Source organism: Rissa tridactyla, chromosome 1 (assembly GCF_028500815.1).
Source record: "Rissa tridactyla isolate bRisTri1 chromosome 1, bRisTri1.patW.cur.20221130, whole genome shotgun sequence".
NCBI classification, from domain to species: Eukaryota; Metazoa; Chordata; class Aves; order Charadriiformes; family Laridae; genus Rissa; species Rissa tridactyla.
Window position 1 is genome coordinate 155767822 of NC_071466.1, and position 143288 is coordinate 155911109.

General features: G+C 45.2%; 5 protein-coding genes across 8 annotated transcripts in view; 1 reads left to right on the top strand and 4 right to left on the bottom strand.

The window, feature by feature from the left end:
- Window positions 1–2860: 2860 nt before the first annotated feature.
- On the bottom strand, window positions 2861–91540 carry CREB3L2 (cAMP responsive element binding protein 3 like 2). Of its 2 annotated transcripts, none has more exons than XM_054202273.1 (12): window positions 91251–91540; window positions 45217–45433; window positions 27997–28163; window positions 26315–26402; window positions 24315–24493; window positions 23518–23664; window positions 21823–21881; window positions 20383–20451; window positions 12693–12792; window positions 11653–11779; window positions 10746–10971; window positions 2861–9798 (listed from the first exon to the last, which is right to left on the bottom strand). In XM_054202273.1, exons 1-12 carry the CDS (start codon window positions 91353–91355, stop codon window positions 9723–9725), a joined length of 1560 nt encoding a protein of 519 aa, XP_054058248.1. In that variant the 5' UTR covers window positions 91356–91540; the 3' UTR covers window positions 2861–9722. The 2 variants fall into 2 exon arrangements, with proteins under 2 accessions (XP_054058248.1, XP_054058238.1); XM_054202263.1 differs by having other exon boundaries at window positions 24315–24496.
- Window positions 91541–99084: 7544 nt separating this feature from the next.
- On the bottom strand, window positions 99085–103781 carry SSBP1 (single stranded DNA binding protein 1). The gene is made up of 7 exons (XM_054203410.1): window positions 103720–103781; window positions 103575–103611; window positions 102227–102287; window positions 101124–101264; window positions 100912–100999; window positions 100600–100688; window positions 99085–99256 (listed from the first exon to the last, which is right to left on the bottom strand). The coding sequence occupies exons 2-7, from the start codon at window positions 103596–103598 to the stop codon at window positions 99210–99212; spliced, it is 450 nt and encodes a 149-aa protein (XP_054059385.1). The 5' UTR covers window positions 103599–103611; window positions 103720–103781; the 3' UTR covers window positions 99085–99209.
- A 1349-nt stretch (window positions 103782–105130) lies between these two features.
- Window positions 105131–123461, bottom strand: WEE2 (WEE2 oocyte meiosis inhibiting kinase). The gene is made up of 12 exons (XM_054203355.1): window positions 123341–123461; window positions 118139–118513; window positions 114709–114908; window positions 113773–113821; window positions 111102–111274; window positions 110337–110458; window positions 108910–109056; window positions 108004–108105; window positions 107592–107677; window positions 106549–106719; window positions 106317–106459; window positions 105131–105395 (listed from the first exon to the last, which is right to left on the bottom strand). Exons 1-12 carry the CDS (start codon window positions 123386–123388, stop codon window positions 105245–105247), a joined length of 1767 nt encoding a protein of 588 aa, XP_054059330.1. The 5' UTR covers window positions 123389–123461; the 3' UTR covers window positions 105131–105244.
- DENND11 (DENN domain containing 11) lies at window positions 122563–139095 on the top strand. The gene is made up of 9 exons (XM_054203367.1): window positions 122563–122800; window positions 128795–128894; window positions 129817–129975; window positions 130673–130826; window positions 131087–131225; window positions 131691–131822; window positions 132012–132162; window positions 132642–132710; window positions 133801–139095. Exons 1-9 carry the CDS (start codon window positions 122563–122565, stop codon window positions 133994–133996), a joined length of 1338 nt encoding a protein of 445 aa, XP_054059342.1. The 3' UTR covers window positions 133997–139095.
- Window positions 139096–139732: 637 nt separating this feature from the next.
- Window positions 139733–143288, bottom strand: part of AGK (acylglycerol kinase) — a 37802-nt gene continuing 34246 nt past the window's right edge. For all 3 annotated transcript variants that reach the window (XM_054203380.1, XM_054203389.1, XM_054203399.1), the window contains 2 exons: window positions 142737–142821; window positions 139733–140950 (listed from right to left, as the gene is read on the bottom strand). In XM_054203380.1, coding sequence (XP_054059355.1) covers window positions 140813–140950; window positions 142737–142821 — 223 coding nt within the window. In that variant the 3' untranslated portion in view covers window positions 139733–140812. The remainder of the gene's footprint in view (window positions 140951–142736; window positions 142822–143288) is intronic.

Below are 143288 nucleotides of genomic sequence, written 5' to 3' on the forward strand. Positions count from 1 at the left end.
TAAACTGCAAGCTAATGAGGTCCATGTTTCTAAAAAAAACCCAAAGCAAATGAACCAGGAAAGGGAGCACCAGTAATGTACCTACCATGAAATAACATGCAGGGGTGGTGAAGTCTGTGCTGTTGCAAAATCATAGAATCTTAGAATCAGAAAGGTTAGAGGTGGAAGGGACCTTTATGATCATCTAGTTCCAACTCCCCCGCTGTGGCCCAAGGACACCTACCGCTAGACCAGGTTGCTCAAAGCCCCATGCAATCTGGCTTTGAATACCTCTGGGGATGGGGCATCCACAACTTCTCTGGGCAACCTGTTCTAGTATCTCATATTTCTTCCTGATATCTAATCTAAATCTCCCCTCTTTCAGTTTAAAACCATTACCCCTCGTCCCCTGATAAAGAGTCCCTCCCCATCACTCCTGTAGGCCCCCTTTAGGTACTGGAAGGTTGCAGTAGGGTCTCCCTGGAGTCTTCTGTTCTCCCAACTCTTTCAGCCTGTCTTCATAGCAGGGGTTCTCCAGCCCTCTGATCATCTTCATGGCCCTCCTCTGGACTCACTCCAACAGGTCCATGTCCTTCATATGTTGGGGGCCCCTGATCCGGACGCAGTACTCCAGGTGAGGTCTCACAAGAGCAGAGTAGAGGGGCAGAATCACCTCCCTCGACCTGCTGGCCACGCTTCTTCTGATGCAGCCCAGGATGTACAAGCAATAGCTAACAGCAAAGGGTGAAACCGTACTACCCGAACCACGCCATGAGAGGCATTGCAAGATGCATTTGGACACCCTTCCCTGCAATGGGAATCAGCCTGAGAAAACGGTATCAAAATCCAGCCTTGAATTCAAACAGTAACATGCGTTTCAAAGAACAGCATGTACCGGGGGGTGATAGGTAGCGAGGCTGACAGCTCATCACCCAGTAGTTCTCCATTGTATGTGGGTTTCTTTTCTAATCACAGAATCCCTGCAGCATCGCCTGCTGTGTGATGCTTTAAGGGTAATACAGAGACCCGAGGAGGTTCTTAACCAATCATTAACCACCAGTCGGTGTTTTGTATGCTTGGAGGAACTGAGCTCAGCTAAAACTGAGGCGAGGGTAACTTCCCCAATCAGTCACAGTCTAACGATTTTCCTCTAAAAATGTTATGTATGGCCTGATGCTGCTAACAAGTGCCCTGGATCAATAGTTCTGGCAAGTGAAATTGCCTGTTCGGAAAGCAAGGGGCACCCAGCGGCAGCAGGAGAAAGACGGCAGCCCCAATAACCTCTGGAACGATGAGAGCGAAGGAGCGGGATGCAGAACTTCAAGGACAAAGTACAGCTCTTCTCCCCCCACCTTCTAAGAGAAAGCACCACAGACCTCCTTCGTTCAGGTAGAAAAACCAAATTTTGTGAGAAAGAGCTGCTTCATCATCTGCTGTGACCGAGGAGGTGGGTTAGACAATACGTCTGGTGGCGGACTCGGACTCTGCCTGAGAGAGCTGTTCTGCTACAGCCCTGCACAGAGGCTGCAAGTGCGATGGGGCAGACCAAAAAGGCTGGATAGGGAGAAAATAAACCTCTCATTCCAATTTCATTTGCTTGTGATCATAAATGATGGTAGGCAAAAAAAGGCAATCCTTGGGTTAAAAGCACCAGGGTAGAGCTTAGGAGAGAAATGCTGGTTTTATATTTTTTTTTTCCTTCACTGCCAATTTATTTTGCTACTTTAACCTCTTTAGCCCAAAATCGAGGTGTTTCTGAAAGTGTGCATCAGCCACAAATTTAGTGTGGGCCAGGGTGTTCCAATTTTCATGGTACGCTACCTTCCCCAACCTCTAGAGCAGCTTTCCTTAAGAGGCCTTGAGAAGCAGGCACCAAAGCCATCTGTCATGCTCCCCTTTTCAGTTCAGTAAAGCTGGAAGTATTACTTCCATCGCTAGTATTTCCTGCGGAGGATAAGCTCTTGGCTGCTATTATATGGATGCAGAGTACTCATATACGAGGTCCCTTTCTTAGCAGAAAACCAGCGTAACACAAATGACCACACCGTTTGTGAAGCCAGCTCTGCACAGGGTAATATTCACATCTGCACTAGGCCATCCATCGCCGTGTTCCCTTTGCTGCTGGATGGCCAGCAAAGCAATACAGTCCCCACATTGGAAGAAATCAGGTTATTTTCTTTTCCGTGTCTACTCAAAGCAGCAAAGGTCAACTCCGTCCCCTGCCTGGATGCTGCTTCTGGGCTGCAGGGTGTAGTGCCGGCTGTTTGCACAGGCGAAATAGCAGCTTCTGAGCTGCTGGAGAAAGCTCTGCAGGGTGAGTCAGGGTAAGGGAAGGAGCCGAGGCCAGCAGCGGACCCAACCCCTAAAAGCCCAAGCAGAAAGAGCTCTTTTAAGAGTTCACTTCAGTGTAAGTAACTAGTCGCCCAGTGTAAAATCAGTGCAGGGAAAGGCCTTACCTTCCAGAGGGCTCTTTGGCCCACACGAATCGAGGCCGAGCGTGCTCCGGCACACTGGTATCACTAGGCTGAAGGTAGTGCCCCCTTGAGCATCAGCCTTCCTGGATCCCACTTTTATATGGAGAGAATTTAATATTAATGGGGCCGTATCGCATGGTTGCACTCAAGTGCCATTATCCCTAGTAAATGCCATCAGCCTAATTCCCACCCATTATTGACAGATACAATTCTCCGCTAATCTCAAAAAAGGGAAGGGGCAGCCAGCTTCAGTAAAAACCCACATCGTTGCTTTTAACCTTCTCTGTCTAGCAACGTGCTGAATTACCGGGGTTCTGCCCTGTTGAAGACAGATACATTGCGCACAACGCCGCGCTTGGGAAAGCCAAGGGACCAGCTCTTTTCCAACCATGAGGCAGGCAAACGAGTTGTACTTGCTTTTTCTACAGAAAATATTTATTTGCAAGAAATGAAAAGCATAACATACTTAGCTACATACATGTTTAGGCTACAAAAGCAGGTAGTCTGTTCTTTCATAGAATCAAGCAGACGATTTAAAAAGGAAAAACAGGGATTTCTTTTCACCCAATGGCCGTGTTTGCAGTGTCAACAACCAAGGTGGGACCATATCGAGATGACTTGTATAAAAATGGGGAGGCCATTGAACACACTTGCACCGAGTAAAACAGACTTATGGCAAAAGAACCGAGATATCTGCAGTCAGAAGAGGCTCCAATGCAGTTTACCACGCAGTTTGGGGGGGGGGGGGGTGCTTTTGCACGAGTATCACTGTCCTTTTCCTCTTAAATAGTTTTGAGTGTTTGCACAAACCCATGCTGTATCCACATGAGCGGAGGGAAAGGGAAAGATCAGCTGAAATGCCCTGGGGGTGTCACACGCAGAGTGACTCAGAGTCACACGGAATTGTTTTGCACGGCCCAAGGCAATGGCTTTGGCCCTGGATATGTCTTTCTCTTCAAGCGGGTAACACCAGGTAATTTACCCTTGGAAGGCCCAGCAAATCTCAGGGAAATCGTGACGTACTTACATCACCGTGTGTCCCTCAGAGCAAACCGCTGCCCCTCCCTGGCATCTTTCCGCACCTCTGGGGCGGATAGGGCAGTCCTGCTCCCAGGGAAGGGGGAGATCCTTAGGGTCCTCTCCCAGAAGACCGGGTCAACAAATTGTGTTCCTTGAGCTGTCAGCTCCCAGGGGCCACTTCTTAAGGCTTACTTACACCATTTTAAGGAAAAAAAAACTAAACAATAACAAAACATTCAAAGCCATAATTCTGCAGAACAAAAATGACACCCGAAGATACAATAAAGCTTAAAGCAATTATTTTTTTTGTACCAAGCCAGAGCTGTCATACAGAAAGGCCAGACAATTTATGCATACACACAAAATGACACAGTGCAACAACACTCAGTCGAAAAATGCTAATAGGACAGACTTCAGACAGCAATTCACACAACAGTTTTACAAGTGCTCAGTGATGCGGAATGCAAACAGGTTTCAGAGAGAAACGCCTGGACTTTCTGTTGCACCAAGTGGAATGTGCCCTGTGTGTTCGGGTAGATGCCTTTATTTAGTGATGCTTACTACATTTGAAAAAAACCCACCCTCTGTGTGGTTTTTTTTAAATTGCTGTCAATGCAGACGTGCACAGATGCACACACACTCACACTCGTTCTTGCTAACTGTACAAATGAAGAAAGCAAGACGCCGTTACATCAGCACCATTGAATTAAAATCTGATATGGCAAAGTCAGACACGAGCAGAGTTCTGTTAAAAGAAATTGATTACTTGCCTCCGCTTCCCCCTCTCTCCTTCCCACTCCCTTAATTACAGGCTGCTAAAGTTCAAAAAGATTTTTACCTGCTGGTTGGAAGGAAAAATGGCATATACCATAAAGGTCAGATATGCATAAACAGGACTGCATAGTATCAAAGAACAAGGAGAAAAGTAAAGCTAAAACAAGGGGGGAACTAATGAAAAAGACTATCATTGCTGATTTATGGAATCAAGAACTAGGAAGTTTCCCTGTGATGTCAGGAGTCCCCTTGTCGGCCATTTATTTCATTTTTTCTGTAAGACAGGTCTACAAACCCAGCTGTCCCATGTTTTGTTTTCACCCGTTCAGTTCCAGCTCTTAGAGGAAGAGTATGGAGATGGGCTTTAGGGCAGAAAAGAGACTACTGGTAATAAAGAATACTGAAACTCCATTTCAGCATCACAAATGAGAGTTTCCTGCGAGATGCACTCTTCTACGTAGGAAGTCAATTCAGGTATACACCTGAGTGAAGCAGAAAAAGGCCTGACATGAAAACCACAAAAACAAATGGCAATTTCCCTCTCAGTCCTGGAGTCTCCAATGGATGCCGACCACCTAAGTAATGCAGTAGCCACTGAGATCACCCTTCAGCATATCCCTGAATGCCCACTGTCATGTCATTGGCCACGGAAAGCTACGAGATCTTGGCCTGTTGACTGAAGCCTTACATCTTACTTGTAAAGACCTTAACACATAAGCTAGTTCATTCACCTTTGCAACCCCCAAAGTTGTTTCTCCTTAACCCTATAGTGCAAAGCAGCAACACACCATGGCTCTACACCACTTATATAGGCGAGTATAACTTTTGCGGTTATAAAGTACTGACCTACCATTTCACCTTCAGAATACAAAATGTTCCCTTTCTAATTAGTGACTTGAGAAAGAAATATTTTAGTCACCAGGAGTATAAAAATACCCCGTATACTTCTCTTCTTAGCTGCGTGAGTTTTGTACAATGGCCTCTTGGCATTAGCTAGAATCTAGAGCCCAAATACTCAGTGGAAATCCCTCCCAACGTAGCAATTAGTATCATTCATTTACTTGACCTACATTCTAAATGTGTCTAGACAGAATTCACCGCTGATAGTTTGGGGGGGGATGGGAGTGGAGAGGTGGGTTGTTTTTCTTAGCAGGGAAAAAAAAAAACCAACCCAAAGAAAAGTTTTTATATTCTTTTTCAGCTCTACATTAGAAAAATCAAGAATACGTTGAGACACATTGTTTCACAGAGAGATGCGGAAGAGGTCCCCTGCCAGTATAAATCAGACCTGCAGCCTCCAAAAGCGGTAAGTGAGAAGCGCGCTGCGTTCCATCAGCTGGGATCTGGCCTAAGAACCTCAGCCTAATCCATTATTAGTCTGTGCTGCTGAAAAACATTGAATGGTACGGATGAAATAAAGAGAAATGCAGCAAAGAACTATAAATAGCCTGGGGAAAAAAAAAAAAAAAAACCAAACAACGTTATCTACACACTGATAACAAGGTTAGAACTGTCACATGCCCTGTGCTTGATACTTTTTAAATATATATATATATAAAAAAATAATGCCCTACATTCCTTCGTAGCTTATCTCCCTAGAAGCAAAGACCCGACAGATCTAGGCATGCTTTAAAGCTATGGGCCAAAAGGTAAGTTTACTAATGTGTATAAAGTCATGCTGACAAGCAGCATAATGTTACAGCTGAAGACTCTAAGGATCACTTAAGTCCACTAGTGGAAATGGAAATTAAGTAGGCCTTTGCCTACCCTGTCCATACAAACACATTATTCTACAGCACCAAGTCACTGATCATTGGAAAAAGTATAATGGCAGAAGGCTAAGATCTCAAGTAATATAGCTGAGCTAATTAAAAGCATTTATCCCGGCACCCTCCCTGAACACGCTTTACTACTCCTTCCCTATGCCCTTAACACAGAGCACATTCAGCTGCCTCTCCACGTGGTCTGCGGTGCACCAACGCTCATGCTCCGGTCACCCCTGGGCTGCCGAGGCTGGCAGTGCAATCGCACATGTCCTGCCTCCTCTGTCCCCCTGCTAGGAACGTTACCACGGGCATAAACTACCTCTGGAGACAGTGAGGTCCTTGTCGCATAACAGCCTGTGGGTAGGTGATGACAGGAGATTCTTTGGCTCCTAGTAGCTAGCAGAGAAACCTGTTCTCTTAAGGCCCCCTGAAGAAAAGATCACACAAATACCAAAGTAAAGCAAAGGTTTCTCTTACTATAAAAGAAGCAATATTTAATATCATAAATCCCCAAGCAATGCGTGTGCTAGGTCAAGAGATTCCCTAAAAGAGTACCTAAAAATAACTTAAAGGATTACACAAATTAAGGTTATAGAAATAGATTATCAAACAGTTACAGGAAAACTGGTATTGCCATACCGGATTGGATGAATTAGTTCAGAGGCCTGACCCAGACCACGGCCAGTTTAAAACGGTCCAGTTGAAAACATGACTGTCTTCCAACCAGATTTGAACTGACATGCCCAAATTAAGCAAATAGAATAGCAAAGCTTTAATGGTGACTAGGGCAGTAGGTTTCGGAGCGGGGGGGGGGGGGGGGTTGTTTGGGTTTTGTGAAATTGTTTGCCCTTTAAGTATTGAGAAATAATTCAATTTTGGTTTTAATACTGTGAAGTCAGCTGTATCTGCAATGGCAGGTGATCCATTTAACTGATAATGGGCATGAGCTCAGGCAGAGCCGCCTCCTACTTAGGCACGGTGCAAACTGCAAGACTAGTAAGAGCAGAGCTGTGCTCGACAGCTTGGGGCCTCTTTTGCAGAAGACATTCGGTTGCCCTCAGAGGTGGCAAACCATGGGTGCTCTGAAAAAAGAGACCATTTAAAGAATCTTCTAAACTATGACCTTGCCCACTCACACTGACCAGCCATACGGTAGTGGAAGGGTCAGTCCCAGCCTTCTTCTGTCACTTTGCTGACCTCATGTGGCTAAGGAATGCAGCCATCCCTTGTGGCACCCTTGGTGGCACCCACCAGTGATCATTATTTATGTGAAGCCTTAAATCATTGCTCGAAAAAACCCCATACACAAGTCATTGGTGGATACTGGAATGATGCAGAAGACCCAGCAGGATCACTGTACAGGGAGAAAGGTTTTAGGGAGGAGACTGACCCGTGCAAAGAAGAAGGGAACACTCACAAAATAGACTACAATGGCATTTCTCCTCTCATTGCCACCAAAGGTAAAATAATAAAAAGGCACGCGCGTAGAAGAATAGGGCAGTACCTAGAAAGCACGTCTGTACACCAAAACTTATTGCAACTTCATGGAGTCAGAGACATGTTTCACTGTCACTAACGTGAAACACCTTCTTAAAATGGCACAGTGAGGACTGATCCACAGCCTGCTGTAACCCTCCAAATTCTTCCCATTAATTTCACTGAGATTTGAGTCAGGCCTGAGGGCGGCAAAATAGGATACTGAAGGAAGAAAGTCTAAGGAGGATGAAGAACAAGAAAGGAGCTGGTGTGGCAGCTGCTGTAATAAAATACAAATCCAATATTTTACAAAATAGAATACTTGCAGGAAATATCTACTGTACATGGTAAAAAATTACTTGTAAGGCTACGTTAGTTTTTCCCTTATTTATCATTAGGAAAAAAAAAAGAAAAAAGAGCTTCAAAATTGTTTATTCTTTTTTTGAATTGACTTCTGGTAGACTGTTAAGTAACTATATGCTAGCCTGCTGAATTAGGATTTTCACATTAAATCCATCCTCAATGGAGTCTGAGCACCCTTCTGTAGTAACCAGACAAAACCCTGCTCAAATCCTGGCATAGCTTTGACTGTGCCACTCCAAGGACAAATTGCAAGAAGCACAGGTCGGGCAAAGGCATGACCAGGGTACTGAGAGAGGGAAAACCCTTAAAGGCAACAGCTACATGGGACAAGGAGGAAACAACGCAGGAAAAAGAGTACTGCGCCAGGATCGGACCTAAATACTCCTCTTGGCTTTTTCACTGAACTTGGGCCGGTCACTTTACCTCCATATGTGCCCATCTCATCCCTCTTTTGCCTTGCCTGATGCCTACATACTTAATTCCTCAGGTCAGGGGCTGTCTTGCCATAGGGTTAATACAGTATCTACCACCTCCAGGCCTGAACTGAGCCTAGCTGGGGCTACCTGTACCCCTTGTCTTTTCGGCTAAGCAGTTGGTCTAAGATCACATCTCTGGAAAAGGAGGTAAGAGGAAGATAAGACCCATGGCTTAATTTATATACCAATTCCGGTATGGGGGGAAGGAATGGGTGTTCAGTGATATTTGTATGTCTGATTTCAGAGTTTCCCCAGACTGCTTGCAGGGTTAGGGAAGCTCAGTTCTCTTCATTGCGACTGCTTGAACAAAATTTTGCAAAGCTAATAAATACTATTTACAACAGTAACAGGAAAATGGCAAGGAAAGGAAAACACAGGACAATCTGAGACTGGGTCTACATAAGAAACTCCATCAACACATCTAGAAGCCAATAAATTAAATCCATACGGTCCTCTCAGGAGGCACTTCCGGTTTGAGCCTTACATTGATTTAGTTTGTTGGGAAGGAACTGATTTAAGCTAAACATATTAGCCTTAAGCAGACTAAAGGACATCCATCCAAAACATTGCATAAATTTAACAAAACCTGCTTTCTAAACAGATTTAGTTGAACTAGTGTAATTCTCCCACACAGACAAAGTGTGACAAGACAGCGACTGATCTTTGCTTGAATTCCACAAGGGTGGAAGCGGTAAGGAACCCTACCAGGGCTGCTTTCAACCCAAGGAAAAACCTACCCCACTAAATGATAAAGGGGCTGGAGAGGAGAAGAGAGAAAGAGCTAGGGGAGGACAATTCAGCAGTATAATTGCCCGCCCTTCTCCTGCCTGCGGTGTTAACTCAACAATGTCAGGGCCCACCCATGTCCCTTTGGAAGCACACTCATCATGCTTCTCAATCCCCACAAAAGGCTCAAATGCTGTAGACCAGTAGGCACAGAGCTGTGGCAAGGTTCTGAGCAGCACTATGCTGCATCTTCTCTTTCTCTCAATTCCCTCTCCCAAGAAACCTGTCACCCACAAGCTCCCATCAGTTTTGCATATTTCACTCTTTTACAGAATGTCTTTGTGCTCAGATTAGGATGTGTGCATGCACGCACGCACACCCACCAGTCACCGGCACACTGCTGGCATCATCTGCCATCATAATTCAGTCCTGCCCTTGCGGTATCAGACAGGAAAGGAATAAAAGCAAAGACAGGGACTGTGTGCGAAGCGAGGAAGGGAGTTACAAAGGCAAGAGATCCCATCTGCAGTCACAGCCTCACCAGTCAATGCAGAAGTTGAACTCCCTCTCTTTTGTGCTTTGGTTCACTGAGGATGACAAGTCAAGGGGACTTTGGTTGAAAATATGTGGGAAAGAGGGAAGTCAAGAAAAAAGGCCTTTTTTTATTTTTAAGAGGTGGCATTGACTCTTCTGTCTATTTCAATTATCTTCAGTGTTTCGTTTCCTTCTAGTTCGGAGTTGACTCTGCAGGGAACAAAAAAACCAAAACGACAAAGGTTAACGCTAATAGTTAGTCATTTTTAAAAGCGCATATCCTGCTTGAATTGGCTAATGCTAAAATGGCACACAGTATTTACCAGGTACTTGTCAGTTGGAGTATGGTAAGACACCAAATTAGTCATCTCTTTGGCTCTAGGTATAACTTTGACACAAGTGCTCAGAAGGCATGCTTGGGGTGATATGGCTCATCCTAGCCCTCAGAATAACATTCTTTCAAACAAAATCCCTCCCTCCACTGTTTGGTGTGCTTGCTACTGCTTGTCAGCAGAGAACAAGATGTAGGCCAGCAGGGCAGTGGCAGGACAAAGAAAAGGTAAAGTGGAAAGAAAACTGCACATACATATTTAAACCAGTGAAAGTGTCTCTTTGCAAAGGCCCCAAAAACTTAGATTTAAGATTAAAAAAAAAAGAAGATATGAAGGAGCTCTGTGTTAAGTAGTTCAGATAACCTTACAGGTCTGTCTCTAAAGACCGAGTCCTGCAAACTTTCCACAGTAATGCTTTAGAAAGATCACTGTTGTGAGAAGCTCCAGCTCTTCACGCCCTAACCTCGTAGAAAGCCCAGTGAGTCACAGCCTTACACTTCCACCCAACTGGCAAAAGCTTATTCCTTCAGGGGACAAAGAAGTAAGTGCTTAAAGAAGTGGGTAAGCACAACTAACGGGCTTATAGGGGTTAGGTTTCTGGCAGAAGCACTGAGTTTGGTAGCTGTATTACTACAATACTGTTGCAACCACTTCTCCAGAGTAACAATAACTCTACCTATAAGCTCTCCAGATAGAGACCAAACTTTTCCTTCACGTTCCACAGTGCCCAAGCACAGCTGAGCCCCTAATCTTACTGCTGGCCTCCAGACACAAATGACAGTGATGCCAAACACCTGGATGACAAGCAGCCCACCCTGCACTCACCTGTGCTGCTGCAGGCCCAGCAGCACCGATTTCTCTAGCCTCGTCTCATTGGCTATTGTGAACTGCATGATATCATCCTGCTGTGACCCTGGCATGGCTTCCAGGGACAGCGCTGCGTACTTGGAGGTGTCTGCTTGCCTGTCATTGCGATCTGCAAAGGAGATCGGGCTTGACGACTCCTCCAGTTGGTGAGGCTCTTCATAAATTAGCAGACTCCTTGACCTCACTGCATACAAAGACAGAAGGCAAAAAGAGATGAGAAACGGGCAGCTCGGAGAACAACCATATCATTTCAGGAAATGGAAACTGTCAGAGCAGAACTAAAGATGCAAAGGTCTTTTCATAGTGATTATCTGGTAATTTGATAGCTGAGGAAAGATACCACAGCAGTGGTCCAGGTAGGGATCAAAAAGCCCTGAATTATTCACAAAACAAGAACAAAATGAAACAATCATTTTAGTAATATATGTTGAAAGCAACTGGATCGTTATGGGTATAAAATACTAACAGTTTCCCACTCAGTCCTTTGACTGTCTGTTGCTGCTGGCAAAGGAGACACCAGCTGATATCAGTTGCGTGTTTTAACAGGATGAACATTTGCTACCGAGTAGAAATCCTGCTACCTTTTACAAACCACTAGCCTTAGTCCCACAAACAGAAACAAAACTGCTTCAAACAGAAATACCAAGCAGGCTAGTGGGGAAAGGCTTTGCCCATGTCTATGAAGTCTTCTGCCATCAGAACAGCTCACCAAGCTATCCTTTGAAAGACACAGGTATATCAAGGAATGGCCCACTAAGGAGCAGAAAAACAAGAGGCGCTTGAGGAGGGGATTAGGGATGGGGGTGGAAAACAAGTGCCGAAGCACAACCAAGCAGGAAGCAAGACCGGGATAGTTGTCACTTACCAATGGAGTCTGTGTAGGACTCTGGCGAGGAATGCTGTCTGGGCAACACCATCTTTGTAGCAGAAGGATACGGCCCGTAGCTCTGAGAGAAGCTGCCAAAAACTACTGCAAAGCACAGCACCACCATCTGGCAACAGGAAGATGCAGAAGAGGTAAGTGCACTAGCTCTTGGCCCACATGTGCCCATCAAAATCATTTGAGGCTATTTTCATCACTACTTACAGTGTCTCTTAGCAAAGGCACATATAGAATAACAATTCAGAGTTTTAAAGGGCAGATTTCAACGCTGAAGTTTGTTTTCAATGTCTGCCACCATCTTGGCCTGTAGCCTTATTTACTGCCAAAGTTGAAAAGCGGACACAACCACCGCATGTGTTTTACAGGTGCTGTTGGGAATTTCCAAGGTTATTTCTGCTGCTGGCCCCAGTCTTGCTTCGAAGTAAAAGAGAGGCTGGCAGACTAGGAGAACAACTTAGACCTTGAAAATAATTTCCATCAATTTATAGCACTAGTATAAAGGGAATTTGCTGGCTGAGTGTAAGGAGGGAAAAGGGAAAAGTTTCATTCTAATCCTTTTCTTATCCTGACTACTATTACTGAAATAGGCCAGAGGTAGTTTTATAGCCTTAGTCATATTTTTATTTGGATGAGCAAGTTTATTTTTACTGGTATCAAAAGAACCAGGCATCAAAGATCACTCTTGTTTTAATTTTACAACTCTAGACACCATTTCTCACATACAATATTGTAGGAAATAGTAAAACAGGTCACTCAGAGGGGCAGTGCTCTTTCTTTCATCACTGCAGCATCCAATGAAAAGCACAGGCCCAGTCTCCTCCAGAATTTAATGCCTTCCCACAACCATTAACCTTCACCAGCCAGGAGTCTCACCTACCTCAAAATTAATTGTCAAATTTTGGAGAGAAGTTTCCCAAGCTAAGAATTTGCAAGTGAGTGGCTTCACAGAACAAGGGATGTGCCTTTGAGCAGTGGAAAGAAATTATCATTCCCCTACAATTCCCAGCTTTAGGGACACTCACCATAAGACAGGTCCCTGTCTGTGTGCTAGCTGCCTTACACGAACGGGACACTTTCCCAGCAACCATGGCTTGGAGTCTCTGCAACTGCTGCAGAAGTGTTCTGGAAAGCAAAGACAACAGACAAGCATCAAATGCACTGATCTACTTGCCGGTTAAACAGCTTTTTGCTTCAAATCCCACACCTGGCAATAATATAGCATTTATGACAAGGTACAGATCATTAAAAGTCCTCCCCTTGAAGCAAGGAATGTTTTCAGTTTTACAAGACTTTTACATATGGACCTTTTACACTGGACCTTTCAAAAAGATCTTTTGGCTTTCCCTCAACTGATGTCCCTGAACAATTACTTCTTCGGCATTTTCAGAAGGCTCTTATAAATAAAAACTGTATTTTCAGTGTTTCTACAAGAAACAACTGAAACTGGTCTACATTAAAAGTGACTAGATGCATATAGAACCTGGTTCTGTGTCATGAATTCAGCAGGAGTTTCACCATTATGTGAAAAGGTGCAGAAGCAAGTTTATAACTGCTCTAATTGGTGGTAGAGGTATACAGCTATGTCCTTTTTCTGAAAACCTGCCATACGGTGGTTTGGACCACACGCTGGACCATTTTCAAAGAGAAGGTCTTAAAACTAGACATAAGCACAGACTTAATTTCTTATAGATTGATTTATTAAATAAAGCACTTTATTGCTATTTGCTAAATACTCCCCAAGTTCACAAAAATCACGGATGCTTGAAGTGGCTACTCTGACTGCGTCTTTCAGAGGCTCCAACCACGATAGCAATTCTGTTCTGGTTGGAGTCAATAGTCCCAGACCAGGGAGATATTCTGTCTCGCTGTTTTTCTTTTGCTGTATCATCATCAATTATCACAGTTAGGATACTACTAATTTACATGGGAAATTATCTCAAAGAATGATTGATATAGGGTTTTCACAGCAGTTTTCATTTTGTTTTCATTAAAGCTTTTTGACAGACAAGGAATAATCCAAATACTTGCCCTCAGCACAGTCAAATATAGTACAATTTTGCATCAGGATGTTAACTTTGCTGTTTGCTTCCAATTTTACTCTTCATTTCTCCTGTAAGTCTCACGACCTATTTCAGAGGGTAACCCCCCACAAAACTCCAGGCAACAGCTTTGGAGGCTGTTAACGTCAAATGCTAAAGCAAGAGGCAAGGTTAGGATGTCAAAGAAAATAGAAGGATTATTTTAAGATCAAACTGGCTAAAAACTAATTGTAGGACAGACCCAGAGGTGCCTTCACAGCTCAATATACACTTGCCTGCCTATTATTATAGATTTTTTTAATCATCAATGCTCATTGCTAATTAGGGTTTAATGAATTCAAGGACTTCAGCACTGCATTCTGAAATGAGCACAAGGCATGCTCGCAGCAGAGATTTATCTGGGCCAGCAGATCCTTCTCAACTTATGAAGGAAGGATGTCTTGCATGCTCTTGAGAGCATGGCTTATTCTGCAACTCAATATTTAAAAAAAGAAAGCGATTCGTCTAATTCAGTCCTTTATTCACTATTAGAGAGACCACAAGTAAATTAAGAGATGAAAACACTGTCCATCATGTAAATGAGACCATCCAAATTCCCTGTTCCCTTCTGCATCTTTTCCCAATTCCTCCTCCAATTCACTCCATGGAAGAGGGTTCACAAAGACTTGGTACGTGGTATATATCACTTCCCGGCACAGAACATGCTGCATACAGTATTCCCACCATATGCCACTAGCTATGCTATACAGCAATGCCTTTTTAACCCTGCACTTTCTGTGCTATTATAGGAGGCTAAATTTCCACGCAGTTTCAGGCTTGAGTCACTGGGCTCGACACAGAACAGCTCCGCAGAGCAAGGAGGAAGGAGCTCTCCTCCTCCTCAGCTCGGGGGCTGGCAGCAGCAGCAGCCTTGAAATGCTGATCACTCTTGCCACTTTTTGTGGAGGCGTCAGTGAGAAAACAGCTAATGGCTGGTGAGGAAATCAACAGAGAAGAGGCAATTCTCCTCATTTTGCTCATCTCTGCCTTTTTGTGTCCAATTTAAAAAACGTGCTGGGCAGAGCGGGCCCAGAGAGCCGATTCCAAACCGCTCTTTTTGAAAAGTATAATTAGGCAGGTATTCTGAGGTCTCCTATACACAGCGGAAGATTCATCACCCACCTTATTTACCAACTACCTTCATATAAAATGCCTTTCTCTCCCAAGCCATTTATCTGTTTGAGCAGAGCTACTGTCTTCTCAGCAGGCAAGGACTCGGTGTTGGGAGCTGACAGGCTACAGGTGCATTTTCAAACTAAGAGCAAGAGCCAAGGCAAGAGCAAGCAAGAAACAAGTTTGTGTGTTCAGAGATGATTATCAGTTTACCCTGCCACTGCCCAAATAGGGCACTCCTTGTTGCTTTTATTCTCTATTTGAATCTGGATTGGTGGGAGGCTGGATTCCAAGGTCAAAAGATCTCCTTTCCCATGCAAAAGCTGCCTTCATTGTCACCGGATGGCTGCAGGGATGATCTGGACTAAGAGAGGGAAAAAGAGCAGCTCTGTGCTCTGTAGAACAGGAACTTAGGTTAAACGAAGATGCTCCCTCTAAATAGCAGCAGGAAGGCCGCGAATGCTTTTAGTGAAACACACTGCCTGTGGCTAAGTCCTAACAGGAGAAAATGGAATCCCAAGGCAACATGCATCAGGGGGTTTGCACCCACAAGGATTATTTTCACTGTCTGACACGTTTCCCAGTGATATTCAATTAGAGGGTCACCTCCGTAGGAGGTGTGAACGTGCTTTCACGCTTTTTCCTGCCAATGGAAGCACCTCATAGAAAGCTGTAAAGTGACTGAAGACTCCTGCTCTCCCTTCCACACACTGCCAGCAAATTCACTCTGCCTGTGATGTCTTGTTTTCATGTGCACATTCACGTATTCATCTTCAGAAGAGTCCCTTTCACCACCAAAGCAAGGAACGAGTCAAGGCTTCTCCTCTGCTTTCAGTGACACTTTGATTAAGGAGAGGAAATTTGTCACTCCAGGACCTAGCCACCTGGGAGGCTTCTTCAATTCAGTGTTTATGTTTAAAATACAACATTGATTTAAACCAAAAAGACAGTTTCTAGGGGACACCAAACACTGTTTGTTTCGATCAAGATTTTTCAGAGAATTTATCTACTTTGTGAGGAACAAAACCTAATTTTGATAAGGAGGGAGAAAAATTGCTCTGTCTTTCGACTCTACATACAGATTCCTTCTCTGCCTGTCCTATTTGCAGGAAAGAGAGAAAATCACAAAGTAAGGTTTTCACTGAAAGACCAGAATACCTCAAAGCAGAAAAAAAATCCACAATTTTTCCTCATTTGAATTACAAAGAAAAAATCCACCAATTTTTCATCAAAGATGTTTCAGCATAAAAACACTGTCCTGCTGCTGTGAAAACAAGGAGTTGCTCCAGGGCTGCCATGCTTTGTCAATTATTATGAGAGTCGTCTGAAGTGAAGTGCGAGATATCTCACTGCAACTTAAATCCAGATCCTTCACTCCTTGAAAACAACTTGGCAAAATGGCTTTACCAGCCTCAAATAAACGAACAGCCATGCAAATCACTGAAGTCTTACAGCTTTGGCGCTGATAAACCCTTGGTGGGTCAGACTGATATGCAACTTAATCTTTCGATGACTGGTTAATAGCTTGAGCAGGAGCATGAGAAATAGAACATCATCTCAATTGTATTTATAAAGCCACTGCCTTTAATGGGGCTGTCGGAGTAGAGATCTACACAACTTGCGAGTCATTACTGCACAGGAGCAACTCAAGCAGCTACTTGCATTCCTTGTCCATGTGTAACACTCTCAACCACATGCTAATTGGATCCTCTGCCTATCATTTGTCCAGGAAAGTGATCATCAATATATTTATAGAGAATAAGTGTTATGAGGAGCAGCTGAGGGAACTGGGCTTGTTTAGCCTGGAGAAAAGGAGGCTGAGGGGAGACTTTATTGCTCTCTACAACTACCTGAGGTAGCTGTAGAGGTTGTAGCGAGATGGGGGTCAGACTCTTCTCCCAAGTAACAGGCGATAGGACAAGAAGAAATGGCCTCAAGTTGCACCAGGGGAGGTTTAGATCGAGTATTAGGAAAAATTTCTTCACTGAAAGGGTTGTCAACATTGGAACATGCTGCCCAGGGAAGTGGTTGAGTCCAGCCCTGGAGGTATTTAAAAGACATGTAGATGTAGTGCTGAGGGACATGGTTTTGTGGTAACCTGGCAATGCTAGGTTAACAGTTGGACTTCATGATCTGAAAGGTCTCTTCCAACCAAAACAATTCTATGATTCTGTGATTCTATGATAAATACAGACTCAACAGAAGTGAAAAGCAAAACTAATTCTCATACGTCATACACAGTACCAGATGTTTCAATACTGTCTTTAAGCCCAAATAGCCATGGCTCACAGCTCAGCAACGCTGGTGTCAGAGACGATATTCAACCCCCTAGATCACTGGCAGTTTCTGCTTTTGGTCCCAGTGCCAAAACGTGAGTGGATCAAGCCTTCTTGGTGACTGGGACAAGTCAGTTCAACTCTTGGTGCCAGCTTCTTCTCACACCCTTTGCTTTTTAAGACAGCGGTACCCCACACGTTCAGATGCTACTGAAACCAATGAGAGCCTGGCTCACTTGTGGCTACGAGACATAACAGATATGCATGTAATAATGTGCTTCCTTAGTTTTGAGAAAACTGCCTAGAAAGGAACTTGGATGGGTTTCTTTTAAGGGACTGAGTCACATAAATTAGAAGAGGAAACATATGCTAGTGTTCTAATACTGAAGGTGCCAAAAATGCTGCAGTCACCCACTCAGAGTAATAAGAATTAAAAACTCCCCTGCATCTTGATCCCCAGCCTCCTGCCTTGCCTTTTAAGATGCATAAATGCCAAGGGAGATGCTTCTGGATGTGAAGTTTTTGACCACACTTGCACCTTTTACATTACATATTTTCAGATCCAGAACTTCCGGCTAAGGCTCAGGGAAGACTCTTCTCTAAATTTTTTCATGTTGCTGAGAATAAACTAGGAACATTTTTACCAGAAGAAATTCTAGTGTTTCCATGGTCTGGAGCCAGATTTTGAAATGCAAGCAGGGTTTCCCTGAAGCCTTAGGTATGTAACTGTGCAAAATGCATTCTATATATAGAATAACATGCTCTAAAACACTGATTGCACATCCTGAAAGGAAACTCTGCCGTTCAATAGTTTTGGAAATTGCCCTTCAGTTCCTTTCAACTCAAGCCAAACTATAAAAACATGATACTGACTGACAGCATGTACATGCGCACGAACTTTTTGGTAAGCAGCTATAGCCGAATTTTCCAGCAAGTAAAATACCAACTTTGTCTTCATCTACACTGAATGCATAAGATTTTTACATGTAATCACAGCACTTATTTTCCTGTTATCGTTCTTCCACTCTTACAGTATTTCACAACAAAAGAACAGCTCTAAAGTTTGTAGGTCTACTTTTAGATAAGACCTTCAACAACGTCTTCATTTTTTGCTGCATTGAACACTCAAAATTGCAACTAAAGTCAACTGGGGCTCTTCTTTGGGTATATTAAATAAGACGTGTGTATGACTGCTAGGTATTTTGAGGAATAAAATCCTAACCATTTAAATTTGGACATCCAAAAATAAACTGACACTGCATCACTTTGACCATCACTGCTTTGAACTTTGATTCCTGACTGTATATAGGAGAAGTACCTATGGACATAGCTGGAAGTACCAGCTATAGGATGCTGTGAAGAGAAGTTCTAACACATTTGAACAGTTTCTGGATGCCACATCAAGGCTCTTTGCAAATACCAATGAGAAAACCAGATATTTCGAATTCACCCTAGGAAGTGGATAACATACATTAAACAAGGGCCTAGAATCATTCTCTGAATGAGATCTTTGAACAATTATACACTAAATAAGAAAAGTGGCTCTTTGGGGTTATGGTGAAAAAACCCATAATGCAGTACATTACCTAATTCAAGCTTGATGAAAGCAGACAATTTTACATATTTCTCCGTACTTCAATATGAAGTTTTAACAGATTTTAGGTACAATTTGTATCTAAATAGCAAAAACAGCATCGCCATGAATTACAAGAATTTCTGTGCAGAGGGTCAGGAACATCTGCTTCTCTGCAGAACATTACAAATCAATATCGATACTACTGCAGAGGGAAGAAAACAATTCAACTCATCCCACACGCCCAGAGTATGAAGGATTTGGAGATAATATCACTTTGCTAAATATTTTTAGAGTATTTAGCATGAGACAATTAAGATCATCAAATAATAGAGAAGATGCTAAAGATCCTGTATAAAAGGATGGTCAATACCAACAAAGCTGTTCTCATGACTGCATCTGCAACAACTCCGAGATGAAAACAGCTGGCCAAATTTAGCTGAGCTGGGGAGAAGAACTCTAGGCTTGACAACATGTTGTTCCTGAGTGGTTCATCCACAGCTGCACCTTTTCTTATTGCAGCTGGCTTCAGCACCTCCTGGGACAGATCCTGGGACAGAAAACCCTACTCCACATGTACAGAACAATTCCTGGTTCTTTTATATAAAGCCCTGGAGGTAGATACAGGAGGCACAGAAATGGCTTGGCTCTCTTCAAACAAGCAGCAGATGTCTTTATGCATGAGCAGTGTGTGGGAGACTCTTCAGCAAATTGCAGTTCTACAGGGTCTGGCTCCATGAAATTAGAGATTGGATCCGGAGATTAGAAACAACACATGCCACTCAATTAGCAATACACTGGCTGCCAGACAAGCTCTAGGGCCATTTTCCATGATTGTGGGTCTTATCTTCAAAACCCAGCCTCCTCCTACACTTCAGTACAACCATCATGTTGAACGGTAATATTCAACCATCACTACAAATGTCTCTAACTAGAAGGTGTTAACAGCGGACTTATCTAATACCTGCTCGTTGGAGTTTGCCATCATTAGAGAACACACTGACCATAAGCCATGACTGACACTCCACTCTCAGCCAACATCTGATTAAAAGCTCAGCTTTTGAACGTTTTCTGCTGCTTGTTCTTTGAGAAAGACACCATTGAGTCACCCATTTATTCAGAAATGAAGAAACAAGAAGCTGATTTTCCCCCTCCAAATGAAGGAAATTCTGGGGTGTGAGATGGTTGCAAGGGTGCCCAAAAATTGCAATGACATCTAGTAGTCCGGAAGGAATTAATAATGACTTTTGAGCTTCAGCACTGTAATTTCTGGAAGTGTGATGCTCCAGGTCAAGGTCTCCTGTCAAAACAGTCTTTCACTAAATAAAGACAATTTGGAGAGTTGTGTTGTAATTTTTTGGTTTTTATGTGCTACTAACCATGTTTCCTTAGGCAGTGGAAGAACTCAAAGAAGAGTGTTAAAAGGTTTCCCAAGCACAACACAGGCTAGGGAGACAGTTTAAGACTGTCTTCAGGATCAAGCTTATCATCAAAGCCTCTATGATTTACATTACACTGCTGTCATGATAACTGGCTTTCCTCATTTTTCTTTGACATTAACCAGATCAGATACAGCTATTCTTCACATTTCAATTGATCTCTTAACTTCCAGATTTTCACTTTTCACTGTAATATCATGGTACAGTTTTGTTTTATTCCCTTTGTACCTTACCTGTTAGTATTCTCCAGGACTTCAACCTTCTTACGCAGCTCACTATTTTCATTTGAACAAGTCTCAACTCTGGAGACAGTACAAGGAAGGAAAAAGGAATGTAAAAAATCAGTCATTTATTAAACATGCTTCCACAGAGACCTCTATGATCTTGCCTAGATTTAACGCTAAGTTACACCAACGAACTTTAGTCATAATCTTTAATCATATTTCATGGTGTAGAAGACATTGCAAAAGACACTACTAGCTGTGGAGCACCTGCTTAGAGTGCTCAACTACATCCCAGCAGGTGTAGCTCACTCAGGATGGGCTGTCGCTACTTTTTGCCCCTTGAAATAGCAACAGCAAAGACCCTGCTCAGACTTTCTCTGTGCATCAGGCCAAGGGACAGATATTTTAAAAGTGACAGAACATGCTATATTTATGTTGTTATCAAGTATTTTGTGCAAAGGTGTTCAATGTGTGCGTTTCATTGCTAGGATGAGACACCAAGCAATTTAATGAATGCCACGCTTCTGAAATCAGATCCTTGAATTTCAAGTTTAGGGAGGTTAATAAACCATGCAGATTCATTTACAAGAGTGCTCATTTCCACACTGCCCCTAGAAACCTCCTAAACTAAAGTTAGTTATCTTATGACATGCCACATAAGACATACAAGTGAAAATATGGGACTCCTAAAAAGACAAACATGACCAGACAGAATAGTTTCAAGAAGGAAAAACGTAAAGGGCAACACCTTTGATATCTGTATGTACACGGTGGAATTTCACAAGAATAACTCTGAGAAAGCAAGACTCGTCCATAAAGAGATAAGAAGAAAAAAAGGAAATTACATCAAGGATATCACCAAAGATGGTACAAGGGGTTTAACAGATCCATCTGGTGAAGTGCATAAAAGAAATACTAGAATACTTGTCTGTTGGAAGAAAGACTAAGTTGGGATATAAATCACTAACTGGGGATTTGGCTTCTTCTCCCTAAAGGAAGTTGATGGGTCACATGCTGTTTTCCTGAGTCTTGCTTATTTTCCCAAGCAGTCTTGACTCACCCACTTCCTATTGCTGTATCCGTCTGCACTAGAAGACAGAATATATTCACTTTGAATCCGCCTTTCCCTGGACACTGCCTACCCACTAGGCCAACAGAGTTGCATGAGGGCGGGAGGCTGACAGCAGATGGGTCTTGCTTTATTTAAGGTTTAAAGTCTTTGTCGGCACGTTAGCGACGTGCTGGAGGTAGACACAGTTATGAATGCAGCACCGCAGCACCCCAGCACGCGTACAAGCAGAAGGCAGAAGGGCCTTTTCTCAGTCACAACCACGAGGTGGCAGCTGGCACTCTGTGCACCAAACAGTCCCAGCATCAACAGCTGGATCCCTTCCCAGTCCAGCAACTAGTGCTATTGGCCCGTTTGAAACAGGAAGAAGGCTGGCTTACTTTTTTTCCAGACTGTCCATGTATTCTTTCTTTTTTCTTCTACTTTCCTGGGCAGAGATCTAAGGGAAAAGGAAGACAAACACCAAATATTTGCATAGAAAAAAAAGCATCAGAGATGAATTAATAAACTGGTAAAAAGCCCTGAAGTTACTCGATTCGAGCCTCCATGCTGTTCTCATTTCTATTCCTGGTAAGCAAAGCACTGACTTGGTCTGTTTCCACATCCTGAAGCAAGACTGCTCCTCTCAGTAGCGTGAAAAAGATCATTCCCTGCTCTTATAAAACTAACCTTAAAAAGTAAGTCAGATTCATCTGGAGAGAATATCCTAGGACAAATACTAAAAGATGGTCCCAGGACAATGCATCTGGGAGAAGAAAAGCCCATGCATGCGCTAGAAAGCAGCTTTGTAGAAAAAGATTTGCAGGTCCTGATGAGCAAGTCAAACATAAATCAGCAATACACACACCCCCACAGCAAAGGCGGCCAACCAGATCCAGGTCCACATTAACAAGATTGTAGCCAGCAGGTTGAGAGAAGTGGTTCTTCCCCTCTATTCAGTGCCTGCAAGACCACAGCCGAGTACAGTGTACAGTTTGTGGCTCTGAAATAAATACTTTGGTTGTACAGAAGCAAGCCCAGAGGAGGAACAGAGCTATAATAAGCATGCTGGAGCACATGGCATATCAGGAAAGGCAGAGAAAGCTGAGTTTGTTCAGACTGAAGACGAGAAGGCTAAGGAAGGAATCCTATTGCTGTCTTCAACTATCTTGTGTAGTGAAGATAACGTCAGAGTCTTCTCAGAAGCTTACAGCAAAATGGCAAGAGGCATCAAATACAAATTGCAACAAAGGAAATTTCAATTGGACATTAAGGATTCTATTTATTTGTTTTTACCACAAGAGCAGCCTACTATGGGACAGGTTGCCCAGAGATGCTGGGGACTCGTCACCCTTCAAGACAGGAAAACGTAACTGGACAAGTCCTCGAGCAACTTGCTCTAAGCTGACCCAGCTTTCAAAGCAAGGATGTGGACCAAAGGACCGCCAGAGATCCCCTCCAACATAAACGACCGATTATATGAAAGAGGTATATAAATTGCACAAGGTCACTTCCAAAAATTTTGAAAAATATATATTACAATAGAAAATTCCAATTCACTGTGGGCAAATTTACACCTCTATCTGCAAAACCAATAACAGAATGCATTAACCTTCAAAGATGTACTAATATCTTCTAGAAGAAGTGAGCTGGCCAGGTCTGAAAAAAAACCCTGCTTTCTTTCCTATCTCTAGGCTCTTCCCCATGTTGGAAGAAAGAAAAGACTCAAGCACTGAAATACACAGTCAGGTTTTAAAACATGAAACAGTGGAAAAGAACACCTTCATCACCGTGGAAAGAATACAGAGGTCTTTGCCTACCATAAGGGTAGGATTGTACTGTTTTTAAAATGGAGCCAAACAACAGCAACTTGATACCCTGCTTACTAAATACTCTATTGTTCATGTGTTCAGGTAAATACCTAGACAGAGACACGCTGTCACAGTGACAGGCAATTTGATGGATGTTTTTAGGAACAAAGAAAAACACTTTATTAAAAGACATCTTACGGGATTCAACTGTACCACAGACCATTACTGCAGAATTGTTGCAGCATTTTTTAAAATGAATGATGAATAGGACTAACTAACATTTACCTTGTTTTTTATTTTCCTGCGGATTTTCTTCAGCACTTTCTCCTCTGCTTTTGTCAGGGGCAGTTTGGTAGGGATTGGGTACCCTTCTGCTATCAGTGTTCTCTTCTCCTCCTCTGTCAGGATGAGTGGGCCGGTCCCCTGTAATTTCTGCAAGTGTCATGAAATAATACAACAGTAAGCGGATACAGCCCTAAAGAAAAGGGTGTTAGGGAAGAGAGGTAGGAGCTCTCCCACTTCAGAGAGGAGTCTGTCTACTAACACAGCAGTCTCTTTCAATTGGGAATGAGTGGAAGGGGAAGACCTTTTAGATAGCTTCCATTCAGAGACTGAACCTTTGGGGCAGGATTCCCTGAAAATGGTTGTTCTCGGCCCAGCTCTACATACACTGTGGCCAACAGTAAAACCTTCCTTGGCTCAAACAGGGAAAGAGAAACATGAAAAGCACTGCTGAAAATCCCTCCCTAAAGATCACCACTTACTTTCGACATGACAAGAGGACAGATGCAGGTCTACCAGGGACAGGTTAACCCAGCAGGGCTGGGCCCTAATGCAAAACACAATCCATGGTGGGAGAAACTTAATAACACTGTTGAACCCTGTCTTAACTTTGAGGAGAGGCACATGCTGTTCTTTGTGGGAACAGAACAGACCAGTGTGCAAGAATTACTGGATTGGCAGTTTTAACCAGAGATGGTCAAATCCATGGCAAAAACAGCAATTAAAGAAAAAGGAAAAAAAAAAAAAGGAAAAAAAGAGAGACAGACAGATAGATGAAGGAAAAAGCCAGCCCAACTTACATGTGGTGCAGTCAGGAGAGGGGAATTGGAGAGCGCTGAAGCTGCGCGCGATGTCACTTTAGCTGTGGCTTGTAGCTGGATTGGGCTTGAGGGAGGGAGCGATCTCGCTGGGCTCTGCCCTCCTTCAGAGTCACTGCCATGGCTGCTGGGAGGGGTTGGAGGCAAATGCAAGGGATCCACTGCTAAATGGCAAGAGAGATACATAACACAAGGTTTTGAGGTGCTAATTTAAATTTCCACTAGAGCCATGACCACCACCCAATTTCCAAGACTAGGACTGTCTGCTAAAAAATGGATCAGGGAAAAATGGCAACTTGGAAGATTTTCAGAGCATGCAGGTCTCCAAAGGAGGAATGAAATGCAGCAGCTATCTTTAGGCTCAACAGACAAAACAGCGCTCTGCGCATATGCTCCACTCATTTCTACCTACACTTCAGCTTCTCCAAATGCTTTGAGGTTTAAGTATAACCCTCCAGTACATGTCCCCTGGCCCTGGGAAACCACATTAACAGAGAGGATTTGAGCCAGTGTGCTGTCTTTGCAAAAACAATAGTCTTTCCTAACTTTGCTGTGGATTAAACAAATTGCCAGTATTTTTCAAGAGAAGGGATCACGTCCAAGGTGTTACATGAACAGAGAGGAGGGAAACAATCTGACTCCTAAGGACGTGGTTTGGCACAACTGGGAGGAAGTAACAACCTAGTTACAGTGAAGGCTTTAATGTACTGATGGAGCTGGAGCAGCTTAGGCAACTACGACAGGAACCGCTGTCACTCTGTGCTATCCAGGGCCATAAGCTAACTTCTACTGTGCTTGCAGCCAAAAGAACCTGTGCTGGAACTGGCAAGCGAAGTGCCACTTAAGACCAAATGGGTCTGAACCAAGAGAAACAAGGCAACGTCTCACCTACTCATATTACATGGACAATTTAGCAGATGCCCAAAACAGCCATAACAAAGTCATTATTTCTCTGAGATAAATTCACAGCAATGAAAACTAGCAGTAAGAAGATACAGGGCTGAATTTGCCACCTTCCACTTCTGTTATACTTTGGAAATTTGAGTTGAAAAGATCAAATGGGTGGTGGGGGAGGAAGGAAGAAAAATAGTAACAAAAAAAAGCTATTATACACAATCACTTTCTGTCTAGCATCTTAACTCTAGCAGTTGCCAGAAGAAGACATATGCTTGAAAAACAGCAAGGCCCTTAATCCCACAAACTGAGCAATCAAATCTACGCCCTGGGTTGAGATATAGCCTCCCTTTTTCCACCTGCCACATCACTTGCTTCTCTCCCTAGAGCAGTTCTAATTACCTACACAAATGAATTCACTAACAGAATACCAAGTATCAGATAACTGAGACACAGTTATCTGCTCAAATTTCAGCCCAAATATTTGGCTCGTGCAAACTTTTCTTGGGTTAACATATTATGTATGACAAAACCATGTTTAACTTTCAGGGTAGGGATCATTGCTCCTCCGTCCTCATTTACAGATTAGTGCAAAGGGATCCTGGTGTCTCTTAAAAACTCTACTAAAACTAATATGCTACAAACAGAAGCACCAAACTTTTAGTTTCATAAACTCACAACCTTGCTATTGTATCAGAGGTTAAAACGGTAAAGTTTCCACTTATGCTCGTCATGCCTTCTATGCCTTAGTTAAGTCCCCTCAAATTGATTTCTCTTCTACCCTAAATAATCCTGTACTTTAAGGATTCAAGTTCCCTCTAGCAACTGTACAATTCTTAATACGCTACAGACAAAAAAGGGATCGTTTTCTTTGTGATGAGCAAGGGGAGGAAAAAAAGAAAAAACACATAAATGGATCAGAGAGAGGCTGGCTCTTTAGCAGCCTGAGTTGAATCCCTAGAAGGCAACAGCTTCAGCCTAAAGATTAACATGGCGAATGAGGAGGCCAAATATTTAATCAGGGTAAAGTACATTCATTGTGCATTCTGGTCATCTCCCCCTGCATTTTGGGTTGGTAATTAACAGACCTTCCTTAGAAGACAGGTTCAGGAACTGATCCACTTCATGGGGCTCCAATTTAATCTCTGGAAGAACTTTCTGGCTCAGTGGTTTCATCTAGAAAAGAGAAATTAACAGCATGAAAACCCAAGCACACATCTTAAAAATCTTAATAGAAGGCCACAAGGATGACTTCTCCATAAATGGAGAGGTTTCCCTCCCTCCTGCTCTGCTACAGGCAAAGCTTTAACTGCTTCTAAGCAGTTAAACCAGGCTACAGAGAATACTGCCCTGACTACTCCCACTGTGACTTTTCTTACTACTATATTTAGCTAAATAAAAGATTACGCCTCAGAGATGACATTTCAGACTGAAAGCTAGCATACAACCCACTCAAATTACTTCTCTTAGCAACAGAGCTGCTGCTAGGATTTGCCGGACTGCACAGTCTGTTCGAGCAGAGACAGGAACACTCCTGGCAGTGGGGAAGAGCCTGTTCAAAGACCCTTGTCATCTGGGAGCAAGAGCAAAGTGCCGGTCACTGAAGCACCAGATTATCAGACCCAAGTTCATTTCATGGTGTGGAGGAGCAGGAAAAGAGACAGTCACAGCTGACCAAAGTTTGGAAGACATCTGGCTTGCCCTGTTGACAGGGTTGGGGCACCAGGCTGCCAAGCTGTTGCCCAGAGTCTGCCTGAATGCTACAGTCCCAGGCTTGAGGAAGTCAGTCTGGCACATCAGCATGCTCGTTGCAGCCAAAATCTCTCTCAATAACCGGTGTAACTAATCCATGCAATGGTATTGAGCCAGCAGCTAGTCCCAATATACTCTTTGTAAACCACAGCATCCCAAGCTACGGCAGGACTGCGTACTGGGGACAGCACATGCAGGATTATGGGAGGCTTGGGAATTATGGGGAGGATTATGGGAAACTTGGGTTTAATTTTTTCAGTTTCTCATAAAATAATTTCTGTTGCACGTATTTCTGATCCACGTCCAAGTGGAAACATTTATTTTCAGCACATACTAACTCCACCCGGCCTGGACTGACATTGCACCCTGGGGACTGAGAACAGTCATGCTTCTTCCTCCACTGACGGGGACTCTGGTGAGCCATCAGCTGCTGCAGTTCAACCACAGCCAAACTAAGTCCTTGTGAATGCCCACTGCTTGCTCCAGCTGTGGTCAGAAAGGCATCACAAATGCTCCTTACAAGGGAGGTTGGTGTGGAAGCAGCAGTAGCTCAAAACGTCAAAGCCTCATAGATCTGGCAAAAGTGACTTAGCAGGCGAACAGGGAAACTCTCCAGTTGTTTCAAACAAGGAGTCTTGTTCTGATAAGGGGAAGGCACAGCAGCACTAAAGCAAGTTATTATGCCCTTGTCACAGGCTCAGTAGGGCAAATCGGTTAGTCAGTTCAGGTGGAACTGGTTCATTAGAAACTAAATACTTTTAAAAAATGCATGAGCCCTAGGCTTTGGGGCTAGCATAGAAGAGAAAGTTAAGACCTGAAGACGCAGATAACTGTTTTCAAACACAAACTCCTCTTACAGCAGTAGTGGGACACCAGCAAACATTCAAAAAACATTAAAGCAGACTGCACTGTGCACCCTGAACTGACAGCCTTTGGCACCAAGGAGGCTACACTGGTACGCAGTCCTAGGAGAATCTGTAGCTAATTGTGCAGGAAGGAGAACAGAAACTGCATGTACCAGGGCATCTGTCTGTAGCTCAGGTTGTTCCCCCTCCATCGACGTGGCCGTGACAGTGAGACTGACTGAGGGAGCAAGGCCTGACGTCTCGCACAACGCTGGCTCAGTCTTTATTGCTGCTGGAGTCAGCTCCGTACCCAGACACCATTCCTCATTTTCCAGGTCACCTGCCAGGGAAGGAAATTGGACACCACGTGTTTAGGTCAGAGACAGAAAGACTACAAATGAAAATAATGTCACCCCTCCTCCAGAGAAGGGAAACAAACACAGAAGGCATTTCAGTCTATCAATAAAACTCTGCCCTTACTATTCAGCTCTCCGTCAATGCAGACAACCATGCCATTCCAGGGCTGTAACCTAATCCTAGCCCCAGGATACAGAGAGGACCAGCGAGGAAAGACACAGAGCGCTAATCACTGTACATTGCCAAAAGCTGCTAACACACAGCAGAACAAGACTAAACAAGCCATTGAGCAAAGCAGCCAGGGAGCCATGTCCTACACAGGCTAATGTCTGCTGACTCAGTTTTATTCCTCCTTCTAGAGACAGCATTTAGCGAGACTTCTGCTCCTTCTACTGCTTGCAATCATCAAATAGCTGCAGCAGTGATATTATACTTTTAAGAACAAAGGATTTTTCACACTCTCAACCTCAAAATTTTCCCCCCAAGGATTCATTTAGTAAGTATAAAAGAGGATAAAGGCTTTGATGATTTCACAGGAGGACCATTGCCGTGGTGATCATTCTAATTTCCTCCCCAGAGCTTCTGGAAGTCACAGCACAGGATGCACATTTTGACTGGTGTTGTGGCTTAACCCCGGCTGGCAACTAGGACCACACAGCCGCTTGCTCACTTCTCTCCCCAACAGTGGGATGGGGAGAAGTATCGGAAAAATAAGGAAAACTCATGGGTTGAGATAAAGACAGTTTAACAAGTAAAGGAAAAGCTATGCATGCAAGCAAAGAAAAACAAGGAATTTATTCACTGCTTCCTATCAACAGGCAGGTGTTCGGCCACCTCCAGGAAAGCCGGGCTCCATCATGCATAATGGCTACTTGGTAAGACAAACGCCATCACTCTGAACGTCCTCTCCTTTCTTCTTCTTCCCCCACCTTTATATACTGAGCGTGACATCACATTGTATGGAATATCCCTTTGGTCAGTTGGGGTTAGCTGTCCCAGCTGTGTCCCCTCCCAACTTTTTGTGCACCCCCAGCCTACTTGCTGGTGGGACAGTGTGAGGAGCAGAAAAGGCCTTGACTGTTTAGCAACAACTAAAAACACCAGTGCGTTATCACCATCATTCTCATCCCAAATCCAAAACACAGCACTACACCAGCTGCTAGTAAGAAGGTCAACTCCACGCCAGCCAAAACCATTACATTCTCCGTCCTTTATTCCACACCATTTACGTCACGGTCCGGTCCCACACTATCCAATACATCCTCATTAATCACCCCGCCTTCCCATCCTTTGATATAATACACAGACATCATTCTTTTAGTCTGGCCAATTCCACAAGGCTATTAACAACCCTACTTGAAAAAAAAAAAAAAAAAAACAAATGCATTTTTGGCAGTTGCAATTCTGCCTTAAAAAAATTCCCATCCCTATTGTTAGAGTTCTGTCATGTAAGTTCTTTTCTCTTGCAGGGGAGTACCCTCTACCAGCTGTACTGCACCCCAACAGCGTACAGTGGGGTCCTCTGCCACAACTTGGCAGTAGTTGCAAGAAGTACGTCCATAAATTGAGCAGCTGGAATCTGAGGCCAAATATACATAAGAGAAAAAGAGTGTTGATCTTTCTTTCAAAGCTTTCTCCTGCCTTCATACAGACTATTTACTGCATACAAGGAATTAAAGCAGAAAGCAAGCACGTACGCAGTATGGCTAGTAAATAGCAGCAGAGCTTCGAATTAACTGCACGCTGCAGCAGCACCGTGGGAGGCAGCCCGGGTGCTGGGGCTGTGCCACCAGCAGTCTGCAAGGCTGGCACAAGACCCTTACACATCTGAAGGCATCAAGCTGGTGAGACGTCAACAGAGTTCGGCTGCAAACAAGTAACAAAAATAAGAGTGGGCTTACGGCCCCTGTGCTGCTGTATGTCCTTGCTATTAAGACCACACACGCATACGGCACACAGGCACTGGGCATAAGCCGGGTGACTGGAAAAAGGGAGAAGTATGTAAATCTCCAGTGCTAGTTATTACTTTGTGGTGGGACCTAACCTCCACCGCTGGCAAGGAAGGAGGTAATTTGAGTAAAGGCACGCCAAGGAATTCAAAATGAAAAATACGTATCCTGTAATCAGAAGCTCAAGGACAGTGAGCCCAGCTCTGCCAAGAGAAGTAACTGTACAGCAAGGGCTAAACACCATATTTAAGTTTCTGGAGGGCTTACTCCCAAAGCTTTCTGGGAAATGCAGAAATATAAAAATAGAAGTATTTATAAAAAAAAAAAAAAAGAGGTACCATTGTCTAAATATTACCTCAGGAGAGACAACATTGCTCTCTTTCAACCCTCCCTGAGCCTCTCTACTCACAAATAGGAGAGCGCAGCTCCTGTCCCTGCTGACTGCAATGAAATATGCACTGGATCCATGGCCTCCCTCTAGCTTGCTTTGTGTGGATCGCTCAGATAAGAGCTTTAAAGCGGTATCTTTGCCTGGAAATCCAGAATCCCTTGGCAAATACAACTTTCAAACGCTTGTTTGGATAGCTTCTGCCAAAACCTCCCCCACATCGTGCTGTGCAGAGCCTCTGCTTGCTGCCTCTCGTACCTCTGGGTCGAGCTACGCGGTGGCAGTGCTATCGTCTGTAATCTACTTTAGATTCCCTTTGGGAGGGAAGGCTACATAGAAATGAGATCTATCAGTGAACCAAGTAATTAGCCCTGAAGTTGCTGAGATTTGTATCATCGTGCAAGTAGAAGAGAAATCTAGCCCTGGGTGCCCAGCGAAACAGGGCATGTCCTCTAAGGCTGCACTTGGTGATGTTTATCACCTCTAATCCCCAGACTCATCACGGGGATTCAGCTGCTGTAAGACAGCAAGATACGCTGGCCTTCAGCCAGTCATTTTTCTCCCCTGGAACCTGACTTTGCTGATTAACCTGCCATCCCTGCCATCACCACTTAGATCCGCACAAACTGCTTGGAGTTATTCTAGGCTTTAAAGCCAGCCAAACCAGTTTGTAGGGTTATGGATGATCTTCAGAGACAGTAACACGCTGCATTTAACACTGAGATAACTTTGAAGAACTGCATCTAACACTTTTTTGACACTGCCTCTTATGATGCATGGTGACAGCTGTCATTCCAGATGAACAACCCTGTGAAAGGAAGGGACGGAGCAAGACACTGGTCAAATCCCACCTTGATACTCCCCTCTCCTTGCTTTTGCCAAGCCCCTGTTACGTATTCACTATCATGGTCAGTGTTGTTTTGACACATTCCAGCTTCTGAAGTCATCAACGATCTCTCCTGTGATCCCAGAGAGCTGGAAGGACATTTTCCCATTCTCCTTTCTCTTATTCCTGAGCACAGCGGGTTGATGTTATCTGAAAATCGTTCTTAGTTTATTCTTGTAACAGCCCCTAAGCACCTCAGTCTACTCAGCCAAGCACTGTACTAGCCAAACAAAGTGAGAATGCTGCACAAAACCAGACAAATTTAGTCAAATAAGGGGAAAATTGAGCAGGCTACAGAATACTGGTCATACTGAGAGGCATGGCCCACCCTCCAAGACACGGGTATTTCTTATGGAGGGGTACAAAGAACCATGAGAGGTCTTATGGAATAATAAGAACAAGTAAGAAGGTGCAAATGAAATACTGAAATGAAAGAGCAATGGAGGCTGGCTCAAGGGACCCACTGAAGGGAGGTGTCTTCTCCAAACCAAGCAAGACATGCTATGGAAAAAGAGTAGATGACTGGTGTCAAGAAATTAAAGGTGAGTGTTCATATTTGATATGATCCAGGAGGTACACATGAACTATTGAAAGAAACTCCAAAATGAAAGGCTGAGAAAATGATGTTGGTGACAGTGTTCCAGATGGATATGAATAGGGCAATACTGCATTGCTAAGGTCAGACAAAAATACACTGCAAACCATTCAGATATAAAGAGAAGAAAGCCTGAAGAGATTTAGCTATTCAAATGGCTAGAAAAATCCATATCCTGTAGATGGTCGCTTTGCCTTTTAGAAATCTCTTCTCAAGGTTCAAAATCCCAACTCCAAAGTTCACTGTTGAACAAATGATACCAGCTGCTTTACCCCTGCTGAAACTTCCTATGAACTTCAGAGCTCTATCGTGCAATAGTTCTTCAGATGAGAATCACTCCCCTCCACCTACCCTTTCATAAATCCATTAATGCTAGGCATTTTGACACATGAAATATGTCATTTAAGGAGTCTACATGGTACTTAGCAAAATGCCAGCTAACGCTTCTATGTGCAATGCACTGGCACTACTGAAGTTCACATACGGACTATGTTAACTGAACATTAACGTTGCAAAGTACCCAGGTATTAAGCAATACCTATGAAGGTTTAATTCAGTGTACTTTTGCACATCATATACACCTAAAAATAGGAATGTTTTAATAATGTGATTAAACAATTTCTCTGAAAAACCTGTGCCTTATCCAACATGCAGAATGCATGGCGCTCCTTTAACTGAGAGGCTGTACCATGTTTTGTTAGTCTCATTGTTTCATGCACAGCCTCATCTCTCCTTTACCAAATACAATTCGAATTCTGTTTCCACAGAGCTGTTTAATTCCCTCCTAGGGCACAATCAAAATGCTTCACCAACCTGAATTAATTTCCACAGTGGTACTGAAAATTCAAGTGAGCCATGGAGAGATTAAGGCCAAAAAGTATCTAGTAATTTAAAATGGCCAACTGGAATTGGATTTTTCAGATGATTTAGCACTGTTGTTATACTTTATCAAAACACAGTATGCATTGAGTTTTCAGGTGCATCCACTTCTGCAAGTTAAATGTAGAGTTTCAAATCCAGCATCCTAAAAAAACCACTAATCACAGCCACGCAGGGTTTGTGACACATGCATCTAAGATCTTATCTTCTGTGTCAAAGACTAAAATTACATTTCTTCAGAAAGCTTTTGTGTGCTGCTTTTGTCATCAAGCTTGTCCTACTTTTCCTGCAGACTCCTGTTAAGCATGCACCTTCCACCTTCCTTTTTTTTTTTTTTTTAAAAAAAAAAAAAAAGGCAGGAGCCTTACAAAGCACAAAAGTAAGTTCAATCAGTGCACTGAGCAAAGTTCTCACTGATAGGAAAAACTCTAAACATGTCCTCTTCTTTTCCAGCTGCATTCATGGCAAGTCCAGCTTGGTCCCAAATACAACATGCAACGTGTTTTAAGATGCTGTGTACTCAACAATGCAGGAGAGGAAGCCCAAAATGGGATGTAATTCCCTCAGTACTGTAAGTGCAAGCATTGCATGTTGTGCATATCTACAGCAAGGTGTCCAAGTAGCAAACTCTTTATGTCCTCTGTCTTTATTTCAGAGGTCCTAATCCTGCTCCAGGTTCCATCATCTGCAGTTAAGAGGGACGACGCTAGTAGGATCTGCCCAACATACCACAAGCGGGCTTTCCCTTTTCACTTTCCTTTCTCCAGATCACTACATCCAAAAGGGAAAAGGCTATGCAACATTTTGCACAATGAAAGCTCAAAATCTTTCAAGTCCATTCTGAAGACTGAGTTATGCACAAGCACTTGCCTTTGGGTGCACAACACACCCAAGTCAACTTCTCTCTCTGCTGCACACCACATACATTATGGTGATAGTTTTCAACAGAAATGGATTTCAGCGCTCCTCTAAGCCTCACAGCTTAGCAACAATCAGTATGTGTGATTTAGGCACACATGAAAAACACATATCGAAGAAGGGCTGTGTTTGTACACGGCAGAATTAATATGTGCTACTTCTGTGTTTGTTAAAAAACATTTTTTAATATATCTGTATTTACATACAGATAAAAAAATAAATCAAATAGTCTCTTAACAACACCGTGTGCAGCTTTCTAGGATACTCATACTTCCCTGAAGAACTGCAACATTTTGCGTCTTTCCTTGTTCCATATAATATCATGGGAAGACAGGGTAGGAAAAGTGGAAAAATAAAGTCAAAAAAAGCTCACATCAACTGTCCAGTTTTTTTAACATCAGAGTTCTCACCAAGTTTCGCTTTCCTTTTTAAAATTATTTCTATCCATCATTATTCTATCCAACTAACTCTTCAATCTTGTCCAACGTACCACCTCCTTTCCTGAGAAAAAGTAAATCTTCCCCAATATTGACTAAATTTCACCCTCTGTGATAGATGTACAGAGAAACAGAACTTACAAAGTAACTAAAAAGATCTCCCTTGCTCCTCACATTCCTTTCAGTGCTATTCATTAAAGAGTTTAACAGAGACACTTTTTGCATGGGTAACCAAGTTGCATCAGTGAGTTGCGGTTTATTTTTAAATAAATGAAATTAAAAGATGCACTCTCTATCTCTTCCTCACCCCTCCCAAGCAGAGAGAATGCAAGCATTCAGAGAAACAACATGTTTTTCACCTTCTTTTCCCCTGCAATAAAAAGGAAGACAAGCACCAGTAGGTAAACAAACCCACACAAGGGATGTACCACTGAACCTAATCTTGAAGGGAAAAAACCCACCCCACACCACCATTACCGCCACGACAGATCGGAATCACACAGAAAACAGATGCATGCACTGCATGTCATTTGAAACAAGCTTGCAAATAACACCTGTAGAAGCATCAAGGCACATCCTTATATGCATAAGCAGAATGAAGAGGCAGCTCTCATCTCCTCGAAGTTCACTGTCCAAGCAACAGATTAAACAGCTAGAGAAAGACATAACCAGAAACTTAAGGAGATCACAACAGACTACTGGTCAAAGTGCTTCGCACAGGTATCGGAAGAGACATCTCTGGACAGGGTAATGCAAGAAGATGCCTAAAATGAATCAAACTGTTCTCCAGCCAAGCGTATGTAAATAATCCTCCTCTTCAGCTGTGTCACGGATTTGAGCAAAAGGGCTTCAACTAATTCCTTTTGGTCCATGACAGACCTTGCACAGCTATCACGAACTACAGGGCTTGGATGCACAGCCCACATGCCTTCTGCACAGCCGTGCCATGTACAACAGTAGGCAGCCTCAGACTCGGCTCATCACACATTAATAAGACACTTTGACTCAGATGGTGCTTAAACTTGCACCAAGGGTCCACGTTTGCAAACCTGTACTTTGGGTAAGCATTCAGTCCTTGCCTGGATCCTAACTCTGGGTTGCCACCCCTATACAGCAGGACCCAGGGTGCTCACTAGCTCTACACCACAAAAATACAGCTGCAAACCAGCAGCTGGCTGACTGCAAGGGGAAAATGCTTCCTGGGGGAGGCTTACAACTTGTTTGTGGGGGAAATGGCCACTTGCTCTCTGTTGGCAGAAACACCCCAACCTGAACCCACCTTTTCAGGGGTGCCCAGCGACAGGACAAGACGCAACAGTCACAAGCTGGGACACCGGAAATTCTGTCTCAACATGAGGAAAAACTTCTTTGAGTGTGACAGAGCACTGGAACAGGCTGCCCAGACAGGTTGTGGAGTCTCCTCTGGAGATATTCAAAACCTACCTGGATGTGTTCCTGTCTAGCCTGCTTTAGGTGAACCTGCTTTGGCAGGGGGGTTGGACGAGATGATCTCTGAAGGTCTCTTCCAACCCCTACCATTCTGTGATTCTGTGAAACCGAAAGGGCCTCTTGCTGATGCACGGATTCTGGGCGTGCTGCTGGACATGCCATTCGCAGGGAAGTTCAGCATCCCCAGCTCTGCAGTCTGAGCCTTTCCAGCCTCCCAAAGGCAAGCTGAACCTTTCTGGAGGAATAACTGTGTCCTTGTCTTCCCCCTGGGCTCACACCGTCCCCGGTGCCCAGCTCTAGGATCACGTAACACCCCCTGGCAGATACAAGCCCCGTTTATCATGCCTGAAATGCTGAACTCCAACGCCACTGCCGCTGCCTCCCCTCCCCCTCTCCATGAGGTGAGAGCCCCCATTCATCGACAAACAGTTTCTCTTACAGATTTTCCAGATGGCATTTCCCCCTCCCAGCATGCACACACACTCCCACCGCAAATAATGAAACCAAAGCCCTTGGAACAGCCTCGACAAAGGAGATACTGTTTGACTACCAAACATTGGGGTCCTTTTTAAAGTGCCAGGAAGGGCAAATAAATAAATGGGCAAAGATGAGTGGCAGCGATACATAGTAATCACAACGCACAGCCTTTCTCCTAGCAAAGGATCACCAGTCAAGTGGGCATCCCCCACTTTGAGCAGCACAGAGTCCATCTAAAACCCAGAGATTTGGATCACTATCAAAATTATTAAGATAGAACCAAGGACACATTGTTCTTCCCATACCTAAAAAACAGGGGTCAGTGCCCTCTTTCCTGCAGAGAATTTGATGTTTTTCAATCAGCATCATTTTGTCACGTAAAACCAGCCAGGAGATGTTTTGGGGTTATGGGTTCTGCCTTAACCTCCCTTCGGACTACGACTTTACACAAGCATAGCTGTCAGCTGGGATAGTCCCTGATGTTTTTAATTATTTTGCTTAGGGGTAGAAAAATATTATTTTTATAGCATTGCCCTTTACATACGTGGGAGTGAGGCGCAGAGGAAGATAGTAGCTTGGATTTATAGCCTTAAAGCTTGATATTATTAAATAACCTATAAAATACCGTGATTATATTTTTTTAAGATATGTGAAAATTATCCACAGAAGCAGTGTGTTCAAATGAAACAGTTCTCTCTTACCCATCTGAATTTTTCTCCCCACACAGATGTTACGACAGCATATCTGTATTATGGCAGCAATCAGGCTTCGACACACATTAAAAGGGCTCGATGCTCACAGCACATAACGAAGTGAGCATGAACTCCCAGTGCAACACTACAGAGAGAATGAGATCACTGGTTTCAGAAAAAACAGGACTGGAAGTGGGAGGAGTGTTCCCCTAACATGCATCATTAGGGAAACTATTCCTGGGAAATCAGCTCCTGTGATCACTTGACACAGAGTTTTGAAAAGGAACTGCAAATGTCCCTTTGTTTAGAAAGGAACTGCAATAGCTCTATGTCCAGAAGATAACCCTATAGGGAAACACCAAGAAGTGCAGTTCATTTACACTGTATCCAAGCAGAAATCAAGAGGGAACTCAATCACAGCCTATGAACACCTGGGGAAAGAGGTTTCTGAGAGCAGACGGTTGTTTACTCCAGCAGGAAAAAAGGCCATAAGATCTCGTATGTGGAACTGGAAGCAAAAGGAGGTCTGACTGCAAATAAAGTTGTCAATTATTAACAGTAAGCATAAGTAAGCACCAAAATGCCCACCTCTACAACAAAACTGACATTTTTCAGACAGACAGCTGCCAAGTAGAAGTTACAGGCTTGATTCAGAGTGACCTACTGAGATTTCTGACCTTGGATGGATAGAAGTTCAAAAGTCTTCTCATTCTTTAAAACCATAGGCGCTGACAAGGACTGACTGCTACCCTTTCACATAAAAATCACACAAATACAGGCTATCACCACCGAATGGCTTGCTCCCCATTTCCTAAATAAACACAAAAAAATAAAAAACCCACACAGGAAAAACTTGCATTGGAATGTGCTCGCAAGAATTATCAGTATGGCTTTGACAGCATCTATTCAAAACACAAGTGAATTTCTTTGTCCAGTTCCATTTTCTATAAAGTCAGGGCAGAGGAGGTTCCACTGTCATTGTTCACATTTCATTGACTATTTAACAACTTTGTTGGCGACAGTGCACCCTCAACAAGTTTGCTGAGGACACCAAGCTGTGTGGAGCGGTCAACACACTGGAGGGAAGGGATGCCACCCAGAGGGACCTTGACAGGCTTGAGAAATGGGCCTGTGTGAACCTCATGAAGTTCAACGAGGCCAAGTGCAAGGTGCTACACTTAGGTTAGGGCATTCCCATGCACAAACACAGGCTGGGCAGAGAATGGATTGAGAGCAGCCCTGAGAAGGACCTGGGGGTGTTGGTTCATGAGACGCTCAACACGAGTCAGCAATGTACGCCCACAGTTCACAAAGCCAACCACATCCTGGCCTGCATCAAAAGAAGCACGGCTAGCAGGTCAAGGGAGGTGACTTTGCCCCTCTACTCTGCTCTCATGAGACCCCACCTAGAATACTGCATCTGGCTCTGGAAGCCCTCAACACAAGAAGGACATGGACTTGTTGGAGTGAGTCCAGAGGGCCACAAAAATGACCAGAAGGCTGCACCACCTCTCCTATGAAGACAAGCTGAGAGACTTGGGGTTGTTCAGCCTGGAAAAAAGAAGGCTCCAGGGAGACCTTACAGCGGCATTCCAGTACCTAAAGGGGGCCACAGGAAAGATGGGGAGGGACTCTTTATCAGGGAGTGTAGCGATAGGATGAGGGGTAATGGTTTTAAACTGAAAGAGGGGAGATTTAGATTAGGTATTAAGAAGAAAATTTTAGTCTGAGGATAGTGAGGCACTGGAACAGGCTGCTCAGAGAAGTTGTGGATGCCCCATTCCTGGAATTATTCAAAGCCAGGTTGGATAGGGCTTTGAGCAACCTGGTCTAGCAGCAGTTGTCCATGGCCATGGCAGGGGGGGTCGGAACTAGATAATCTTTAAGGTCCCTGCCAACTCTAACCATTCTATGATTCTACGACTCAGTATTTGCAGAAAAACAGGCAGAAGCAGGCCAATGCATCTCTCTCTATATATAAAGCCAATATAAAATTGGGGTATATAATATAACCTACTATACATAATAAATATGACTAATATATACACCATGTATACACATATATATTATGTGTGTGTATATATATGTATATATATAAAATATATGAAGACCACTCTGAGTCTCAAGCCCACAGGTGTCTCTACACAAAGAGACAGCACATGACACTGATGACTGCTCGTGGACTCCACATACAGGAAAATGCTTCCTCTACAGAGCACTGCTTGAGATGAGGGCTGATTTATCATTGAAGGGCTATTTGCCCTGGAGAAGTGGGAGCCATAGACAATGATTTTCAGAGTTTTGTTTGTTTGTTTTGGGTTTCTTGTTTGTTTTTTTTTTTTCTTTTTCAAACCATGTAGGGAGATGGAGTTGAAGCTTAAAAGGAAAATTTGTGTTTTAAAAGCACATTACAGGGAAACATAACCTCAGCAGTAAAAAACTCAGTAACAATACAGGTTATACTCTTGGGCCAGCCCCAGTTTTGGCACAGCTAAGCGTAAAATAGAAACATACCATTTCTGCAATCAGGCTGTCAAACCTTTAGCCAAGACAAGCCGCTTCAAATCCAACAGTAACTTCAAAGCATTCCTGAGCAGAAAAGCACAAACCGGAGGGGCAGGTGGGGACCAAGACTAGTTTCAAAAGCAGAGCCCTCAGGGGTCGGGGAAAGAAATGCACCCAGCCACCTGGCCACAATTTGAGGAGAGAAACCATACAAATGACTAGTCCTCTTCCCACTGTCTGAGCCCTGCCAGGCTCACAAACTAAAAAACACACACACAAAAACCAAACACCGCACACCCACTGCAAAGCACCCCCTATCACTTGAGCCGATCCCAGTGGATGAAGAGCCCCACGCAGATGCTGCAGCCTCTGCTTCCACACTCCTGCTGCACACCAGCCCCTCAGTATTACTTGTACCCAGTTCTTGCCTATGGATCTTATGCATCCAAAACAAAGGGCAGACACTGTCCTAAAGTTTGTGCCTAGGGCTGACAAGATGAAGTATCAGAGGGCAGGGAAGGATCCTATATTCGCACCTCAAGTCACACAGGAGGCTAACCGTAGTTCCTGCTGAAACTTGGTTCTTGCCTTGCTCCTGGCTGTCCGACCCACAGCCCTCTCTTTCCAAAAGGCTGCAGAGACTGGAAAACTGAAGACAGACATACACCAACTGTAAGAGAAAATAAAGCTTTTTTTTCCTAACCATTTACAACTGTTGGAAGCGAACCTGTGCCCCAAAAGGCTCTGATGCGCAGCAAGAGGTCTCTCTTATCCATCAGCCCTATTTTCAGCCTCCTCTCCCAGCTTCTTCATTTCCTTCCAAGAAGCATTTTCCACTTCACAACTTCCCATTGTGCTTCTCCACAGCTACTCTCCAGTTGTCTCAAAAAACCCAGGGGCTCACAAGTAGAAAGCGGAAGCCTGCTGTGTGAGAAGTGGCAGCGCAACTGGTGCGGCTCTTCGGTACCTGGGATGCAGCCTCCTTTTTTATGTTACAGCCTGAAAGCTTCTCCCCAGGCCAGGTGCCTTGTTCACCAGTTCAGGCAAACAAAAGCACGTGATCAGCCAGCTGCAAGCAAGCAGGTCAGGCGTGTAAATCTCTCTCTAGTATCTTTAGTCTTAAAAGTTTTGCAAAGTTGAATATAAGAATAGATTCTCGGGTGGGGGACAAATGAACAACTAAATGCCAGACGTCTTGCTCACATCTGCTTTAAAATAGTTATTCTTGCCAACGCTTTCAAGGCTGGATATTTATGGACTGACGCCTTCAGAGACCCCACACTAGCAACAACCTGCCAGTACTTAGAAAAGTTCTTCTGCACAAAACTGGACAAATACCCTCAATACAATGAAGAAGAGTGAATAACCAGGGAAAACCAATGCTGGGACCTTGGTCTTATGGATACTTAAACGTGTTCTCACCTTGAGGTCAACAGGACTCCTCAGAAGAGTTAAACCCAGGCTTAGAAGTTTCTCAGGTTTTACACTTCTAGAACTTTTTAAAAAATCTTGATGTAAGATTTACAATTACATGAATAGGTTAATTTAGTGGTTGTAGAAATCGTGGTAATGGTCAGGTAGCAGCCAAGGAGAATGGCTCACGGCCAAAGTTAATTATTCCCCTGCAACAGTTGGCAAGAAGTTGCTTACGGACTCAGAGCAATCATTCACTCCACCCTAACAGCCAAAAGGAAACATTAAATAAAATTTTCAGTAAGGTTGTCAGAGACTTGGCGGGGAAAAAAAAAGACGGGAATAGACACTAAATGGCTTAAGAAGATCATGTGTCTTGATGATCATGTGCCAAACAAGACGGGGCCTTTTATTCAACCCCCCTGTAACCTGGGGCTCTGGGACCCCATACTTGGGAATAAGTAGATGAAAATGGCTGCAGACGTTGGGTGCCATTGAACCATCGTGTGATTGACCTTCACTGCAAAGAGAGAACAAAGCCTGTTTGCCACATGCTTTGTGTACAACACCAGGCCCTTAGTCCTCTAGAGCTAAAGGCTAAGTTCTGAAATGGCATCCAGATCCAGCTCAACTGCTCTGTGCCATCCTCCTCCTCCTCGCACTGCTGCTGACCGCAGGAACGCAGGTCCTCAGCACGTATGTCCACAGCATGTGTGCACACACACATGCAAGTGTCATACACGAGCTAGCCTGTTTCTACTCCCAATCCTGCACATCATGAAGCCCCACCATGAAAAACCCATGAAAACACGACAGCTGTAAGAGCTCACCAATCTGCACAGTGGGGTGGTTATTTGGAGAATGCATATTTTTTGCTCGTTCTTTATATAAGCCCCTTAGCCAACCTTGTTTCTCAGCCTCTGCTACTCCACAAAACCAATCCCAGTTCCCCAGCAGTGAGAGATCATGCTGGAGCACATGGACCTCCCCCTTCAGACCCTATACCTCCAGCTCCCCAAAAGGACACTGGTGCTCCCAAGTAGCCGTTCCCTTACTCCACCATGGGAACTGGCATTCACCAGCATTGCCAGGAGCACTGTGTACCTCCACTGTCTAACAATGGAAATGCTTTCAATCTCCAGTGCCAAACCTTGCAGTACTGCCACCCACAAAATCCCCCTCTCCTGCTCTCATGTACTCAAGGACTGAAAAATCATCAGAGTGATGCCTTTGAATATCTATCAGACAGCCATGTTAACTGTAATTCTGCAATTTCCTGAAGTACTTCTCCGAGCTTCAGTGTCTTGAAGTCGATAGGTATTGAAAGGTCATGAGCATGATTCCAGGGTTAAAATTAAATAAAATCCCAAACACCGAGAACAACTCCTCCTCCTCCTCCTCCTCTCTTATGAAACGCTCTGCAGAGTGAACAGAAGATGAAATGCTTTCCATTCATTTTCTATTTTTAAACCCACTTGTTAATGTTTCTTGGCTTTTTAAAACATTGTTTGACTAGAGCTCTATTAATTACCCAGTGGTATCAGCAGTATGAATTTCTTTAGGATTTTTCCCCAAAGGAAACTCCTCTCACTTTTAGCCTAGTTTGAAGCTTCTCCCCGTTAACTTCCAGGGAAGCTTACTTTCTGAAGTTTCTTGTGCTTGTTTCTCCTGCCACAATTAAGTTTTCTATCTTCTGTATGTATTGATTTAAAGATATTCATATAAAACAGTTAGGAAATATAAAATGTGAAGGCTTTATGTAGATTATGTTTCCAGATCATCTCCAAAACCCCGTCTCACACTGAAAAGTCTTCTCACAGATTGTATTAGTTGTCCTCTTGTGAAATCTCTAACAGACTGCATCTTGTTTAACAAGAGCGCTTTGGACTACAAAACTGTCAGCTTTTGAAAACTCACATCCTGATGGATCTTCATAAACAGCTTAGCTTGTTAATGCTTACACATAAGCACTAATCTCTCTCTCCCTTTTCATAGAATCATAGAATTGCCTGGGTTGGAAGGGACCTTTCAGATCATCGAGTTCAACCATCAACCTGACTCTGACTAAAACCATCACTAAACCATATCTCTAAGCACTATGTCTACCTGTCTTTTAAATACCTCCAAGGATGGTGCCTCAACCACTTCTCCGGGCAGCCTGTTCCAGTGCTTGATAACCCTTTTGGTGTAAAAATTTTTCTGAATATCCAGTCTAAACCTCCCCTGGTGCAACTTGCTCAGCCTCAGTGCTGGCTAGACATAGAAATAGGGAAGAAGAGCATCTTAGCATCTTGTCTGCCCCAGATGTGACTGCCCTTAGTAACTGTAACAAATTAATCCATGACTGCAAGCAATTTGTTTCTTAACCTGACTTCTAAAACAACAGTTACTTCGGTAAGTGATTGGGGACCTAAAGGAAAGTTCTTAAAAGTAGCTGTAAAAAATTACGCATAACCTAAACTAGGCTATTATCCTACCTCATATTAGAATAACATAATTCTGTTACTCTACTATGTACATATGCAATAGAAAATATTAAACTTTGATTATTTTTTGTATGTATCCAATCTATAGATAATTATATGGTTGATACAATGATTTTTACAGTAACTTTTATCCCAAAATTTAAATACAACAATGTGCTCTATTTTTAGTCATTTTAACAACTGACTTGCATTTAATTTCATCTTTAACTGCACAATGTGTTATATTCATCACACTTTTAAAATTATTGTATTTTCTGCAATTTAGATTTTAATATTGCAGAATGTACTCCATAACGAGTTGGTTTGGTTTTTTTCAGCTAAGTTATTGTTTTAAGTAATTAAAATCTACCAGATAGCTCTTTTTGTCTAGACCCCAATCCAACAAAGCCTGAGATATAATTAAATCCATATATGTATCACCAGACCACTTTCAAAATAGAATCATAGAATCATTTAGGTTGGAAAAGACGAAAATGGTCTCAAGTTTTCTGTGGAGTATTTTTAAGCATCCTAGCTAGCTTTCATTTGCCATTCTAAAATGCATCTTAGTACTCCACTGCTTTTCACTGTAAAGCTAATGTTCAAGTCATAAACCAATTATTAGGAGTGAAAGTCTGCCATGATGATTATTCCTAATAGTTACCAGATATTTATGGCCTTGGTCCTGTGCCAACCTCGTTTTTAACCTTGAACTCCCCTTCCTGCCAGCAGGCATCTTCACATCACAACAAGCAATGTTGGATCCATTCCTCCCATCATTCCTGCATTTCCCATTTTTTCCCTCCAGTTGCTTATAACTGCTGAAGTGAAGATAACTGCTAAAAAATGTGGTTGGTTTTCATCATTTTCTATGCATCGCTATTTCCCACAACCACAGAATCTATAAAGTTGCAGTTATTATGTCTTTAAAAGATCACCAATGACTTCTTGTTGGGCATTATTTTTTTCCTTTGCTTTTTTTTTATTTTCTAAGAAGGAAAAAAAAAAGTAGGGCTTCAGCAAGACAGATTTTAAGACTGGGGCAGCACCTGAAGTTACCTTCCTACACGTGTGTTTAGAAACATACATATGATCTGATTTTCATTGTGGGATACCAGGAAGCTCCAGATACTCACTACTAAAAATAAGTAGTTTTAAAGGTTTGTTTGTTTGTTTTTAATAAACCTGAAATCGTGTAGCTTTGACGGGACCTCTGGAGAACATCTTGCCCAACTCCTCATTTGGAGAATGGCCAATTTGGATCAGGTTGCTCAGGGCCTTGCCTAACTTAGCTTTGAGTACTCCACGCCTGAAGACTTCACAGCCTCTCTGGACACCTGTTCAAATGTCTGATCAACTCTCATGGTGAAAATTATTTTACTAACACCCAACTGGAATTTCCTTTCCTGCAACTTGCAACCATTACCTCTTGTGCTATCACTGTGTATCTCAGAGGAGTCCAGCTTTGTCTTCTCTGCACCCTTTCATAAGATAGCCATAGACAACAATGAGATCTCCCCTTTGCCTTTTCTCCTGAAGACCAAACTTCCTTACGTGTCAAGTTCTTCAGTACTCAGATTTCATGGTTGTCCTCATTTGACTCATTTGGTTTATCAGTCTCCATTTATCTTCAATAACCACAGATGCAAATACATGAAAACGACTGTATTTCTGGCCCTTCTCCCATTCCTTTTTGATGGTCACTTTACTTCTACTTCAAAATGTTTACAGTGCTAACTTAGTAACTTCTGCTGAGCACAATTTTCCTGTCTATGGACAAGTTTCTTTATTCATAATGCCTGCAGACTTAAAACAAATCCCTGCTGTGATTTCATTGTAGGTATTTCAGTTAGCACCGAGCGCTCACATGCACCCTTAATGCATCATCACCCCATCAGAAACATTTCATTACTGTATCATCACAACAAATGAACAAGGGCTCAGTGCATCAATGTCAGGAGATCTCGCACACATCAGTACTACCTTCATTGAAGTTGTCATCAGTCGAGATGTGGGTCAAGGGAGACTGGGGTCGAGAGTCCCCACAGAGGGAGTAGCTGTGTTCTGCCTGGATGAGGGGCGCTGGGGATGCTGGAGACAGTTGCACCTCCATTATTTCATTCTTCTCAGACAAGAAGGGATCATTCAAGAGCTGGCCTAGGACATCTGGTGAAAACTCATCCAGGAACTCTGTGAAGTGCTGTGGAGATAAAAAGGAGGAGAAAAGTTTATCTCGTTGCCTGTCTGTCATACCAACAACAGGAGACCATTGATCAGAACAATTCCAGTATCTGCACTGGGCATCCGTGCCAGTCAGCAGCAGGATCTACCAGCCCTGCATAACAACCTCCTCCTCCAATCACTACGTCAAGTTAAAGAGCTACAGCTAGAACAAAAGTCCTCTCAGAGGCATACATTACAACAGAAAAGCCTGTGATAAACTTGCAGCGAAAACAGAAAATAGAAGCATGGTAGTCACGTCCTGAAGCAGCCTCCTCCGCCCCTTCCCCAAAGGTACTCACTACAGCACGCCACCAAAAATGGAAAAGCACATTTCACCCAGACAGCAAGAAAGATCCTGCAGGATTTATCATCAGAATGCTTTGTGCATGGAATAGGACATATTGGGTTAATGTTCACTGAAGCAGAGTAGAAAAAGGAAACACACTCAGACACAGACTCTGACTATTTTAGCCGCGCAGAACATACAGTGTGCTCTAGGAAAATGGGTCCATGCACGTCCCCAGCCATGCAATTAACGCATTTGCTATAAAACAGGTTTCCTGGCTGATTTATGTATCTATTTTAGAAGTCGCATTCCACCTAGGACTAGAGCCCGTATCCAGCTTCTAGGCCCTTCAGTTGGAGCTCCTGACAGTCAGTACTAACTACCACTTTATATATTACACTGAATCCATTACGCTGACAGCACATGTAATGGCTGTATTTAGTAGGATAATTTTGTGTTTGTTTCTTATTCAAAATGAGCACAAACCAAATCTCCCAGTCCACTTCCTTGAGACTCCAATGCAGTCCCCATCAACAGACAAAAACTCTGCAGCTCCTCTTGGTTTTGTTTCCAACGTCGGAAGAATGTATCTTTGACAGACCAAGAAACCGCACTGCAAGAAACCATTCCTGCTCATCTCATTCACACAAAGAATTCTATTTTTTTACAAAAATATTGGTACAATGAATTGTAATGAGCTTTCCCAAACAATCAGGCATTATCTACCATCTTACATAGGAGTCTTTGTTGCTTGGGGCATGATCCTACAAAAGTCTAAGTCTGTTTTTGCAAGCAGTATTGATCTTGGCTCTTCGTCTTGCTCTCTCCTGCAGAAACAAACACTGAAATTCAAGATTTGGCTTCCTGTAGGCTAAATTAAGAATTAAACAAGTCAATATTGTATAAATCCATGAAGGTGTGCTCACACCCCCATGCACACACATTTCATAGCTCCAGCAGCATCTGTGGCCTTGAAGCCTGATGCTGGAAAACACTGAGCACAGCTGGCTCTCACAGAGTCCCCTGGAAGTTGAAGCACCTCTTCCAAGATGCTCACAAATGCTAACTGTGCCTTCTTTCAAAATTAATAAGGCTTCAGTCAATTCTGACTGACACTGAGGAAAAGAAAATATTTACTAAACATAAGGCAATAAACAGAGGACGACAGTTACTATGGTGGAATAGCAAGCTAGCTGAAGTAAAGCCTTTACAAATGGCAAAACAGATTTGTAGCCTCATATTTACTTGCCATAAATGATAACACTATTAAACAAACTCTCAGATGACTCAGCAAGAGGGTCATGACCACCTTAGAAATCCTCGTTTATTTTTATTTTGATAACCAAGGACTCACTTGGACTTCACATCTAGGGCTGCCTCCCAACATTTGCAAGGATAAAAGCATAAACTACAGTTCTCCACTGCACAAAGAAGAAATGAAAAAGGATGCTCAAGACTAGCTGAACACCCTTGGTGCATCGATGAAGACGCTGAGTAGGCAGTCATCAGAACATAAACAAGGAACAGAAACGCTTCCCAACCACGACAGAAGTCGATGCTGAACTTATAAAAAGCAATGCCTTTCTTAGGGAGAGTATTTTCCCCACAGTCTACACGCTTCATTGGGGCTAACGGTGATAGTCAATTATGTATGTTCGCATATTTTCCTAAAGTTGGCTAGAACCCTTCCCTCTTTCTAATTCTTGCATGCATTATTCTGGCTGATGACTAGGAGATGCTGAAATAGGGTTGCTACAATCTTTGTACCCTGGTTTCAACTAACAGCTACTTTATCACCGGTGTCATCCAATCTGAGGATGTCACCCTTGCAAACATCATACCTAAGTGTTGACTTAGTCTGACACTATTTAGATGTTCTAATTTAAAAAACTCGTCTGAAAGACAAAATGACCACAGGCTACTCGGCTATTTTTGACAAATTCCCAAATAAAGATTTCTATTAGCCTTCTGCGTACTACTTCTTTGATATGGAAGAAATTAATTTTTAATACTATTTTACTTCTTCCATTTGATTAAAGTCAGTTAAGTTATTTTGGGTTTTTTTTTTTTTCTTTCTGAATGGGGAATTTTCCTAAAACTGCTTCAGGAAACGTAAAGAAGGAAACAAACATTCAACTTCCCAAAACCAGAGAGAAAGCGGACCTTGGGAGTGGGGAAGGATATTCAACATGTTCATCAACATTTATGCTTTCTCCTTTTCACATGCAGCTGCAAAGCACCAAGCTGTGAGGAAGAAAAGAATTTGCGTTTACAACAGAATTGTCTGATAACAAATAAATGGTCAATCAGTTTTTAAACCGATTCTCTAGTTTCATTATAATTTTTAATCTTATTTTTAATGGTCTGTGATATAACTTTGAATACCGGTCAATAGAGAAGCCTCAAACAATTGCCACAGGCCAGACTGCACAACTACTGAACTCTGGGAACAGACAATTTTAGGGATCTGGACTTCTCACTGAGTGAGTTACAGGAATCTTTCATACGTTACACACACCTCTGCTACAATGAACGCTTAAAGCCAACTCACTTTGATTTATTTTTTTTTCCCTTAAGCAAACAATTATCTCATTGAAAGCAGCTCCATTTGCCTCGAGAATTAAAAAGGAAAGGGCACCTGAGCAGCAGTTACAGCAGAAGCCATCTGGGAGCAGTAAGGCCTCCATCTCCTCGAAACTTCCACCTACACTTCAAGCTGTCTTTTCAAAGCACGTCCTCCCCTTGCCAACCCTCCTCTTCCTCTTGCTCCTCTCTGTGCTCCCCTCTCCGCTTCCACACGCACTTTAGTGGTCATCAGCTGCTTCCAGAGCTGGAAAGCCACAGAATAACCCTCAATTCTGATATGGCAGGAACCACCCCTGCACTCAGGAACAGGAAAGAGCAATTTAGGGAGGAAACTGAGAATTTTACACTTACAACCTGAATATATATTTGCTTGGAAAAGAAAGAAATTCTTTGTCTGTGGCTTTCAGCTTGGCATCTTTCACACAGAGAGCTCACCTTAAAAAAAAAAAAAAAGAGACAGAGAAAAGAGTACTTGCAAGAAAAAGTACCTCTTTTTCTTCTTTTTTATTTTGTTTTGTTTGTTTTTAATACGTCCGTAGACAGCCCTGCTGCCAGCTCCCTACTATCCTCACACCCCACTGTCAGCCACAGCACTAATTGCGGACATGTGTTGGTACAAGGAGTCCGCTTGAATTATTAAACTATTCTCCCCACATAGCAAAGAGAGGTGTTCAGCTGGGATTTTAACCTCTGTAAAAAGGCATGGATTTAGGACAGATGTAACCTTATCTTCCGCTTCCCTTTCCCCCAGAACACTGAAAAGACAAACAAAACAGCAGCGCTCTTGTTTACAGGGAGAAAGTTAAGTTGCAGCCCCATAGAATTTCACCACCAACATGGCTGGATGTTTGCTCCTGCTTATAACCCGGGTGCTTTTGGGGAACACAAAACACCTACAGACATCACCCCGCGGTAAGCAAACAGGGGAGAGCTCTTATATCCGGGCGTGCAGTGGATTTTGGATAGCTCTTGGAAAGTAGTATTTGGCTGCAGACCAGCTGGCCGCGGGCTGCAGCTCTCCACAGCATCTGCCTGTTCCGGCCAGACAAAGGCCCTTTTCTTCAGCTCTGCCTAAGGGGCAAGTTAGGGTTTTTTTCTTTCTTGTCTGATGAAATGAACATCTCTGAAGTAAAACAGAGACTCAGGTTTTGCTAGGTGCATGGCAGTGTTGACTTCTCCACCAGATGACCTGAAACCAGACGAGAGCAGCACTAGCACCAGTTGTCTAGAGACGCCACGTTATCGTGACTAAAAATGAAACAGTCACGTTCAGAAAACTGGCTTTCTAAGAATTCACTGAAAAAAGGAATGAAGAGAAATCAAGAGCCCCAAATGACACTTCATAAATATATTTAAATTATTAAACAAGTGACAGGTTTTGCTGAGCCTGGAAAATGTGCTGTGCCAGCTCCAAGTCCCACACACTGACTGCAGCAGCACAACCCACCCTTTCCAACAGACCCCCACCCCCCCAGAGGGGACCTGCAGTGGCAGCACCATGGCACACCCCAGCACCGGCACCCAGCTCATCAGCCAGGTGCTGCAAAGCAAACTCCGCTCTCCAAGCAGCCATGCGCAAGGCAGCCTACAGGCAACATGCCAAGGTGAGAACCTCCTGGGAATTCAAGATATTCTCCTTCCTGGCTTGCCCTGAGGTCTGGAGGGATCAATCCCCCCTCCACAAGAGGAACTGCCAAGGTGGAAGCATCCCTTCTACCTAACAGGCACTCATGGGATAAAAATTAAGCCCACCATCTACCTGTAGCTACAAAACTGACTGATATTTATCTCTTGTAAGGCTTCATCAGCAATAATGGGGGGTGGGGAGCAAGGATTGCACCCTTACTTCTGTATCAAAGAATCAAGAGTCCATGTAATATACAAGGCAGTGCTCCTGGAGAAGATGAGGAAAGAGGGGAGAAAGGGGAGACCACAAACCAGCCCCCATCCATGGGGAAGTAAACGTGCACCACAGGCATGAATTTGCCCCCTCCTTCACCCCCACCCCCAGCAATTTCTTCTCACATTAAGATAAGAGGGAGAAGAGGAAATAATTTCTTTAGCAGCTCTTTTGTGGTTTGCATAAACAAAGGTGCATAGGAGATAAAACACAAAATACCGCAAAAGATAGCAGCATTTTGAGTGAATGGCATCAAACGGATCAAGAAGCGTGGCTACATGGAGATACCATCTCCTCTTCAAGGAATGAAGCACACATTTCACAGACATCTGGCAGCTGTTTATACGGTAGCTGAGGAGGTCTGAGCAGGAGTGACAGCTGTTAACAAAAGGCTTCAAGCTCTGGGGCATCCACGCAAGACGCCAGTTGTTAAAGATGGCACATACGTGCCATGAAGGCTGGTCAACCTTCATGGGTTGAGCTCTAGACTTAACCACATGGAAAGAGCTGTAAAAGGCACCACACATCTTGCTACCAGCTCTGCCTGGGTTTGCAAGTGCAGCATCTACACACAGGGTCTTGGAGCAGAGACCTGTCCTTTTTAGCTAATGAAGAACCGTGTCTAGAGATGCTGCTCATGGAGGACTGCACACACAAGCCTACCAATGATGACAATGCAGCAGAGAAGTCCATGACTTTCTGCATGTCCAACCCCAAGGTTAAACCCCAAGGCACAGGTTAAAAAACTTCCTCAAAGCAGGCGTTTTCTTCACAGATGTGTTCCTGGCGGTGCTGTTGATTTTCCTGTTGCAAGTTCATTGGTGATGGACTGGAGGTGTCAGTGTGCACCAGCTTCCAACAACTAAGACAACTGTTCTCAGTACTCATTGACACTTAGGCATCAGTTAATTTTCAGAGATTCAAACGCAAATTCTGCAGTTTCAGGTACTTCACCTCTCTCAACCTCTTCTCTTTCTAGAAATACTTTATGTTTGCAGCAGGGAAACTGGCCACCACTCATTCTTCTCCAAACTCAGTGACGGCTTGTATCGCATGGTACTCATCTTTGTCAAGTTTGAGAAGAGCTACCGACGGAGCCCCTCTAGCCTCACCTCCGCAATTCACTCACATATGACCTGCAGGGAACAGAAGAGCTCCTCTGCTGGCATGGGGTGCACTGATACCTCGCTATTACAAGGCACAGATCCAAGCTCCTGTTGCACTGCTTTTGCAAGGAAGAGAAATGAAGGACAGCCTGGCAGCAATACAGTATTTTTCCATAAGATTGATTCCAAAGGTGGGGGCTGAAAGAGAGACAAGACCAACCCCATAGAGTCATTCACCAACATCCCCACAGGGAGAAAGAGTGAAAGCGCAGAAGGCTGCAGCCTGTACAGGTTGATATATCAGGGTGCTTACCTTTGGTATGCATTAACTGGGGAGGGGGACACAGCCAACTATATTTGGCAGCAAATATTCAAAAAAATTAATGCTACTACACCTGAAATAGCTGAAATCTAACTTGCTGAAGAGACCTCTTGGACAGACCACAGTATTGAGCAGGCAATTGCAGGCACATCTAAATTCTTACTCTTAAAAAGGACACAGAGATCCTCCCTCTCAGCCTGGTGAAGGACCAAAATAGCTAGAAGAGCTTTCTGATGGCAGGAAAAAAAGTTTTAGATGCAGCCATAGCAGAGAACAGAGAGACTGCGGACTGTAAACAGTCCCCCAAGTCACGCCTAAAACATGCTGATAACACAGAAGAGATTTACCCCACCCTGCCTTATGAACCTGCCAAGGGCAAAGAGGGGGAACCTGAGATTTCTAGGTGTTTATCTTCTACAGTGTAAAAATCAAAACCAAGATGCAGAGAAATAGTTGCTCAATTATATTACTCTACTACAAAATTCTTTACTGTCTAGTCATTAACTACACTGAAATTACCTCATTTGCCAGAGTATATGGAGTGTAACATGAAATTGGTATTTGAAAACAGCAAAGAGATCCACCATAACAGCAGATATGATCGTCTGGAGTCTCACACCAGCAATTACTCATTTTAAGCATTAAAAAAAAAATTTGGACGGATTAAAAAAATCCACTAAGTGAATAACATTCAGGTTGTGTCATCAGCAAAACAAATGCCAAGAAACTCAGAGCTAATAGATTTACATGGTAATTAAATCTGCACATCTTCCCAACTTGCTCAGGTTACACAGTTGGAAATGCTGAAGTTCATGCTGAGCAAATCTTATAATCCACCCCATTATGCACACATGCATGCCCACACTTCCATTGCAAACACTCAAGTATTTCCAACGCACAACCAGCAAAGAAGAGATGTATTTATTTTTAAGTAACTGGGGGGGATTTTTCAAGAACCATGTTTACTGCTTTGTCTTTCTGCATTCCAAAATATTATTTCACGTTCCTTAACATCCCTTCCAAGCATTTTGTATTTAAAAAGATAATAATAGAATTAAACTCTATAATAACTAGAAGTAAAGATGGGTTGAAAGAAAAAAAAAAAAAAAAGAAAAAGAAAAAGCCCTTTTGCACTTGAGGCAAGGGTGAGAAACACCCCTGAAGTTCAGTTTTTCTTGATCGCACTGTCTGCAAGCAGAGAGAAGGATGCTATTGCTTATTCCTAGCCCAAGCCTCTTGGGAGTCATATAAAATAGGAAAGTCCTTCTCACATTCCCCTGCCCTTCCCCCAGTGCATAGTTCTTGGATCTAGTCTAACTTTTCAACAGGCTGGGCACATGTTTTGCTATTTCCCACCCTCTCCCCAGAAGAGCCAAAGTCAGAGAGGAGTGAGTCACGGGGGCCAGAGCACCAGAGCAGTGAGTCAGCGAGCTGGAAGCCCTTCAACAAGGCTCCCCCCATCTGGGTCCCTGGCTGAGATCTCAAAATACATTATTAATTTTGTGTTGCAAGCAAGCATCTGGATTATGCTCTCAGGTCAGATGCATTCATTCTTTTGTCTCAGCTATTTTTTTTTCCCCTCTTATTTTTTTTGCCTCTTACACCAGGCTCCCTGGTATGCAGTTCATTTGTCTCATAAGTCAGCTTTTGGGCTGCCAGCTTGAGCGGCAGAGCCGCAGAAGACTGAAACTCTCCATCACTTCTCCCCATGCCCTTCTTTTCACCCACTGAGCAGCAGGGTCACAATTCTTTACCGCCAGTGACTGCAGAGGCTGCAAGACAAGCCTGACTGACAGGTCTGCCTTTCACGAGCCTCCAAACCACCAGAAGTAGGGGTGAGCCTCTCCCCACCACCTCCGGCCAGCGTGACTCACCCTAGACAGAGAGGGGAGCTCACCTTCCAAAACTTAGTGAGTCATTGGTGTCTCTGATGATTTTTGGCACCCAGGCGAGATACTTAGAGAGACCAGTTATGTTATTAAAAACTATCCAGTGAAGAAAGGAACAGATGCAGTTGTCTGGGTTGTTTTTTTTCCCCCAGCTATGCTATACACATGCAATCCCAGTCATAAATATTTGTTGTGAGATAATATTAATTTGCTGGGTTACGCCCCAGGTACACCTACAAGCTCTTTGGAGGAACTTGCATTTACCGCAAGTTTTACATCTAACTAGTGTCTTCTGGGTAACTGCTGAGCGTTTAGCCAAAAAATAAGCAGTGAAAGAAAGTTTTCAGCCAAGTTGAAACCTTTGTGTACATATTTTACAATTCACCAGTGGGCATTTATGGTCTTGTTTGCTGCCCAAGTGCTCAGCAGCAGGGATAACACATTTTGTTGTTGCACAGCTGGTTTAACTTATTGCCACTTCTGAAAGAAAACAGTTACTCGGGTTTCTTCGATGCATGCAGATCGATCTAAACATTAGAGGAGCGTTTCACAACATTTGGGCACACTGCACTTGGTTTCATTTATCATCTTCCCTCACCATGTAAATGGGAGGGGAGAAAAGCAAGGAAAATTCATCTCAGTCTTCATGTAAGAGCATCCCTTGTCAATGAGCACAAGTAAGACCTTTGTAAAGGGCACAGCCCACATGATTCCTGGGTTTTAAACAGAATCCATTAGTCTTGCACCCATTTTAGAGATCACAGAATATCTCAAGTTAGAAAGGACCCATAAGGATCATCAAGTCCAGCTCCCAGATGACTTTATGGATATAACAGGAAGGAGGAAAGGATAACCAGGGAGATATGTCAGAAGTCACAGGGACTGTCCAGCTGGCCTAAAAGGAGACAAAGCCCTCCCCTCAAGGATGACTAGCACCACGCAATTCAGGGACCGTTACTTAAAACAGAGATGCTGTAACCTGCCCTGCAGGCCAGCGGCAGTTCGCTCATCTGCTCACCCTGCAAGGTCTCATCACAGTCCCCACACGTTAAGCAACACTTGAAGCTGCCAGCCTCTGCCCACTGCCACAACCTCCCAGAAACATAACCGTCCCAGCGGGCACGCTGTGCCGGGGTGCCGTTAGGAGAGCCCAGCAAAACTGTAATTTCTCCTCTAGGTTCCCCTTAGCGCAGGGGGCCCCTTGCAGAACGCAGATGCTCTCCAGCTCAGCTGTTTCTTGTTTAAAGCGTTTGCAACAACCTCCTCCCTGAGGACCAAACCAGTATCCTTCAAAGGAGGATCTTTAATTAGTCTGAGCAGTGTAGGTAGGAAACAACAACTTCTGCTCCATCAGCAACGCTCACTGCACGCTCTGCCTCGCCACTCCTGACTGACAGGACACTTGACATTTAAAATAAAAATCGTTACTTTCTTCTTCAACAACGTTACTTCTTTAATGGCTGCAAAGTTTAAATGGCAAGGTTCCAGCTTGCAGGAGCACTCATTCCTTCTTCTTCCTGATGCTGGCTGCAAACCTACACACCACCCGTCAAAATTCAGCTCTTTAATTAAAGCTGTCTGGTTATTATAAAATAAGTAAGGCTTTACTATTAGTACTGGCAGCTTAAGGAGAGATTGGGCATTTTATTTTACTAAAGAGTTAGCAGGCTTTGTTGTATAGATTCATTTTTAGCACCGGGGAGTGGTCCTGCTGGGTTTTTTGTTCATTTGTTTTTAAGAGCAGAAGCATGGAAGCTGAGGTTTGAAAACAAAGGACACAAACTTAAGCTCCTAAAGGTTTAAGTGCTTTTAATTTTTGAAGTCAGACTACCTCTTCAAGTGCCTAAATGCAGACTCCCTGAGTTGATTATGGAAAATACGAATTAGCTTTTGTAAATGCTGCCTAGTATTCATAGACATAATGGGCAAAATTGCAGATGCATGCGAAGTTTTAAAAAGAAAAAACACACCACACACGTATAACCGCTCCCTGAACTCAAGAGACGGGTGCTTGAGCACAAGGGAAGGAGAAAAAAAACATAAGAGTGGTTTTGCAAAAACAAATGTGAAGAAATCCACAGGTCATATCACCTTAACCGATAGATGAACTCCCCTGCCTGATTCAGAGCTCAAGGATCAGCAGCCTTTGGCTAGCGGTGACCTCAGCTGCCACGGGTTTTAGACCCTGCCCGGCAGAAACTGCTGCCCCCTCTATCAGACAAATATCTACTATCAGAGCAGAAAGAGGAACAACACTGGCAGGACTTTGTGTTCAGTGCTGCTGTCACAGAGCGTTGTACGCATTAAGTACCGTGCACTAAAAAAGTCCGTTTGATGTCAAATCCTGTTCCAGCATGTGATCTCGCCAGATAGTGGAACAAACGACTACATTAAAGAACCCCTTCCCAGTAAATAAGTCCTATACCTTGTTTTCAGTAGAAACATCTGACATACCTCTCATCCTTCCCATAAACTTGCACTGAGCCCAAATGCTGTGGGTACACACAGAGATGATACTTCGCCAACAGCAGGTATAACCAAAGCCTTCCTGTCCCAAACTGTCAAAACGTCTGCAGCTTTCAACTTTGCAGCACGCTTCGTGTCAAAACAGCTACTGCCCCAGGAAGCTAAGGAAGATCAGAGCAATAGTATCTGTTGATGACAACACTGAGGAAAAACATCTGTACCTTGTACCTGAAGCCATGACACTAGAGCTGCTTTAGATCAGCCAGACCTGCCCAAACCCATCCCACAGCAAAAAGCCTTGCATTTTGAAGCTGCCTCCAGTAGTCCTCCACACCATGAGATGGACACTTCAAAACACTCACATTGCACTTGTGTAGCCTTAACTCTGCAGAAATTCACACAGGAACCCACAGAAATCATTTCGGCACCTAATTGTGCATGGAGCAGTACCTCCATTAGCACTAGTACTTTGGCACCCTCCCTCTGAGGAAAGATGCATTTCACTTTTATGTCACCACAAGAGTGGTGAGAGTCACTTGGTTTTTACACTTGTCAAAGGCAGACCAAAAGCAGTTTTGAAGCTCTACTGAGAGCTGTAGAGAGAAAGGAAACAAGGACACGGGATGTGAACAAGATCAAATAAATATATATTCAAAAGTATGCGCAGCATTCGTCTAGACAAATTATTTTAAGATACCCCATACTTGAGAGCTGGTATTCCAATTTCCTATGACAAGTCCTTTGTCAGAGTGCCAGAACACATTACTTCAGTCAACTTTATTAAAAAAAAAAAAAAAGTAAAAATAGGAGCAGTACTGGATTACGGTTCAGAAACCAAAATAGCAGTAGATGGAAACATCTGTATCCTAAAACCAGGTCTTAAACAAAAACAAAAACCAAAGTTGTGTGCTTAGTTCTCCTCTATGCTTTTTCCCAGAGATGCAGGGACTAGTGGAACAGCCCATTTAATAACATGTGTGCTGGCTCTCTCTCTCCACGAGTCCTCATAATACAGGGGAGACTTTCCACCCAGCACTGCCTTCATTTACCTGCAAACAGGCATTTCAGTTTCTTTGGCTAGCCCTCCCCACTTACAGCACCCCCTTACGTCATCTGTACCCACCTCTGTTTGCAGATCTTTGCCCCCAAGCAGGTGAAAGAAAGGCGTAAGCTACTCATCACCTTGCAGGACATAAAGACAATCAGCAGAATCAGGAAGGAAGTCACAGGCTGCAGGTAAAGACCCTGGAGGAGCAGAGCCAGAAAAGCACAGGTGCACAAGTAAAGCAATGGGAGGAGGAGGGAAAGTCACAGTACTTGGGAAGGGATAAAATAAACCCACAACAGATAAGCAGCATATTAAGATTGTGCAAGAACTTCCTCCATCCCCAGTTGCATATTTTTGCCAAGCATAACTGACGTTTGTGCCTTGCCATTTAAAGCTGCCCATCAGTGGTCAGTCTTGCAACTGCTCTGGACTTACCCTCATTTACTCTTCCCCACCTGAAAGGCAGGTTCAAGAAGGAAAGGAGACTCGGTAGGGGCCACTACTAGATTCCTGCGTCCCTGAGTCAGAGAGCAGTGCCAGCATGCCGCCAGGCAGCAGAGCCCTACCCTTCTCCAGCAGCAAACGTTTCCTCCAGCCCATGCTCTGCAGTCTTAAAGAGATGGTCAAGCTCTTCAAGCTGGCCCCATAAAACAGGATCAAGAGAACCTGAGAGAAGGTCTTTAACCAAGAAAGCATCAATATTGATTGTAAATCATTTATGAACATTTCAGCATATACCTAAAAACCAAAACCAAAAATCCTGCCATCTCGTAATGGCAGGGGAAGAGAAAGCCACATTGGGCAAACAACCTTGCTTACCATGGAAACTTACAAGTATTACATATTTGGGCTACTGGATGAATGGAAAAATTAATGAGAATTAACATAAATCAGAACCTAGAAAACAAGAAAGAGTTAATAGAAAATAAAATTCAGGGGGAAAAAGATTGCTTCTGAGTTTGTCAGGACCCAGAAGAATGTCAATTATAGATCAGGCCATTGCTCGGCTGCAGTTGGGGGGCGGGGGGAAGATCAAAATGTTTAATTGAGTATTCCTGGGAGGGGGTGGTTCTGAATTACTGCTCTTTGTACGAGAACAGATGATACAGCCATCCCACAGGATGGTAATGAAATGATTTTCATCCCAACAATAACGGAAGAGACTATAAAAACAACAGCTACTCAAAGCTGGCCCTTTTAATTAGCAGACCTAGAAAACCTCCATCTGAAAAGTCTAAACAGAGCTTCTAAGGAGCTCTTGAAACTATTTTCAGTATGAGACAATACTGATGGACTGGAAAAAAATAATATGAAAATATTTAAGTGTAAACAAGGCAACCAAGGTAACAGCAAGTTAACCTACCTACTGTTCATTCCTGACTAAGGGAAGAGATGGAGAAGGGGAGAGAGAAGTTAGAGTCCAAGAATAAAAAGGAGAGAAATCTAATTTATGTTTATAATTTCACAATAATTGATGATCTAGCTTCTCAAATTTTCTCTTTTTGTAATAACATTAAAAGCTTAATACACCTTGTCTCTCATAAGGCAACTGACTTGGTGCTACACAAAACAAAGCCAGAGTGACATGAAGTCAACAGGCCACATTCAGCGCAATAAAGAAATAAGAAATCTCCAGATGGGAAACACAAATCAGCTGACGACATCACATGTTTTCATTGGGTTCCCACAGGGATCAGTTCTTGGCCCCAGACTCTAATATTTTATCAATGACCTGAGAGTCACCACCACTGAAGTTTGCAGATAACGCAGCATCAGCAGGAGCAGCGAGTAATAAAAAGGTCAGGTCACAAAACCAAAACACAGAGTAGTTGGTAAGCAGCCATAAACAAGCAACATACTTTAAATAAAGCTGAAGGTAAAAAAAAAAATAAAAATCTTACTGCTGCAAACAAAAGGCCCCAAGTCACACTCGGGTGACTGACAATCAGAAGCAGAGATCACAAAAAGGACTTGGGACCCTGGGAGGGAAGTGGCTGAAGGAGTGTCTGTAGGACAGGTACCTCAAGTGCTGGGTGCATGAAGGAAGGCACGGGGAGGAATGACTGCAGACATCTGCTTACGCTACGAGCATGAGAGACCCCTCGCTGCACCCCAGGTCGAGCCCCTTGGCCAGAGCATCGAGGTCTCATGCAGTCCCAGTAGAAGCCCAGCGCTGGGGACCCTCGCATGGCCATCCAAGTGGAGCCAGTGCTTACACACCCAAAGAACAGCAGGGAGGTATTGGTACTGCAGAAATTTTGCCTATTTTATTTTGATAGGGTTTTTTTGTTTGTGTGTTTGTACTTGCTTCTTAAATGAGGCTTCATATTTAAAAGAAGTCGCCCTGAAAAGCTCAACCCCCAGCTACAGCTTCGTACTACAGCCTCATGCCAATTGCACAACCTGCTGCACAAGTTTGTGTCCCCTGCACAACCCAGAGTACACGGGTTTAAGAACTTCAGAAGACAGAGGAGCGCGAGGCAGGAATTCATTTTCTCCGTGCTCATGGCAGATACAGCTTCTACTGGCCACAGCCAGGCTCCAATCCTATACCACCAAATTCCAAAAAAAGGATGTTGAACAATTGGAGAAAGTTCAGAGAATCACAAGAATCACTGCGGAGTTGGAAATCCTGCCTCACAATAAAAGCGAATAACAAAAGAAGAAACCAATGTATTCAACTTGTCAAAGAGAAAACGAATGCAGAACATGAACTTTCTTAAGTACTGAAAGAGGGAATAAGATTTAGAGAATGGCTCTACCAGCTTGCAGCTAAAATTACAAGCTGAAGCCAGATCCATTCATCATGGTTATAAAGGGACACAATATTAAAATAGGGAGAACAATTAATCATGAAGAAACAGTGTGGATTCTTTGACCCAAGCCATTCTTAATTGAAGACTGGAGGTGTTCCTACAAAGATATGCAGGAATTGAAACAGGAAACAATCTGGGGAGGTTTTCTGGCCCATGATTTATATAAGGCTAAACTAATCAATCATAATTGTTTCCTTTGGCCTTCTTGCAGCAAAACAAGGCTGTTTACTAGAGCAGCAGCACATTCTGTAAAACTCGATACAAACCTGGAGTTGGGAAACCTGCTGATGCTGCTTTGCATTCCTATATTCCAGATAACTCGATATCCTTATCGGGAAGGCAGCTAGGGAACACAGTTCAAGAATCAACGTTTAAAACCAAAGGTTGCTTGCATTAGACACAACCCACCCGCTCATAAGCAAGCTCCAAACACAGCGCTTGATAAACTTCAAGTAGCCAGCACATCCCACAACACTAGCCCACTGAAAACCTTTTCCCTTAGTTTATTTTTAAGGGTGGGTTCTTGAGCCCTACTGCACAAGTGAGTCAGCTTTCCTCCCCACGCCCGAGCTGGGCTGGCGAGGGCTGCGGACACCCCAGCACCGGTTGGGAGAGGGAATCCCTACCGCTTGCCATTGCCCCAAGAGCTGCACCTCAATAGAGAGCAGGGAGAGGGTCACAGAGGAAAAATTTGGCAGGCTTGCATTGGACTTCAGGGTTTCTCAATCAAAGAGATTGAAAACACAAACACCCAACAACACCCACACATGTAAACTATCCTATCCTTTCTTATCCTATTCCCTACCCTTTTGAAACAGATCCATTCCTCAGGACCAGAAGGGTAGCTGCAGTCGTGCCAAAGCACAAGCAAATGCCTACAACAAACTGAGGATTCACAAGCACACAGTGTTGTGATCATTTTCAGAGTCCACATTTAATTTCCAAACAAACCACATCCAATAGATGGCTGATTTCAGTGCTGATGGGAGATTCCCCATGAGCCCAGGCGAGGGGAACGCTTGGGGTGAGTGTGGGAATTAAAAGGGAGCTTCCACGTGGAGGGAGCAACTTCAGAAGAAGTCATTTAGCAGTTACACATTTCCAAGTCTCTTTTACAATGCCTCCTAGTTAGCAAAACTGCACATGCCTGCGCAACTCCTCCATGGCCTATCGTCCTTTCCAAATACCAATTCTGCAGCAGCAGAAGGCTACCCGCAGGAGAGATATCAATGGCAAGTCACTTTATTCTTGCTTTAAACCCAAGAAAGAGCCCTGGCACAAGCACGTAATATGCAAACCCATTCAGACACACAGAAAGAACAAGACAGCTTGGGCTCTTATTTTATGTTAGAAAAAAAGCTTATTTTTTTTACTTTCATAAACATTAAAAGCCAACAGATGACGGGAAGGAAGGAGAGGGAGAATTTGAAGGAAAAGAGGAGTTTCATCCTGCTTTAAAGATTAATTACAAGATGAATCCCACCAGGCAGCATGAGTTTTTGGCATTAAAGCAGAAGGGCGCTCCAGCCAACACATACACTCGCACCCCTGCACAGCATCTTCCCAGTCCACATCCCTCAAACAGTGCTAACGCTCAAACAAAGCCGCTTTCACTTGCAGCACTATGATTTAATTAATTGGCTGTATTGAGCCAGGGTACTGCGCGGAAGACGAACTCTCCCAGAGACTGCCAAAAACGCCTGCCAGCCTCCTGGGGACAGAGACGGGCGGAGGGAAGTTTCAGACATTGCATAAGCACTGGCACACGTAATCACTCGCTCGCGCCATCCCGGCCAAGGCTAACTCAGACGCCTGCCAGCCGCAGCCAAGATCTGCTCCGGCTCTTCAGAGGTGACTGGGTGCCCAGTGGGCCGGCGGCGAAGGGAGGCAGAGGCCCAGCCTGGGTGTGTGTGTGGGGATGGAGACGGGGCCTGCTCACGGACGCCCGTCTCAGCACCTAGGAAGCGTGAGCCCCGAGCCTCCAGAGGCCCCTCTTGTGTAACCGTTACCCCAGAGCTTAAAAGAAGCAGGGGGGGGGGACAAAAAAAGTGTTTTTTCCAGGCTCTGTCAACATTGCTGGAAGGAAAGAAATAGGGCCATGTGGTTAGAGGGCCAGGCAGAAGCCGAAGGTGTCACGTGCTGTGTCCCACACGGCCTGAGTGGGTCCGGCCTCTCGTCCCCTGGAGCAAAGGTGGCCTTCGCCTCTCCGTTCCACGCACCTGAGGGCAATAACAAAGTGATATTCTCCTGCCATAAGGGATTTCAAGGATAACGGCGTGGAAGATGGCATCTCATTCAATGCCAAGATTATCAGCATCATAAAAATGCCAGAGAGAGACAGGACATATAGGTAGCCCCTTGTCGCAGGGCACGGTGCTGTGCTGAGGCCTGGAGGGAGAGACCCACAGAGCCATTTTGGGCTTTGAGGGCGACTGAGAGGTAAAGAGCAAGCTCAGGAGGTCAGAAAGCACAATTTGCATTCAAACTTCAGGTGTCTTGGTTTCTTCCCTGCAGCCTGTAAGCCATCTGCGGTGCGTGGCCACGCAAAACCCTGGCTGCCGAGCACCAAGCCGGCACAGCCTGCCCAGCATTACACAGCTTGAGCGGAGAGCACCTAAGGAGGGGAAAACATTTTCCCGGAGCTAAATGAGTCTGTTTGGCTCTAGGGAAACATAGGTACATAGCCAGAAAAATAATTGGAGGAACCTGGTACTGCTTATCAGCAATGCATAATTCCAGAGCCAGTTAAGGCTACATACACACAGAGCTATATATATATATATGTGTGTGTGTGTGCACGCGTGCATGTCTGTGTGTATTAAATATAGCTCAGTTTTTTAATAAGGCACCGTTGGCTGTGGAACAGTTCGGATGAGCATCTGCTAAGACCATCTGGACTGGGAGGGAGGGAGAGCGAAACGCTATGGGATTCTTGAGGAATTTGAAACTTGCAGCAGGTTTTACACAGAAAACTGTTGCGTAAGGTACACCGACAAATGTGTGTTATCAGGAAGGTTATCAGAAAAAAATAAAAAAAGGAGGAGAAGTGATCCTGAAACTGCTGCTTCCTGTGAGGGCTGGAGTTGGCTGCAGGCAACAGCACTGACCTCATGCCACTGAAATTCAGCATCATTAAAAGAAACAAAACCAAGTTCTCAGGACATACGTCTGTATGGGAGAAGATCTAGTGTTGGACTGGTGTTGCCCCAATGAAGTGAAAGTGGTACCTGACGTTCAGTGGGTTACCATAGAGTATTGTAAGCTTCCATCAAAAAATAAAAGCTCAGAAAAACCACAGCAAGTTTTTATTCATTAAATTAGCATACAAGAACAAATGGTTTGTGTGTAACGCACTCTGAAATCCTTCTGACTAAGTTGGCTTCATATTCATAACATATACGCACACATGGAGATATTACCAGTATTCTTCTCCAAAGACAACAGCAAAATTATATAGAATCCTAGAATGGTTTGGGTTGGAAGAGACCTTAAAGATCATTTAGTTCCAACACCCTGCCATGGGCAGAGACACCTCCCACTAGACCAGGTTGCTCAAAGCCCCATCCAGCCTGGCCTTGAACACTTCCAGGGATGGGGCATCCACAATCTCCCCGGGCAACCTGTTCCAGTGCCTCACCACCCTCACAGTTAAGAATTTCTTCCTAATATCCAGTCTAAATCTACCCTCCTTCAGTTTGAAACTGTTACCCCTCGTCCTATCATTACATTCCCTGATAAAAGAGTCCCTCCCCACCCTTCCTGTAGGCCCCCTTTAGGTACTGGAAGGCTGCTATAAGGTCTCCCCAGAGCCTTCTCTTCTCCAGGCTGAACAACCCCAACTCTCTCAGCCTGTCCTCATAGCAGAGGTGCGCCAGCCCTCTGATCATCTTCGTGGCCCTCCGCTGGACCCGCTCCAACAGGTCCATGCCCTGAACTAGAAGATTTTACAAATCAAGGTGCACAATGACCATGTCTTATGCAGAACCAATACAAAGACTCAGACACGCCAAAACTAAAATTGCCAGGTTTTCAAATTGCTGAGCAATTTTTATCGTTTTTTTCTGGTTGCAAGATCTGCAATGGGTAACAAAGGAAACTAAAGAACACAAAGTAAGCTCAAGTCTGCAGAGTCTGCAAACTTCCCCAGAAAATTTTTAGGTGTGCACAAATGACAAGGGATTGAAAAACACTGTTCTGATTCTACAGACAAGTTGCGATGACAGATGGCTCGGGAAGATCTGGTCTTCAACAAGAGTCAAAATGAGCATGGTTGGCACTAATGCCAAATGGGAACTCAGTATTTCTGGGATTTCCATAGGCTGAATTGTACTTGTCCTGTAACAGTAGCAAGCTGCTAGCATGCACACACTGGGAACTCAAGCAGAGGACAATACAGAGAAATAACAACTCTTCTTTTGGAAAGAGCAGCTATCCATCTTTTCTCCACTACCAGTCATCTTTATTTTTCCAATATTGCAATTAAAAAAAATAATCTAATAACACTTCAAAAGGTCCAGTAGGGTAGTATTTTGTAAAATGAGCCCACAAAACCATTTTACAGAAGGACATAATAGCTCTGTTCCACGAAAGGATCCAGTTACACACGCCTCCAGTTTGAGCTTTATGGGGACAGCCAGCCACACTCAGAAAAGCCAGCAAACAGATGGAGATAATAGAAATTTAAATGGAGCATCCAGCTTTCAGTATAACCACCGTATGTGGTATTTTATCAGTTGCCAGGCGAGTAGGAGTGAAGGGAAGAAGTAGAAGAGATCATCAATCTCGCCACCCTGTCTACATTGCTCCAATCTCTGGCTCATGTAGCAGCAGTTAAAACTATTCCCCTTTTGACAGGGCTTGTTAAGCCAGTCAGGAAAGGTCAGGACAGAACATGGAAATAGATTTAGACCAGATGCCCATGCTAATAGTAATTCAAACCACATATTCCCCACCTAAAATGAAAATATTAAATAAAAGCAGTGATAATCTGATATGCTTTTAAAGGTTTAGTGGTCTAACCATTTTTATTTAAGCAGATGATTTGTCTGATCCTTATGCAAACCCATTTTTAAAAGTTCAGAGAGGGAACAAAGAAACATGTTGAGAAGCAGCCTTTTTTGATGTGCAGAAATTTGTATTCATGGCTTTTTTGTTGCTAAGATAAAGGCCATACACACAAAGCTGTAACTGCAGGAATAAAAGCTTGATAGGACTTTTCATTGTAAATAAAGCTTACCTATTATTAGACAACACTGCTACCATACACCTCCAAGATCGGCAGCCAGAGCAATAATAAGCAAATTGCCTATAGACTCGGCCAAACTGTGAAGTCTCTCATTGCTAAGGGATGTCCACACGCATATTCAGATGCTCTCCTGGTACACTCTGAAGTTGGTGTTTGATGTACGGAAGAAATCAAGCAGCTAAGGAGGACTATCAAGAAGGTCCCTGCCAGGACTTATGAGAACCCCAGCACTGACCTGCTAAAGCCTTCAGTGACGAGACAGGCAGAAAAAAGGTGCAAAGACACAACTGGGGAGCAGGACAGGCATGCACACAGCTCCTTATCTTGCTTTTCAACACTGAAATTCTCATGGCAATGACTCTTTTCTTATCCCTAAAACAAGAGGACACTTGTGTAACTTGTGTAACCGGTGCAGGGACAGCCACAGGAAAGCGTCCTCTGCTGATATACCCAAGCTTCGTCCTTGGCAAGATAACCTGTAGTAGTAAAAAGGTCGTGCGGTCATTCACCTCATTCAGCCTCCGCCGATGGTGGCACAAGAGCATGCTGCTTGTGATGGGAAGAACCCTGGGAATGTTAGGGAAAGGGATGACATTTCGCCAAGAGCCACCCAGAGCACCCCAGGTGCTTTTTGCACAAGATACCCATCTAGCCCCAGGATACCCACACCCCTCAGTCACTGCTCGAAAACGCAGACAAACAAGTTGTGGAAAAAATCCAGAAAAACAGCCCTAGTTTAAGACGACATTGCCCTCCAGCTCCCTGCAGGACTACTGCGCTCGCACCATGGGAGGAGCCGGCCATTTCTGTTCACAGGAGGGGCCAAGGTGCCCAACTCGCCTTCCTCAGCAGTGTAAGATAAAACACCGGTGCATAAGGCCTGGGCGCCTCTTCCCGTGGCAGCGTTCAGCAGAGAAGCAAGACAGACAGCAAGAGGCGGCAGCATGAGAAAGCAATGCTGTGCCGCAGCTCCCCTCTCACAGCTGTCATTGGGCTTGCTTTAAAACACATACTTTAAATTAAAAAAATTCTCAATGCCCAAAAGATACAGCTGTTCAACTTTCCTCGGCCATTAGAGCAACACCAAGAGCTGTGCCGCTAAGCCATTTATTTTAATAAATTAAGTAAATACAGCATCTCTCATACCCAGCACCACCCTTGGAAGAACGTGCATTTTGGAAACCGGCAAAGAAAGACCAAGGATGTGCCCAGAGCGGTTTCAGGGCTACTTCAGCCCAAAGCACAGACAGAGAATTGTCATCTTCGGAAAGTGGCAAGAGCACCCCCGCAATTCACCCCGCTAAAGCCCCAACCCTGCTCTCACACTTTACGTTTAACTGCTGGTAACTGATGTGTTAACCATCCCCCTCCCCCCCGCCCCGAGATTTACATCATCCCTTTCGTAGAATAAAACCATATGTATTCAATGGGTTTTAGTTAAAAGTTATGCACGCATGCAAGGCTCAATGGTCCCAGGGTCTCAAACGCCTGACTGTTGGCGCTGACCCCTGCTCCTTCCCCACCCACCCAAAATGAAACACAGAGACATTTGTTGTAAAATCGCTCCACCGCAGGCGCACAGAGCGGGGACTGTGCGGGCAGGGCGCAAAGCAGAGGTGGGCTCCCCACCGGAGGGGAGCTGCGCTCCGTTTCCCTTTCAGACGGATTTCTGAGGCTCTTTCTTCCTTCAGCCGCAGCCTGTCCAAGGTCCATAAACAGAGAAAGTGAGACATTTCTGAGCAGAGGCAGAGCCTTGGAAACCCCATTTCTTCGCCCTGCGGAGAAAGAGCAATAACCCCAACCTCCCCCCACTCTGCCAGCAGCTCCACAGAGCTGGCGAGAGTCCAGCCCGCCCGGATACCGCGCCGGGAGCCTGCAGCTGCAGGAATGTCTGGGACCAGGCGCACGCAGCTTTTTTTAATTGCACGCTTCTGCTTCCACCGTCTCGGTCTGTCCTGGCTGAGTATTTTTTTGGGTTGGTTTCTTTTTTTGTCCTTTTTTTTTTTTTTTTTTTTTTCTTCCTTTTCCTGCATTCTGCTTTTAAGTGGATGGGGGAGAGGAGGGCCAAGGGGAGCAATTATAAGGCAGGCTATTGCGATGGCATGCTCCCCTGACTATTCTTAGGTTTTGAATGGACACCCTCCAGGCTGGGTGACCACAGCCTTATCTTACCCTCATTTCTGTCTAACAGTTAGGGGGTTTTTTAAACTCTGAGAAGTCAGTTTTCTCTGTCGATAGCAGTGCAGAAAGTAGGGCTCTCAGACGACACAAACCAGCGCGAACAAAACTGAAGGAACACATTTCAGAAAACCCCGATGTGCCTGAAAACCCAGCATGCGGGGAGGAGTGTTGTAACAATATCAAGCTATGAAACATACTTTGGCAACCTGTCTTTTACAGCTCAAGAGGCTAAGTGCTGCCCATATGCAATGGATGAGAGCACATCTTGAAAACTGAGCAAGTCCTGGCAAAGTCACATGCAAACTGCTCAGATACGCCAGCTCTATAATCAAGACTCACTGAGCACAACAAAGAGGCACGTTCCAACTGCAATACTGAGTCTGAAGCCATCACACCAGATTTCAAATGCAAAAAGGAGTTCATAAACATGCAATCTCTTACACCCCGACCATACATCCTATCTGTTTTCTGTGTGGTGCAGCCGTTTCAGGCTCTTTTCTGCATCCCGCAGCATCAGTACTCCAAACGAAACAGCATCACTGAGAAAATCCCAGCGTTGCTGTGTCACTGGGAATTTTGAGATAAAAATGTTTAACAGGTATAACCTGCAGAGATGTGTGCCATTCTGCCAGGAACTGTGTTGTATTATTATTCATGTTCAACAGAAGTCACTGTCCTTCCCAGAGGTCAGTGTTCCTTCAGAGAGGACAGCTTAACTCCACATCTGCTGCTCCAAGATGGATTTGAAGTCCACTATTCAAGTTCACACATGCCACCTTGGCAGAGCAGTATGAGGGAGCTACTCCAGGTTCAGTTATGCTGGCAGATCGCAAGGGGCCAGCCAGGGTTCTAGCATTGCCAGCAGAGCACACCTAACCAGAGCCAAAATCACTGATCAAGCATTGAGCCCTGCACAACTCAAGCTCTCCCAGGAAAGATGAGATTTTTTTCTACCCACCTCTACTGGGTTTGCATGGCAAGGTTTTGGTAGTGGGGATGTGGGGAGGTGGGAAAAGCTACAGTGATGGCTTCTGTGAGAAGCCGCTAGAAGTTTCCTCTATGTCTGACAGAACCAATGCCAGCCAGCTCCAAGATGGACCTGCTACTGGCCAATGCTAAGCCCATCAGCAATGGTGGTGGCGTATCGGTGATAACATACTTAAGAAGGGCAAAAAAACCCTGTGCAATTGCAGCCAGAGAGAGGAGTGAGAAATATGAGAGAGAAACATCCCTGCAGACACCAAGGTCAGTGAAGAAGGAGGGGGAGGAGGTGCTCCAGGCAGTGGAGCAGAGATTCTACTGCAGCCCATGGTGAAGACCATGGTGAGGCAGGCTGTCCCCCTGCAGCCCACGGAGGTTAACGGTCGAGCAGATATCTGCCTGCAGCCTGTGGAGGACCCCACGCCAGAGCAGGTGGATGCCCAAAGGAGGCTGTAATCCCATGGACAGCCCGCACTGGAGCAGGCTCCTGGCAGGACGTGTGGACCCATGGAGAGAGGAGCCCAAGCTGGAACAGGTTTGCTGGTAGAACTTGTGACCCGTGGGGGACCCACACCGGAGCAGCCTGCTCCTGAAGGACTGCACCCCCTGGAAGCAACCCACGCTGGAGCAGTTCGTGAAGAACTGCAACCCGTGGGAAGGACTCACGTCAGAGAAGTTTGTGGAGGACTGTCTCCCACAGGAAGGAGCATGCTGGAGCAGGGGAGGAGTGTGAGGAGTCCTCCCCCTGTGGAGGAAGGAGTTGCAGAGAAAACATGTGATGAACTGACCGCAACCCCCATTCCCCATCCACCTGTGCTGTTGTCAGGGTAGGAGGTACAGAATTCGGGAGTAAAGTTAAGCCCGGGAAGAAGGGAGAGGCTGGGGAAAGGTGTTTTAAGATTTAGCTTTTATTTCTCATTATCCTACTCTGATTTGATTGGTTATAAATTAAATTAATTTTTCACCAAGTCAGGTCTGTTTTGCCTGTGATGGTAATTAGTGAATGATCTCTCCCTGTCCTTATCTTGACCCTTAAGCCTTTCATCATATTTTCTCTCCTCCCATCCAGCTGGGGAGGGGAGTGATAGAGTGACTTTGGTGGGCACCTGGCATCCAGCCGGGGCCAACCCACCACACCACCTCTCAAAACTGCATTGCTTACAGCAGCAGCCTGCCACACCGAGAATTACTTCTTGGACTGTGCTGCATTCGAGGTCTGCCTCTTAGCTGTAGCACTTGCCCAAAGTTTGATCCCTCCAGCAATCCTTCATTACAAAGTCCCCAAATCCAGAGGACACCAAAGGAGGTATAGTTCTGCTTCATGGAAAGTGGTGCAAACACTGACAAGGGGGCAAAATCTAGTCAAATCCTGCATGGCTTGTTCTCCTTGAGAGGAGAAGCTCAGTCACACCCGCTTACAAACCCACCACCTGCACAAACACTGCCTCTGCACCAATGCTGCTATCAGATGAGACCCGCTTCCAGGCACAGGGCTGCCTCTGTCTGCTCAGGCTTTGGCTTCCACCAAGGCAAACCCATTAGTGGGCCCTCTTAACAAGAGCATCATTTGATCAAAAGGAGTTTTCCTCCAAGAGAAAAAGTCAGATCAGTGGATGCGAAGAACCTCACAGGAGATGCCCTTGTAGCTGCTGTGCCCCTACAAATAGTACTATCTTGCACAGAGCACTGCTCCCTTTACAGGTATTATGAATGATACAATTTGTGATTTAATTGCAACAGTTAGACCATTCTGGCTGAAGTCAGGTCCACAGGCCTTCACTGAAATGAAAAATGCACTTCCATTAAGGGAAAAAAAAGACGCCCATATTCTTGCAGCAGATTCTTTTTTCAACCACATGGGCAACTCTTCATTTTCTTTAATTGTTCCCAAAACCACACTACCGAGGCATGTTAGTATTTATTTTCCAGATAAGGCAATGCATGAAGTAACCTCCTCAAACTAGAGTAGCATTTGTCATTGGAAATGCAACGTGAACTTGAGTATTCGTGTATTGGGATATGTAAATCTACCTATCCATACATATAAGGCTGGAACACAGCCCTGTCTTCAGCCTCAGGAAGAACCAAAACTAGCATAGAGACTAGACACCTTTAAAGGTTCCCCACAATGAATAAATTCTTCTTATACTCATGGGATGAGCAACTTGAGCTGTCAAAGACTTCACAAAATTTCTTTGTGTGATGATGCACTTTAAAGACCAATTTCACTGAATTGTCATCCCACGATTGTATGAGGAAAAAACACATATTCAGGTATTTTATCCGAGTTTGCATTGTATAACTGTAACACATCTTCAGGATGAACTGCTCTTTCTTGGAGAAGACTGTGTGGTTCCCTACCCTTATGAGCTCATGGATCAGCCCGAAACATCTCTGGCTACAGTGCATCCTGATCAGGACGTACTGTCTCTTATAATGTTGCAACAACAAAATTTAACCGCCTAGTAGGACTTTGGAGGTTACTTACCACAATCCTGAAATCCCTGATGGGTGGAGCTGCCAGAACTACCATAAATCAGCAGAAGCAATCCTGCAGGCTGTATTTACAAGACTGACACTGCAAGTCCTGGGAGTGCACTAGCTATGCTGCTTCCTCCAAAGTGCGCACACACACACACAACTATTCAAACCTTCCTACTGAAGGGAATATCTGCTTCTGGCATGCAATGTCCCTAAATGCCATCAAAAAAAGACTACACAAGGTAACAAAGTACTTTATGATTGTTTATGATCACCACAGGCAGCCTCAAACTGAAGTATCTATTGATCTCCCGACTATTTGCCATCCAGACGACACAAAGTACCCGACTTGTTTCTTACTACAGAAACAATCCAGACACGATGAAGCAATTGGAAGAGAAAATTCAGTTGAGGTTCTTTTGGTAAGCAGCCTGACCACTGCAATGGGTCTTTTTTTTCTGGTCTTCCATATATAGTTGTGACAACTGCAGTGAAATATGCGCTCGGCCACCCTCCCATAGCCAGCCGAGTCTGTAACCACCCACCCACACCACAGATGTATCAGAAGTTATGAATTCCTCCCTCACTATTTACACAGCATGACAAGCTGGGATGTCACCACTGCAGCAGCACTGGTGCTCCAGCCCTCCCACAAGATACCAAACCTGTGTTTCCCGAGCAAGGGAGTACCTATGCAATGCCTAAGGAATCATAGAATGGTTTGGGTTGGAAGGGACCTTTCAAGGTCATCTAGTCCAACTCCCCCACAATGAGCAGGGACATCTTCAACTAGATCAGGTTGCTCAGAGCCTCGTCCAACCTGCCCTTAAATGTTTCCAGGGATGGGGCACCTACCACCTCTCTGGGGAACCTGTTCCAGTGTTTCACCACCCTCATCGTAAAAAACTTCCTCCTTATATCTAGTTTGAATCTACCCTCTTTTAGTTTAAAACCATTACTCCTTGTCCTATCAGACAAGCAACTTCGATGGCACCTTTCATTCAACAGCCACGTACTTCGCACATTGTTCAAGCTCACTGTTGAGCTAGCTGGGAACAACCAAAAACTCATAACAGGAATGATTTTATTTTAATAAATAGTTATTAAGTCTCATTTTAAGCACTGCACGTACAGGGGTAGACTGAAAAACATTTCATGCTTCTGTGTTTTCTTCTTCACATATGCTTCCATGTAGCAAAATCCCACAATATTAATGAACATGAACTTCACCTTCCCTTATTGCTGCACATAATTATAACTAAGCAAAAGACGTACCTTCCACTTATACCTTCCAAAATTTCTTAAAGTTATCTAAACTACAGTATTTAAACATTATTTTGCTAACGTGCAAGTGCCACATTCTGATATGTTCTGCTTTGGACTGTAGACTCCCACACTTTCCCCAAATTACAGAAATTGTCTCCAAAATACTGCACATCTCCAACAAAAACAACGCACCAGTGGACAGATCAAAGTTTCTTGACAAGGCTGAGTGCACTCCTTTCCCTGGTGAAGTGGGAATCAAATTTGGATCTTCTGAGGTTTGCATCACTTTCCGGTAAAGAAACATTTTATCTTCTTTTTTTCTTCCTTTAATCCTCCCTACCCCTATAAACTCAACCAGAATCTCAACTGAAGTAAGTGGCTGAGCCAGCTTGCACTGCACTTTATCGGTCAGCCTTCAACCAACGCAGACCTCCTACAGGTGCCTCCGACCAGCAGTCTCAGCTTTTAAAGTGGCATCAAAACACACAACTGCATGATGTCTGCCAGAGAAAGATAAAAGAAAGCACAATCTGTAGATAAAGATACTGCTACTAAGTCATAGGTTTATCACGCATATACTAGAAATATGGAATAAAATGAATCCAGCCTCATTTACCAGTAACTTCCCTTTTAACTGAGATTACAGCCAGTTTTTACTTTCTTAAAACTCTTCCTGGTCAGTCCAACTAGTCTTTATTAAAGTTTTAAGCTATGAGTCCTCCTTGCTAATTTTTTTCCCCCAAATTCAGTCAAACTGATTGTTGTCCAGTCCTTGCCCTTTCCCTCAGTCTGAACCCCCTGAAAAGCCCTCCAAACCTTCATTCGTAAAGGGAGGACGTTCTCCTACTTAAATTTACCCAGCAGCAGCTGGCAGGCTTGGGTCAGATACATAAAAATTTAACAACATAAGCTCTACAGGAGAACCAGCAGCTACCAGCAAGGTAGGGAGCAGAAGTGGCACCTCTCTGTGGTACAGTCTTGAGCATTCTCCTGCACTGCATGATTTCTAGGGCAGGAGTTGGCTGGAACAGCACACAACTCTCAGTTGTTCTTCTACTGCCTTCTGTCCTTCCCTGGATGCCCTCAACAAATCCTACGGCTCTATCCTTTCCCAATAAAATATTAGAAGCCCTTTCTACTACCCAGAGTTGTTACACTTGTGCCCTTTCATGTAAGCCTGTCCGCCAGTTTGAGAGACTGTGCACTAGCCAACACCGGAGGAAAGACCTAAAAGGGATAGAGCTGCTCCTCACATAAAGAATAACATTTAATACGCTTGTTTTCCCTCACTGTCACAGAGGGATGGAAAAACTCTCTCCTTCCTCTCCATCTTTTTTTTTCCTTTGCGTTTTTTTTTTTTTTTCTTCAATGAACACCGCCAGGACAGAAAGATTATTTCCTAAAAAGAAGACTCTGAGAAGTTAACACTAATCTTGAGCGTTTAAATATACTACTGCCTGTCAGTACACTGCCCAGAAGGTCCTAGTACAGAGGCCCCACCGTTCACTCCCTAAATGGGGAACATCCCTGTTTGGCTTGGCTCAGCCTCCTGAAGCACTGCGTCACTAACTGGAAACAGGCGGGTTTGCACGGAGCTTCCAAGAAGAGGCTTGGGAGGAGCGACACAATGTGGGCATCCCCCCTTAGACCAAGTCAGGGAGAGTCGGGCCTTTGCTGGGTCCTCGGCTAAACTGACTTGCAGCGTGTTCTGGGAAAAGTGATATATAGGTTTTTCTGTATGTTTACTGACAGCTGGGGCTTAGGTGTCTCTCTGGATTGCAGACAGGACTGCTGAGAGACACAGTTAGGAGCCTGAAAATGTTGGTCACATTACTTGTGCCCTTGTACTTTACAGAAATCCTTGGCAATCTGTTTAGAGACAAGAAAACCATGACAGCTACCTCCTCCTTGCTGCTACGAGACACTGCACCAAGCTATACATAACCTCAGGGATGATCTCTACACCAGGTCCCTCTCTCCTCCAAAGTCCCGAGGAAGAGATAAGCACCTGTATGGGTACAACGTGTCATGGGGAAAACCCACTCCAGTCTGAGATGTTTCCAATGTCTCTGCTTAATGCAAGAGCTCTAAAGCAAAGCATCGCACAGACACATTATAGATAGCCACAGCGCTACCTTAAAGCTCAAAGATATTACAGCATCTGCTAGTGACTGAGCTTCTGAAAGAACCATTTCCCAGCACCAATCCCGCACAGCCGTTTCTCTTCGGTATGTATTGCAGACCACTGAAGTCACAGCCTGGTCTGTGCACAACTCGTTACGCTTCCTTGCCCGATTTGCCTCCAGGTTGCTTCACACCCCTACTCGGTCCAGATTTTCTCCGGCATCTGCTCACTCGCTTTAGATTATCTTCCTGGGCCCTTGACTCGCATTCTTTCCCTGCTGCTAGACTAAACTGGCGGAGCACAGCCTGCCTGGCTCAAATACCAGACCTCTTGTCAGAGATCTACACAGAAGTGTGAACTGAGATTTTTGGGACACCTGCCTGAAAGGGCCTTAAAAGGGCTCAATTAAGAGAGGACACTTTATTGAAGAAAGTCCCCTCCAAGGCATTCTAGCACTACTCTGAAAAGTCAAAGTCTTTTAAAAAAATCACTCCCTGTTCTTAGAGCCGGGAGGGAAAGCTTTACATCTCACTTCTGCTTTAATTTCCATATTTTCTATTCTCTTGGCCATAAGCCAAGTGTCCAGTTCCCCAGTGGTTGTTTCAGGGGTGAGGGCAGCAGCCTGGAACAGCAGCACTGCCCCTCCACATGGTTTCTGTACAGGCACACCTGGCCCGAGCAGAGATCTGCTCCTCATCTGCCAACCACACGCTGCAGAGCCCACTGTCGCGAGGAGCTCAACTCCACGACATATGCCAAGCAGAAATGAGATAAGGCAGCTTTGCAAAGATAAACCTGCTGTGTATCAATCGCAGGAGTGGGCTAAGAACACATCCAGGCTCCAGGCACTGACAGCGTGTTGCATGTCTTGCACTGTTGCTCTGCTGACGGAAGTTATCTTTCCGCAGCAGAATGGCAAAGGCTGTCACGGGAGGACTCCTCTGCTCCACAAATTAACCAGCGCTGAAGGACCAGGGTTGCTCACCTGTTCTGTCCTCGGACAGGTAGGTCTGAGTGGTGACTCCCAGCAGCACACGTAGCCTCAGCCTCTCCTTCTAGACCCAGCAGAGCCTGACCATCAAGCTGAGGAGCTTCATTCCCAGGTGCATCTGTTGCCAGTGCTTCTCCAGGAGGCACCCAATGCCGAGCAGCAGGGCAGAAAGGGGTCACTTCACAAGCGCAGCAGCTCCCTCCGACACCAACACAGCACAGGCGTGCTGGGACCTTTATGCCGAAAGGAGAAGCAACACTGCTTCAGAGAGGCTGAGCACCCTCCTGGCAATCGCTGCCTTTCCAGTACAGCTTTTGGAAATTTCCAAGACATATCTGCTGTCCACGCTACACCTAAATGAAATACTTTCCTGCTAGCAGTTTTCCAAAGAAAAACCAAAACAGCACTACCGCTAGAGAAGGTTATGGCATACTATGGAAGCAGTTTAAGGCAGTGTCTTCTGTCTGCCAGCTACCTAAATACAGAGCATGTCAAGGAAGAAAAATTACGCACCCTTCCCAAACTCTTCTCCTCCTGTCTCCAACCTGCATGCCAAAATTAAACACAAGACCCCTATAAACTATGGCGGGACTAACTATGCATCAAACACAAACTACTAGGCTCATTAAAATGCTGCAAAAATTCTGGATAGACATTAATAAGGTAAGGCCTGCCACAAGCAGTGGATTTTAAGCTTTCTCCAGCTGGTGGTAAAAAAGCTTGTAGTATCGCAGCAAAAGAGGCAGAGGGACAGTAACAATCTTTCACTGTTAAAAACTGGGGTAAAAGTTGGTACCACCGGTACAGCTAGGATCGTAGTAGCCGCCACCTTCCACTAGCTCTACCTTAAAAAAGAAAGCTAGAAACTTCCTTTTTCATCCGGGTATTCATCCCACCTCCTCATACGTTCAGTCTATTGGTTTTTGCTCATACCTCATCCTAACTGCTTTGCTTTCTTCCTTTCTTCTCTCGTCTTTGACCTGCCAGGGCTGAAGACCCTGGACAAACTGACACCAATGAGGTGTGTTTTAGCCAGCCTGCCCCAGACAGAGGTACAGGGAATACAAGGCCATCTTTGGTACTCAACTCCAAGAGGGAACATACATAAAGGTGGCTTTGTATATTGGGACAAATGCCTTTTTCTACCAGAAATCTTACCCTTTCCCACATGCCTTGTGCGCTGTCCCCTTCTGTATGTGCCAAGAGGTGTCATGATACACACAAGCAGTTCAAACCATCTTGAACAGATTACAGCATTTATTTAAACTTCACTGAAATCAGTTTATGAGAATGACCAAATGCTATGATGGATTTGGACAGATTAAAGAAGTCATGTCGGGCACTGCTGTAGTTCTGCCTTGCAGTATCCAGAGAGTCAACAGGCCCAGCAATAAAATTTTACAGCATTTAAAGCCAGGAAGGACTATGAAACCTTCCTAATCTGACCCTTCTACATGTCCCAATCCACTGTTTCCCTGCGCTACCCTTTTATAGGATCTGAGTTTGTCCTTTGCTGAAACGTAACTTCCAGGAAAGAACATCGGTGTGCTGCAAAGATTGAGAAATGAGCATTTTCCCCCAACTCCAGTGTATTTTTAGACCTTTTGTTTGTTTGTTATGCTTTCCAGTTCTTCCATATCCTTTTTAAGAGTTGAACTTCAGGAACTGGACACTGTGTAGTAGCACTGGTTTCACCAACACTGTATACTGAGGTTAAATAGAGAAATTATTTCAAAAAACATGGATTTTTTTGGAACAAATCTCTTTCCTTCAGAATCACCCTAGCAGAGCACACTGAGTTGCTTGTCTACTCTGAAATCTAGACCATTTTCCAAGTCCTGATTTCCCATATGCATTCACCTACCCCGTAGGTACAGACACTTTTTTTTTTTTCCTAGACACATAACTTACTTTTGGATCATGGATGAAAATCTTGAGAAGCCTCCTGCCTGGTACCTTTTTGCAAATTAAAAAGAAATCTATCCTCTGACACCAATTGTCCATTAGCAACTCCTTTGAGAAAACCCTTTAATTTCACACATTTTGTGGTACAATTTTTTTAATCAATACAATTAAATAAATATCCAATTACTTGCAAAATGCCTCTACCTACTTTCAATTTTTTTTCATCTCAAAGAATGAGATCAGTTTTGCCTGACTATATCTGCTTTTCATAAAATCCTACCTACCAGGGTCAAATCATATCTGTATCCTTCCACTCTGTAACTATGGAATCCTACAAGAGCTTTTCTGTATTTTTAGATATGTTACATACCAGGATCTCCAGTGCATAGTTTTCATTTCCTCCCCTTTATTCTTTCTTAATCAATTTAATGTTTTCAGACATTTCTTCATGATGTCATGACCCAACAAAAATCAGTGTCAACTAGCCAAACTCCACTGGGACCTTTCAGCCTATGTGGATTTCCAGTTATCCAGGTTTGTTGGTTCCAAGAAGTTTTGTAACCTGATTACTGACAATGGTTAATTTTCGTACTACGCCATTAAAAAAGTCCTCTTTCTACCATTACACTTGCCAACATTGTCTTTTCCCCTTTGATATTCTTAGCTGATCATCATCAGCTCCTCTCTGTTTCACATAGATCCTTTTTTACTCTTCTCTAACCTGTAAGTATTACTTGGGGCAAAAAGACAAAAGGTATTTTCAATGGATATTAGCAGCCTAAAAAAGGAATAGTTTAACGATAGCTTAAGATTCATAATCCCCTTCATGATAATGGTAATTTTATTCCAAGCACAAAGCTCCGAAGGGATCTTGCTGCAAGTACAATGACACTCATTATCTGAGTGTTATGAGAACCACAGCTGAAACCAACGTTTTTGCAGACTCTCTATTCTGGTACTGATACCGAAAATTGTATTATATACATCATATGAAACTGAGAAAGAAGCCTCAATAATATTAGTCTGAGCTTAACATAAAATGTTCTGATCATATCGCTTCCACATCCTCTTCCAACACCTGTCAAAGCAATACGGATTTAATGTTTTTAATCTTTCCTCATAAACCAGCTACTTCAACCACTTACTTTTGCCGTTGTTCTTCAAGTTCTCCCAAATTAGCCTTTCTTTCAGACATCAGGTGTCAAGAATTGAAAAGCCCACAGCCAACCAGTAGCATACGGACACCTATAGGCCCCAGGTTTCCTTGCATCTCCCCAAACTGTACTTTTCAACACCTTAATCACCACTATGGCAGTGGCACAGTTAATTGACCATCCACAGTCATAACCCTGTCTCCTTTGATATATGGACTTCACAGCTTTCTGCACTGAACAACTGCTTCAATTGTTTCTTCCTTTGGCCTTCAGCAACGCAAGCCTGCAGATTCTCATTTCTCACCTATATTTCCAACCTCCTTTTTTCCCCCCCCCTCAAATACCTGCAAATTTGAAACAACACCAAATGAGTCCAGAGGTTCCTTGTAGCTCCATCACAGCTACCACATCATATAATGTCCCTCTTAAACACTGAAGCCACCTCTTAAAAGCAAGCAGTTTTTTTCATCCCCAACTAATCTTGCCAGAAAACCGTTCCAAACAAGGTACTGAGGAAGGGGTTGTCTGTACGTCTCTCTTCCACATCTTTTTCATTAAAACTAAAAAAACATGTTCTGGACATGAAATGCCTTTAATTTTAACTTTTTAGAAAAAAAAAAATCAAGACATTTACTGCACAGTTTTCAAGCTCAGTGTCACTTTTTTGTCAGTTTTGATCTTGCAGACGTGTTTGTAGTTGAGGAAAAAAAAACTGCAACAGAAATTAAGTGCATTTTTCCCCTGTGGTTTTGCAACATATTTCTAACAACCCAACAAACAAGCAACAGCAATAGGGAAACATTCCCAAGTCCCAGAGCAAACTCCCTGCTGTGCTTTTTCAGTAGAGAAAGATAATAGTCAGTAGGAATTCAGCTGAAATTTTGCTCTGAATTAGTACAGCCAAACGAGAAGCCACAAGTCACCCTGAGACAGTACAAAAGTAAGACTTTTCTTTCTCTTTTAGTCTTTCTTGTAAGCGACAGCATCCACCGAAAGCCATGAGGAACAAACCAGCTGAATAGAAACAACTGCAAAAGCACTGAGGCGCGAGGAGGAGACAAGTTTCACATTCAGAAAGCTCGCACCTTAAAAATAGTTGCCAAAGCTCCTTTTCAGGGAGTCAGGCCTGAGCGGTGCCTCCCAGCTGCCATCAGGACCAGCTGGCTGGGCACCCCCAGAGCAGGGCTGCGGCACAGCATCCTTGCACATCTGGAGCCCTCCTGTGCCAGCTCCCACCCTCCGCCGGCTGGCTGGAGAGCTGCTGTCATCCATTCGATAACTGTGGGCAGGAGCCTCCCAGGGAGCCTTTGCTTCATCTCCGTCAGGGGTGCTGGGAGGGAGGGCGACAGGCAGACATGCAGGCGTTGTCTGGAGAGGCAAGGCGGGGGGGAATGCTTTCCGATGAGGAAATGGACATCCCTAGAGAGCCCACAGCACTTCACCAGGGAGCGCAGGAGGCAACAGAGACATAGGTAGGCACGGTCAGTTTGGTTTTCTTTTTTTTTTTTTTTTTTTTTTTTTAAAAAAAAAAAGCAAGCTCTATCCTTTAGGCCTGTTCTCTGAAAAATACAGCCTAGCAGCATGCCCCAATGACCACGCCAGTCCCAGCCCTGAATCACCCGCACAGCTGTGCGGGGGGGACGGCGGAGAGGAGGAGGGGAAGGGAGCTGCAGCACTGAGGAGCTGGAGCAAGATGTACCATCAGTGCTGATGACTAGGCCAGTAACACCCGTGATGAGAAAGACAGATGTTCTGCAGAAAGTCAGCCGCTGCCTCATATTAGGAGGTATGAAAGCGGACAATTCAGACGTCATATTTTCCTGAGTCGTCATCCTTTGCTAGCCAGGACAGATCCAAGAAAGCCAGGTATATGGCTGCAAGAAATAATGACCTTCTTAGCCTTGGTTCCTCCAGAAGATCTCATCCTGTCCATAATATCACAGGCCTTCCCCACAGGCAACAGCCCCATCACTGCTGTTGCAGTGAGAAAAGCCGGAGGTGCAGATCAGCTTTTATTGCTCTTAAGTTTTGGTTCCGCACATATTCACACAAATCTCTTTTGTGGATAACAAAAGCTCCACAAATGTGAATACACATGCTTTAAGATAACCCACACAAAAATCAAAACATTGCAAGCAGATTACTGACGCTGACAGAAGAACCGACAGGTGACTGGGAAAAAAGCATCCTGGGGATAAGCTTCCCCTTGTGCACGAAATTTGCTGCAGGATTGCAGGGGTGAAGGAACAAAGACCCGCTTGGTATTCAGGGCTTGGGTTTTGTGTTATGTTGTTTTTTTCTTGGCTGTTTTTCACGTTTTAGGTCTAGAAAACCTCCTCCAGGCTAGTCACATGAGCTACTAGACAGGGTGGTCTCTTCCCACACCTACAGTTTCAGGGTTAGCCACAAAAAGGAAATAACACAGGTAGTAGCCAATCCTTACAGGTATGAGGTTGCATAGACAAACAGCCTTGAAACAAATGGGGTAGGCTCTTATACGGTTATATCATATGACAGAAGTGCAAGCGGGTAAGGTACGCAGGATTTTATCAGGAAAATCCTGAACAAAATGACGGCTGCATAAACAAACCACAAGTCCAACACACCACTCTGCACATCATGTGTGCTGCACGGAAGGAAAGCGCATGAACAGAAACATGCATTTATTTAGGACAGCTGGAACTCAGTTCAGTTTTCCTTCTCCCCGTTTCAGTAAATCCAAACCAGAACAGCAAAAAACAACTCCAAAAGCATCGCTTCTGTGAAACTGTGGTCATCAGAAATACCCGTTTCCTAACAAAACTCAGTAAAAACAAGTGGCCTCAATCACTCAGTAGCTAAATGGGGACATGAAAAACTCTGGGATCAGGCTACTGCCTAGCAATGCCGTATCTAAACCTGAGCAAGGCAGTGCCTCGGGCCCAGGACTGCTGTGGAAGGAACCACAGCACAGCTCCAGCTGGAAGGGGGCTCAGGAGGTCTCTAGCCCAGTCTCCTGTCCAAGCAGGATCAGCACTAAGCTCCGACCAGGTTTCTCGGGGCTTTATCCAGTGAGGTCTTAAAAAAATCCAAGGAAGGAGATGGTGCAGTCTCTTGGGCAGCCTGCTCCAGGGCTCAGCTGTCTTCACAGAGAAGCAGTTTTTTCCTTACCAGTTTGAACCTCTCCCACTTCAGTTAATGTCCATTTCCTCTCATCCTCATTGTCATGCGCTGGTGTAAAAAGCCTGGCTCTTTTTCCACTCTTTTCTACAGACCCTCACATCACAGGATCCAAACTTTGGAGGAGGAAAATTAAACAGGATACCTCAAAACTCAGCAATTTAAAGGTGCTTTCCTTGCTTTGCAAGCCACCACATGCTTAAAAGCATTTTGCCGCAGCTGAAGACCCTGCTTACATCCAAAATCAGGGGCAGCACACAAAATCCTCAGTGCAGAACAAGGGCGAGTGACTGTCCCCCCCTCTATTGGAGATTAGCCCATCTCACACAAGGGAGCACACACTTCACCTCTGCAGGCAACCTCAACACTGGTAAGAGCTGGGACGTGAGTGCTCCAGGGTGTCACCAAACATCCAGGGCTTGTCCTGGCAGAGCTGCAGGAAAGGAGCGAGCCCAGCAAGCTCCAGGGAAGCCACTAAAGTGCATCAGCAATATTGCTCTTTACCCCTACACGACAGGGCAGAAGCCTCCACCGACACCAACCCACTTCCCTCCTGATCTCTGCTCAGGACACATCAGAGACTTCGCAAGGAAGGAGCCTGAAGCTCCCTAAGGCGCCTGCCCAAAGCTCCCCAAGAAGTTATCAGAGCAGCCTGGTCTCTATTTCTCACCCCATATGACTAACAGATTGCGTGAAAGGACAAAGCCAGCCCAGCACGGCTGCAGGGGAATGTTTTTCCTTGGCAGAGAGGAAAGAGACAAAGTGGGTGTCACGTTTTTCCATTAGATTTTTGCTCGTCACCGCAGCAGAGCCAGATCACATACAGAAGATTGAAAGCTGGTTAGCAGCAGATGGCAAATTAAAAAAAAAAAAAAAAAAAAAAAAAGAGAGAGAGAGTAGTTTCCAAGACACAGCGAAGGCACAGAGAGGTCACTGGCACTATTAAGATACACATGGAAGCTATAGGGACAGCTCTAGTAATTCAGCCCTATCCCATTTAACCAGCATTTCCTTATTTTCTCACATTGCCTTCTCCACTTCCCAACTCACCCTCGTGAGAGGGAGCGCTCCTTATTTGATAGAGCATTTATAGCCTTCCTGCACACATTTAGCACTGATACAACTCAATTCAGTGACTCTCTTTTGTGCGGCCACAAGCTACGTTTGACAGCTCGCAGGCAGAGAGAATGACAGTCCCTGCTACGAAGAGCTCAGCATTTCAGACTGGAGACAGCAGACGCGATGCCCACCTCTGCTACGCCTTATTAAACCTCACCGTTTTTGACCTGTCTTCTTTACTGCCTATTACTCACTTAAGTGAGGTGAAAGGGTAACACATTTGCCAGGAAAAATGTGGCCCTGAGCCAAGCTTCTCTTTCACACGCTGTTTCTGTCACTTTTATACAAAACAAACAATTTGGCATCCAAGACAACCTCCACTTCTCACCAACCAACATTCAGAGGGATGGCAGTACTACCGACCAGATCCAACATGAGTGCTTCTTTGAACCTCAGGTCTGTCCATTTCTCTGCTACATATCCACACTTTTCTCAAACAGCCCTTTTTCCTATTGATCCTTGAACAACCGCCTCCCGCAGGTAACCCCCTTTCTTTCCAGTGACGTCTAAATAGTAGTCCACTGGTATCAAATAAATACACACACAGACGGATCACATCTAAGCACAACCCGTAAAGCTACCCAGATCATTCCCACTGCACATTCCTGTACCCCAGAATGCAGTTCCACCAGCTATTCTCCAGACAAATATTCCTACCTCCACTCTCACGTCAGCACCAGTACCTGGGCTGCCCCAGGGTAAGCTGTGTCAGGGAACTGATAACCCTGAAAGCTAATTTCTTGCAAGAAAATAATTTTTACAACTGCAGCTGCCACAACAGCCTGCGGTTACATCCAGGTGCAGAACCGCACTGTCAGGTCTTGTCACCCAGAAAAAACACAGCCAAAGGGCATCCAGATCGTACTGATTTCTCATCTCTATGATTCAGAGAGAGATGAATAGGGAGCACAGCAGAAATGAACGTGCCCTCCTTGAAAAACCAGATGCAGAACTCTACTGTGAGAGAGCCCCTCAGGGACCCACTTGCCCTTAGAAAAAGGAAAGCTGCTCTAGGGAGTTGGAGGAGTTAAAGGGAGGACCTCGTAAGCTCAGGGCAGGCGGCCAATACAGCCCGTGAAAAATGCCGCTGAGCTGGGTTAGTCACCCTACCTGACTGGCTATCAATAATTGCTGAAGTCTCGCCCACAAAATGATCCTTCTCCAAAAGGGAGAGAAGCAGCCCAAGACAGAGGAAACCGATGATGTATGTCTAAACCAAGCATTACAAAGTGACTGGAAAACATCTTTTGGGAACACAGGGCATAAGGAGTACAGGCGGCACTCACTGAAGGACAGCCTGATAACCAATATTTGGATACGGCACAAAAAAGCAGCATCTATCTGCAAGCCAGCAAGATAACTTGCCCGGCCATAGCCAGAGGGCTGCTTTCAAAGGACCATCTCTTTGCTTTCAAAGAAACGACCACGTATCTCAGGGGTACCTTGGTAGCCGAGACACCGAGAAAAAACAAGCCCACAGTGACACGGACCGCACAGCTCTGTGGAGGGGTGAGCAGCTAGCAAGACACAGCCCAAGCTAGATACCTCAGTCCTTAATTGGGAGCCCTGGGTAGGTCTGTAGCCCCTGCACGAGCAGGGCCATGGCAGCCACGACACTGAGAAGGTGCCAGCTCACGAGGCAGACATCCCCCTGCTCCTGCTGCAACGAAGCTGAGCACATCCACTCTAGCTTAGCTCTGCAAAAAAGACTATTTAAGGGACACTTACAAGACCCTCTAGCCTGGGGGCACCGTTTTGTCACCACAGCATGGTACTGCTGCACATAGCATCTCCTAAGGAGCTGAAGCAAGTTTTCTTCTGCAGTGATTACTGCCCTCCCATATCTGTCAGACAGCTTGGACACAAAGTGGCTTTGCCAAGCGGTGGTATAGGTGACAGCCACGCGGCAAGAAGCGGAGACAAATTAAGAGACAGTCAGAGCTGGTGGTACCTTGGTCAAAGGCCTCTTTGCTTTACCTTTATATTTATTTTTATTTTATTTGTCACAGCTGGCACAAAGATGATCTCTTCTCACAATATACAAGCAAAAGCACAAAGGCAGGCTTGCAGAGGAGGAGAAATACGGCATCAATGAACTGCTGCAGCTGAAGTCAGTGCATCAGAGAGCAAGAAGGACACAAAAAGATCAAACCAAACTGCACATCCCCATCTATCTGCAGCTAGTCAGATCGGCCTCCTCCACAGATGCAGATGATCCTAAAAAGTGAGAGTGTTTTAATAAAAAACTGGTCACGCACACACCCCCAGGACAGTGGAAACTTACTTAACCTCCAGCTCTCAAAGACCCCAAAGACGGGACCCTACACAGTGTGAACAAAGACCTGCAAAGAGCACAAGTTTCCCCTGTCCCTGTAGATAAGTTCAACAACTCCAGACACAGGAAAACCCTGTCTGGTAACAACATGAATGAAATTCCTTTACCCCAGCTATCGCACAGACCTGCACTGCGCTTAAGAACTGGCTTTCCAAAGTAAGGAAACATTTACAGAGGACAGCACAGATCAGCCAGGTCCATCAGGGAAAAAAAATAAAGATTGTTTTTGTACGTTGAACACTGGCTCATTCTTATCTATCATGCTTCAAAGTCAGTCCCAGAACAGGCTAACATTTTTTCCAGCTCTCGTCCTCGCTGCAGATCAAGCACTTCACTATACAGTTACAGACAGTCCAAATAAAACCAGCCAGCAACTCAATACACTTATTTTTCTAATTTTAACTGTCAGAAAAAGGAAGGGTAAAGTTTCAAAGTATGCCACTCGTGTTTATCTCATCTTTTAGAGGAACTGCAGATCATTTAGACCCATTACAAGTACCTGACGTGTCCCTTGGCAAACAAGGGTGATCTTCTTATTTACATTTGGGAAGAAAACAAGGAGGGGGGCAGGAATGGCTTTCAGTGCAAGGCACTAATATAACTAATTCTGCTGTTCAGCAGTTTTAACCCTGATTATTTATTTTTTTATTTTTAATATGGAAAGTAATTCTCAAAATTTAACACTACTGCTTTGTACAAAGTCTGCATACAACTATTTAGAAATCTCACTCTCTCACATTTCCCCTCTTTACTGGAGGATTTTGGCAGAATCCTTGAAAGTACTGACTTTACAAATATTTCGTCTAAAGTTAGCTGTCTGGTCCTCTGTATGCACATGTATAGAGAAGAAAGGAGGAGAGATTTCAGCTTTCTTGTTAACGGGCAACAGGCTAAACCCCACTTCCAAATAAATGAAGTACGTTTCCCTCAACCAAACTAACAAAAAATTTAAAAAAAAAGAAAAAACAGATCAAACAATACTGACATCAGATTTTACAGAGAGCTACATGCAGCCACAACAAAATAAGATACAGCCAGCTCCACATCCACACATGCTGTGGTAACAGCAACTTTTAATTAAATACACACATATTCTAAAAATGAAGCACTGTTGTCCGTTTAAATTAACTATTGCCACTGCCATACTCCCAAAACTAGAGGCAATCCCTGGCAGCTTGTCCAGAGGCAGCATTTCTGCAGAAGTCATGAGAACGCAAAGTAACAGCAACCATCGTTTTTGTGACAGAGGAAATGAGTCACAGCAAGCTCCCGGCGAGGTTCAGAGGCTTGTTATGGGCAATTTTTAACCTCAGGAAAGAAGGACGGCTCAAAGTTTCCCCAGGTCTTCTTAGCTGACCATCACAACCCTGCGCGTTAACCTTCAGGGGCGGATCGCTTTGGTTTTACTCTCGCAGGGAGACAGCAATTCGGTAGCCAAGGCCTCCACTGCTTGTGCCGACCTACGCTGCACCCATGATACAGGGTTGAGCTGCCCACAGCGTCACCAGCCACACGGCAACAAGTTTGCTGAGCTCAAACATCGCTCAGGCAAATACAGGCTGGGTGCAGAATGGATTGAGAGCAGCCCTGAGGAGAAGGACTTGGGGGTGTTGGTTCATGAGAAGCTCAACATGAGCCAGCAATGTGAGCTCACAGCCCACAAAGCCAACCACATCCTGGGCTGCATCAAAAGAAGCATGGCCAGCAGGTCAAGGGAGGTGATTCTGCCCCTCTACTCCACTCTCATGAGACCCCACCTGGAGTACTGAGTCCAGCTCTGGAGCTCCCAACATAAGAAGGACAAGGACCTGTTGGAGTGAGTCCAGAGGAGGGCCGTGAAGATGATGAGAGGGCTGGAGCACCTCTCCTGTGAAGACAGGCTGAGAGAGTTGGGGTTGTTCAGCCTGGAGAAGAGAAGGCTCTGGGGAGACCTTATAGCGACCTTCCAGTACCTAAAGGGGGCCCACAAGAAAGATGGGGAGGGACTCTTTATTGGGGAGTGAGTGTTGTGATAGGACAAGGGGTAATGGTTTTAAACTGAAAGAGGGGAGATTTAGATTAGATATCAGGAAGAAATTCTTTAATCTGAGGGTCATGAGACACTGGAATGGGTTGCCCAGAGAAGTCACCCCATCCCGGGAAGTGTTCGAGGTCAGGTTGGATGGGGCTTTGAGCAACCTGGTCTAGTGGAAGGTGCATGTGCCCACAGTAGAGGGATTGGAACTAGACGGTCTTTAGCTTCCCTTCCAACTCTAACCATTCTACAATCAGCAATAAGGTATTTGAGGCACTTCAATTTTTTCATATAAGGCTTCGAGTTCAATAGTCAGGCTCTTTAAAGAATAAGCAATTTGGGCTACTTAGCACTTGAAATATCTTCTAGTTAATCACTCATCATCAAGACACTCAGGACACAATATCTGGGAATTTAGTCCTAAATATTTAAGCCAGCCGCTGCCCTCACATACCTGTAGGGCAGCTGCAGTTCTACATCTGCCATGCCAAGACCACAGTCATATTTACATTCAGCTGCGTTTTGCTGCCATCTGGAAGCAGCAGCCAGCAGCTAGTATGTTAAAATAACCATGAAAATGGGGGGGGGGGGGAAAAAGCCTGCCTCCTCAGTATTAAATAAGGAGTTTTTAAATGTCAAAGGCTCGTAAGAACCATCTGCCTTTCAGCTGCCTTCCAGCAACGGGACAGGTAGTTGGCATTTCACAGCATGTTTGTCAACAGACTTATCCATCTGCATCAGATCTGGCATTTGTCACTGAGGATGCCATCACAGCCAGTCCGCGGATCAACTCCAAACGAGATCCACAATGGCAGGCAGAGCTCTCCCACTTCAAGCCCAACTGGGTGTTACGGAAAGTAAGAGCAGCGGCAAGAAGGTGAAGAGTTTGCAACCTGGCCACACTTCTGCTCCCTTTGGGTGGTGGCAGGCTTTGTGCTTCCTTTCTGCTAGACTGCCAGGAAAAAGAGAAAGCATATAATAATAATAATACCTTGCACAATGCCAGCGTACAGTATTACCCACACAATCATAACAAGCTACAGGGCATATGTATATTATATATGCAGACACGTCACATATGCCATGAACACACCTCTGGGAAACCTTTCAGCCTTTTCTTAGCTGGGAAACTAAGCCACTCTGGAAAAATAACAGCTAAAAAGCTATCTGGCATCCAGGTGATTACTATAAACTGTGAAGACTCTAATGAGCCACCTCAAGGACTGCTGCCTGCCTACACCAGAGCTGAGATCCTCAAGGCCCCAGTTTCTCCCAGCACAGCTGAGGATATCACTGACAGCACCAGCGGAGCGAGGGTACAGTTCCTCACGCTGCTCCAGGCACCGGTGAAATCATCAGCTGTTAAAGAAAAATGTAAATCCCCGGGAGGCTGGATTTCAGCCCTGGTAATTAAGGCAGGCTGGAACAGTTTAAAACAGAGGTCAAGTTTTTAAGTGTATGCATACTTTCACACTTGTCTGCTAGCTTCAAATCAACCAGACCCACGAGCAGACTTTGTGGTCATAAAAAGGTTAAAATTTAACTTTAAAATACACAAAAGGCAGCTGGCACAGAATTCTCAGCCTTGCCCATCTGCGCACATGGGTCCGACTGCCAAAGGACATGGATCCTTCTTCCTGCTTGTGACGTCTCCCTCCTCCCCCTCGCCAGTCCAGCTCACGCTCCTGGGGCTGCGTGACTACCCCAGGCACCTTTCCTAAGCCCACTCAGAAGTTTTCCTGAATGTAGACTCGCACATCCAGCTATGGGACACCTCAGGAGTGTGCAAAAACCAGAAGATGCTATAGGACACGTGTTCGCACGTTCCTCAACCGTGAGGATGCTAGCACTGGTGGTGGGCACTCAGGCAGATGGAGCGCAGGAGGGTCTCCTCATCACCTTGACCTTTTCAGAAACACCCTGCAATAAGTTTACAGACTCATCAGAAACAGCTGGGTCAAACCAGGCCTCCCAGATGGAAAGCATAAGCCAGGAGAAGAACAAATGTTTCATCCAGAGGGTTTTTTGTTTGTTTGTTTTGTTTTTAAAAATGATTCTATGAAGCTTTGGCCAGAGGTAAACTTGCGTTTCATGATATCAAGCATGGTATTTTTCCTCCACATAATAGGACACGCTTTGCAAAAGAAAAAGTTCAACAGGCAGAAACATCATTCTCTGGGGGGAGGGAATAAAAGCACATAATTTCAGAAAACTTCCCTTTTTTCCTTTAAGGATAAGATCCTAATACACCACTACACCTGCTTTATCCATAGCATTTAATTGCTTTTATTTTTTTTCCTTATAGCTTTTTTCAGAGGAATTCCAAAAACAACAAAAAGGTTCAATTGATTTCACACTTTTTATTTGATTTTAAGGCAGTCTAAAGAAGTCTTAAACAAAAAAACACACAAACAAATCAATGGTAGAACGTTACTCCCAATAGGGAAGTCACAGCCCAAGGTTTTGCAGATGCACTGCCTCTTGCAAAACACACATCATTGTAGCATTTGAAGCTTAAAATCCCCAATAAAACTTGAAAACAGCAGAGGGAAAAGCATCACGTTTCCATCTACCAGACAGCCAGGATGTTTTGTTTGTCAAGCTACACTTAAAACTAAGTCCCAGGCTCCTTGAAATAGGGCAGAAAACATACATATACGTGTTGCTACAGCCCCAAGTTCTAGTCCAAGCTCAAGATCTCTTTCAGGGCACTAATTAAAAAAAAAAAAAGAAATACAGAGGGGAACACTAAAGAAGAAAACAAAAGTTAAGAGTGGCAACTCTGTTCTCATCACAAGGATCCAAACAAAGCAGGAGGAAGTATCCCAGCCCAACTGTAAAATCCGAGCGGGAGCACTCTCTGAAGAGCCTCTCATTTCATTCACAACGTTCCTCTTGTTAAAGTAAAAAACTATGTCTTGTCAAAGAAAAAACACAGGAAAACAGCTGTTTGAAGAAAGAGCTTTCCATTGTTAAGTGGTCCTGCTGGCTCTTTAAAAAAAAAACAACCAACCCACCATAACATATGATTGCTTTTCCCCGGATCTACCAGAAGATACACATTGCGCAAGAAGGCCCAAGAATTTTCAAAGACAAAGCAGCCAAACAATGTTTAAAGACAGTCATGCGTGCAGCAGCAGGCGTGCTTCCTGCCAAAATGAGGTTTGGTGCTTGTGACGGACACGACCCCGGATCAGTAAGGCCACCACGTACAACAAATAAGGTTTTCCTTGTTTGCCTTTCGAGACTAACACCACCATCTCCGCACGGCCCCAGCACGCTGCCTTGCCGCGTGTGGTGCTGTGGGATCACCACGGCTCCCACGAGAACAGGTTGGTCCCTCTCGGTGGGGTGACCGTGTTTGCACCTCACTCTCTCAGGTGCAAGAAGGAAATGAAGAGAGCCCACCAGCACCTGCCCAGGATCTTTCCTCAGGCACTCTGCCACATGCTAGTCACCACCACCACCATGCTACTCTGGGTCTCCATTCAAGGACGTGCTCGACAACTACAACGTGCTTCACACAAATGGTGGACTCCAGCAGTCTTCCGTGCACCCGTCCCGTGAGCTGGACCATCCCAAAGCGGTCCAGCTCACTTCCAATTAGGATTCGCACCTATACAGCTTTAGAAAGTGGAACCTCTCTGCTTGCAAAAAGCCTCCAGATTAATGGAGAAACAACAAAGCAAAGATGCGCTTCCTTGGGATTATCCTGACTGTGTGTTTTGCACAAGCAAAAATATGGGGATTCCAGTCAAAAAAAAAAATAAATAAAAGATCATCAGAACTTCACGCGCTGGCCCTAAAAGCCACTCAAGCAAGGACTTCATCAACATCTTTAGAAGACTCCCCACAGCATGCCTACGGGACAGTCAACTTTCCTGGCATGACGGCCAACAATCAAGTTCCAGGGAAGGGGAGCCCCGTGGTTCACGACATCCATCTGTCCGTCCCGGGCTGCCGGGACAAACCTTGCCCTTCTATCGCTTCCTTCCTGCGCTGGGACAGCCCGGGAAGCGGGACGGTGTCCGCAGAGCCTGGCTTTGGAGGAGTTTGGAGAACAAGACGCATCCGACGACTCTTGATGGGGCCCCGGTAGAAGCCGCCAGCGCCGGGGGGGAAGCGGGAGCCCCGGCCGGGCGGAGGGAGGGCTGCCCCCGCAGGGAGGCGGCGCGGCCCGGGCTGGGCTCCAGGCCTGTCCCGGGGGGCACCTCACTCCCCCGGAGGGGGGCCAGGCCCGGCGGGGCGGTAGCCCCCGGAGAGGCGGCAGCGGCGGGCGAGCACCCGCCTGGCACCGACGCCCGCCCCAAGGTGGGGCCGAGGCCGCCCGGTACGACCCCCCCGAAACGCGGCCGCCCACGGGGGTCGCCTCAGCCATCCCGCCCCCTCCCTCCCGGCACCTCCCCGGCCGCTCCTCACCGTGTGGCACAGCAGGGTGTCGGGGTCAGCGGGCTCGCACAGCTCGCTCAGCTTGCGGTCCCACTGCAGCAGCGGCTGCTCCCCACCGCTCTCGCACACCTCCATGGCGGCCTCAACACACGGGGGCACCGCCACCGCTGTCCGCCCCCCCCGCGCCCACACGCGGCGGCCGGCTTACACCGCGCCGCCCGCTCCCATAGGCCGTGGAACCCCTCTCTCTCCCGCCGCTGCCCGGGCCCGGCGCCGCGCTGAGGCCGCGTCCCCGCCGCCGGCGGCAGTGTGCGGGTGTCAGGGCGGGCGGGTCACAGCGCCAGCTGCGCCCCGCCACGCCCCCGCCCCCTCCCGCCTGGCCCCGCCCCCGCCGCCCGACCCGCCAATGGGGGGCGAGGAGCTCGGCCGGCCGGCGGGCCGCGCCCCAATGGGCGCTCGGCCCCCCCACGCCTCCAGCTGTGGAATGTGGGCGGGAGCTACCCGCGGCGCGTCACGGCGAGGGCGGCCCCTCCATGCCCTGGTGTGGCCAATGGGAGAGCCGCGACCGCCGGGAGTGACGGGCGCGCCAGCCAACGGCACAACGACAAGACTGCAGCCGGCGCGCGCTGCCCCGCCCACCCGGCTGTGTGAGGGCGGGGGCGGCGGCCGGGGTTCGCGGCCGGAGCCGGGAGCGCAGCGGCGCCTGCTGCCGGGCCGGAGCGCGGCGGCCCGGCCTCCCCCGCGGCCCATTCTCCTGCCGGAGGGCAGCGGCTGGGCCTCCCCCGGTGCACCGCAGCCCCTTCTTCAGCCGTTTGGCTGGGTCCCCCCGCCCCGGTCAGGGCAGCGGGATGAGGCGGTTCCCGCCAGCGAGAGGACGGGGCCGGCCTCGCCTCAGGGAGGGCAGCGCTGGGGGGGAGCGGCCGCCGCAGCTTCCCCCCTCCCCCGCGCCACCCCCAGCGCTGCGGTGACCTACCCCGCAGCAGGGTTTGGAGCAACGGGTCGCTCGGTCTGTCAGTTTAGTTTAAAAAGAGACGTGAAAACGGCCAAAGGTTGGATAGGGCCGAGCGCGGCCCACCGGTCGGTTTGCGCCGGGTCGGAACTCGGCTTGTAAAAAAAAAGAGATGTTTTACAAAGAACTGTGCTTTAAAAGGCTGTGAGGCCCCAACACCGGCAGCCATGAGCGCTCTGTTGGGTGTTTGACGCCGTTCCCAGAGCACTCGTCAACTATCAGTAAAAATAACCCCAGTCGATGGGAAATTCCGGTATTTTCAGACTTGCTTTCATGCCAAGCTGGGACAACACTGACATTTCATCATTCTTTAAAAAAAAAAAAACAAAAAACCAAAAAAACAAAAAAAAACCACACCACAAAACGAAAACACCAAAAGATGCCAAATCTTCATGACTCAAGAAACCAAGCATTCTTCAGTGCTTCATTTCAGCTCCTGGAACCCAATCAAGGCATTTTATAGTCGGTCAGTTCAACACTAATTGTCATTTCCATGCTGCGTTGTGCATGAATCGCAACTGGATTTCCTGATGCCTCCCCTCTCTTCTAGACCTCCCATTTAGACTCCATCTCTCGTGGCACACCGCTTTCATTCCCTCACAGAGCATCAGTGATACAGTCCTTGCTAAGGAGACCATCAACAAGCCCTCTGAGGAAAATGGTCAAAAGGACTTCCCAGCACCCATCAGGCACAACAACAATGAAAAGAGGAAAAATAATGGTGATTTTTTGGGGGGTTGACCCTTTAAGATTTATTAATTTTTTTTTGTTTGATAAAAAAAAAAAAAACCACCCCACATAACAAAAGCTACATTGTTTGGTGAAGGATATGAAGGGAAAATCCCTAACTGCCCCAACCAAAGATCTCCTGCAAAGATGAGTTATTTTAAGTTATTGTGAAACGAGTCAGTCCAGTATATGCCCTCAGCAGCACGGAAAACATCTAAAGCCAAATTACTAGCGCCTGAATTGCTACCTACCACTTTGGCAAGCCTGACTGGAGGTACAAACTTCTTGTGCCCTGGCACTGTCAAAGCAATTGCATTGTGCCAGTCAGGGGATGCAGATTGTGAAACTTGCAAAGGTCAGTTCCTTATCCAGAAACCTCCGTGTTTTCATTGCATGCGTTCTTACTTTCAAAGCTTTTGCGGCCTTGTGATAATCCATCTAACAAAAGGCTTTCCATCACTCTGTTGGCTGACATTAGATCCTTCTAAAATTACTGCTGTGACTAGAGAACTTCTTTGGCCTGGGGCACTAAATTAATGTTTTGCCCATGTGAGAAGCCTAAAGGGAGAGCCACGTTTGCCCTGCAAGCCAACAAAATAAAAGCCACCTTAAAAGAAGAAAGAAGGTGCAGACTGGATGACTGCAACTTCATTTGCTGAACATGCTGAGGATGAGGGTCTCATAAGGACTTATTTGACCAAGAGTACTGGACTGAACTTTCTCGTCCTAACACATTTCTCAGGAAGAAATATTTAGGAAACAAGTCACACAGTACATATGTCTGTTGTTCCCCCTTGGGCAAAGTGCTGACAGGAAATTAGGCACTCTGGGTAAACAGCGTGCTGCTTTTCCCAAGGGTTTCCACTCTTCCTGCATCACATAAAAGTGTGTCCCTCTCCCCTCGGAACTTTCCCAGGGACTCTCTCGTAATGTTGGTACTGAGGTGTGGCTGCCGCTGCAGTTCACAGTGCTGCTGAGTATTCATAAGCACCTTGGAAGATTTCTTTGGCCACTGAAATATTTTGGTACACAGAGACTATCCATTTCCGGGGCTATTCACCAATATAAAACATGACATTGGCAACTAGTGACTGGTATCCTGAACTGGCATCCTGCCCACTTCCTGACATATTATTAAAATTAGCGTTCAAGGCTACATCTCATTTCTGAGCTCCAATGTTCCTAAAACAATTCCCTGAGACTTTCTAACGAAATACAGCCAATTTGCCCTGCATGGTGGCAACTAACAGTACATAGACCACAATGAAGTTTTTGTGCTCCAGCACCAGTTCTTCTTGGGAAAAGAAGAGCTGAGCTCTCCTCTCCCCTCAGCCCTTGTAGTAGCAAGTTTCTACTAAAAATTGGCAGCACATACGGGGCACCAAGAAGGAAGAGATATAAGTGGAGGAAACTAATCCTTTCCATAGAATATTAATTATTCAGTGCCCTGATACAACACACGGGATAGCAGTCTAATGTGTCGTCTGTTGCTGCTCGCAAACTGACGCTACGCCAGAAACCAGGCACTGTGGAAAGCACCACAAAACCAGCAAGAACATTATACAGACACAACTATCCTCCTAACTTTTTCCCATATTGCTTGGAGGATTTTAAATTGTAGACCTCAGTAGTTACTAGCATGCTGAAAATCAAGGCTCTTTTTTCTATGTTTCGTAACTCTCCTCTTAGAGCAGCTTTAGTAGTATTTTTAAGCTCCAACTCATCTAATTCTGAGAGCATTTTGATTTCTCCTTTTGTATAAAACCACTTTCTCACGACAGACTTCTGAACGGGGTTTGAACTCACTCTCCAGCACAGACGGACAGTGCCAAAATTGACCGACAATCTACAAGATTAAAAGGTGGGGGGTTATTGTCTGCAGAGGTAGGGCTGAGGGGAGAGGAGAGCTCAGCTTTCTTTTACTGAGCATTCTGTCGCCTTTCTGCAAGAAGTAAAAAGCCCATGCAGAAAAAACATATAGCAAACCCACACAGAAAACTAAACTAGCTAAGACAGAGGAGGCTGTTAAGGCAGAGCTCCAAACAAACACCACTTTAAACATCAAAGAAAAAAGCTAGCAATAATACAAACCTTGTAAGTCACAGAAAACTTGGCAAAGGAAAGGTGCTCTCTTTTCCTTGCAGATCCGGGTTACAGAAGCCATGACTCCTGTGACCGCATCATTACTCAGTTCTCCATCAGGTCAGTTGCACAAAGCCTCATTAAATATTTACAGGTGACATTTTTCTGACTTGTGACAACCAGGATCAAGATAACCATCCATTTTCTACAGCCATTCTGTTCAAATAACTTTGAAAAGTCAACCAGCAAGAAAAGAACAAATAGCAACAGAGCCTACAGCATAACAATTGCGAGGGTTTTGACCAGCTACACATGAAAAATCTTACCCCTTGAAAGCCACAGAAAATGGCCATAGTTAGAGGTTTCTTCAACAAAATTTGCACCTCTTAAAGAGTACAGGGCACAAACTTCAGGACTAAGAACACAAAGAATGACAAGCGATCAATTTCTAACCACAGTATTTGCTGCAGATTGTTCAGAAATGGTGAAGTATGGTAATGAGCTGATTTTTTATTGGGGACATAAAGCAACAACATAAAGCAACAAGCAGAAGAAAGAAACCTCACGCACACTAACACACATTTCCCACAAGATGTCTCCGCAGAAACTCCACGGAAGTTTATTTCTCTGTGTGTCCTGTGCAAACATGTTACTTGCACTACCCAGTACCTGGTAATGAACTAACAAAGCAAATTTCTTGTGTAAATGAGATCTAAGTCGCACTGCTGTGTGGAGAAGCTCATCATCGCCAAGATAAAACAGCTACCAAGTCTTAGTTTGTATGTACAGACATGCTCAACTACTCAGCAAAAAGGCTTCCACCACAGAAATTTCAGAGTTAAAAATAGAAGGTGTGCTTGAGAACCGTGAAGTTTTCTTCCCACAATCCCAGCATTATATTCCTTTTCTGAAATGAATACTCGTGAAAGAAGAGGGATCACCAGTACTGGAGACAGCCTACTACTAAAACCACATCACTGGTAAACTGACAGAAATACAAGTTCCCTTTACCAGAATATTCCTGCCTCCTGTACCCAGGGACTTCTCAAAGCACAAATTCAGCTTTCTTGCCTTCGCAATTCAAGGCCTCTCTGCATGGGCTTTTACCAGGCTCCTGCAGGCACTGCTAGTCTTCACAGCAGAGCTGTGACAGGGCTCAAACACCTCCCCCTTCACACAGGCCACCAAGCAGTCACCAGGAGGCAAGTCTTTTGGCTAGGTTAGAACCCAAGTCTGGGAGCTGCTGGTAAAAAGCTCGAGTAATTCTGCACCAGTTCAAGCCTTCGGTCATTCTTACTTCCTCCTGTTACTCTATCCATAGAAATTGTGAGTTGTGAAACAGAAACAGAAGATGCTTCAGCCAAAGAAATCAAGTCCCACTTCACTGAAATAGCTCTCTCGCTACCCTCCCATGTTATTTGGGGTTGGGGAATTTGTGTCTGTGTTCCCAAATACAGGTCACACTTCAATTAAAGCTGAAAATATTTTTCGCTGTGTGACACAGACACAATGCCCGTGGTGTCTTCCTCAAACCAGCGCACTACAGCCACAGAAACACACACAGGAGAAGAGGGTTTCCTACACCTTACACCACACTGGCAGAAATAACTAAGTGGCATTGATCTGTGCTACAGACCAGAATAGCTCTGTCTCAGGTCTCTTAAGAAATGCCCCAAATACTTGCTTAAAATGCGCTGTCATTTTAAAAAGAAATAATCTCTATTTTTTACCTCTTCCAATCTATCTCCATAAATACATAAGATAAATTCCTTGTTAAGGTCAAACACTTCTAAATGTCCCAGTTGATGCAAGCAATCAGGGTTTGCCTAATCACGTTTACACAAGAGGTTAACAGGGACAAGCAAACGCTGAATGCCATGTACTAAGGGACAGCGTGGAAAAAAACTCATTGCCTAGTTGTAAACAAAGTATCACTGTTTTAACTCAGTAGATACCACTTCCATTCTTTCACATTTCCTCACAGAGCAAGTACCCAGCCATAAAAAAACCCACGCAACCCAGAAGCTATAGGAATGCTGATTTCACACTTGATTTTCTCATAACAAAAATTACTTAGTTACAGGTTAACTTTGCCCCATAGCAGCAAAGCAGACATAAGAGGTGAATGCACAACATACCTTTGCCACAGGTTATTTTTGACGTAACTACGTCTATGGCTAACGCAGAATCATTTGTGATAATCTACCCTAATGCAAAATTGCGATGAATGCTCAAGATACTGCACCGCTTTTCAAACAGTGTGTTCTCAAAGTAGGTATGTGTTGTCTTTGTAGGAGGTCAATCTTTAAAAGTGTACTAGCAACTTTAAATAGAACAACCGGAAAAGCAAAGAAAAAGTTGAAGTTCTTGAGCAAATATTTTCTTTGTTGGCACCTAATCCCGTACCTTCTGCTAGCTCAGCGCAGCTCTGTCCCCAGCCTGAGCCAGGGGCAGAGATTAGTCTGAGCCATCCGGCAGCCACCGAGAGTTCTGGCAGTTTTGGCCAGTCCACGTGCAGCAGTAAATTCCCTTCTGCCATTTGACATTGCTGCCACCTCTACTCCGAGTTCGGAGCCAAAAGCCACTTCCCAAGCTCCAAAGCAGATGCTGTCATAAACTGTGCTGAGCTCCACCACCACAGCAGAGTGCAGAAAAGGAGGTAACCACCGGACGCACGGAGGCTTAGCACGTTCACGTGAGGCCTCCTAGATGTGCAGAAAGCTTAAGACAAATCCCAGCTTTCAGCTAACAGGAAACATTGGCGTGGACCACACACAAACTGTATTTGGATCACGACTGTAGAAATGGACCATCACAACTTCTCCCAGCAGTACAACAGGCTCAGACTGAACAAGAAGTAGTTAGGGGAATTAAAGTCGGAACTTCTTATTTAAAAAGATACCACAATCTCCTGTGGGTAACAACCCATTTAAGTTGCTAAGCATTTCCAGCAGATCTAACTGGATGCCAGTGACAGAGGCACTAGTCACTACTACTTAAAGCATTCACTTCAACGAGAAATAAATGCTGAACTGAAAGAATCTAAGTTTTTGGTAGTACAATGCTCACATAGAGAAGTATAAAAAAGGTCATCATTCTGTAGGGGGAAGAGCTAAAAAAGCTATAAATAAGCATGCTCTCTACTAGGCTCAGAGAGAGATGAGATACAAAATCCCACCAGCTTTGAAGGCAGGAAATTGTCACCTCTAACGTTTTTCTTTCCCTGTTCACATCCCGCTGTATTACAGTGGGAATTTCACCACATCTCTGCGTAATAAAATGAAACACCTTTTAATTGTGTGGCTTTTTACTTACAATACTGACAAGTCTCAGTCTTTCTGACAATAAAACAAAGTTAAAGCGAAACAAATGCCCATGTTAACTGAGAATCCCAGACCAGGAATATTTTTCACAGGCTACCTCAAGCCTCTCAAACGGAAGAGCCAAGGCAGCCGTTCCTCCAGCTCCTCCTGATGGCAACCGACAGGCACAGCACCCTAACAAGGTACTGGCGTGAGAATGTTGATGTCATCACTGAATCATCATATGTCAAATGCCATAATTATGAAGACCTAAGCACACGACCAAAAGAGGATTTGGTCACACCGATTTGATCAAATGCTATGATCAATGGAGGGGCAAACCCAAATGCACAGAAGGCCTTCTCCTGGTCTGTGACAGAGAAACTTCAAGCTGAGCACCAGGTGAGGCCAATGGCTCTGTTGTAAACTTATTGCCCAGTTGACTTAGTTAAGGAAAAATGGAGAAAGACACCTATAGAACAGAGGAGGGATGTTAACAGAAAGAGACGATCAGGCTTTCAGGCCCCGCAAGATGGAAGAGAGATTGTTAAGGCAGCCAAGGATATAACGTTTGAAAATGGCTGAAGATACAAAGGGTAACTTCTACTTATATATTCATCAGATCAAGAATTAATATAGCTGCCTAGGTTACCTTTTCTCTAAAGGGAAAACAAAAAAGAAAGAAATCCAAATGATGACGAACAGAGAGAAAGCACACAGGAAAACAAAACAAACACAAAGATACCCTACAGGTATCAAACACTTTATTTATTTTCAAGAAACTACAGCAATACACATGATTACAGAATTATGAAGCACTGTAAAACAAAAGGAATGAAATGGCCTGGGGTCCAAGCACTAACAACTTCACACCTTGTCTCTCATACCACCATCACTCAGAAAAATTACATTATCTGAAAAGAAATAAAGAAAATTTAATCTCAGGATTGTTTTGTCCTGTTGCAAGCCTGCACACCCACAAAGACAACCTATTTGTGTTAAAATAAGCTGCAAATACATGTATTTTGGAACTTAGTTCATAAAATAAAACAGTGTCCAATGCAGGGTTCTTGCTCAATCTCTCCAGAAAGCTGACAATTAAAGGTGACCATATATGCTATGAAACAAGTGTGCTATACCTGACGAAAAGTTGCTGAACAGTCAAAGATACCAGAAACAGTTTAAAATAATGGTTTGATTCTTTGACTATGATCTCCATCAGTTACAGCTTATTTCCTTTTTATTTTACCATTTTCAGTATGCACTACCATGTCATCAGCCTATGGGACTACAAGAAGCTCGTATTTCATCAAGCCTCAGTAATTTCTAAAGGATCTTGAGACTGGGGACATTGAACACGAAGGAGAAACCATTAGGATACATCCTAATTAAAAAAAAAAGAGACTTGCTTCTCCCCTCCAGCTATTTATAAACAGTAACTTACAGTACTGCTAGCTGAACTGCTCATGTGGAAGTTTGATTACTATTCTTTTAAAAAGACCACAGAGCAGAAATATTCAGAATTGTGGTTGGGGGTTTTTTCCACTCTCGTCTGGCCCATTTTTTTTAGATATACTTGTATAACAGAAATGTTTTCTCTACTACACAATAATTTTAGCCCTCCCTCAAAAGCCACAAGATTGCAGCTCTACCCACAGTAAAGATGTAGGATGCTCACGCTATTTAAAGGCTCAAGGAAAAAGCTGAGTTTGCCAATTCTCTTCTTCATTGCGTCTACCCAAGGGACAAGTCTACTCCCTGTCCATTCTGTGCTCTTCTTACCACGACTGGCTACCAGGCTGAGCTCTCTCTAAATTCTCCATCAAGTTATCCCCACATAAAACATCTTTCACAAACAGAGGTCCTTAAAATTGGTGAAGCCTCCGGTCTTAAACAGGAAGAAAAATTCCCTGCCAAACCAAGACAAAGCTACTAAGCAAACTCTACTTTGCTTAGAAAAGGAATCTGCCTGACCTTGCAATACTACATACCACAGTGTTCGTAGAACACACAGTAACCACCTGCAGCACCAACTGGTTTGTGTGAGCAAACTACGCAACAGCTCACAACTATATGCTCTCATTTGCTGTTTTCACAAGCAGCGCCAGAGGACATCTAGTGGTGCAGCCTATTTATTCTCTCAAAATCCCCAAGTGTGGATACTAAGGATAAAGACAAACCAAGCTCTATTTCAAAGGTCCTCCACCCCCTCGCCAATTTAAAAGGGCAAGGTAGGTCTCAGTATGATGTTCCTTACCTGCTATAATTGTTGTGGCCTGACGCCTCACATTGTTTTTATCTGTATATTCACCATAGTCGATCTTCCCTTCAACATAGATTCGAGCACTGAAAAAAAATGAACAATTTGGTTCTGATCAGAGAACTGTACTGTTGTTTTCTCCTCTGTATCTGATTCTGAATACACAGGCTTTTGCCTCACTTGTTTGTAGCATGTCTACTAACTTACTTTATGGCACTTCTATCTTAGTATAGCTCCTGGTCACTAGAATTATTACATCAATTGATTATTAAGGCATTAAATCCTCAACCACATTTGTTATTCACTTACCCCTTCTTCACATACTGATATGTAACATCCCTGAGGCCCGGTCTGAAGACAGAGATCCTGTGCCATGTCGTCTTCTGACTGATATCACCTAAATTGCATAAAAATAACAAAGTTGGATGCCAAATCCTCTTTTTGATGCAAACCTCAGAAATCAGTTTCAACATGTGGGTGTTCTCAAATTGTGAAAAGTACACTGCTCGTTGCAGACTCACCTCCCTGGTTTAGCTCACTTTCCCCTGTTCGCCACATCTCATTGGTTGCAAGAGAAAATATGGTAACGGGATTTTTCCCCTCCACTTGCCTCATGATAGGGTCCTGTCCAACCCGACCAAGCAACTGAACACGATTCATAGCTGAAAAATGAGAAAGTAAATACATACACAGGTGAATTATGATGCTTCTAGTCACGGCAAGTCATAAGTCGGCAGCTTTTGTCAAGGGCCAGAACAATGACTTTCTGTACCTCCTAACCATTTTTCCAGCTCTTGTGACCTTTGGCTTTGGGCCCTGCAGACGGTTGACTGTGCCTGTACTATCATTACCACTGCTGAATAAGATCATTTAGAAAGCTAAAAGTTCTTTATTCTTTCTATTCCTTTGTCATCTTTTTCACAGACTCATCTATATGTCACTTGAGACTACTTTGCATTTACTGATCCCGATGTTTTTTTTTCATTATGATAAAACCGCAGCATTGCATTGCTTTGTCCTTAAAACAATAAATTTAAAACAACAAAGATGCATTATCGCACCCCATCCACTGAATTAGAGGGTCACTATTTTTTTTACACAGGTACCAGGACTAGGTGGATGCAATTTATTCCTTCTCCTTGTTGAAGGACAACTGGAGGAGGTTGGGGAAGCATCAATCTTGCACAATGAGCACGTGAACTGAATGGTAAAGCCTGAGGTGTGCACATGGAGCAAATCACACTTGAGCAGCAGCACCCCAACAAGTCCCCCAGGCACATGGGAGTCTGAGAAACACGCACAAGACACCTAAAGGGAGGTATTAAAAAACATGACAACAGCCTATTCGATTCGCTGCCATTGATAAAACACGACTATCTGCCTTTTACAGGTTGTACTCCATGTCAGGGCTTTTTTCTTTTCCCCTTTAGGGGCTGCTTAACTTGACAGAGACCAGACAGGAAGCTACTTAAGAGTCCGTTTGTTTGAACCAACACATTCTTAGTTACTGCATTCAGGAGCTGCCACTCCCATCTGTTCTTCTCCTGACATATTTCAGCCACTCTAAAACTGAAATAAAAACCACAAAGAGTAACAGCTAAGTTTCGTCTCAGGAACTACTTACATCTTTCGAGTACCAAAGAGCCAACCGTATCAGATTCATGTCTTACAAACTGGCGAAGCACCTGAAGGAACAGACAGATGTTAATTTCCAAGACACAAAATACGAACCGTGTTCACGTACCTTTACACCTCGTTTTCCAAACACTTACAGAGGTCTTGCAAGTATGTTCTTTTCCAGTGACTTACAGGGGCACCAAGGGAAGAAATCCATTCAGTTAAATTAAGCCAATAGGATTATTCAAAGAATATTTGGTTAAAGTGGTGTTAAAAAGGATTATTTCTCGGACATGCAGTAACTACTGTTTTTCTGTAATATGTAATAGGAGGGTCGGTGGGGTTTGAAGTGGAGGGGTTGTTTAGTTAGTTGGGCTTCAGTTTTTGCAAACAAACAGAGTTTTGATAGTTCCACCAACTTTCTGTTTCACTTCAGAGATTAACAAAATATGCCCCAAATGTACATCTATCCACTGCCATAAGCAGGACGACGCACTGATAACCCCTTGTTCCCAAGCAAACTGCATATCGAGGCTACAAAAACCCGAGTGCTGCAGCTAAACACAAGCAAGAAAAAGAAAAGGAACTGACTTGATGCTGGCAAATATCACGTCCTAGAAGAAAGGAAGAGAAAAGCAAAGCCCAGGAACCCCTCTGGCCCATGTGCAGGAACTAGAAGGAAAGCCCATCACCTATAACAAGTAGTTGCAAAACTTAAAGGAAAGTGGGACTAACAGTCCTAGGTGGAACAGAGGAGCTAAACCAGAGGAAATGCAATTTGGAAAGTAGAAGTTCTTTGGCATATCTGTATAGTTCATTGATGTATATGCAAAACATTTAAGATTATTTCCATGCACATGCTGGATCTTTTAATACATCATTTTTTCAGTAACCAAGTAACTAAGTTCCAGCACTTGTTTTCTTGTAGAGTATGAGCGCAAACAGAACCTCCCTCTCTTCACCACGGGTAATACCACGTTTTTTTGAGAAATGACATAAGTAACACCTGTGACCTGACAGGAGAATTCACACTTCCCCCCCGCCCCCCCAAAGGGCAGATTCAGCGCTGCCGTGAAGGCTCCAGCAGCTACGGCCGCTCGGTGCAGGAAAAGCGACTGGCGGGCAGCACAGCCCCGGGCTCCGGCCCCAGAGCGCTCCTCCGGCCCTTACAGCCCGACCGGGAACGGCTTCCGCGACGAGAAAGTTACTACGAGCCCGCCGGGGACGTCGAGTCGGGGCCAACCTCCAGCCAGGGCCGCCGCCCGCCCCTCAGGGGCCGCCCCGAGCACCGCCCCCTCAGGGAACCGTTCACCCGCCACCCGCGGCCCTGCCCCCCCGTCCCCGCAGGGCCCTACCTGCCACGCCGGTCGCCGCAACATCTCGCCGCCGCGCCTGCAGAGGGAAAAGCAGGGCTGAAGCAGCGCCGGAGGACGCCCGGACCAGACCCGAGCCGTCCCGCCACCGCCTCCCCAAGCCCCGTCGACCCCCCGCCCTCTGCACCTCTCCCGCCGCAGCGCCCGCAGCCGTCCGGAAACGGAAAGGGAAGCGGTGGGTCCGGCGCAAAGAGGGGTCCGGGCGGAAACGCGTCCCGCTCCGCCGGCGGGAGGTTCTACGGGGGGCGGCGGGGTAAGGCGGCCCGGGGGGCGGGAGAGGGCAGCGCACCGCGGGCTCGCAGTGGAAGACGAAGGAGGGGATGGCGCGGCCTTCTGAGGGGCGGCGGGGCCTCCCGCCACGGCTAGCGCCTGCCCTGCCGCCCACGGTCAGGCTTTCGCCCATGGGGGATCGAGGTCTCCCGGGTGGCGGGGAAGGAGGCCCAAAGGGGAAAAAAAAAAAAATAAAAGAGAAAGTCACGCTGTCGTAGGTAAAAGGATTAAAATCTTTATTTGCACGTTTCCCTTCTTAAAGCATAGGAGCTAACAGTTTAAAAGCCGGCACTGTCCAGCACTTGAAAATTAAACCGGTAAAACCTGAAAATAACCGAGTTACAACTTTACTCTCTCCCTGGTAACAGCACACCCTGTGTGTCCAGCTGCCACAGCCAGACACAGAGCCGACGCACATTCAGGCAGTTACATTAAGCAGGGGCATAGCAAGATTTAATAAATATTAAATATATACACAAACTTTTACATGGGCAGCTCCAAAAAAAAAAATCTGACAAGGCCTCAAAAAGCCATTTCTGATTTCCCCTCATCTTTGCTGAAATGATGCCGCAATCAGCAGGCAGTTGCGCCCCATGTGGGAGACTGGAAGGCAAACAGAAACACAGCCACCTACCAGCGCGCCAGTCGCTCCCCCCACTTTAAGCAAGTCCTTCCAATCGGCATAAAACAAATCTGGCATCAGGGACCAGCCTGCAACAGCTTAACCACATCAGCTACGTGGTATCGTGCTCACTGCTGAAAGTTAAGGGAGGGAAGTGCTCCTTCAACTTCCACAAGCAAGGCCCCTATGACTCAAAGTGTTTCCTTTTCCTCTTTGACCCCCTCAGTGAAATGACACTCCAGCTACATCCACCACTAAGTCCACCAGGACTGCAGTGTAACCAGTCTGTCTCCTGATGTGTCATTAAAACCATCTACCATAGTCTCCACCTCCTCACTTCCAGGAGGACCCTGCTGTAGATGCTGTCTCCAGGTACAGCCACTATCTCCCCTTTAAAGATACACAGGTGGCCAGAGTGTTAAGATGACAAAAACACCATCAATCATAGGGCCCAACTGAACAAAAAGTGAAGCGAGTAGAGGAAATGCTGTCCTTTCCCTTGGTATGGCAGATAGAGCAAGTCTAGAGCAAGACCAGTTACACAAGAAATTAAACAGGCAAAAGACTGAAGACAATGATCTGGAATTTCATGATTGACACTGGGAAGCTAGTGCTTCTTCCCTCAGCCAACATCTCATCAAAACTAATGAGGGAACCAAAAACCACAACAGGGAGAGCTAATATGGGGCATTGGTCTGTGCAAACCCTCTGCTTTCACAGGGCCATTCGGCAGCCAGAGCTTTTTGGACAACACTGAAGTTCAGTAACCCAGAGTAAAGCTAAATGAGCGACAACTCTTCCCTCCCACCAGGCGCTTCTGCTTAGAAGAGGTTTCAGACTCTTGCAACTTGGCACTTCCTAAGGGCTGGTCCTTCATGAGGGTCTGGGCAAGGCGGGCTGCTTTAAGTTCCCTGCAGGGGGGAGACGGAAGGAAGAGCAGAAGAAGAAAACCATGACACACATGAATCCCCATCAGCTACAGAGCTCTGAACAATCTTGTACAAGAGGGTTACTGCAGTACTCCAGCATTGCTGGAGAGCAGTGACTTTTGACCCCAGAGGGTGACATGAAAATTACTGTAGGTTTTGCTAGATTTTTCTACTTCAGAACAGGTCAGCTTGGAAGGTTTAGCAAAAGGGAACTATGCATCAGGTCAGCAACACACACCTACACTGGCACCAGTGTGAAGACTCCCTAGTTCAGTTTTTCTCCCATTGTTTCAAATATTTGTGAATGGTGGAACTTAGATCAGTGCCATCTCATGCATCACAAATACTCCTAAGTTCTTTTCCATTGCCTTTTTTCCCCTGGCGCTCACTGCTCTCCTAGAGCATATGCTCTCCTGTCTACACGGGAAAACCTATTCCCCAGCTGACTCTTGCACTAAGAGGGGTGGTGGGGCAGTTCCTAGATCCCAGCACCTCAAAACGTTACTGCAACAGCAGGGAGAGGGAGCAAGGGGAAAGAGGATGTCTGTCACCACCTGATATTTCACTTCCTTCTGTACTAGGCCACTATCTCCGTGCAGTATCAATTCCTCAACTGCCCACTGGCTGCATATTGTTTCAGTATATTCCATCACCAGTGGCTGCAGTAAGCGTGCAAGTTCACTGCTCTAATTTAGCCACCTCCTCAAAGCCAGAAATGAACCACAGCTGCTCGGGCACTAAAGTCCCTGCTGCAGCCCCATCATCCTCCCGGCTCCAGGCACAGGAGCTGACTGGCTATTCCTGCACATTGGGTCTCTCAACACTACCACCCTACATTCAAGCCTGGTGACCAGCACTTCTTGTGCCCATGTCTTCTCCCCTTCATGCCCAAACCAGCCCTACCTTTCCAGCATGGCAGTCTTGCACTTCTCCACATTCAGCTGCTTCTGGAGCTGCACAGCTTTTCCACGTGAAGGACGGAGAACTGGATGTTTAGTAAGAGCTGTGGCAGAAGGTCTTTCCGCTGGGTCAGGATGGATCATGAGCTAGAAGGCAAAGGAGTTCAGGGTTTAAACACTCCCTCTGTAATGTGCCAACTGGAAAAGCCTCCATCCTGTCAAGACTATGTCCTCACCTTGAGAAGTTCAAGAAAGCAATGAGGAAGCTTCTGGGGGATCTGTGGGATATTGCCTTTGCGGATGTGGTGCCACATGGCCCCGTTGTGAGGCAGCGGTGCCGTGCCAGCTGCTAGAGCTACTGTGAGTGCCAGGGCAAAGATGTCTGCCTTTGGCAAATAGCCATATTGCTACAGAGAGAAGATAAACAGTTATAGAAAGGTGGGTTAGGATGCCAGCTCAAAAAGAAACAGCCAAACAAGTCTATGTATGATACTGCCTTCACCATGCCAGTTGGCTGTTTTCTCATCTTTAGGATCAAAGTACCAATAGCAGGTAGTATCGGTAACTAATAGCACATTGGCTTTCACCCAGTCACGAGGAGCTTGCAGCCCACATTAGGATCGCCACAGCAAATCCAGAGGACAGCCTAAAAAAAGTGTGCCTCCAGCCTTCACCACAAGGCAATAAGCTAGCCATGCCCAACTAAAACTAAAGACGGCATGTGATATATTGACCTAAGAGTTCCTAAATCCACTTGCAGCACAAAAAAATACTGTCACTTAAATACCTGAGTTGATGAACACATCTAAGCTGGTTGTTACATACCAATTCCCTTTTTTGTTCACTGCAAAACTGCAGACAGTTTAAGAGGTGTGTTGTGCCTCCCACCTCTCCACACTACCTGAGCAGTGTTTGTTGTACAATGCATTTGTCTGGGTGCATATATTCCTCAGAGATCACATCCAGCAGTTTAATCTCAGGTAAGTGTGTAACATGGAATGTCTCTAAACTGGTAAAGGTTTTGTCCCATCATCCCTCACAGGTAGAATAGTTGCAATAATCTAAAGTTACTCATGAAGTACATTAAATATTTACATGACAACACCCACACCTATACTATTCTTAATAAAGTGTTAGTTTTGCTGATTTCACAGCCAGACCAGACACAAGAAAGAGGAGATAAGGCAAGGAATATGCCAGGCTAGTGATTTCACTACAGTTGGTCTCTCCCCACTTGCTCACCACCCTGTTCTCCCCACCACCCCACTAGCAGCTGTACCTCTTGCAAAATCTCATTGGCCAAAAACCGTCTGTCTCCTTCCTCCACCTGGGGGTTTGTTATTGATGTCACATGGCCAAGGTCACCTGAGGCAAAGAACAAGCAACTAATGGAGCAAACTGCTGTAGATCTCCTCCACCAATAAAAGCCTGCATTTTATAGGCACCAGAGCAGTCAGGCAATACTAAGAGGGCAAGCCTGCTTCTACTCTGGAATCTGGGCTTGGAAACAAGCACATGAGTTTTCTAGGACTTGTCTCCTTAGAGGAATTAATTCTGGTAAGTAGCAGAGGCATTCAGGACCATGCGATCAGTTTTGTAGACAAGTCTCTTCAGCCAGGAGGAGAGATAAGTGTCAAGCACTAATGAGCAGCCCTAATCTTAAGCCAGTCGTAAAGTGGGCTAAAACCTACCAATCTTATACACCACACTAGAAGAGAATTCATCTTCACTGTCGCTTTCTTCCTGCTCAGCAGGGTCTGCAACTGCCAGCTTGTGACAAATGAAGATATTACCTGCAAGACAGCGAAGTTTAGCAACAGTGTAGGATCAGTAATCAGACTGCAGCAGCCTGACAACTTGGTAAAAAAATCCCACCGGTCAAGCTAGTCAAGCTTTGCAGCCAGAGAAGCTATGCACACACTTCCCCCCTTTAGTCTGTTTCCCACCCAGCTCACGTATTCAGCAGTACAGCTGACAGAAGACAGTTGTGCGTAAAACATCCTAGAGTAATTAACTTTCCTGACCCTCCCTCTGCCCCCCAAGTTAGAAGGGCTATTTCAGCAGGAAATGAGGAGCTCTACCGTAAGGATGTAACTATGTGACCATGTGGGGAGCATAGCCCTGGGAGTGCCCATCCTCAGTGCAGAGAGGAAAGCTTGTTACTATTTTTTGCAGGAATTTAATCCCTCAAGGTAGGTACAATAAATATTCACTTCTCATTCCAGCTCTCACATACAAAGGTCAGGTGTTGTGCAACAAGACAGCAGCAAATAAGGAAGTCCACATCTTCATTTGCGGCTCTACTTGCTCCACCAGTATGAAAGTGGAGCTAGGATTACAAAGACATGAGACAGAAGTAAAATGCTGCCAACTATCAGAGAAGGCTCAGTTTTAGAGCAACAGTAGTGGCAAGATTGAAAAAAACCAACAAAACAGCAAAACCAACAACCACCCACAAGATACTCACCTTTTAGGGCAACATCACCTTTCCTTTGAAGCACTGTAATAGGTCCAGTCAGAAGGACCTATTACAGGTCCTACCCCTGGAGGGTCACTTGCAGGACCCTCCACAAAGAATATACTAGCACTATACTTACTAGGTTTGATATCCAGGTGCACAAGGCCAGAGTTGTGGATGTATTTTAGCCCCATGGAGACTTGTAACAATATTTCTTTCAGCTCTGCTTCCAGGAAATACTGGCCGAGCTTCGCATTTTCCAGCAGCACATCTTGGAGACTCCCACCTAGGTGAAAACCGTCAGTCTGAGACATGACAAAGATTTTGTGGAGCAGCAGGTTTGAAATAGCTTATCAGAAACTAGTGCCCAGAGCATTTGCAAGCTTGCTAGTGACAAAACCCAGCCAGACCAGCTCTAGTGATCAACTTGGACATCAACATTTGGCTTCAGCCTTTCCATTGCCACAGAGCGCCCTGCCTCCTGGTTGCCAAGGACTGAGCAACTGCAGTTCTACCTGCAGCACCAGAAGGGCTGACCCGGTAGTGATGCTGACACTGCTGCAAGCAAACAGTGGAAAAGTTAATTACTTTTGCCATACTTACAGGCAGAAAGCAGGTATATGAATGGTGGAATAAGGAAATCAAGCTCCCACTAGCAGATTTTTGACTGAAGAATGTAACATTTGACACAGAAACAGAGTTTTGTGGGTTTCCATTAAGGCACTCTGGCTATTTCAGGACTAGCAAATACCATGGACTTGCTCCCCATCAGCCTGCTTTTCACCACTTCTCCTTTAGTCTCAGACATTCATCCACTAGAACTCGAGAAACACAACAATGCTGAAGCAGTGAGCACCACATTTCATGGTTACCTCCACCAGATTTGAAGTCATTACTGCAAGCAGGTATCACCACTCACCATTGAGCCCCAAGACTACAGGAACAATTGAAAGATGAGAGCTCTGTATTCGCCTTCAGCTCCTCTGACAGCCAGAGGCATCTTTTCTAGCATCTCCCAAACCGTGGTGTGGCCAAGGGCAAACCCAAGTAAGAGTGTACCACCCTGCCTGCAGCACCCCATTTACAGTTTACCTCATTATTTAGTTGTGTTCCTCTGCAGCTGTTGGGCCCTTTCTTCTACTCAAGATGCCTTCATCTCAACCACGTGATCACTCTTCAAATCATTACTCCCCTTCATTAAGAAGGGTTTGTTTCCAAGATACATGGCACTTAAGTTAGCTGCTCTTGAGTCACTCATAGCAGGTTTTACTTGGGCTGTCCCAGACACAGCTCTAAGCATCGGCATGGGGAATACTTTTCCAGGCCAGCCAACACCGAGGAACAGTTTTAAAATCCCACAAATTAGAGAGTATTCACTACTTGTAAGACATTGGCACCATTCAGAGTTTTGTCTAAATATTATGAGTCCTTACTGGATTCTCCATGGAACTGTAGCCCCAGCGCCATTTGCTTTGTTGTAAACCAAGTAATCCCATTTTTAAGTACAAAAGAAGGTAACTGTACCCATCCTGAGAGCTCAGCCTTTGGCAATGTCACAGCTCTTACCATTGCAGTGTTCATTCTGGATAATCATGTGATCATCCTCTGCCCACGCCGAGTAGTAGCGCACAACATGGGGGTGATGTCCAAGGACAGCGTGAGCATAAACCTCACGCAGCGCCAGCTGCCTAGAGAAACAGGCACAGAAAAAGCAGTGTGACAAGGTCCTGCTTGGGGCCACAAGAGGAGCCCTGTTTTGCAGCCTAGCTTGAGAAAGGGAAGGCAGAGTGTTGAGGACTTTCTCTTGGGGGTTTTTGGCAGACAGACTGGCTCCCACAGCTGCTGAAGCAACACCTGCCCTTGCCCAAATGTGCTGAGCAGCTGTCAAAAAAAACCCCACTCACTGAGCAAACTTTTGTTAAAGAGGCAAAGGCAGCTACAAAGGTTTTGCTTTAGCATGCAGGACAGCACTAGCTGGTCAACACAGATGTGAACAGTGCCGGCCATACAGCAGGGCAGGGACATACCACAAACGAACTATTTGATATTGTTTTAAATAGACTGGCTGCATGGACCCAAGGAGTTCAGGTAAGCAGTCATCTCACCCTGTGATGCACGTGGCTTCTTCCCTTTCTCAGACATTTATATCCGATAATCCTGAAGTGGTAACTTCCCCCACTCTCCCATCTGTTACTTGGGAGTGCAACAGCAGCCAGTTTTTGCTCATGCCACCCCTCAGATACCTTTAGATCCACACTCCCTCCTTCCCCATCACACCTCCCAAGAACATGCCCGTCATTTCAACTGGCAGCATCTAGCTAGCACACTCACTCATCTGAGGATCCTGCCAGAGGCCTTTTGGAGCGTTTGATGGCATAAACGCATCCATCGAGGCGTTTGATGCACTTGTAGACAGAGCCAAATTCCCCCACACCAATTTTTTCTAGTTCCAGGAACTCTTTCTTGTAGCGGGAAACCATGTTGCTCTCTTTCAGAGGATATCTCTACAAGGTCACAAAAACAGCAGAGACAAGTATGAGTTCAGAGACTTAGATAACAACATCTGTCATGTTTTTAGAGCTGTGTATACTTGTGTCACAGAGCACCCATGTTGCGCCCTCTCCCATTCTGGATGTTCATCCAGGCACATGTGCAGGCGCGCTACCAGTTCTTCTTGAAATGCTACCATTCACTTAGGTACGTTGTGGAGTTTTTTCTGACCACCTAACAAAGGCCATCTTGGCCTGGTTTGGCCAAGTTTTTTTGTGGTTTGTTTTTTGTTTTGTTTTATTAAAGCCATGACTTGCAAGTCATAGAGGTAGAAGTTGCAGCTAAGGAGAACTGTAGTCTAGTTGGCTGTATGTGCCTATGCCTCCTTGGGTTACTACCATGACATGTCTTCCCTTGGCAGCCCTGCCCAGTTCCTAGACCCATGGCTGATGGAGTCAGTCAGGGATGAACAGCAGGCAATAGCAAAATACTTGTCTTTTGCCCAGCTGCTGCAAACTCAAGAAGATGTGTTACCAGCCTTGGTAGGTGGAAGCCCAGTACCTCTAAGTTAGCCAGATTCATGTACTGAACTTGTGTTTAACTAAGAGCTAGGTCCTATTTTGAACTCAGGAGAGAAGTTTGATGCATTGGCTTAGTGTGGCCCCGGCTATGTAGAGGTGCCTTACTTTGGCAGCTAAGGTTGCCTGCAGCAAGGACATTCTGCATCAGTTCAGGCTCTCATCAGGTTTGAAGCACCAGCTGTTGACTAATGGCAGATTAGCAGGTCTCAGTGTATCTGTTTGTATTCCCAGTGATTTCTCACCAGGAGCCACTTTTCCACAAAGGGCTAAAAGCCTGCAGAACAGCTGGAACATCGTTATTGCTACAGTAATGGTCACTAGGGAAATACAAGCTGCTGGTACTGCTTGTAGAGTGATGTCTACTGCCAGGGGAGATAAGTAAAGAAGAGATAAGCAGTGGAGCATGAAGTGAACAATAAGAGAACGGACTAAGTGATTTTTCTTCATCCTCCTACATCCCTTACAGGGACAGTGGCTCATGTTGCATGGTGGTTTCCACAGAAACCACTGCTGTGATTGCTGTAGTACATGGTATATGACCTTAAAGGGTTGGGTTAAAGAGTTGGTCCTTACAACCAGTAAGATGTGGCCCATATGAAACAGAAGGCAGCTGTATTTTACAGTATCATAAAAAGCTCAGGGAATAAAGATAACCTAGTACGTAATTTTATATCTATATTACATACTCTGTCTAATCAGCACTCAAGCAGAATAATATTTCAGTAAGACACAAGTTATTTGAGGCTTTCTTCCAAGGAGAACAACAATTGTGATAACCCCGGATGTTACCCGCAGTTTTTTCCCCCCCCCAAGACCAGTTTTTCTGCAATACCAGTCTCCTCGGCTAGAGGGTGCCATCATTCTTCCAGTAAGCCTAACTGTTTCACAATTACAATGAACAATTCTACCTACTTGCACAAGACAAGATACTTCCTTCAAGGGGCTGCTCAGAAAAATTGAGCTTTTTACCTCATCTGAAAACAGACATTCAATTTAGGCTTGGCTTGCTTTCCAGAAGCCAGCTGGATGGGCCAGCTTCCCCCCCCCAGATAAAACTGGGAAAAAGGAAAGCAGCTGCAGGAACCCACATTCCTACACCAGCTCCCCGTTCTGCCAGCACAGCTAAGGGTACGCAAGACCTCACACTCTACCCCACACAGCCAGGCCAACACACCCCACCACTGAGGTTTGTGAGCAAAGCACAGAAGTCAGCAAGAGAACTTGGGTTTGAGTTGTAAGACAGTGCTTGCCGTTCTGTAGCTACATAAGCTGTGGTGGGGCCTTCCCTTGGACCCCAAGGCACGTAGATACCCCCCAGCTGTACATTTTCCTGCTGAAGGAGAGTACAGGATTTGCTGCCCTGCCTCAGAAGTTTGCCACTGTGACTACTGCAACTGAAGCTCTGCCCTCAGTACTTATCCACATCAGAGCTGTGCAGCTCAGTCTCTGTGTTTTTGCAGTGCAGGTCCATATGTTATTTGCAATATAGAAGCCATGTTCCATTCACATCCAGAGACGCTCACTACACTGATTCATAGGAACAGCAATACATCTGCTTTTTCAAACCACAAAGGTACCATCACTGTTTAGGCTAACTCAATAATATAGTAATACAGTTCCCCTTGAGGAACACGAGTTATATTATATTTCCTAGCAAGACCTCCTAACCAAGAATCAATGAGTTTTAGGATTACTTGTCAAAGTTTCAGATCTACTTTAGTACAAGTTTCCCTTAGAGATAGGGATCATTTCAGAGTTTGTTGTCTCAAACAAACGTTAACATAAAACGTTCAGCCCAGAATTATTCTGTCAGCTATTCATCTTCTGTCATGCCACCATGATTTATACTCCAATAGCAGAATAAAATTTATCAAGCAATCTTTACAAGCACCTTATCCTCTCTGTGGAGGGGAAAATACAGAGACACTCACCTTTGTAGGTAGCTCCTGTTTTATCTGGCTGCTTTGATCAGGATCCCTCCTATAACAGAAGTTTAGGAAAGTCTGGATGTATCATTTCAGTGAAGCAATCCAACTGAGATTTGAAATTAAAACATTTTTCAAAAGAATTTTCAGACCTTGCTCACAATTTAATTCAAGATGTACTTTGTACAGCATTAATACACAACAAGTTTCCAATTGATGCCTCAGACTGTAGTCCCAGGCTAGAAAGTCTTTGTTTCCATCTAGAAAGCCTCCACATACCAACTTCAGTACTGCCCACAGGACAGAGTACCATTCTCCAGGGGCATCATTCTCCTGGTCACCTTATTACTGGTGAAGCTGCATGGGAGGTGACCTTGCACAACAAGCTCCTAGTGAAGGAGAAAAGCGCCCCCACTGTGCTTTCAAGAGGGATACCCAGCTGAGCATTTATTCCAGCTGGGGCTATGAGAGAACCTGAATGTCATTGTAGCACACAGGTATTTGACTATGTTTGTGTCTTGGTTAACCCAGACCAGATCTGGAACTTTTGCATGTCAGCAGTAGCCTGCACCCATCTTAAACGCTTTATTACATGCAAACATGCACGTCATTTCTTCCGAGTTGTGGGTTTGTGCATACCTGAATCAAGCTCCACTCTACCCACGGTTGAGAAAGAAAGAGGTACAATTTTCTCCTACAGCCATAGCATTGAAGTTAGCTGTTGATCCCCCACTAACATTTCTGAACAAAGGCAAAGATTGATTTTTATTTATGTTTCTATTATCTTCATATGTCTGCTAATGTTTGCTCTGCACCAATGAATACCACGGAAGTGGATGATTCATTGTTAGCAAATAAGTCCAGATACTAAACGTCTCCATCATTACTTATCTCCTTCAAACAGTCTCCTTCCAGCCTCGTATTTAAGAGTAGCTCACTTACAGCTCTCCTCTGGTCTTCCGCTTGCCATTAGGAAGAAAGAGCATTTGTCGATACGACTCTGGTGTAAAGGGATTAATGTTGACAAGAGAAGCTTGGGTAGAGTCATCTGAGTCAGCACCAGGAGTAAATCTCAGGTGTCGGAAGCCTTTGGGTGGGACCTTTGTCCCAGATGAAGGAAAAGCTGTCTTCGATAACAGGCTCTGTATTGAGAAAAGAAACATGGCAGATAAGCCAGCAAAATGTTTTTGTTGCTCTGCCACAATAAAAATCTCTGCTCTCCTGCAAATCAAAAATTCATCTTCCTTCCTTGGGATAGCTGAATCGTTAAAACCCTGCGACCCTAATTTAGTCCTGACAGTTTTTCTCCTTCCACAAAGTATTATGGACTTTGCCAAGCCCTTTCAGACTATTCCACTTGGATGAGGGCTGCAGAGCCATTTTGGCAAGCACAGTCCTCAGGAGGAGCCAGCTGCTCATCTTTCCCACCTACAGAGACACAAGAATTGCATCATATATTGCATCAACATGGAAGACCCAGTTCTGCCAAGCATGGACTGTTGCATCAGTTTGGTCAGGACATGAAATAGAACATCACCCAGGTTTCCTTTCTGCTACTGGCAAAAGTGACAAGAAACTTCCTTCCTTTTGCTACTGGCAAAGTGACAAGAAAACAGTTCTCCTTGAGAAGAAAAAACAGAGTTTCAGAAACTTAAGTCCAGAAGGAACTTCTGGGCCTTCTATATTTCAGTTTCCCAAAGATGACAGACCATTCGGTTTCACGTACTAGTCCAAAACCTTGGGCTCAGTAAAGGGTAACTTCAAAGAAGCACCCAGTCTTGATCTGAAGTCAGAAAACCCTGCCTACTTTCCATTATTTGACCCCTTCAGTAACCATCAGCTTTTTGAAATATAAGTTTGGTTTTGACTTGTTTCAGCTTCAAGAGAGTGTTGTAAGTCTAAAGAATTTTTAACATATCTCTTCCTCTAGTCAAAAGCCCTTCAAAGACCCAGAACTCTCCCCATCATGAAGATCAAGATACTTCTATATCTTTTTGATCCAACAGTGGTCTCAGTCTTGTGAGTGGAGATGTGGCTCCAGGATCGTATCTACAGTTCCTCCCATCTCTCATTGAAAGTTTTTGAAGATAAAAAACCCTAGAGCTGCATGCAGTATCCTGCATCCACCTAATTGATGATGCATTCATGGATACAGCTACTTCTGGGACAACCCTCTATTTCTATGCCATACTTGGAAGTGCAGCTCCTGGTTTACTATGACCCTGAAAGTGCTTATTGATCACTTTCTCAAGCTCTGGTCTGTGTCTTCTTGCTCTCGGATGGAGAGGTTCTGCACATGCATGTATTAAAAGCAGTATATGTCCAAGCCCCATTTACCCAGCAGCCTAGAAGCTCTGTAGAATTGTGGCTATGTTCTAGTCTAGACACAAGTCAAGAAAAGGATCTAAAATACCACGGCAGTCTGCTGTTTTATGCATGCACGCAATTCCCATCTGCTCTTCTAGGGCTCTATGTCATAGTCAAGCAAATTTGTCTCCTATAACATCATCTCAGAGTTGCTGCTGCCATACAATGTAACTAGCTGTAGTAATCTGTTCCAGGATTAGATAAATTTACAAAACACAATCATCTGCATCCTACCTGAGGCTGCAGTGCTCATCTGTCTGCAGTTAGATGTGGCTCTGCTCTCTTACCCTTCCTCTCACCTTCCAATGTTCCAAGATCAATGCTCCCGGCCATGTTTATAAGCAGACTTAGGCCCCTTAGAGCCCACCTTCTGCAGCATGCTTGGAAACCAAGACCTTTCTCCCAGAAGAGAGCAAAGGAAAACAAATTGTTGATTTAGTGCAATTGCTGCTCATAGACTACAAAGTGACAAACCACAGACAGCATGTCCTGAAGCATCCAGCCAAGAAGTTATCTACACAAGAGCACACAGTGAAGTACCCTGCACTACCATAGAATGGTTAGAGTTGGAAGGGACCTTAAAGATCATCTAGTTCCGACTCCCCTGCCATGGGCAGGGACACCTCCCACTACTGAGGCTGCTCAAAGCCACATCCAACCTGGACTTGTGCACTTCCAGGGATGGGGCATCCACAACTTCTCTACCAGTAGCCCATCTGGTCTGGAAGAAATTCTAGACCTCTCACCTATTTTCAGATGAGATTTGGGGAGATTTCTTATAAAGGGTCATTCCAGGAAATCCTTGGACTAATGCCGCTTTCACCTAGAGAGCAACAGGCCATTCCTCAGTAACTATGGCCACACAGTTGGTTGTATGCAGCCATAGGATCATCCTTCTCCCCACATAATCAGGTTTCTGGAGGGGGATAGAAGTCAAGTCCTAGCTCAGAAGCACTAAAAGGACTGATCTTTGGTTTACCACTTAAGCAAAGGAGCAACTTCAGTTGAGCAGGAATATTAAGAGACGACTGAAAGAGCTACATTTCATTGCAAGTCTTGAATGCTAGAAGCCAGTGCACACAACAGAAGTTATCTAGGAACAGAGAAATTGGCGCCAAGTCTCCACTTGTGCTTACAAGAGACAAAAAGCAGTTGTGTTATATTCTATACAAGAAGTTTCACAGAAAATAGGGCCTGGGATTGTTCTCCCAAGAAACTAGCTCAGTAGATAAATTACATTTTAAAACAGTGACAGAGGAAGCCGGGCTCGCCTTCCTCCACAAGCACACATCGATTTGTTACCCCTTCCACAGGGGATTTGCTGATACCCTGAGAACAAATTCCTGCTTTGCCCAAACTCACTGAGCAGCTCAGTTTCACACAAAAAGAGAATCAGCATCACTGGACAACAAGCTGGTTGGAGGCAATCCAGACTTGCCAGACAAAGTACACTCCAGCCGCAACACCATTTCCAACTTTCTCTTTAAGAGAAAAACCCACTTGCATTCAAAATTGTGCTGAACAGAGCAGTCAGGGCAGCTGCCTGTCTCCAAGCTCCCCCTGGAATGATGAGCTCCTTGAAGAGAGATGTATTTATCCCTCTGGGAGCATAGTGCTCCCAGCACTTCCTACATATATTCTACAGATGTTCACTCCCCTGAGCAGAGCGTGACAAGCACATGGGCAGCCAAGGCACACAGTTGCTTGGTTGTTTTTTTTAAAGTCAGACTGGCCCAACACCAAATAATTGGTTTTAACAACAGCTTGGAAAGAGTCAATACACTTGCTCCCACACACAGATTTCTATTCACGCTCACAGTAAACCCTTCCATAGCAAAGGAGCTCATGGTCCAGGTTTTAAGGGAAGAACAGACACTAACAACAGTAAAATTTAAAAAAAAATTCTTTCCACTAAGCTAACAACCCCTCACCAACCCTTGCGGCGATGCCCCAGCAACCCCACAGACCCTGCCTGCTCAGCCACAGAGGTGGTACATGCCATTACCTTGGGGGTGTGGGGGGTATCACACAGCTGCAGCTTTTTCCAGGTGATGTGCAGCGGTGTCTCGGCATTACCCGGTCTCTTGCTCACCGCTGGGGAAGCATTCAACGTGGGACTCACCCAGGCTTTTGTCCTGCTCATGAAAATCTCATTTAGCTTTCTTTGAGGTGTTGCTGGCAGAGGACTGCTCCCTTGCCAGTTCTGGAACTCGCAGCTCCTGGGGGGGCTCGAGCTCAGGGCATCCTCCTCATTTATACTTCCATCTTCACTCTCTTCACCACAACTGGAAAAATCCAGTCGCTGAATGAATTCATTGTTGTTGTCCCAGTTATCCATTTCACCATATGAAACAGAACAGGTAGAGCTGACGCTGGCCTGCTTTAGGCAGAGAGAGAGGAAGATAGCGTTATTTACGCAGGCAGACTAACCACTCTCTTCCTTGCCTTACCAAAGGCCCTGGGTTTACTCACCACATGCACTCCCCCACCCCAATCCTACATACACAGAAGCCTTGATCACTCATAGACATCCTTTGATGGCATCGGTCAAGGAAGGTTACCCCAGAATTAGCAAATACAAATCCATTCAGTTACTGTTCACATAATAACAACAAACGCAATAATTCTGCTTTTCACCCTGTTGGTGCAAGACAGATACAACTCAGAAGTCACTGCCTTTCCCAGTAAGCCTCCAAGGCAACTTCTTCACCGACCAGCACTTCATCCACTGCTCTCATCACACATAGAAACAGAGATAAAACCCTGAAGAACAACACACACCAATCCTCCCCTCATCCTTCTCTATTTAAATTTCTGAATCAGAGAAAAAGAACCCATGCTACATACAGCTGTAAAAGCAGAGGGTGCCCCAAGCAGTTACCAAGATGCCCTACAGACAAACCTTCTCCTGCCCTGGCACATTTATAACTACCCTACACACCTGAGCCATTGCTAATGGGAAACACCTGGAGCTCAGCAGCAGCTGTGCACAGTTGCCCGTTGCCTAGGAAAGTTGGTGGCTGAGGGGTTTTGCTGTGGATGTGGATTTGCTGTGCCTGCAACCAGCTCTGCAAGGAGCCAGGGCTCCCTCTGACTCATCTCCTTGCTTCTGTGGGCTCTTCCCTCCTCCGGCTTCTCGGGGCCTATGAGGAGGTGATGTCTGATGACAGCCAGTCTGCTCCGTGTTAATCCCATCACAGATGCAGTCTTTGTGGGCTTTACTTTTATAAGTGATTAGTCTTGTGGTGATGGGGGCCCTGCGCTTCTGTCTTTTAAGTGTGGATTTCACTTCCTGCATTTAGATGTGGATTAGTTTGGACAAGCATTGCAGCCCATATGAGGAGGTTAGCAGCCCAATTTATAACCCACTAGACTTCAGGAGAGAGCTAGGGACCATACACAGGTCTTTGTATGAGTCCCACCTTGAGGTTCCAAGGGAGAGGAGGGAGAAGTTGGGTGCGTCGGTGAAGGCACCCCGTAGGTGAGGTGGCTCTGCGGGTCGATGTCTCCTCTCGCTGCACCTTTCTGTAAAAAACCAGGAATCTTTCTGTGCCTTTGGGAGCTTCTGTTTCGAAGAAGGACCAGAGTGAGGTCTAACTAACTGGGAATGAGGTTATGGCAGCCTTTTTTCTTAGCATCGAGGACAGCTGCTAGAAGGACATGCAGAAATTGGAAGTGCCACTGCTTTGCTGTGCACACGTCAAGGGGAATTCCCACCAGAAAATAAAGGGACACGTCAATCTGAGGTCACTCAGCCCTCCCAACCTGGCCTTTGAATTAAAAATATGGCCATACGGGTCTCTGAAGTTGCTGTTAAGACTGTGACTAGCAATTCATTTGCTACAGGCCACCAAAGCTGCATGAGGAGGACATGCCAGGAATGCAGCGTTGGGTTTACTGCTGCATCTTGCTCAGAGGTTGTAGTGCTTCTTCCAGGCACGGAGCCTGTATCTGCCGTGCAGATTCCCTTCTCCCGCAACGCAGCTGCTGCGTCTGCCTGTGCCTTGCCTTGAGCAAGGTCCAAAAGCCTGGGAGCGCCAGCGCTGGCTGCTTTTTGCAATGAAAAGCTGTCTCTGCAACATCTGGCCAGCTGAGATCATGTGACAGGAGCACTTTAGTACTGCTGTGATCTGACTGTATTAATCAGGTGTTTGGCACTTGGAGCCTTGGATAGGAATATTTTATTTTAAATCTGAAGAAATAAAGCTTTTTGTCCCCATAAGTACATTTTGATTAATAACCCAGCAACGAAACTCCTTCAGACCACAGTCTTCAATCCCATCTGAAACATTTTTTTAATATTTTTTTTTCTCAGGGTTTATAGGCAGTATCCATTTTTCTAAGGAGGAATGTGATATGTAAAGAAGAAAAGCTGGACTTGCTGTGTAAAGAAAGCCCAACTTGTTCATCTTGCATCTTCTAACTAAAAGCCACCACATTTTCACTTCATACTTTTTTCTGGAGGACTACTCAAAGATCTGATGACAATTTTCTTGGCCCTCAGTTGGAGGGAAAATGTGTTCATTTTCTTTCAAAGGAGAGTTTTTTCTCCTAAAAGGGCTATATTCTCTCCTGGCCTAGGCCTTTTCGATTTTAGTGAAATAATAAAGTAGAAAACGTGGCCTTTGCTTTTTGCACTTATTTAACAAACAGTGTGCCCTCAGCAGGCCCAGATTGCTGGCCAAAGCAGTGTATATAGCTCCGGTGCCATCGGATCTCTTGTCCCATGAGGGCTTTTTCACCAAAAGCCGAGAGCTCGGAGTGTGATGACATTTCACGTATCTCAGAGCCAGTGCTGGCAGCTTCTGCTCCCAGTCACTGTGTTCTCTCCTGACAGTGTCCCCTCCCTCGTGCTGGGGCGACGCTGGTGTGGCTGCACAGCAAAGGGGACCAGGAACGGCTCTGCACCACAAATAGCCATGCGGGTGGCAGAAGAAGTTTTATTTGGGATTTGTTTTCCCTGCCTGGATCGTTGTGGGGGGACAGACTGACATTTGGGCCAGCCCCACTGCAGGGATGAAGGAGAGAAACGAGCTGTCACTTTAGCATCACCGACACGCAAAAAAATATTCATCAAAATGAAGCTTGGCACTGTCTATACGGTTAAAGTGAAGCATGTGGCCAAGTATGTGCAGAATCTGGCTTTTCTTTATACAGTAACAAAATATTGTGCTGGGTTTGTTGGGGTTTTTTTTCTTCACCAGTCACCTTCCATGAAAAACTCCATCTGCTAAACACCACCTACTGCAGTTTATAGCTCTGCAAAGTAAACTTGTGCATGGGCCTGTGAAACAAAATGCCCACTCAGTGCTGGAGCTGTCTGAAATGAAGCTCACAGCAAATGGATGCTAATGTTACCAAAAGAAAAGAGAAAAAACCCAAAACCTACTGTTGAGGAAACTGGATGATGAGTTTCTTAATGGTGTATTGAACACTCAGAGCTGCTCAACAGGAAAAATGTTAGACAATTAAGGCTTTTATGGCAGTATCTTCCCTTTAATTGTGGCCTGCTTAATTGGGTAATCCAATTAATCAGAAAGTCCTAAGGAACCAAGTGAAACCTAATGACACTGAATGACTTTGGTGGCAGCGTAGCAAGGAGGGTAATTACAGAGAAGCTGGCTGCCTACGGATGCCTCAGTCATGCTTGTGTTTCCGTCTTTCAGCCTCAAGCTGATTCTGCGTGTTCCTCTGAGAACTTTCACATCCTTCTATAGCACATATATTTATATATGTATCTATATATATACACACACATCAGTATACACTAGATCAATATCACTGACTCTTTCAGATTTGTGGCTTGCAGCTTCCAGCACAGCAATTTGGGGGTGCAGGACACTGCCCTGTTCCTGGCCCTGAAGCTGCTTTGCTCAACACCCTGTTCTCCCCCAGGGGGATGGGCTCCCCTTTAGCGATCCTGCTCAAACAGGCAGCTGGGGCGTCAGGCTGGGGGGGACAGAAGTCAGTCTGCCCTGCCTGCCGGGAGGAGGTGAAGCACGGGGAGACCAGTGCCCTGTCTTAAGGACCCCCCCGGTCCTCCCGTGCACCTCCGGGAGCTGGCACAACAGAGCACTGAAGCTGGGAGCCCCTCCGCCCCAGCCTGGCTACCCCCAGCTACCCACCGCCGTCCCGCAGCCCGGTGGTGCGGGCATCGCCACCAGTGCCGTGCCGTGCCGTGCCGTGCCGCGCCGCGCCCCCGCCAAAACGCGCCCCGATCCGCGCCAAGCCCCGCCCCCTCCGCGTCAAACCCCGCCCCTCCCCTGCAAGCCCCACCCCCCGAGCGGCTCGCCCCGCCCCATTCCGTGGCGGAGGGCGTGTCTCTCCGCGTCCCCGCCCCCCCGCGGCGTCCCCGCCCCGGAGCCGCCCCCGCCGGCGGCCGGTGCGGCGCGGCTGGGCCGGGCGCCGGGCGGGCGCGGGGCCGCGGCCATGGTGGAGCGCGCAGACGAGGCGCCGCTGCTCTTCTGGGCCGAGGGCCCCGCCGTGTCGGCGCCGCCGCCCCCCGCGGCCGAGGCGGGCGGCGGCGGCGGGCGGCGGCTCGGCGGCGGCTGGAGCGCGGTTCCGTGGGGCGGCGAGGGGCCGGCGGAAGCGGTGGGGCCGCCGCGGCCGGAGGCGGAGGAGGACCAGATCGTGGCCGTCTTCGTGGTCACCTTCGACCCCCGCACGGGTGAGGGGCGTCGGTGGCGGGCGGGCTGGGCTGGGGCCTGCGGTGGCCGGGCCTGGGGCTCCCGGTGCCGCCGGCGGAAGATGGATGCGGGCCGGGCTGCCGGTCCCTCGTATCCCTCCCCCCGCCGCCTTTGAGGGCAGCGCCGCCGGACCCCGGTGGAGAGCGACCCGCGGGAGCCGAGCTGCCCTCCGCCCCCGCGGGAGACCGCTGCCTCCCGGCACGGCTGCCGGTCCGCCGTGCCCCGGGCCGGCCTCCCGAGGAGCGCCGTGCTCCAGGGGACCGAGGGCCGGGGGGAGGGGGCGGGATGCCAAAAGCGGAGTATGAGGGGGATTGCGTTTGATCTCCATCCCGCCGAGAAGAATTTATGGCGGGAGGAAGGCGCCGCTCCCGGGAGAGCCGGTGACCCGGGCGTAGCTCGGCCCCGCAGCGGGACACGGGACAGGGATGCTGGAGACGGCGCTGGGGCACCCCCGGGTGGCCCCGCACGGCGTCCAGGAGTCGGGCCAAGCCTCTGCCCAGCGCTGCCTGGGGGGCACCAACCTGTTGGCAGCATCTTGAGAGCATCCCGCTGTCTCCGTGGGGTGGCATGGACCTGCCGGCAGCTCCCGGCCATGGATGGTGGGTACAGCGGGCATGAATCTGGCAGGCACGCAGGGTGCTATCCCCAGCAGCAGCAGCCTGGCTGTGTGTTTCTTGGTGACCTCTGTGTTAGAGGCTGGCCTCTGATGGGATCTCTGGAACTCTTGGTGCTTTGGAGTGGAGTGCTGCGATCCAGGAGAGCAGAGGAGAGGGGCAAGGGAACATGTTTTCCACCTTTCACTGCCATCTCCATCTCCCTCGGCACTGCTGGACTTTGGTGTTGTATCACTTTTTTACTGACAGAGGTTTTTGGTTTCAGGTCTGCAAATTAACATTTCAGAAAACGTCTTAACTTTGTTTTCCTTAGCCTTGCGGCTCTAGCAAAATCCAGGAAACAGGATATTATGACACAGTTAGATAGAAAGTTAGTGCCCATCTCGCATCTGTTAACTCAGGTACTGCGCGTAGGGATCTGATGTCCTGAGACAGATCATTGGGTCTTTCAGTTGCCTGGCACCAACCTGGGGTGCAAAGACAAAAGTAGGGGATAGCTGAAAGTCTTGGTACAGTCAGAAAGTTTAGGAAGTAGCTTGGGAGATGCAGGAGCTCATTTGCATCTGGATCTGGTGGGAGCGAGCTCCTCTCTCCTCTGTAGACAGATACTGTCTCAGCAAATCCATAGCAAAAGTACTAGAGGCAGGAAGAGCTCTGTGAAGCGTGTTGGGGCCCGTCAGAGGAAGGGGGAGGTAACTGCCATCATGCTCGCAAGAGGACCCTGGTAGTGAAGACTGAATCCTGGTCTTGAATGGAAAATCCCAAGGAAGCAGCGAAAAAAACGGAGGCACAAGCGCGATGTGGTGTCAGAAATGCACGGTGCCAAACAGCATGGACGCTGTGTCCTGAAACACCAGAGGCCTTTTGAGAAGGTACCTGTCAGTGAGAGGTGTCTTCAGTCTAGACGTCAGAGGCTTTTGACTCATCAAAATTCAAAATGAGTTTGGATGTCATCTTTCCAACAGGAGATGGAAAGGGGAGGTGTTTCTCCTAAGTATCCAAAACATGGAAGAGTCTAGATGACTGCAACAACAGCAGGTTGTCTTTCAATCTGAGAGCGTATGCCTTCTATGAAATGGTGAGATTTTCTTGGTTGGCAGAAAGCTGAGCTGTCTCAGGAGTTTGTCTGAACCAGCTGTTGCTTTGAATGAAGTCCAGGGAAAGTTGGGAAACAGCTCTTCTCACATCTGATGTGCAATTAATGCTGGGTGTCATCAGCCTTGGAACAGCCTGTCAAGTCCAGGAAGATTCAGCCTCCCACTGCTATTCAGCGCTGATGATGAATGTAAGGAGCATGGTGGGACTGTGAGGAACACATCAACAAATGTCAGCTTCACAGGTGGAGGGCAGAGTGCCCTATGGAAGATGTGGACTTGGAAAAAAGATCATGAAGCTGCAGTGGTGTGAACTTGCTAGGGTCAGAAAGAGGATGTGAGAATTCCATCACACCACATCAGATGGTGTGAAGGACTTCTGTAGTGTTCATAAGGGTATCTGGTCCTTGTGTGTGACTTAAAGGAGATGATCCAGTCGGTGTCTGAGCTGGAAACCTGCTTGATGCTGCCCAGGAAAAACACAGCAGCTTTGGTAGCTGATTTGGTAGCTTGCTCTCAAGCATGTGAAAGGCAGAATTTCTGTTGGTGGCTGGGAGGGTAGTAACTCCAGGTGATGTCGACACAAATACAGGCAAGCAATTGGGTGAGAGATGTTTTACTGTAGAAGGATGAAGTGGTGACTAGGCTAATAAAGAACACAAGAGCTTCTCTCCTAAAATTCCCTCCCAAGAGCTTGAAGCAGACAAGCTCAGCGTATCCAGCAGTTGCAAGTGATGAGTTCGTGAAGGCAGGCTGTGGGGTTGCCAGGCCAGTTACGGTTCCGGTATCCCTGGGACTCTGTCAATGTTTATGTGAGTGCCCGAACATAAGAGCCAGAGGCAGCTTCTACATCAGTGCTGCTGTCCTCGCCTCCAGCATGGTGAACATTGTGGCACTTGAGAAGGAGCTCTTTTCGCCGCTATTACAAAGACGGCTCTTGCATTAACGCAGCAAGCAAACTGTAAATCAAGTGCAGAATGGTGTCAGCCCGGGAGCCAACCATGCCGTCTTCTTGTTGCTCCCTGCCCTTTGGCAGTCCCCTCCTTCAGGGAGTGACGAGTTGTGAATGCTCTGACACCTCAAAAAGCATGAGCACCGTGTCTACACAAACTGCCCCTTAAAGAGCATCATCACGAGGGGCTTTAATGAGGCTGCTGAGTTTCCCAGTGTGGGTGTTCCCTTGGGTGGGTTGTAAGAGAAGACCCAACTCTGTCTTGGGCAGCCATGGGGATATATCTGGTAGGTGTGACTAACTTGTCATTAGGTTTGAGCATGTGTGCTTTCCAAGACTCACAATTGCCTTGGGTAAACCAAGTGGGGAAAAAAATAGAACAATAAATTTTGCTTTCTGAGGGAGATAAATAAAGATGAAGGAAAGTCCGTGGCTGCATCAACTCTGTCAGATCAGAATAGTTGAAAAGAAGCTGAACCTTCTTAGCCCTTTTTCTGTGATGTAGATGATGGTAGTCAACCTTGTGGAGGTCCTACACAGTCTGTTGGCTTAAAGGGTAATGTGAGTAATGGAGGGAGACGAGGAGGGAAGAGAGTGAAGTAATCCGTTTTGCACCAGGGAACATGCAAATATGCTGTTTTTCTGTCATGCATTTCTTCTATGCTGGAAACAGAGCCAGTGTGATGGCTAAGTCACACTTCGTACTTCTTGTGTCCTGGCATTGCACAGCTGAGGACCCTAAAGGTCTTGGGAAACATCTAATAGTGAGGAGGGCTGGGTGATGACCACCAAATTCTAGTGCCATCATCACTTCTGTAAGGATGTGAAAATCCAGGGGAGAGCAAATACAAGAGAAAGAATAACCTTAACTTTGCACACCAGAAACTGAGAGTGCTGGTTCTGACCTGGCCTGTAGCTGGGAGATAGCTGCCAAGAGATCTCCAGATTTCACTCTCGGCACTTGCCCGCTCTCTAACCCTGGGTGACTCTCGCTTGGAAAGTTTCCCCTTGCACACGAGAGCTGCTTTCTGTGTAGGGAAGGGCAATGCTTCCTGTTTTTCTACAACATTGCTCCCTCCTCCGGTTTCTCGGACAGGCTGGCAGTCGCTATCGTGTCTGGGTGAAGTCTCTCCTTTGTTTGCTCTACTGTTTCACCGGACTGACTTTCTTAATATTTTTTTTTTTTTAATCTCCGCGTTTGTTCTCCAACTGCCACGTCACCCGTATGTTCATAGGGCAAGGTGGCGTGAGGAGCTGCCAGGAGCGCAGGTGTGGGTTGCTTGTGACAGGGGAAAAAAAAAAATAGCTGCGTGATATGCGAGTTGGTTTTGTGGTTACAAGTAGGATAAGGATCTGTTTCAAGGCATCTTTTCCTACCTTACTGCTGCAGAACAGTCACTGTTCGGGCCATGTCCACTTCAACACCTCTATAGTGAGTATTCTCCCTGACAGTAGTCTTTGTGACCAAACTGAACCAAGTCAAACAGTTGCCCTTGCTCAATGGTGCTCCTGCATATTGATCTATGAATCTATAGGTAATGACCTGTAAGTGATTCTCTGCAATGCAAGACTTAAAAGCAAATCTGGCTTTAACCACAATTTCATGGTTAAGAGGCAACAGTCTTAAGAGCTGATTTCCTCAGTCTTTCAAGGAAGGGTCTTGTGCCTTTAAAAACACACACACAAAACCCCAAACAACAAAAGCCAACATCTATATATAATATGCAAAAACTACAGGGGACCGCACAGGCTGACATGATGTCACTGGCTTTCTCTGCCAGCCTTTCACATGCCTCAGAGGCGAAGACGCTTTATAGCAGAGCTCTGTGGTTTGGCGTGTGATTGCACAGAGCTGTGCTCGGGGTCACGAGGCTGCCGCTTGCTCCCCAGCCAGCCCGGCTCTGCGGGAGAGGTCCCCTTGCGGACTAGCAGTGGTTAGTTGGATGCAAAACCTCTCCTGTTGCCACACTTAACGCTGTTGGGTTTTGTTTTGGTTTTGTTTTTTTTTTTTTTTTTAAGTCCTTGCCAAGCAGGGTTGGGGGAGGTCTGCTGAATACGGTATGTGAGAAGAAAAATAGCCTGTTTAAATGTCAGTAGCTAAGCCCAATTCCTGTGCGAGAGTGCATGCATATACTTGTGCAGTATGAGTAATGACACAACAGACAGGCTTCAGAAACGAAGCCTCATATTTAAATCTCTCTAAAAGGCTCGTCTGCACGTAAGGTCCTTCCAAATGTACACTGTTTGTGCAAGCACAGCTGGGATGCTTACCCCAAAGCATCGTCTCGGTGCATCTGCCATTGCATTATACTGAGGAATGTTTGTTTGCTTTGTTGTTAATCCGAAATAGCATTCCTTCCAATGCTGTTGCTATGGGCAGGCTGACAGAGAACAGGAATTCAGTGGGTAAACCTGGAGCACATCTCGGTGCAGCGGGAGTGTCCAGATGAGCAGGTTAGGCTCTGAAGTGCTGGCATGGGAAAGCAGGAGAAGTCCCCCTTTTTTGTCCTTGGTAAACTTGCCAGCAGCAGGGCAGGATTTCATCAGCTTTAGGGACTTTTTATGACTTCTCTGATGTCATCTCTTCCAGGATCAGGCTCCTCAGGTGGCCTTTTCCACTGAATACCTGCATGCTTTCTAGCTGGGTTGGCAGGTGACAGATGTTTGCTAATCTTGATCTAGCTTATAATTTATGTGCTTTTTTTGTTTGGTTATTCTAGCATGCACAAACATCTTGCAGTACTTGGATCACCTCAGCCACCATATAAAGCTAACTCCTCCTACCCTAAACTAATCATGAGAGATTCCAGGGAGAAGTAGTGATGATTGGGGTGCTGGCTTAGGGGTTTCTGTTTGACCAGCCCTGCCAAGCATAAGCCCAAGGAGGATGATGACGGTGGTATGAGCTTATCACAGAAATGCATCCTAAAAAGCTGCAGCTTTGGGTTCTTTCTGTATCAGATCCTCGTTTAGACACCCTGAGTGGAAAGTGTTAATATCATACATAGCTCATACACTGTCAGGTAAAATTAAGCTTATAAAGGATAAACCCACAAAATAGCTCTAGCTTCAGAAACGGCTCAGAAAGTTCTGCAATAGCTGGGTGTTGTGCTGCAACAAGTAACGTTTGCAAGAGGTATATGGAGTATAGTACATCAGCTACCATCTGTGACAATTGGGAGTTCAGGAGTTGCATCAGTGCACTGTAACTGGCATCCCAGTGATGTAAAAGCAGCAGCTTGCTGTTGCTGGTGTTTGCCCTTTAGAAATTAGTACTGTGTCCATGTTTACCCAAATAAATTTGCTTTTCTGCAGGCAACATGGTAGAGTGGTGTTTACCCCAAGATATTGATTTGGAAGGCGTGGAATTCAAATCAATGGCAAGCGGGTCCCACAAAATCCAGTCAGATTTCATGTGAGTATGTCTGAGCTATGTTACTTCATCTTTCTCTTAGCTATACATCTACACCACCATCCCTTAATTCAGAACGTGCAAGAAAAACGGCATCTATCAAGTTAAGTTCCTGCATAAACATGCTGCTAAACTCTATCTAGATGAGCCAGAGATACTCTTGCAATACTCTCAACATCATATCAAGTAGCAGCTAGCTGCGTGGGATCCGCTGTATGACAGCTTTTAGTGGTGGAGGTCCCCTGGTGAATGGCGTAGGGCAGCTTCTCAGTGGTGTGCAAATTTTTTTGCGGACTGGGCAAATCATACTGCACTACCCCTATTGGGACTGTCAGCGGAGGCCCAGGGTGAAGGGAGAGAATGGCAGAACTGAAATGGGAAGGATTTTGCAGGAACTGGACTTGGAAAAAAGTTCTTAATTCTGCCAGTGCCTTTGGATCCTTTAAACGTGGTGATAAACAGCCCTTGCTCACTTTCTTTTCTGCTCACTCCTTCCTTCAGTGCTAGGAATTTTCTCCCTTCCCATCCCTTTACTAGCCCAGTGTTGCAACACAGCAATGCTTTGCAATGAATTGCACTGTCACAATTTCATTGGTCAGGAATAACAGTTACTTTCTCAAAGGCGTGTGAACTTACCCTTGCACTCCAGCTAGAGTATGCTTCCATGTGCTGGTGCCCCATTGACTGGGTCCTGCATCCTCTGTGGGTCATCCTTCCAAATTCTTTCCTTGCTTGTGTTATCAGCCTGTGATGTGGCTGGTAAGGCCTTTAGCGGTAGAGGCACTGGGAACTCTTGTCTTAAACGTCCTGCCTTGTTCCCGAGAAGGCTAGGACACCATAGGTGTATTTTTAGTGGTCAGTTATCTTTGTTTTTTCCCCTGCCCTCTTTTTAACATTAACCTTTCTGTCAAATATTTGTCCCCAGTTATTTCCGTAAAGGGCTCTGTTTTGGCCTGGCCTGTTTTGCCAACATGCCTGTGGAGAGTGAGTTAGAGCGTGGTGCCCGCATGAAGTCCGTGGGGATTCTCTCCCCTTCCTACACCCTGCTGTATAGGTACATGCACTTCCTGGAGAACCAGGTCAGGTAAGTTCCTGTGGGGATGGGACTGGCCGCTCCTTGCCTGGGAGAGGTAATGTTGCCTTGAAAGAACAGTTTTAGGCACGAGTGAGAATTTGGCTACAATGTTGAACTTGTGATTTCCTCGAATGACAGCTTCTCCAGAAAGATTTACAGGTTCACAACGGGAAGGAAACAAGGACCTTATTAGCAGCATTCTGTTGATTGCTAACAGGCTAGTCAAATGCTATCCAAACCCCACTTATTTTGTGGGGACAGAAGCCTCAAGGGGAAGGTTGAGAGGACAAGAAGTTCTTCTTTTCTGCTTCTGAAAACCATTTTACTAAGGGCTCAGAAAAGGCTTCTAAACCTATGACAGTTATCCCGGCTAGTTGTGTGCCTCAGTTGTGTTGAGTGGGCCTGGCAGGGAAAATGATGATGTTAGAAGGGAAAGCTGTTCCTACCTGAGCATAGTTTAAAACAGGATCAGTCTCATGCATACATCAGCTCACTCTCTGCTTCGGTCCTGCCCGTGTTCTCTGTCTGCACTGAAGGTTGGTGTTACTCCTGATGCTTCAGCTGCCCTCCTGGATACGTCTGTGCAACTGAGGCAGCCAAGGCTCCTTTGCTAACTAGGAAAGCAGATGTTGGCTGGGGATGAGGCACTAAATACGCAAAGTCTGGAGACACCACAGCTATCCCCGTTTTTCCCTTTCATTTCCAGACACCAGCTGGAGATGCCAGGGCACTACTCCCATCTAGAGGCGTTCTATGATGACAAGAAAGGAGTTCTCCCTGATAGCAAGGGCACCCCCACCTCTCAGCAACCTGTCCACTGGCTGCCATCCATCCACAGATACATGTACCCAGAGATGAAGGTAAGGCAGGTGCTCTGAGGCTTGCAGGAACGTGCAGTGTGCTGCGGCTCCTTGCTGGTGCCTCGTACTTCTTTATATAAGCAGACCCTCCAGTGCTTTGTAGGCTGCTTTAGGTAAGATTTTGTTACTTGTGCTGTTACAAGCTGCAGTTCTCTGTCATTGCTGTGTGCTGGTCTTGCTCCCACATTTAGACTTAGCATCTGTGCATGTGTCCCTGTTTCACCTCTGAGCTGTTTTCTTCCCTTTCCCTCCACCTGCAGATCACACACCCTGCTGGCTGTATGTCTCAGTTCATCAAATTCTTCGGTGAGCAGATCCTTGTCCTCTGGAAGTTTGCCCTGCTGCGCAAGCGCATATTGATATTTTCACCGCCCCCAGTTGGAGTTGTCTGCTATAGAGGTATGTTTCCAGGGACACCGCAGAGCTCTGATCTAGTAGGTTGAAGCACTGCAGAAATGCCTGTGGATATTGAGGGGATAGACATCATGCAGGTCTTCAAAATCCATCGCAACCGTTCCTTGTGAAGATACCGTTCAGCCTGCATTTACCCATTTCCTACAAAATGCTTTTCTTCAGGCCTTTCGGGTAAGGACATACCTGACACTGTCAAACACAGTTCTTGTCAACACAGAACAATAAGAGTGCTGAATGAATTTGTGGAATCTAAAACATGGGATTCCCACAGGAGAACTGATTATTTTCTATCCAAAATTGGATGTGTGGAGAAGTTCTGGTGTTCGGGGACATTTCAAAGCTCTAACCATTGTCTTCATAGAAATGTGCAAGAGAACTGAGTAAGCGGGGTTCAGAATGCCCGTGAGGGAATATTGAAAGCATCTCAGGATGTACTTCTCTTGTCCGCAGTGTATTGCTGCTGTTGCCTTGCCAACGTTTCTCTACCTGGTCTTGGAGGAACTGTCCCAGAGTCCAAACCATTCTTCTATGTAAATGTGGCAGACATAGAAATGCTGGAGACAGAAGTATCCTATGTGGCCTGTAAGTATGATGGATTAGGCATGACGTTTTTAAATTCAGGCTGCAAAATGTCTTGATACACCAGACTGTGGCATAAAAACGATGAGAAATAGGATGTGCACGGAATGACTAACTACGAAAGCAGGAGAGAACAGTTGGTCTGCAGGGAAAGCAACACGCTGCTCTGAAAATCTTCTCTGATTATGGCAGGTACAACAGAAAAGATCTTTGAAGAGAAACGGGATCTCTATGATGTCTATGTGGACAACCAAAATGTGAAGACGCATCATGAGCATCTGCAACCACTCCTGAAAATTAACAATGCTGACAAGGAGAAGTACCGACGGCTCAATGACCAGAGGTAATAAAAGATATCTGAGTGGTCCTGGTCCTAATAGGAGAGCAGTGCGATGTGAGATAAAGAGGACTCTGCTCCTTTGTCCTTTCTTTGTTGTCTTAGTATTTTCAAAGTTTCCCACTGCTTCAGCTCATCTCTTTGAGATTCTGGTTCTACTGTAGTTGATTGGTATGAGAGTTCATGGGCACTCCGCACACATACGATCCCTCTGCCTGATGGAGCAGGTAGAACGCAGGCAGAGAAGCAGAGGTTGTGACTCACCATTGGTTCACCACTGATCAGTAGCAGAACTGAAAACAGCCTGACTTCTAGACTGGTGTCTTAGAAGGACTACCCTGTTGCTTCAGATATCGAGGCAACGGTGCTAATCTGATTTGTCTCCAAGAAATGGATGTGAAGTTTTTAGTTGTAATCTTTGTCTTCTCATAAGGCTTTGAGGTTCACTGTAGGTAAGTGCATTTAATCTGTCTCCCTTCTCTCAGGCAGATGTTAATGTATTCTCAAGAAGTGGGTGAAGATTGTAGCTCCTGTGAAGAGGACCTTTTCATCCTGTGAGTGGCTACCTGCAATACTTAGTTGGTCACTGTTAGGTCTAGGGAGCCTCTTTCACTGATTCCCTGTTGTGCTGGTTAACATCAATTCCATAGTCAGCTGTCTTCCCCTTGGGATCCAAGAACCAAACTGTCTCATCCGCTTCAAATCATCTTCCTTTTGATTTGAGACGCCAAATGAAGCCATATTAGTCTCCGCTCAGGTCTGTTAAGTGCGGAGAGGAGAAGGGTATTTTTAAAACACAATTAGAATTCTAAGAATCCCTTCCTGTTTTTGAAAACATAAGCACCGTGGGACTTCTCATGCCAGAACACTTGGCTGAGGAAAGGACAATGTTTGTGGGAAGCAAGCACTGTACCATGCTGGAGGAGGTACAGGGTGGAGATAAGACCTGTATATGAAGGATTGGCCCATTGATGTGGCTGGCTTTGTACTTGGCAAACAGAGGAACCAGAACTGGGTGGAGTCTGAGGTGCGGAATTAGATGAAAACCACACCTCTCCCACCTTCACTGCCTGTTGCTATTGTTCAGTCTGCAGCAGGTGAGAAGTAATGGGGTGAAACTGTGTGAAGGGCTGTTGGGGCAGCGCTCTGATGGTTGAGCTGCACAGCTGTAGTCAGAGCTCTTCTGAACAGCTGTGCGTGTTCCTAGGAAAGCACTAGGTAAGAAGTAGCTCTCACTGCTGCATTGTGCACCAGTAATGGAGAATTTATTTACCCAGTGGCTTACTAGATGGCTGACGACACTGTTCCCTCCTTTGCATTATGGGAGCTGTAGGTCTGGTGTACCCACTTGGTTACCACAAAGTACACATTAGCTGATCACGTGGGTCGCTTCTGAAAAGCGGAATGCCTACTATAAATCGGCCAGACAGAAGTACCGCTGTAAATTACAAGTTACTGCTTTATCTTTGTTTATTCTGTGTCATCCATAGGGTAGGTGGAAAACTACTCCAAAGTCACCTCAGAAGGGGGGGGCTATGATTAAAGGGTGTTAAATGCAGTTCTGTGGCTCTGCTGCCTGTTTGCTAAATATGCTATCTTTTGGGGGGGTCCAATGCCATCATCTCAGCTGACTTTATCCTATAGGTTTTTCATGGAGCAGAACAACCGCATATTTCAGACGCTGATGGAGGTGTCAGCCAGCCAGGACAAGACACTGACAGCTGACCACGCACGAGGCATGGGCCTGGATCCCCAAGGGGATCGAAGTTTCCTTATGGACCTGCTGGAAGTGTATGGCATTGATGTTATGCTAGTCATTGACAACCCCTGCTGCACTTAAACCAAGGGCAAGAGAGAGGGGGAGCAAAGATCACTTTTAAAGACTACCAGACATTGCTTAGGAGGATCACTGGAATGCACCGCAGCCACTGGACGGATCTCATTTTATTTAATAACTTTATATGGAGGATATTTATAATTTTAAAACAAAATGTGATTTTATTTTCTCCCCCTCCACTTCCCAATGAGTACCTCCTCCGTTTTTTTTTGTCTCCCTTTCTCTTTCATTTGTGTTTGTTTTTGTTTTGCTCAGATAGGACCAGTGGCACCTTTGCACCAGTCCTCACTGGTGCAGTGACAGCTAGGTTTTGGCCTAGCCTGAATACCTGAGGGCTGACTTCAGGAAAGCACTTTGTCTGATGGGGACCAATGTGAAATGCTGTAGCTGAGCTCTCACGACTTGACTGGAAAACCCTGCTATCATCCCCTCTTCCACTTGGGGACTGAAGAGAGCTTCAGCAGAGGCTGTTAGCGGCCCAGTCTCATAAAACATCTCCTGTCCTACCATGTTTATTGGTGGGGACAGTTTAACCAATGATAAAAAACAGAACTCCTTTAAACACCCCTCACCCAACTTCTAGCAGCTGAGTTGGAATAACATTACCATTCCTTGTCAATGGCAGAAGCAAGTTTGGGATAAGGGGGTGCTACAGGATCTTATGACTTACCGGAGCAGCACGGTTTCACGTCCAGCGTTTGAGGTGGTGTAAACTGGCAAAGACTATACCTACCTATCTCATAGCTGGAGAAGAGCACCATCTCTACTTAAACCCCTCCTTCCACTTCCTCTGGTTTTGAGTTGCATCACACCTGCTGCTTTGGTTCGAAATCTTCAAACCAGCAAGACGGTCTCACATTTAACAGGGACCAACATCACTGAGCCACCTTGCAGCCGCTATGCTCTCCAGCCTCAGCTCAGATGGAGCTGGGCGGGATTGGGTTGATTAAGTATGCTTTAACTAATGTCACTAGCCCTTCCTTTGTAGCAGATGGTACCTGTCACTCCTGTGCTTTAACGTTGTCTGCTGATCCTCCTTTTGTCACGCAGCCTTCAGCACTGCCTGCCGCTGTCCTTGGCTTTATGTGAGACCGAGAGGAGTATGTGACCTTTCAGCTGGACCAGCTTTGCAGTTTGCAGGAGGTTCCTTTTGAGTTCAGTGTTCTTAACTGGCAGAGCAATGCAGACAGAAGCAATGTCTAACAGCAAGCCTTTTCTTTTTCCTGAGCAGAGAAGCTGTAAAACCAGATGAACAGTATTCTTGTGCTGTGGAAAGAATAGGATTCAGTTCATGCAGGGACAGTGGTTCCCTCCAGGAAGGCTGTCCCTGTAAGAGTAATCCTTTCGCCGTGCTAAATCCAAGAATGATACTGTGGGTTCTAGGTGTGATGTACTGTTTTGCCCCAAATTCTTCAGCCAGTAGTAGCATCAGCTTTAAGCTAACTGTTCTTCTTGAACTGTGGCTATAGCTAATTAGCTGCCGCTTCTACTGTAATAGACTTCAGCACCCTTAAAGCCTTTCTGCAGTTTGTAGAAATGCGAACTGTAGTGGATGTATCCATTTATCTTAGCATTTTATAGGCTGAGAGAGAGCCTGAACCACCAAAGTCTCACCTGCTAATTCCTTTTAAAACAGCTGAAGCAAATATTCTCCAAGTAGACCTTCTGTGGATTGTCTCCCTCTGGAAGGAAGGAGGCTGGCATGACATGTTTTTCCTTTGAAGGCCATCTGGAGCCAAGGAGTAGTTTTGCTTGCTGTGGATTCAGAGGTTTTAGTGAGGTGTGGGATCAGGGGCCTCACAAGGCTTAGTGCACAGTTCATCGCTATGAGCTTCAGCATATTATGTTCCTGTGATCTGCCTGCCTCAGAGCAGTCACTCCCTTGCCTGCTTTTTCAGGGCTTTGGATGTTTTTGTACAGGAAAAATCATGCTGCTGCTTCTTATACTGCCAGTTGCTCATAACTGTAACATAATCATCCTTGGCAGGTAGGGGAAAAAAAATGGAGAAAGAGGAAAAAATGGAGCTGAGTATCATTTAATGGAAAGACCAGTCCTTTTCCTTAAGAAAGTCTTTGTTTTTAAATTGACATCTCTATTGTAGAAGTGACCCACAATCTCCATGCTTTTTTCTAATTTCCACTTTAGTTTTAACATGCTGTCTGCGGTGAAGATCGCTGAGGAAGTATAGCTGGCACTGTATTGCTGTCACTTACTTAACTTCCTTCAGATGCAAAAAAGGGAACTCTAGTAATTCTTCCTCTCACTTTCTTGAAGGTTTAGCTGTGGTCAGCTGTTAATGACTTTCTGTTCTCTGTGCTATCAGTAATTCTTTTGTTGAACTAAATTGGAACAAACCTTTAATTTGTAGTTGAAATTTTACGGCCTCTGCAGTCAGAGGCTTTCTAACACCCTGCATTAGGACACTGTGTTTACAAGCTGTCAGAACATCAGGTCTACTAGACAGCACTGCTAGAGTCCACCGAGCAGAGCCTCCTGAAATTGCCATTTGACACTTACTTAACATCTGCTTTCCAGAAACTAGGTCTTCAGTTGCTAGAAGTAGGGTGGGTGCAGAAGCGTCAAAGCAAGCAGATTTGTAAGCAGACTGTAAAAGTAGCATCCATGCGCCATCCCAGCTGGACAGCTGCAGCCTATTTTGCTCTTCCTTGTAATTTTACTTCTCTACAGCCTCTCTTGGCAGGTGACTGCTACAAAAGACAGAAAACGGAACAAAAAGAATTCTCTGTCCTAACCCTTCCTTATTTGATTCACTGCAAAAGAACTTTCCACCTGCACTCTTTTTCTAATAGACACTGCTTTAATTGTTGTTGTGTGTGGAAAATCCTTGATAAATAGGTACATAATACAAACAAATGGCTACAGCTTGGGCCATAAGGGCTTGTTGAACAGGCTGGTTTTGTTTGGAACCAACTTTACTGAATCTTATCTTTCTGGGAGAGAACATAATTCAAGGTAAAACAGTTAAGTGCATACATTTAAAATCCCCTCCTCGGCACTTAATAGTTGCAATAGTTTTGAATACTAGGAGCTGGAAGGGAGATAGTTACTTAGTGTATTTTGAACTAAAAGCGGGAGAAAAGTGTGGAATAAGGTAGGATATTGCTGATTAGAACAAAAATCCTCTTCTCCATTGGAAGTACTTTGCCTTTACAGTGGTGCCTTCAATGTCTCTGGTGTGATGTCTCTGGTCAGTTGCTTGTGATCAGAGCCCATGCTGAATGGTGGTTACAGTAACCATGTATGTACCCTGTGCCCTAGTAGACAGTCTGGTATGTTCCTCTCTTTAACACCCAAGTTGTAGTACAGCCATTGCAGGTTCTCAATTGGTACTTGCTTGAGTTTAAACAGGAGAGCAAGAGCTTCCTAGCTGCATCTTAACACAAGTTGCAAATAAATGTATAATCAAGTAATGAATTATTACTACTTGTACTATCTGGATTGGATATATTATTGCATTATACTATCTTGGGAGAGAAATAAAAGCTAGGTTTTCAATCTGAACAAGGGATAGCATGCCAGACACTTAAATCATGCAAAAGTCTTCTCACTGCAAGGTTAGGCCAAGCTGTGTAGAGCCACGTACAACTAACAGCTCTAATGGACATCAGGAAAAAGGCATTTTATGAATTAAGAGTTCAGATTTGTCTTAGAGACATGCTAATACCTTCTTTCCTAGCACATATGAAGTGGTTACTCCAATGTATGTTAGAGCTAATGGTCATGTGTCTCACAGGAGATGAGCTCGCCTATCTGTCATCCTTAAGGGCAGCAGAAAGTTCCATCACCTTTTCAAGGGAAAGTAGCTTACTGTACAGCTTATTCTGTAAAGCAGTGCTACTCTAATACTTCTTCCATTTTAAGAACTACCAAAGTTAATGGACAAAAAGCTAGGAGTAGCAATGGCCCTCTTGTTGACAGACTATGCAAGGGACAGGCACGCTTTGCTTTGGGAGGGGGAAAGGCAGTGGTTTCTGGAATAGCAGGGCAAGAGCATTTTGTCCTAATGCGAAAGTCTAGGTACAAAGCACGCGTACTAACGCACATTTTCTCATCACAGCTATTCTAAGCTAGTTGCTGTCTCCTTTCTGCTCCCCCTCCACAAGCTAGTGGTCTAGCGATTATGGGAGAAGACAACACGTTAAGTCCTTTGTGAGGGACTGAAATGTAGTGACTTAACAGAATAGTACAGCTGTCTGAAACAGAGGGTGCTAAATGCCTGTGAACCAGGATTTCAGGTCCTGGTTAATGCAACATGTCATTCAAACGGGAATGTTTAATCGTGGTTTAAACAAACAGGTGCCTTGGGCTGGTCCATCATTAGGTTGTTATCCTTTCTATTTATTTATTTTACAGTATTTAAGTCCTTCTAGAATGGACTGTAAATTGAAGCCAGGATAAGTGTTTTCATGAGTAGGACCTACGATTCTACTCCTGCTTCCCGTCTTGGAGTTCATACAAAGAAAGTTGTTTGTTTTCTGTCAGAAATATGAGAACTGAGCCCTTTCCTCAACACTGTAGATAGCGGATTCAGCCCCTGCTTATTTTATGTAATGTTTTCCTCACACCTCCCCTCTCAATGTTGCAATTCAGAAGTCTAGAACCACTCCACACTGGAAGACCTCTGAATTGTAGAGGAAGGGGAAAAAATTACTTGACTGGTATTCATACAAGCTACTCAGCTTATGCTGATACAAATATTTAAAAATCAGCCTGTGTCTCGGACAACCCTCGGTACTTTAACATCAGAGCAGCATTAACAAGACCAATTCTGAAGGGAGCTCTTGGTTACCCTCAGGCAAGGAATCACACTGCAGTGGGAGCTGCGTGTCTGATACTATGGAAGAGAATTAGTCATTTTCCCTGTAAAATGGTACAGATGAGCCAGAAGTTAGTTCTTATCATCTCACCCCTAGCGGCAGGCTGGTTGTAGTCCTAACAGCTCTGACGTTGTTTGCATCTTGCAGATGTGTGGTTGCTCTCATAGGCCTGTGGCTGTGTAGAGAAACTGCTTACTAAAACATGGGTATTTTTTAAATACAATTAAAGCTTACCTTTTTGAAATGGCTGCTGCCTTGTCTTTCCTGCCACTTGAGCAGAAGCATTGCTAATTTTATTACAGAAGCATCAGCTTGATGAAAAACTCAACTGCTGAGAACCGCCCCTGACTCCAAGACAGTGGCTGCAGAGCAACGTTCCGGCTGTCTCTGTGGCAAGCAAAAAGAGCAGAGCCCAGCCCAGCCAATGTGTTGCTTGGAGAGTATCCCAGAGGTCCACTGGACACTATTAATTGCTGCAAATCAGAAGACAGACAGAACACAGGCCCTATCACCAGCATAACTATTAAAACGAACTAGGTTTCTACTCCCCTCGGTCTCGGTCAACAAAGGGATGAGTGCTTGCCCCAATAGCTTAGGTAATTAGTTTCTCCACACTGTAGTCAAGGGAAGAAGGGAAGGACAGCATTCCGTTTGATTTCGGCATCACCCAAAAAGCCAACCCTACTTCCCCTTTCAAAACACTTTTCCTTTAGCAAGTCTCCAGCAGAGGATGCTGTTACAGCAGCATGCGGCCAGGACCCAGTCCTTAACAAAGTCTTTAACAAAGCTGCTCGAAATCAATTCACTAATGCCCTTACTTTGATTACAGCAAAGAACCAACAGATGAACTTACAGGAGATCACAGCATAATATGGAGACTACGTACAAATAACAATCACATCAGAAAAATAAGGATCAATTTTCTTTCTTCCAGTAAGCAAGGCAGAATCATGTGAACTTTTAAGTTATAATAAGAAGGGCAACAGATAACCTTGCCCAAGTCAATAATATTTCCTTTCAGCAATTAAAGTGAAGCTATAAACAAAAGCTCAGAAAAGCAACAAAACTAATTACAGCACCAGCTCCAGGGAATGTAGGTTGCATAAGGAGTGATGAGCACTGTTTACATTAAAGAGAAGAGCAACCAGGTACAAGGAATAAAAATGTTATTTGGATGCCCTTATTTGTGTTATACTACTACAGGAATAAAAGGAATACTTACAAAAAAGACTCATGTGACTTGTTAAAGAGTCTTTCCACGTGTACTTCATACAGCTGTGGGTCAGTTATGACATTTTCCAATTTGCTTCTCTATAACATACCTAAAATCAAGGAATGTATTTCTACTATATTATTAACTGGAACTCTGTGCTGTTGAATCTGGCAAGATGAAGAAAACAACACAAATATCTTATCCAGATACATACGGGGAGTTTTTAAACTTCATCTGAAGCTTTGTATCACCGATCTCAAAGTTATTTTGTGACAGAGTAGATAACCAACCACCTGTTTTAATGTGGCAATTCCAACATTTCATAGACGTCCTTCACATTACTCCCCCAAAATAAATTTTTCAAAAGATCCCAGGTTTTGCGAGATTTATACATAGGTAAAGTAGACCTAAACTCTTAAAACACAATGACAAGTGTGCTTTCATTTTACTTTAATATACAATTGCATTAAAGCAGTAGCATCTGGCACACAGCACTCAGCCTGCAGTGCTGTAAATGGAACATTGATGACTTCTTTGGGGGGAAAAAAAGATGCCATCAAATTACCATGCATTTCTTAGCATTTTCATTTGCATTTTTAACCCCTTTGAGACTAGCCAAATCAGCTTCTTCCACTGGAAATACCTTGTGCTTAAAAATAGCCAAATGGCTTATCAGTCTGGTGGGGCTTATCAAGTCAGTGAGGTCTCGTGTGCCTTGAAGAGACCCTGATAAGACTGGTAAACCTTGGTCCCTTTGACATAAATTCTCATTGTACTGCTGCATGGAGCATCTGCTCTCTCATTCTGGGATCACAGAAGAACCGGAGTTTGCGGGGTAATAGCTTCACCTCCACAGGCATAGCTTCATACTCTTCATTATCAATGCCAAAGGATCCCTCAGTGCCCTGTGTACAGATAACAGTGCTGGTCAGGGTTAAACATCAAACAGATTATTTCGGCATGCTGTAATACTGGTACCCAGTTTTACTAATAGACTATAGTTGAATATTTAGCTGAGCCCTAACCAAGATGACCCCCTCCCTGTGCCCTCCAGCCCATTTGGTCTCAACAACGCAGCGAGAGCTACCTTTCACTGCACATAATATATCACATCTGTTGCATAAGATGTTACCTCACTTAGTTGCTAATTGGTGATAATTAAATGCTTTAATGACCCACGTTGTTTATACTGATGGAGTCTTTGCTATTGGAAGTACAATTACATGCACTTAGATCTTGGTCTGCCAGTGGTGACACAAGCTAATCTGCAGAAGTGCCTGTTAAATAACTCCTATTAAATCCATGTTACAAACACCTTTTGGTATTGTTTTACTATATCAATTTGAAATATGAGATGCAAAGCAATTCATGGGTCAGGAATTACTCAGCAGTAGAATTTTCTTGAGCATTTTCTGTAACGCTGACAGTCACAAATTATCAAAACCATTCATCAAAATGGCAGGTTGACTTTATCTAACCAAATTTAGTGACTGCTTTGCATGCACTTGACTCAAGGTAAGGCTATGTTATGTGGATACTCAAACTAGCTCCAAGTGAACTTGTACACCAGAACAGCACAGGTTAGAGAAAGTAGCATAGGTCCTGGAAGTCAGAGGTACAGCAGTCCACCTGGATCAACGTATCCCGCTTCTCTGCAAAGCTGGTGGGACTCAGCTGAGCTGCCTCCAGCTCCTTCATGAAAGCTAGGTCAAGGAATTGAAAAGCACTGCTTTGTGCCCTGCACACGTACTCCAAATGTCTTCACAGCAGTTGCAGTATGAAGAGCTCATTTTATACCACAACCCTTAGTTATGGCACAGCTGTACTTAGCCTAGCACTCCAGAGTATTCTTTCAGAATCACAAAACTGACATGATACAAGCTTGATGCAAGTATTAGGATGCTGTCTAACCAAGACATCATAATTCATGATTTTCACATTGTAGCCACAGATTTTTCCACCTTTTGGCATGTTCTATTCTCTCTTAATATTTGCTGAATGATAGATCATTTGAAGATAGAAATTATCTGAGACTGACTTCATGTCCTTGCTAAAACAAGAAATAGTCCTCCCCAAGCCTGCAATAACAGCCTCTTCTTTCTAAGAAGAATCTAAGATTCTTCTAAGATTTCTAAGAATCTTAGAATTCTAGAATTCTAAGATTCTTCTATCTAAGAATCTAAAGATTCTTTCTAATCTTTAATTAACAAAAGATTAATCTAAACTACACAGGTGGACATAGTTTTGGCTTCTTTTTCAGCCTCATCTATTCAAGTTTCAAGACAGTTCCCTATAGTGACCTGAGCCCTGCTGCCTTGAGTCACCCTCCTTGGTCTCCACAAAGCTTCTAATATTTATCTTCTCTACAGCACAATCCTTTCTAGAGTAAAACGTAGATGAGGAATTCAGTATTCAGTGCTAAGGAGGAGAAGGTGTGCATATGCAACAGCTACAACCCCTGTCTACATAAAAGGTCTGTCACTATTTACTGGCAGAATGAAGTTCCCCCTCTGGTTTACAGACCACTTTCCCAGTGTCTCCTAGTCAGGGACTGAGCTCCTGCACTGAGAAACTGTGTTTCACTGGCAGTGTAATCAACCTCCCAGATTTGGAGTAGGGAGTTCTTAATGTGCAGCATCAAGAGGCACAAGGAAATAAAGTGACAGTTTTCCAGCTCCCTCAGCTTCTCACCTCTGGAAGCTGCAAGATGCATCTGCTGGCTTGGATGCACTGACTCCCTGCAGGGCACGCATGTGGATCACGCATCTTTTGACTTCTGTTCAAAGCAAAAGAGAGGTAAGGTAAAGAGATGATTCTTTAGGAAATAGCCATCTTTAGGGATGATGTCATTACGGGCTGGTAAGTCACTATGCATTTGGTAAACTTAGAGGTTATGTGCGTATACAAATATTTGTGGGTTTAACTGTGAAAGTGAAATAGACATTTCCTCTTCTGCTGCAGTCAATACTTATAACAGTGTTCACTGACAACCTCCAACCAGCTTCAGTTCTGAGGCTCACTGAATATATTTGAGCATACTGTTTTGTATATTTGAACATACAGGACAGTTTTGTGCTCCTCACTTACATGCTGACCTGTACAGTTCCTGCAATCAATGACTACCATCTCCTCGTGTTCCACACACCCACATAACTTACCATAAACCTAAGCAACCCTAAGCCAAAAAACCTGATAGAATTAGTTATACCAAACCACTAAACTACCATCTAAAAAACAACCAAC

Bases quoted from the DNA above. Each gene is read 5' to 3' on its own strand.
- WEE2 (XM_054203355.1), bottom strand. From the start codon at position 123,388: ATGCCACCCCACGGAGACAGCGGGATGCTCTCAAGATGCTGCCAACAG. The intron at 109,057-110,336 runs GTAAGAGCTGTG...GTTTTCACCTAG, and splicing joins CCAGAATGAACACTGCAATG to GTGGGAGTCTCCAAGATGTG. The intron at 107,678-108,003 runs GTAGGTTTTAGC...TCTTTGCCTCAG, and splicing joins TAGTGTGGTGTATAAGATTG to GTGACCTTGGCCATGTGACA.
- CREB3L2 (XM_054202263.1), bottom strand. From the start codon at position 91,355: ATGGAGGTGTGCGAGAGCGGTGGGGAGCAGCCGCTGCTGCAGTGGGAC. The intron at 28,164-45,216 runs GTAGTACTGATG...CTTCCCTGGCAG, and splicing joins TGATGACAACTTCAATGAAG to GTGACCTGGAAAATGAGGAA. The intron at 26,403-27,996 runs GTACATGCAGTT...TCTCTTTTCTAG, and splicing joins AGCTACAGACAGATGCCCTG to ATGAAACCACTGAGCCAGAA.
- SSBP1 (XM_054203410.1), bottom strand. From the start codon at position 103,598: ATGTTGCGGCGACCGGCGTGGCAG. The intron at 101,265-102,226 runs GTAAGTAGTTCC...CTCATTTTTCAG, and splicing joins CTCTTTGGTACTCGAAAGAT to CTATGAATCGTGTTCAGTTG. The intron at 101,000-101,123 runs GTGAGTCTGCAA...TATGCAATTTAG, and splicing joins AAGTGAGCTAAACCAGGGAG to GTGATATCAGTCAGAAGACG.
- DENND11 (XM_054203367.1), top strand. From the start codon at position 122,563: ATGGTGGAGCGCGCAGACGAGGCGCCGCTGCTCTTCTGGGCCGAGGGC. The intron at 131,823-132,011 runs GTAAGTATGATG...TGATTATGGCAG, and splicing joins AGAAGTATCCTATGTGGCCT to GTACAACAGAAAAGATCTTT. The intron at 132,711-133,800 runs GTGAGTGGCTAC...TTTATCCTATAG, and splicing joins GAAGAGGACCTTTTCATCCT to GTTTTTCATGGAGCAGAACA.